Below are 144,179 nucleotides of genomic sequence, written 5' to 3'. Positions count from 1 at the left end.
CTGAGACTCTGACCTTTAGATTTTGTGACTTTTAGCATGCTTAAGTTCTTCTTTTTCCCTTACAAAACATTCATTTATTTTGGTTGCACAGAGCATGCTACAATTCTTGATATTATACCTTTTACTCTAGTGTTCTACACTTAATACTCCTTTGTATTTTTGTTCCAATAACAAAAATAATTTTGAACTCTGACACATAAGACTGCATGAGGGTTTAATGCCTAGCAAAAACAGTTAAGAATATTTAATTTGTGTCATAATGAGTATTGTGAGCTTGCTGAGCAGAGGTGATCTAGTCTGGAAGACCCCAATTTAAGGCTTATTTTGGCAGTGTTTTTTACTGAAAGGTACAATCTGATCTATGTACCCTATGAGTCCTTCTTTCCACCTACATTGGAAATCCCAAATGTGTCTTGCATGTTCTGGGTTTGGTTGTCTTTCTCTTAGATCTGTACCATACCTGGCTCCCCCACCCCCAAACATTTATAGAAGTTCTTAGCTATGTTACATCACATATTCTATAGACAAAACTTGACCAAAAAGCATTTTATTTTAATTATTCCCTGTTTGGAATCCCTCACTTGCTCTTAGATTTCTATTGTTTACAACCACTATTGGTTTCTTTATTTATATCCTCAGTCACAACAGAAGACAAAGAGAAAACATCTTGCTAAAATTTTCCATAGGATCTTTGTGGGGGAGGTATGGCATAGAAACTTACATGGCCAGTTAGGAGTTTTAAGTGGTTTGGAAAGCAGTGAATCAGCTTTAACATTTAGGGTTCTCTTGTACAATTCTTTACCACAGAACCATTCCTTAAAAGGGTGCCCCAAGGAAGGTTTCCTATTTTATAGACAGGGAAATTGACACAGAAATAGGTATCCCGGTTAAAATCATGGGTAACAGAAGCAAGAGCAGAAGAAAATTTATCTAGGTCTTTTGGTGTGTTGCCTGTCTGTCTTTGGGGAGACACAGGGCACATTCTAATCTGGGAAGACTTCACTTAACTGAGTTCCCAGAGCTGTTGGGCCAGTGCACTGAGTTGCAGAAGCACCTGAGGTCAAGACCCCACAAAGCCCAATTGCAGAGATGAACGGCAGTGTATCTGGGGGAGGCTGCAGAGCAGCAGGTGTGCAATAACTATCGGTCTCGGCAGCCACAGGGCCACGCAGATACAAGGAGTCGCCCAAATCTGAGCTTTGATTCAACAACATGCGTTAACCATGATGCCTTCGCTTTTCCTTCTGAGAAAAAGTGCCATCTCAGCAGCCACCTCTCACTTCACTGTGCACAGTACCGGGGTCCGCTGGCTCTGAGCCTCCACTCCGGAGGTTTGGGGGGAGCATACTGCGGTCGTGAAGTGATTCCAAGACCAGAACAGAGGGTCCCCTGTGTGGCTCTAGGTAGCACTGCCCGAGCGGGGCGGGGCGGGGCCGGGCCAACGGGGAAGGACACCCCGCCCCACCCCTGGCTGCAGGACCCCGGCGAGAATCCGCTCTGGCGCGGGTGGCGGGGGTGCGACCCGGGCCGTCCCAGGGAGGGGACGGTGCACTGCAGCCGCCGGGTCAGCCCCGAGGTGACGCGAGGGCCGGGAAGGGCTGGGCAGAGCGCGCCTCAGGTGCGGAGAGGCGGCCTCTAGCTCGGGCCAGACCTTGAGCAGCTCGTGACCGGTTTCGGCCAAAGATGGCCCAGTTCCCGGTTGCCCTTCCCCCTCGTCGCCTTTCCCGTCTCCTCCAGCTGCTCCCAGGGCTGCGGGCGGCACCAGGGCTCCAGGAGAGCATGCGGGAGCAGGGTGCCGGAGAGGACCGCCCACCCCACCGCAAGCGGGAGGCGCTCTTAGTTGAGAAAGAGGGTTCTGCCACTTTAAGGTGAGGAGTGGGCGTCGCCTCTGGCCGGGTGATGGGCTGGGAAGGGACCTGGCAGGCGGGTCCATGCCAAACAGGAGGCGGTGCACATAGGGCGGTCCCGTAGTAAAACGTTGGGGGCGGAGAGGGGTGGCGGCGGCAAAGCTGCTGGTGGGCGGGGCAGGAGCGGGGCCTCCACGGGAGGGCGGGAGGGGTGGAGGCGGCGAGGCGGCTGGTGGGCGGGGCCTCCGCGGGAGGGCGGGGGGAGGATTGAGCGGATGGTTGGTACCATCGCTCGCGCTCTGGGAGGGGCGCCGGGACATTCTCCGGAGGGGGTGGCCCTTCGCGGAGCGAGGCGGGGCGGCCCCTTACCCCGCTGGGCGGGATGTCGGGCCGGGGAGGGGCTGCTGCGCCCTTGTCCGAGGCGGGGCCGCCCGTCCCTTCGGCAGCGCAGCGCGGCTGGGGGAGGGCCGAGGGGAGGGAAGAGGTGGTCCTGGGCGGGGGAGCCGGAAAGGGGGAGGCGCCGGCGGACTATGGAGCCTACGTGTGCCCGCGGGAGGGGGAAGGTGCCGCAGCCGCCGGGGGGAGACGTCTGCGCCGCCGCGGCCCTGGCCCCCTGGGGCTGAGAGCCCCGCGCCCCGCCCGCCGCCGCCCGCGGCCCCCACCCGCCTCAGGGTGAGTGGCCCCGGGGAGGGAGGCGGGCTGCGGCCAGGGGGCCGGGCGGGTGCCCGCGGGGTGCGCCAGGCCGAGCTGGCCACGGGGCCGGGGAGGCCACGGGAGCGCTCCCCGGGCCGGGGACGTGGGGCGGAGCGCAGCCATGGCCAAGGCGGGGACCCGGGAGCGTGCTGCGCAGGAGAGTTCGCGGGCCGCGGCAGCGGGGCGGCGGGGGGGTGCCGAGGGGCGGACCGGCAGGTGAGGTCGCGGCGCCCCTGGCGCCTGCCATGGAGCGGCCGCCTTCCAAAGTTGACACGACTATTGAGATGTCACCGGTGAGTGTCGGTGGGACTGGCGAAATGGAGATGTCCCAAGGAAAGCACGGCAGGGCCGGCCATCCAGTCCCCAGGGGAGGGCCAAGGCCTGTGACAGTATAGCTGGGGGCCTTCTGAGGAGGCCACCGAGCCTCGAGGAGGAGGCCTGAACCTGCCCTCCTGGAGCCTGGGCTTGGGGAGCCGGGAAGGAACGGCTGTAAGGGGGCGAGCCCGAGGGGCAGCCCGGGGGCCAGGGAAGTTACCCAACCGGTGGCCGGGGGGACGGGGGACCAGGGGACCAGGGGACCAGAGCCTTAGGGAGAGTCTCCAAAGTTAGCCAGCAGCGACGCCAGTCACCTGTGTCAGGTGGACCCAGGTGCTTCCGTGGGAAAAGGAATGAGGGGCTCAGAAGCCACATTTTGGTCAGTGTTATGTGATGAAGCAGTTGTTAGTATTTGATTTATTGAGGAATTAAATGTTTGTTGTACCAGGAATTGAATGCAGACTCAACTACTGAGTCACATCCCCAGCCCTTTTTTATTTTTTATTTTAAGACACGGTCTCAATAAGTTGCTTAGGGCCTCAATAAGTTGCTGAGGCTGGCTTTGAACTTTAGATCCTCCTGCCTCAGCGTCCTGAGCTTCTGGGATTTACAGGCACCCACCACCATGCCGGGCTAAATGTTTGTTCTTGAGGCAGAGATTTGGGTTCTTGTGCACTGAGCACAAAGTGATGAATCAGAATTAGCAGACAGAAAGTATAAGTTGTAAAATAGTTGAAAGGTGGAAGGAGGGGACAAAAGAATGTTAGATAGTAAGACTTAGTGTGTTTAGAACCTGTGATTGTGGAGACGGTGCAACATGATTGTTTGATTCCCAGTGCCTGGGAAGTTTAGCAAGGAAGAAATATTTGTGTATATAAACGTAATGCTCCTAAGTAAAAATTTAAGACAGTCCTCTTTATTTACTGCTGAAAAAGACCCAGACTATTAGAGTGGTTAATAAAAGGAGCTGTTAGTTAACTGGTGGTTCCATTAATTATTTGATGATTGGGTAAGAAGAGAAAATCTAAAGTTTTAGAAAAGTTCAGAGAGTGGGGGGTGTATGTGACATTTGGTAGTTTTATGACCTAGAGATTTGGTATTGAACCATTAGCATGTTCTTTTGTAATAACTGTACTGAATTTAAGGTGATAATAGGATAGACAGACATGGAGGTCATTGGCTAAAAGATGAAATTACAGTTTTCATGTACTTCTCTTTTTATAAGGCAAGTAGTACATAACTGGCCCTTGTGCAAACCATTCTTAACTTGGATGTTTAGATGACTAACAGAAGCAAAAAGTACTTGTATACGTTGAAATTTATTGTATGAGATGTTTCCCCCTTAGCCTTCAGAAGTGTCTGCTTTTGTAAATCAAAAGAAAAATACTCTGGGTTTGTGGGAGAAAAAAAGATTTCACAAGCGTGTAATCAACTAAATATTTGATCCTGGTGACTTGGATCAGTGGTTAAAGCCTGAACATGGAATCCTTAGCTCTCCAATTGCCTTATGGTGACTTTTAACAAATCTCTTGTTATTCTCCCATCTATGAAGTGGTAATGCTACCTGCTCTAACCACACATAGCTGCATTTCAGCCTATCAAGTTAATGCTTATCTGCAAAGTACTTTGAACACCTCTGAGAATGAGGTTATGTAGTCTTAACTTTTTCTCACCTCTACAAAATTACCATCTCACTAGCATACTAAATTCAGCTGTTGTAATAACAATTATAGCAACAAGCTTATCAAGCTGTCTTGTTCTGTTTGAGTTTTGGTTTTATATTAATTTTGAAAGGTACTACCTCTGTCCATTTAGTGGCAAGATAGGAATACTGATGAAAATTGCAGAAATGTAAGCAAAGGTCACCCAGAGAGAATGGAAAGATAGATGCTGTGAGTTCTCACCTAGGCTTTGCTAACTCTGTGTACATGTAGCCTTGAATTTGTTTCTCTCCTTCCTGGCAGTTTAGTTTTCTCCATCTATGAAATAGTGTGGTGGGATGACTTAGCTTCTGTCGGCCTTGGGGAATATGATGGTTGAGTCTGTAGAAACTTTATTTGCTTTAGATTGGGGGTTCTTAACTGTTATATTCCATGTACCCCTTTAGCAATTTAACAAAGGACCCCTTCTGAAAATATTTTTTAAATGCACAAAATAAAATGCATATCAAAATGTTAATTGTGGTATAGTGATGTATGTTCTTTTTTATAACACACTGAATAATAAAATGTAGCCTCAGGTCTAATGATACTATAATTTTGAAGTAGCAATGACTGAACTAAGTTATGTTAGGGTATCTACAACAACTATAATGTTGACATGAAAATGTCTTGTGGTTATTTTGGTAGCATAGTCACAGGATTGCTAATACTTTTATGAATTATTATAACTATAACTACAGTTGAAGAAGTTTTTTCCCAAAGAGTCCATAGACACACCTCCTCCCTGAAGTCTCTCCACAGAAGCCTTGGGAGTCAGTGATTCCCAGGTTGGGGAATGCCTGCTGCAGACCAGTGGATTTTGTTTTTTTCCTAGACAAAGCAATTTGGGGAAGTTAAATTATCATTTCTTATGGAAACTTGCCTTTTAGGCTTTGTGATATCTTTCAGTATCTCTACCACTTGAAAAACAGGGACATATGAAATAAAAGTCCATTTTACAACCTATGGTGGCTATTCTTGACTGTGGAAAAAGTTAAAAACAATAATTCATATGAAATTTTTGTGTCTGGTGGATTTTGCTCTATAAGCTCTCAGTTACCTGTTAATCATAACTGTTGCTCAGTGGGCTAAATCTGGGCTGCAGGGTATGTATCTCCAACTTGTATTTTGAGTTCTAGTGGGTTTTGCTTTCCTTTCCCATTTTAGACCAGGGTGCTTTTTTTATTGCCTTTTCCAGATAGTGCTTTGACCACAGAAAATTGTGGAATGGGTGGTTTTCTTTGGAATCAGTATGAACTTGGGTATAAAGTTTAACTTTCATCTTGTCCTTGTAGGACTGAAGGTGGGACTAGCTAGTGTCCTTCCACTTTGATTTAAAAATTTCCTTCTGTTTGGGTTCAGAGATCATTCTCAGAAAGCTCTTGGGTCCTGATGTAGAAGAAGCGGTCAGATTGGACACCTTGAAAGGTAAAGAACTTGATAATAAGCCCATAACTTCTGAGATTCGGTCTGCATTTGGGGGGTTTTTGTTTTTGTATCCATAGGGTTGCTTCTAAGCTAAATTGTATTGGTTCATTATTCTAGCAGTTCCTAAGGTAAAAGTCATCAAATAAAAGCAAGTCAAAACTACAAGTGCAGTTACCTTATACTTTTCTGAGAGCAGGGACTGAGCGTAAGTCACTTCAGAAGACTGAGGAGTAAGACAGGTGATAGGGGGTGGAACAGGCATTTGCCCCATCACCTTTGGTTTCTAGAAATGCAAGGTGAAGTTGGCAGTGCTCAATCCCATTATGATGCATGAGTCAACCCGCTTTTATTGAGTTTCTCCTGGGTGTCAGGTGCTGAGGTGATGAAAGACATGGTCCTCAGGGAGTCCCCTGTCTATATATAACAGTGCCACAGTTTTATAGGTGTTATAGTAGTGTTAATACAATGCTATGTGGCCATAGAGGACATATGGGGGACAGTTGGCAATCTAGGAGAATTTCGCAGAGAAGGGAAATTTATTCTAAATACTTCTTTGGGTAGCCATTATTCTAAATGATTCAAATCAATAGTTGGAATTCACTTTTAAGTGCTTGAATGTTGTCGATTCTAGTTTAATATGAATTTTTCTTTCTTTGAAAGTTTGCTAGTTATTGAAGGTCAGTAGATACATTTTACCTCATAAGCACATTGATATTTTATGTGGACCAAGGTCTAGACATACCCTAGGTAGAGTTTACTTTCCTCCGCAGTCTTCCTGCTGGTCGGGAGAGATTGTTTTTTCCTATTGTGTACTGTTGCTGAGAAGAAGCCTTTTATTAGTTGGCATGCCACAAGTTAAGAATGAGCTCGGAATGGAATCCTGAGACCTTTTAGTTCCACATTCTAAGTTTGATTCTATGCCTTTTATGGAGTAGTGGTCATAGCATAGAAATGAAATTTGTTAAACATGACATAGTTCTAATAAACTTGGAATAGGAAAGTAGGAAAGCATCGTTGTCAGAGCTGAAATTGGAATTTTAGAGGTGATTCTGAGCTTGGTCAGATTTATTTGTGAATTTACCTAAAACTTTACACCAACCCTACAGAGTCTCCTTTTAAAAATTATTAATAATATGGCCGTAAATTATGAATAATCTGGAACTCTTCTTTCTTGCAGTTTCTGAACTATAAATTCTGGGCAAAGGCGGGGCTCAGTGTCATGACTCTAGTATATGAGGACTAATATTGAAAATAGTTCTCCTTGACCAGTATTTGTTCTGCTGGCTTAATCTTAAGCGTTTTGCACATAGTAGGGGTTGAATAAAAGGAGATCACATGGCCAGGTTGCTCAGCCCTAAGTTCCTTCCAAAGTCTATGAAAATACATTTTCTTGCTGGATGCTTGCCTTGTAGAGATACAGTTGAGAGGAGGGAGGAACCATGAATAGTCTTCACTTTGTCAGTTCAAAAGCGCGTCTGGAATTTTGTCTTTTCACCTTTTAGAGTCAGTGCTCAATTCTCTATACTCATAAGAAATGGGCAGAAGCAAAAGTACCCTGACCAAATGCCCAGAAACTTCAAAAGTAGAAAAATAAATTTTGATTTCACCCAGTATTTCTCTAGTGTCTGAAAGTAAAATATGCAGTTGGGAAGGAGGAAAAGCCACAGGGTCTTGAATTATCTACAGATTGTGTATCTACCCTTTAATAATTGGAAGTAGGTTCTGTTACATAGAGATGACAATTTTCTTGTCAATTAATATTTTAGAATAAGTGGGAAACCTGTTTTTCTCTTAAGGTAGTTAATCCCAAATTGATGTGGTTCATTTTTTAAAATTTATTTAGGAATTTTTTCCCACTATTTACTGTCTTCCAGGTGAGATCACCTTTAAGAAAGGGGTTCCCGGACTCCCCACCTCCAGGATGAGCAGTGCAGTGTCGTGACCGGGGGTTTCGGTGAGTACACTGGTGGAGAGAGCACTGGGGCACAGGCCTGGCTTTGAGAGGTGGTCTTGAGGAAGTTTGGGCTTTGCTTCACGGACCTTTTCCCCTCTGTATCACCCAACTCCCCTCTTCACCTCCTGTCCCTCAGTAAGCACCATCCTACTATTTACTTATTTGAGTTCAACTTTTTCCAGTTCTGTGTGTGAGGTCATGCAGTATTTGTCTTTCTGTGCTTGGCTTATTTCACTTAAAGTAATGTTCTCTGGTTTCATCTATGTTGTAGATGACAGGATTTCAATCTTTTTTTAAGGTCAAATAGTATTCCAGAGGGTGTGCATGAATGTAACGTACTTTCTTTAACTGTTCATCCGCTGACAGATACTTGAGTTGATTCCACATCGTGGCTATTGTAAATGCTATAGTGAGTGTGAGAATGCAGATATTTCTTCTCCATGTTGGTATCATTTTCTGGGTGGATGAAACCAGTATTTTCATGCCATTGTAGTAAGTTCTGGAAGTAGAGGGATGAACAGGTCGGTCTCCGTCCCCACCTTCAGGGAGCTTCTGGTGCTGTTAGAGATGAATGTCACACAGATGATCACATGATCAAACATGTGATCATAAACACGGAAAAACGCAGGGTGCTGTGAGAAGAATGTGATGCAGACTCCCGTGTAGATTCCTGGTTTTAAGGAACCTTCCTTCTCTGAAGAAGAAACAAGCTGGGACTTCATTCTTTAAACAAAAATGTGCAAACTTGACGTGGGGGTTAGCAGAGTGTCAAGTGTCAAGAGTGACTCCCAGATTTCTTACATGAGCAACTGAGTGGATAAAGGAGACATTTACTAAAGTGTGGGAAACTGAAGGAAAGTCGTTTGGGAGGAAGACTACACAGAGACAAGAACTCATGTTTGATCCTGTCAGGTTGGAACTGTCTGGGGAAGTGTGCAGTGTATGGGTGGGTGCAGTTGCAGCTGGAGGCTGAGCCATGGGGATCTGGGAGCTGACGGCATGGAGAGGACTTCAGGATGAGCACAGCCAGGGCCCACAGAGACTCCTGAGGAGCTTGGGGCTTTAGAGCCTGAGTGGAGAAGAGGCCTCAGGGAAGCAGGCATAGAATGACTGGAGCACTAGGAGAAAACGAGGGAAACCAAATGAGGTCATTTTCAAGAAGGAAGGGATCCCTGGCAGAATCTAGATGAGCTGGGCATCATGGTGCACGCCTGTAGTCCCATCACTCGGGAGGCTGAGGCAGGAGGATCACAAGTTCAAAGTCAGCCTCAGCAATTTAGTGAGGCCCCCTAAGCAACTCAAAATAAATATAAAAAGGGTTGGAGATTTGGCTCAGTGGTTTAGTGTCCCTAGGTTCAATTCCTGGCACCCTCTGCCATCCCACACAAAAAGATGAGAATTTTGCTCATTTGTTCTTACTGTCAGAAGGCCTAGAGCTTGGGGTGATAAGAGAATAAGGAACTATATGTAGAAGTACTTTGAAAATAAAAGTGTTTTATGGTCACAGCATTATTACTAGAAAGAGTCTGTGCTACCAGCTCATAAATTCATGGCAGATTAATAGAGATTTGATATTTGTAATATGTTTTGCATTGCTTTGGAAAGAGATTGCAACACAAATGCTGGGTGTTTCCAATCAGTGAGAAGCCAAGTAAGTCACAGAAGACCCAACCCTCTTAGTGTGTTGTGCTGAGTGTTATAGAAAAACCAAAGACCTTGAAACAGGGGGTTGTCTTCAGAGACACAGCGTTCACACAGGGGTAAAATACGCACATGGAGTGGTCAGTGTGTGACACAGATGGGAGGGAACAGGAGCTACGGGCCCTGTACAGGGGTAATGCTTTTCTTTCCTGAGGTAAAGGGTTTGGAATAGCCTTGTCTGTGCGGATGCATTTGCTGCTTCCTCCCTACCAGAGGTTGCTGATGTTTGTTGGGGAGTTACAGAATGCTTTATGATTCTCTGTCAGATTGGACAAACACAATCCATTTTATAGTTTAAACTGGAAAAGCAAAAAGGCTGAAATGTGATAGGGATGAAATATAACCTTAAATTAAAAACAAAATGTTTAGCCTAGCAACATTCCCTATGTTTTGTTATAGTTCTTTTTCCTGTCTTCTCTATTTAAAAAGTGTGTATATTCAGAACTTCCATGAATTCCTTCTGTGTCCCAGGTAAAGTGGTTGGAACTGTAAAAATTTCTAAATGACAAAATAGACACTTGGCATTGATCATACTGCCAAAACCTAGAAAATAACTGACCCTCCCAGTATTAGTCCAGTTTTCAACTCTGGAAACACATGTAAGCTGCAACACCTGAGCTGTTTGTGACACGTTTTGATTCTTCAGCTACTAATCCTGCACTTAATAACCTCCCCCTTCAGTCTTGTTTTCTGAAGTAAGACACCAGTAGCAGAAGGGGAGGGAGGGGAGGGACTGACTCAGGGTATACCTGGATTTTCCCTTAGCCAGTCTGGGCTTCCCTAAATAAAGGGCTTTCTCATTTATTCTCTAGCTAGGTTTGGGAATATTTACTTGACCTTTATGCTGCACATTAGCCTTGCAGATTGGCTGAAAAAATATATTAGACTTCAAAGATGTTCTTTTACCTTCAGAATTATGGATAATTCCCTTGCTTACCCATGCCTAAAGTCCCTGTCATTAAGCAATGAGAACACAAGACACATATTTGGCATAATTTAATAGAAAGATCATGGAAATCAGGAACAGAACTGATTGTATTTAGTATTGGCTCAATATTTGTTTTCAGAAGTACCTCCTTTCATGTCTCCTCGCCCTTGAGGCCCTAAGAAAATAAGCATAGATTCATTGGATTTGTGGTTTGAAATTGGGGTGGGTTTGTTACATTTTAGTGCCATTGTTTCGCCACCAGAGCTAAAATAGCAGAGAGTCAATGGATCTGCACTTCCCAGTGGTTTCAAAGCATTGTTTTAGAAGGAAAAAAAGAATAAAATGTTTTTGAGGATTTTGTATTCAGAAGTAGAGAAATGTGAAGGAAACTAAATGGCTAAAGATTAAACTTCATTTCTGCTCTGCTTACAGATGCCTAGTTCTTGCTGCTTGGGTGGGAGGTTGTGTGCTGGGATAAGGTCTTAGTCACTCTTCAGCTACTTCAGCACCAGAGCCTGTGGCCAGGATAGGAGTGTTGCCCTTTCTTTTAACTCTGCTGGAAGCTGAGGGATGATCTTGCTGGCTCTTTGTTGGCTGGTGCTTTCCTCTTGATCCTGTTGTGATGTGGTTTTATGTTTCCGTGTTATGTTATGTCTCACCATTTTGGGGTGTTCTTTTCTTGTAGAGTGCCCTGGAGATGCGAGATTTTCCTTTGGCAGCAGGAGGCACACACCCAGAGAATGCGGGAGCTGCAAGGAGAAAGGACCCACTTCCCCAGCAGAGAAAAACAAAGAGGAAAAAGGTGTACAAGTGGTCAGTGCTAAGGGACACGCCAAGCAAGCAGTGGGCCACTGCTGCTGCTCCCAGCAGCTGCTTCTGCGATACCCTGAGAGGAACTCGGTGAGCCCGTCCCTGTTTGTGACTGCAAGCTCAGGATTTCAATCAATGCATTCCAGTAACCCTAAAGTGAGGAACTCTCCATCAGGAAACACACAGAGGTGAGGACAAGGGCCACTCCCCACGGCCCCTTGGGGATTCCTGGTGCACCACAGACACTTACTGATGATACGGTGTGTTGGGTTAGAAACAGATGACACCCAAATGGGAAAGAAAGGGAAATGGAATAGTAAATAGGAACAGAAGAGTCACTGGGCTAATGAAAAAAGCTTATGTAGTTTCCCTGTAGTATTCTTTACTCATCGTTCTCGGACCTCTCCTCTTTACCACTGCACACCTTGCCAAAACTCGCATACAAAGACCAACAGGACAGTTGCTAAACTTGGCAAGGTGAGGGCCTGAGGTTGCCCCAGTCCCATGCCAGCTTTCCCTCTGCTACCCAGTTCTTGAGTTTCATTTTGAAAGGAGCCTTTCCTTCCCACACTGGGGCAGTGGTTGGTCTACCCTGTTTTGGTAAAATGCACTGTTGGGAGGGATTCGCGTCCTGGAGGATCTCCCTAAGCTTCCAGGCACCAGTGGGTTTCCCTCTTGCTCTCTGGGACTGTCCACATTTCCCAGCAGGGAAGCTGGCCTGTCCTCACAGCTGTCTGTCACCAGGCTGGGGGTGCATGTTTGTTGACTCTAAACTAGTCTCCGTGTGAGAGTCACTTCCCTATATACATAGAAACCTTTGTCCTTTATTGACAGAAGGCCTAGAGATGGGTCCCCATGTGACCAGGGTTCCTGAGACCTGGCAGTCCACTGTGTTCAGTCCTCCTCTGTGGATGGCTCTGAAATGGGAACGAGCAAGTGGCTGAGGTGCAACATGGGGTGGTTATTTAGTCCTTAGGGTTTCCTGGACCCACTGAAGAAATTGCTGCTCCTGTGCCTGGTGTCTTATTTCCTTTTGTTATTTGTTTCTTCTAGTAGCCCTAAGTCAAAGCAGGAGGTGATGGTCCGTCCCCCTACAGTGATGTCCCCATCTGGAAACCCCCAGCTGGATTCCAAATTCTCCAATCAGGGTAAACAGGGGGCCTCAGCCAGCCAATCCCAGCCATCCCCCTGTGACTCCAAGAGTGGGGGCCATACCCCTAAAGCACTCCCTGGCCCAGGTGGGAGCATGGGGCTGAAGAATGGGGCTGGAAATGGTGCCAAGGGCAAGGGGAAAAGGGAGCGAAGTGTTTCCCCCGACTCCTTTGATCAGAGAGATCCTGGGACTCCAAACGATGACTCTGACATGAAAGGTATGTCTGTAAGATCCCTGAGACTCAGAGGGAAGTCGGTATCCTGAGGGAAAGCCTCTGACATGGGCTGGAGGCCAGAAAGGCCAGCTCGGTCAAGTGGGGAGAACAGGAGTCAGATTCAGGAGTTCTCCCAGGGTGTAATGGAACTGTTCTTTCTCACTTTTCTACTCACTGGAGCCTAGTCTGGAACCACCTTGTTGAGTGCTGCCCGGGGGGTTGCACATAGTTTGACAGGGTACCTCACAGGGCTGGCCACATTTTTATGCATGTCTTTGGCCTCTGTGCTGATTCTCCTTCAGTTTCCAGTCAGTAGCTCCAGCCTCTCTGCAAGTGGCATCCCCTCCTGTTCTCCATCCGAGTAGTCTCCCTGGGCTTGGGTTTGTGCTCTCTGGTTGCCACTTGGCTAGGCTTGCAGACACAAGGGGAAGCCTTGGTGGCCCTGACAGTACTCTAGACTTGTCACAGCTGATTTCACTGTGGCAGGAATGAGGGACTACCAGATGTGGTAGAGATTTGGCAGGTACCAAAGTGGAGTCAGCCAGAAAGGGGTATGATATGTGATTTTAGGTTTTTTTCCTCCTAGTGTAAGAACAAAAATCTAACTGTAGGCCAGAATGTGAAGTTAGTTTTCAAGAACTGGAACCCATAAGAAAAATGGAAAACCTTGCCAGGTGCAGCAAAAGCTGGCCTCATGGTTATCCCAGCTATCCTGGAGCCTGAGGCAGGAGGATCATCAGTTCAAGGCCAGCCTGGGCCATTTAGTGATGTGTAATGGAACTTTTCCTTCTCACTTTTCTACTCACTGGAGCCTAGTCTGGAACCACCTTGTTGAGTGCTGCCCGGGGGGATGCACATAGTTTGACGGGATACCTCACAGGGCTGCCCACATTTTTATGCATGTCTTTGGCCTGGAGACTCAAAATGAAAAATAAAAGGCCTGGGGTTTTAGTTCAGGGTAGAGCGTTTGCCTAGCATTCAGAGGCCCTAGGTTCAAGTCCCAAAATTGTGAGAAAAAAAAAGAAAACCTGGGTGATTGTTCCCCCTTTCTTTCCTCCCTACCTCTATTCCTTTCTTTTCTTTTCGTTCCTTTCCTTCCTTCCTCAGGTGTTGGAAGGCCTCCTTAAGTTTTGGAGGCCTACTATGAGGGCCAGCACTATGCGGATGCTAGGGGTACCATGGTCAATAAGATAGACGGAGTAGCCGTCCTTAAGGATTTGAGTGTATCTAGAAGCTGATCGTTAAATAAACAATGAAATTTCATGAATGCTGAAGTAAAAGAAGTTAGGGGACTATGAGTTCCATTAGCTGGGGCATCTAGGCAAGTCCAAGAAGTTTGAAAACTGTTACCAGGAGGGAGGGACAGTTATACTGATATCTGAAGGATGTATTCTATTTACAGAAATGAGGAGGGAGGGTGCTTTGTAATGAGTCATATAGGGAGAAGAGTGTTTGAAATTTTATAAGCAGAAAGAAGGTTTCCTCTTAACAAGATAATTTCTTCTTGAAATTCTCAAGGTGGGTTTGTGTTGTGATGCTGTAAATGCTGGCAGAAAAAAAAAGAGTCTCAGTCTTTCCATGATAATGAGTCTTTTATTCTTTTAGAATGTAATTCTGCTGACCATATAAAGTCCCAGGATTCCCAGCACACACCACACTCCATGACCCCATCAACTGCCACAGTCCCCAGGTCTTCCACCCCTTCCCATGGCCAAGCTACTGCCCCAGAGCCCACACCTGCTCAGAAGACTCCAGCCAAAGTGGTGTATGTGTTTTCTACTGAGATGGCCAATAAGTAAGTAGATGGCACTGTCTTGCTGTTAAACGTCACTTATGTGTGTGGGGAGAGGGGACCTTAATTCTTATTCCCCTTCCCCTTGCAGATTGATTTTTTCCCTCTTGTATCATGTAAAGTTGACAGTACAAAAAGAGATAAAATAAAATGTAAATCCTTCCCCATCTTACTCCCCAGAGGCAACCACTGATAATACTTCCTTGACTTTTCTTTCAGAATTTTTTTGTGCTAATACAAATATACACATCTACCTTTTTTAAACATAGAAGAGTGATTGTATAATAAACACTTTTTCTACAATTTGCTTATTATTATTTTTAAATGCCCCAAGTAGTAAATATCTATAGTCAAATAATTAAAATTAAAAAAAAAACACTAAAAAGAAAAACCTCTGGAATTTAAACATAACTACCATGAACGTCTTGCTATATATGTTCTGAGTGAATGGCTGAATCGATTTTTATTCATTTATTCGTCAAAAATACCCTGTGTGCACTTTTTTTCTTTTCTTTTTCACTTAAGATAAAAAGTGAATCTTAACAAACTTAAACTTTCCCTATCCCTGGGTGTTTTTGAGATTTTAGTGTTCACACTTCTCAGTTTGGGATTTTGAACTAGGATCTTCTATAAAATACCTTAATAGTAGGTTCATTAAGAAGAAGAAAGTTTGGGGTTTTGTTTTTTGGTTTTTTTGGTGCCTCTTTTGGGGTACATTCATGGCTGTCTTTTAGTTTCAGGTGTTTGATGATAATAAAATGTTTCCCTTAGTTTCTTCTTCTGTTCTTAAATTTATTTTTTAGTCGTTGATTTACTTACTTACATATGGTGCTGAGACTTGAGCCCAGAGCCTCACACATGGCAGGCTGCGCTCCACCACTGAGCCTCCCCTGGCCCCTTGGTTTCTTCTTATCCAATATCTCTGGTGGTTCTTGGTGCTTCTCCTTCCACTCCCTTAGAGGTCCAGCGTGGGGTCCAGTTGGGGTCACAGTGAGAGAGACAGAGTCATGGCCTAGCATGTTTTCCATATTGTCTCTGCAGAGCTGCTGAAGCCGTGTTGAAGGGCCAGGTTGAGACCATCGTCTCTTTCCACATCCAGAACATCTCCAGCAGCAAGGCGGACAGAAGCACAGCCCTTCTGGTATGTGGTTGAGAAGTGGGTCCACAGTGACTGCCCAGGATCGGGTGGTGATTGACAAGGAGCTGTATTCTGGATATCTAGTGTGACCCTGGTATTGTGGGACCTTAGGCATGTCACACTGTGCCTTTCTATCAGATGCTGGTAAACTGATGACGAGTGAGGGGAAGAAGGTGCTAAACAAAAGAGGAGTTACACAGATATCTCAGGGTCACCATCTCTAGGAAAATCTAAATTCAATCTATATGTAGAGCAGATTTTTTAAAAAATAACATTCTTGAATTAGTTGAAGAAAAAATATGCAGTGCTTATTTTAATGCATATCGTTGATTAAATTGAACCAAACGACATTTCTGGTGTCTGGCACTGTCCAGGCATTGCACCAGATGCTGTGGGGAGTGCTAAGAAGCTCAAGATACAGTCCCTGTGTTCAGAGAGCATGAACTCTAATACTGGTATGAGTCTTAATCATGGGAAAGTTAAATGACAGTAAGCAAAGTTATAATTCCAGATAAAATCGGTGCCATCTTGTCTACTTTGTGTATCAAAGAAATCTCCATCTCTGTGGACATAGCAGAGCTTGAGCTTTCCTCAACTGAGGGATTTTATATTTCCCAGGTTATCTGCACTACTCAGATGGAGAGTGAATATCGTTATATTTAAAATGCCTGTTGTCTGGGGGACCACTGGGTACCTTGCAACCCAGTCGAGCTTTATTGACTTAATGGTAGTTCTTAATACAGTTGTCACCTCCACCTTCTCTGGTGCTAAAATGTAATCAGAATTGGAGTTAAGGAGGGAATTAGTAATGATCCATTGCTCCAAATCTGAAACGAAAGGGGTAGTGAGAAACAGTTTCCTTGACTGTAATTGCTTTATTAAAACTGACCCCACCTCTAACCTGGCCAACCAAACCAAACCTGAAACGGCACGACAAGGAAAATTCGGGTGACCTCCATGCTTCGGTTGAGGAGTTGCAAAAGTGGAATTGTGCAGAGTCAAACAGATTGAGCTGATTTTACCCATACAAATCTATCTACAGAAAAATGTGCATCAGTACTTCCAAATGAAACATTTGTGTATATATTTTTTTACAGAGTATAAATACTCAAAGATGTTTTTGCTTATATGAAATATAAATTCTTCATATACGTAGATACACATAATAATTCATGTGCAGATTTACCCAAAGGTAAACATTCCAGAGAGTAAGTGGGGAGGTAAGTTAAGAGCCTTGTGGGTTTAGGAATACAGAATGGATTAAATGAACAAGTAGGAACAAATGAACACCAGAAAGGGATTAGGAGGGTCACTGACGGCTGGTGAAAAATAACTGAGAAAGTTTGTAGACTAGGCCCTTCTTAACCCTCTGAAGTCTCAGCTGTGCTAAAGTTGAGACCTAGAACATGTACATCCTTCTTCCAGACAGTCGTAGTGTCTGTGTCACCAATTGTAGGTAAGGGAGCTTTTATCCAGGACTCAGTTTAGCAGTAGTACTTAATAAGTTAAAAAGGGCAGCCTGCTGTCCATTGGAAGGAACAGATCAAGGGACACCGCGAGCTAGATCACCTCAGACTTGTGTGCAAACGCTTCCTTCCTGCAGATTATCCTACTACAGTTAATGTACAAATTCTTATCAGATATGGAATCAGTGATCACAAACTAAAAACAGAAACCATAGATGTGAGGCCCCTGGAAACTCAAGGAGGGGAACACTTCAGTCATCACCCTACCGGAGGGGATGTGACATGGAGTGGCCTCCCGCTGTATCCAGCTGGCAGAGCACAGAGCTACAAGTGAAGCATCAGACCTTTTGATTGATGACGATAAGTCTGCATACCCTATTGTACTTCCAGGAAAAAGAAAAAGGTGTTAGGTGTAGCCTCCCACATACCAAGGAACTAATCTTTTACCTGAATCAAAAACACATAGTAGACATGTGATATCAAACCTGTTCCTCGAAATAGACACTCAGATGTATTCTCTTTGGCAGAGTGGCTCTCCCCTGGCATGCTTATACAGTTATTGGAACCCGATCTTCAAGAAGGGAAAGAGGATGCCATTGGACAGTAAGGTTTAAAAAAAAATCGAAACATCTCTATGTCCAAAGAAGGGTTGTACGTAAATAATTTCAGAATCAAGTGTCAGTATAGAGTTATGTCACTGGGACAAATCCTTTATAACATATCTTGCTCTTTTAATTGCCCCTCCGTTCAGTTTACCAATGATATAAACAATCTCATTTATCTTCAGAATACACAGATATCTGCCCTTCACAATGATCCGAAATCTCTCCCACAACAACCCCCAGATCCAGCCAACCAGGACCAGAATTCTTCCCAGAACACCAGGCTGCAGCCAACTCCACCCATTCCGGCACCAGCACCCAAGCCTGTGGCACCCCCACGTCCCCTGGACCACGACAGTCCTGGGGTGGAGAATAAACGGATTGCTCCTGTAGGCAGTCCTGCCAGCTCCACTCCGTTGCCTCCGGACGGCACCGGGCCAAACTCAACGCCCAACAATCGAGCAGTGACCCCTGTCTCCCAGGGGAGCAGTAGCTCTTCGGCAGATCCCAAAGCCCCTCCACCCCCATCAGTGTCCAGTGGCAAGCCCCCCACACTGGGAGAAAACCCTGACGGCCTGTCTCAGGAGCAGCTGGAGCACCGTGAGCGCTCCTTGCAGACCCTCAGAGACATCCAGCATATGCTCTTCCCTGATGAGAAAGAATTTTCAGGACAGAGTGGGGGGCCCCAGCAGAATCCTGGGGTATTAGATGGACCTCAGAAAAAAACAGAAGGGCCAATCCAGGCCATGATAGCTCAGTCCCAAAGCCTGGGTAAGTGTCCTGGGCCCCGGACAGATGTGGGAGCTCCCTTTGGCCCTCAAGGACATAGAGATGTGCCCTTTTCTCCAGATGAAATGGTTCCACCTTCTATGAACTCCCAGTCTGAGCCCATCGGACCTGACCACCTGGAGCACATGACCCTTGAGCAGATGGCGTGGCTGAAGCTGCAGCAGGAGTTCTACGAGGAGAATCGGAGGAAGCAGGAGCAAGTGGTGGTGCAGCAGTGCTCCCTGCAGGACGTGCTGGTCCACCTGCACGGGCCGAGGGCTGTGGGCCGAGGGCCGCCCCCTCCCTACCAGGTGACTCCTGGTGAAGGCTGGGCACCCGGGGCTGCAGAGACGTTCTCTGATGGAATCAGCATTTCACATTCTCTGCCCCCCAGGGCATGGCTCCCCATTCCAACATGCCAGGGAGCCAGATGCGCCTCCCGGGATTTGCAGGAATGATAAACTCTGAAATGGAAGGGCCAAATGTGCCCAACCCTGCGTCTAAACCAGGCCTCTCTGGAGTCAGTTGGCCAGACGATGTGCCAAAAATCCCAGATGGTCGAAACTTCCCTCCCGGCCAAGGTGTCTTCAGTGGTCCTGGCCAAGGGGAGCACTTCCCAAACCCCCAAGGATTGTCTGAAGAGATGTTTCAGCAGCAGCTGGCAGAGAAGCAGCTGGGTCTCCCCCCAGGGATGGGCATGGAAGGCATCAGGCCCAGCATGGAAGTGAACAGGGTGATCCCAAGCTCCCAGCGCCACATGGAGCCCGGGAACAATCCCATCTTCCCACGGATACCAGTCGAGGGCCCGCTGAGTCCTTCCAGGGGTGACTTTCCAAAAGGAATGCCTCCACAGATAGGCCCTGGTTGGGAACTTGAGTTTGGGATGGTTCCTGGTGGGATGAAGGGAGATGTGCATCTGAATGTCAGCATGGGGCCCAGCACTCAGATGATACCTCAGAAGATGAGAGAGGCTGGCGCAGGCCCTGAGGAGTAGATGAAGTCCCGCCCAGGCGGCTCAGACATGCTGCCTGCCCAGCAGAAGATGGTTCCCCTGCCATTTGGTGAGCACCCTCAGCAGGAGTATGGCATGGGCCCCAGGCCATTCCTTCCCATGTCTCAGGGTCCAGGCAGCGGCAGTGGCTTGCGGAATCTCAGAGAATCAATTGGGCCCAACCAAAGGACTCACAGCCAGCTCAGTCATATGCCACCACTACCTCTCAACCCCTCGAGTAACCCCACCAGCCTCAACCCAGCTCCCCCCGTCCAGCGTGGCCTGGGACGCAAGCCCCTGGATATATCTGTGGCAGCCAGCCAGGTGCATTCCCCAGGCATCAACCCTCTGAAGTCTCCCACGATGCACCTAGTCCAGTCCCCAATGCTGGGCTCACCCTCGGGGAACCTCAAGTTCCCCCAGACTCCGTCACAGCTGGAAGGCATGCTGGCAGGCCCAGCTGCTGCTGCTTCCATTAAGTGCCCCCCTGTTTTTGGGTCTGCTGCTGCTTCGCCTGTTCACCTCAAGTCTCCATCACTTCCTGCCCCATCACCTGGAAGGACCTCCTCTCCCAAACCTCCCCTTCAGAGTCCTGGGATTCCTCCAAACCATAAAGCTCCCTTCACCATGGCCTCCCCAGCCATGCTGGGAAGTGTAGAGTCAGGTCAGTATGTCAGCATCCTCACAGTCGCACTCATACCTGGAGATTGCCAGACCCTGATTTTGCTTAAGAAAATTGGTGTCTTTGAGTGTAACCAGAGGAAGTGGCCTTTGCCAAAACTCGTGGCAAGGTGCATCATTCTGAGTACTGCGTTAGGCGTTTGCACAAGTACCCAGCCCTACAAAGTGTCTGTGTGTGGTGGGTGCTGTGGAAGGAGGAAGGGAGTGGGACGCTGTGTGTCAGTTGTCACAGTGACTTACCTTAGCACAGTGAACAAGGCTGGTGAGATAGAACGTCCTAACAGTGGGGAAATGTGACTTCCTCAAATCCTGGGCCCACCCACTTCAAGGGGCTATGACTGAGTCTTGTCCCACACATAGAGGGAAGCTATTCTAAGACTTGTTTGGTTCTTGTAACTAGTTGCCCACAGAAAACTCCATTTTCTAAGATCAGCTGCAGTTTGTTCATATTTTCTTCTTGGGAGAGACCCTCACTGATGATAGTAGCTTTGTGGGTGGAACCAGAGCTCTGAGGTGTGTACTAGTTTTGGTACAGTCTCCACCTGAGAAAACTAGAACCAGAACAAGATGGGAGGCCTGTCCTGCCAAGCCAAGGGTCTTCCTCTGGGGTAAGCGGGTCATTAATACAGTGGAATAGCTAGCTGCTTCAGACCTTCTTAGGTCAAGCATCATGGCCATTGTTTTAGTTAGCTTTTTGCTGCTGTGACTAAAAGATCTGACCACAACAACTTTAGGAGGGAAAGTTTATTTGAGGGCTCATGGTTTCAGAGGTCTCTGTCCATAGAAGGCTGGCTCCATTCCTAGGGACTCAAGGTGAGGCAGAACATCATGGCAGAAGAGTGTGGCAGACAGTAGCAGAGAGAGAGAGAGAGAGAGACTGCCCACTCCAGATAAAAAATACATACCCCATAGCCACTTCCTCACGAACCACTTCCTCCAGCCACAGCCCACCGGCCTCCAGCTACTACTCAGTTGGTCCCAGCAGGGATTAATTCATTGATTACGTTAAGGCTGTGACCCAACTGTTTCTCCAAACCTCCTTGCATTGTCTTACATGTGAGCTTCTAACCCGTAGCAGTCATGGAAACGAAGAGTTTGTGTAGGGTGATATGGCTGGTCCTGGGGTTGGGCACTAGTCTGGCTTCATGGGGTTCTAATACCTGGATCAAGTTCTAAATTGTGACTGGAAGGGAAAGAGTTCTATTTATATTTCACATTCTTTTCAATGAAATGGTTGTTTGTAATCTCATTTTTCTAATGTATTCCTGCTGCGTTTTGTCTTCACATCTGCTGATCTGTCATCTCCATGTCACGCCACAGTTTCCTTCTGCACACACAGAGAACTTGACCAGAAGATTGATGACTCGTGGCCTTGGTCTAATAACACTGTCCTGCTCATCTGTCTCCTTCCTGGCCTTGCCAGTTCATTATCATAGGGCTCAGTAGCTCTCAGAACCAGTGGACTCCCTGCCCATCTTTGTTTTGTTTTGCTTTGTTCTCCTAGGTGGCCCTCCACCGCCTACAGCCAGCCAGCCAGCCTGCCTCTGTGAATATCCCTGGAAGTCTTCCCTCGAGCACACCTTACACTATGCCTCCAGAGCCAACCCTCTCCCAGAACCCTCTCTGGATTATGATGTCTTGAATGTCCAAGTTCGCAATGCCCAGTTCGACCCCATTGTACCATGATGCCATCAAGACTGGCCAGCTCTTATGATGACTCCCCTTCAGCCCGTTCTCCCAACCTGCCGTCAATGAACAACATGCCAGGTAAGAAGCCAAAAAGACGGGTGTGGAGCTGGTGCTGACCAGGGAGAGACTTCCTGAATTGTTTTCTTAGAGACAGGTGGACATTGAACAGTTAGCCATGTGCCATCAGAGTCAGTCTCAGTGGAGTGGAGGTGCCTGACTAGAGGAGGATGGCCTTCTTCATCAGCTCCTCTGAGGCTGAGAGAGGGCTTCCCTGCTCTGTGTACCTGGCGGGTTCTGGACTTTTTCCTTTGGGGTCATCCTGCAGTCATGCTGAGGTCATTTCTTTCTCACATGCTGATGGGAATGTTGTTAGCTCTCACGTGGTTTCCTGGAAACGCACCCTCGAGCCACCAGCCACCACAGGGTTCCAGAGAGTGGGAAGCCCCTGTTTCCTAGACGAGTCCTTTCTTAGAACTAGGGCCATAATAAAAGTCTTCCTTTCACTGTTTGCTCTGTCTGCCTTCATTCCTTCACCCACTCCCACCTCTGCCCCCACTAATCTCAGAAAACAGGCGTGATCTTCAGTGGTGAAGGTGATGGCAATCCCATTTAACCAGGTTAGGCTGCGCTGTGTGAGAGGGACAGACGCCATCCCTGCCGCCCTCAGTGACGGTCCAGAGGGAGGCCAGAAGTTTAGACATCCCAGACACTGGCAGACAGGACACTTCCCCTTTTCCATTAAACGTCATCACTGTCATTGCCTTGATGTGTCTTTTAACCTGGAGTTAAATGGTCTCTTGGGAAGGCAACATAAAATAATGCCAGGTGTCAGTTGGAAAAAAAGACTCGTTTGGGTTCTTTGTTATAATTCCTGACCATTGGACTTGTGGAATCAATAATCCTCCATCTCCACAAAGGGCCGTACTTCAGTCGTTCAGGCAGAATATTTTCTTCCTGTGTTAAATTGTCTCCAGTGAAGACCACAACACTGTTTGCTTATTAACATAGAATTTTTCCCTTGCTGTCTTCTGCACAGTCATGTCATATGCGTGGGTCAGACGCCCCCCAAATATGTTTCAGTCTTTGATGGCAGAGATTTTGTTTTCCCACCAGATAACTTTTTTGTTAATTTGATTTATTAGTTTTTCTGAGTTGCTTTTAATTGAGTTGATTCCTTTGATATCTTTATTTTTCTAGGAATGGGCATTAATACACAGAATCCTCGAATTTCAGGTCCAAACCCCGTGGTTCCGATGCCAACCCTCAGCCCAATGGGAATGACCCAGCCACTTTCTCACTCCAGTCAGATGCCCTCACCAAATGCTATGGGACCCAACATACCTCCTCATGGGGTCCCAATGGGGCCTGGCTTGATGTCACACAACCCTGTCATGGGGCATGGGTCCCAGGAGCCTCCGATGGTACCTCAAGGACGGATGGGTTTCCCCCAGGGCTTCCCTCCAGTGCAGTCTCCTCCGCAGCAAGTCCCATTCCCTCACAATGGCCCCAGTGGAGGATAAGGCAGTTTTCCAGGAGGGATGGGTTTCCCAGGAGATGGCCCCCTCGGCCGCCCCAGCAACCTGCCGCCAATTTCAGCAGATGCAGCACTCTGCAAACCTGGAGGCCCAGGGGGTCCCGACTCCTTCACTGTCCTGGGGAACAGCATGCCTTCAGTGTTTACAGACCCAGATCTGCAGGAGGTCATCCGTCCTGGAGCCACCGGGATTCCCGAGTTTGATCTGTCCCACATTATTCCATCTGAGAAACCTAGCCAGACTCTGAAATATTTCCCTCAAGGGGAAGTCCCAGGCCGTAAACAGCCCCAGGGTCCTGGACCTGGTTTTTCGCACATGCAGGGGATGATGGGTGATCAAGCCCCCAGAATGGGACTAGCATTACCTGGCATGGGAGGTCCAGGGCCAGTAGGAACTCCGGACATCCCTCTTGGTACGGCTCCATCCTTGCCAGGCCACAACCCAGTGAGACCACCAGCCTTTCTCCAGCAAGGCATGATGGGACCTCACCATCGGATGATGTCACCAGCACAATCTACATTTCCCGGCCAGCCCACCCTGATGAGCAATCCAGCTGCTGCCGTGGGCATGATTCCTGGCAAGGATCAGGGGCCTGCTGGGCTGTACACACACCCCAGGCCTGTGGGCTCCCCAGGAATGATGATGTCCATGCAGGGCATGATGGGACCCCAACAGAACATCATGATCCCCCCCCAGATGAGGCCCTGGGGCATGGCTGCTGACGTGGGCATGGGTGGATTCAGCCAAGGACCTGGCAACCCAGGAAACATGATGTTTTAAGCTGCTAAGATTGGATGTGCCGATGCTTGTCGAGATGGGTTCCAGGTCCTGAGCACTGCTCGGAGGGAGCGCCAGGAGTGCTTACTGTTGGTCATGCAATAGTGGGACAGAGACCTGAGGGCTGCTTTGGGGGAGGGGAACTCGAGAATGTATGGATCTGTCTGAAAACAAATTCTTCATTTAATCAACAGGTGTGTTTTTTTTAAGATTTATTTTTTAAAAATTATTTTTGTGGACTTGGGTATCCCATGATGGCACCTACTTTTGGGAATCTGTAGCCGTGCTTTGAGAATCGCCATCGGTCACATGTTGCACCATTCTCTGTATGTTTACGTCATTTGGACTGGCTTCTCCCAGGATTCTTCTATGGTTTTTTTTGGTTTTGTTTTTGTTTTTTAAATTTGGGCTTTATTTTTTTGTGTGTACTGTACTATATTGTAAAAGGGATTTTAGCAGAGACGTTAGTCTTTGGGGCAAGAGGAGAACAGGAATGCTGGGCTGTTTACTTTAGGTGGAGAATCCATCTTCAGACTTTGGACTATTTTCTCTCAACTCCAGTGTATAGAAAAACGAAACTACGACCTCAGAGCAGAGTATTAATGAAAAGCACAAAAAAGGAACTAAGTTCAGCGAGGGGTGGGGGGAGGGGGGAAATTTTTCTTTTTAACAATAATGAAGCTTAGGACATTTGTTTCAGTTGAGTGCTCACCAGCACTGTCTGTCTCTCTCAGTACACAAACCCACCATCAGGTCTTCTCTGTTTCCCCCACACTTCCCGTCTTAGCTAAGTGTGTTCTCCTCCCTCGGGCCCCCCTGGTGACCCTCGGCCCCCTCCTCTCCCCTCCCCTGTGGCAGCTGCAATACCTGGTGTTCTGCTGGGGACTGCTCCAGAGAAGCCCTGTTCCTGCCGAGTGTCCTCCTGGCCCTGCAGGGAAGCTCTGTCTTGGGAGGGCCCTTGGCCTTCTCCCTGGGCCTTTCCACCCCCAGCCCACTCCCCCTGCCCACCTCATTTTCTGTTCTCTTTTTATTAGGAATTCCCAAGTGAATTTTATTATTGTGGGAGTGGAACAGATGCTAAAAGCTATCAAGGATTTTGTTTTTGTTTTAGATTTTGTGGTTCGTTCCCCTTCCTCCCCTCCCATGCATAAAACGTTCTGTGTGACCTCCATTAAATTTGATACAAAACCACTCTCCAGAGCTGTGGTGTCAGAAAAATAAACTATATTGTTTCTTACAAAACGGAACTGCCTTTCTGCTCACTTGGGTCCTGTGTGTTTCATGTTGGTGTACTGGTTGCCACGTGCCCAGCAGCGGAGAATCCATGTGTTAGAGTTGGTCACTGGGGCGACAGGGGAAAGTCTCAAGAGTGCCTTCTCGGATGAAGCCTGTTCCTTGCTACGGAGGAGTCATTACTCAGGAAGTTCATCCTGTACTGTCTCAGCCCCAAAGTCCTGGTTATGAGCAGAAGAGCAACCCTAGAGTCCTTGCTGACCTTGACCTCTCAGGCGTTTGATCACCTATTTATTAGGAGTTTTTGGTGACAGTTTAATGGTATAAAATAATTAAGAAGGCAAAGATATGTTCAGCCATTTGAACAAGCTGAGAGGTGTCCCTGCCTCCTGCCAAGATAAAACGGTACTACACCTGCAGAGTTTGGTCTGTGAATGTTGCTCTTTCTGACAAGTGCATTTAAGAGCCATTTTCTCTCACCTTCAGCAGTTTTCTAGCCTGAGCAACACAAGAGCCCCAGACAGCAAACATGTGGAGGAAAGTGTCAGAGCGCCTACTCTCCCAGTCACCTCCATGTGTTGTCCTGCTGATTTTTGGGGGGCCCTATGAAGGAGGTGGTTATGATTTCTTCTGCACTTGAGAAAATTGAGCTTAGGAGTTTAAGAAACCCAACTCAATCAGATCTATTCTGTTGGTATTGGGTGGTGTGACTTTTTATGTTCTAGAGAAATTAGGATAGTAAGAGGTTTTCATTTTGCAAATTCAGCCATCTCGCTAGGTTTCTTGCTAGGTTTCTTTCTTAGAGGACAGGGTAACAGCCAAGCATGTGGAGCATGAGATGAGAGCCTTGAGGAAGGCTGGGGACTGGCATTTGTCCATGGGCTCGTTTCTTAGCTGCGCTCCTTGCACATAACCATGGAATAGTGTCACAGTCACTGGTGGTGTGTTGTCCCCTTGCTCCTGCCAGGCAGTGGGGAGCCAAGTCAGGAAAGGGTTGCAGAGCAGGTACCACCTTGGAGAGCAGGCAAGAGTTGGGCGGCCTCTGAGGAGGCAGTTACAGTTGGCTCAGGGAGTGCTGCCCCCTTCTGGAGAATTGCTGCAGTACAAATCAACTTTCCCATTTCCAACTAGTTGAGACTTTTAAACACGTCAAATCTTTCATTTATTTACTCTATCAACATATGCCAACATTTCATCATGATGTGTCTGATAAGCCAAGTTTATTTGGAGCTATTACAACTTTTTCTACTTATTATGAAATAAAATCAAATTTTGAGAGACTTCATGTGATTGCATAGGGAACTAATGATGCAAGATTTTTTTTTACAAAAAATCAATAAGTGATAAAAATTTCTCATCCATATACAATCCTGTAAAGGCTCGGCCAGTCTTCTCTTACCCGTTCTCCCTGAGTTTGGGATTGGATGGAGGAAATGCAGTCAGTCATGGCCTGCTGCTTCAATTCAGGGGTAAGGGGTGGGGCATGGGTCATGACATTATTTCTTAAGAGCATTTTTACTAACACAATCTGAAATAAAGTAATTCTGCAGTTGTAAATGAACACATACTGTAGTGATCTTATGAAGGATGTGGCATGAGAAAATAAAATTCATTCATTTTGTGGTGTTGGGGATCAAATCCAAGGCCCCACACTTGCTAGGCAAGCTCTCTGCTACATTCTCGACCCCCAATAAAATTTAAGTCACTCTTCAAAAAATTGATCCAACCTCTTTCCCAGTTTTCCTGCTCTCTCACAACTTCTCAATATTGTGATTGCTGTTCAGCTGCATCACTGGGGCTGTTAGACCCCAACTGGTTTAATGACCTGCTGTCACTGTTTGGAATTCTTAACTTCTTGATATTGTGCCGCACATTTCCATTTTTTGGTACTGGGATTGGAAGAGCACTCTATTACTGACCAACGGCTCCAGCCCTTTTATTTTGAGATGGGGTCTTGCTAAGTTGCTAAAGCTAGCCTCAAACTTGTGCTTCTCCTGCCTGAGTCTCCTAGGTAGCTGGGGTCACCGGTGGGCACCACGTGCCTGGCACTGCATTTATTCTTACTATCTGCTTAACCAGCAGCTGGGAGCACCCCAGCTAGACAGTCGTGTTCCAATTAAACTGTGTACCCCTCTGTCATTTCCTTTTCTTTCTCTGAGCACTTTCAAAGTCGTGAAAGGAGAAGGAAATAGTCTTTAATCCAAGGACACATGTATTCAACAAAACTGGTAGAGGAGCCACTGTATGTAAGAACTGGGCTAAGGCTGGGATGAAACAGTTGATGTTTGATCAACCACTAACAGACAGGTCCCCACTGGTGTGAAAGTGCTGACCCTGGTCCAGCAGGCCAACAGGCCATCTCCATAGAGCCTCAAGCCAAGGGGATGTTGTGTGACTCTTGAAGGAGGGAGTTTCCTGTTGGTGAAGGAAAGGGAAACAGCAGGGTGGTCTCTTTAAGAGGGCAGAGTACACCATGAGCCCAGAGGAAGGGGCGATCCTGAAACCCTGGAGCGGCCCACTTCAAGGTTCTGAGCAAGAAGGCTTAGGGTGTCACTTAGTGGTAGCGGTCGGGCTTAGCATGTGTGAGGCCCCGAGTTTGATCCCTGAACCACAAAATTTGTAAATCAGTTTTAAGCAATGGAATGAAGTGATCCGATTTTTTTTTTTTAGTTGTAGTTGGACACAGCACCTTTATTTTATTTATTTTTATGTGGTGCTGAGGATCAAACCCAGGGCCTTGCACATGCTAGGCAAGCGCTATACCATAGAGCTGCAGCCCCAGCTCAATCAGATTATTTTTCATAAAATTTACAAACTGGAATGTGTGGAAGACAGCTGGGGGCTGGGGGAGGGAACCACAGGAAGATCACTAGTAAAAACTTGCTTATTTTACAAAATCCTTAAACTCAAGACTCATCCCTTTTGCTTTAAAAAAAGAAAAAAGAAAAAAACATCAAATTGCATCACATTTCCCATACTGTTTAGACAATTTGAATCTTAATGCCACTTTCTGTTCTCTAGCTCAGATCTGTAATTTTTTTGGAAGTCACAAACTCTTACAATTAAGGAAAATCATATAATCTTAATTTGGCGGTTAAATTTTTAATAACACATGTAAAGCAAATAGTCTAAAAAGCACAAAAACCATTTAATGGCCAAACATTTCATGGAGGGAGTTAAATAATAATGTTTAAAGAAAAGTATATTATGAGGATTGTAATAAACTTTGTCTCCCCCTCCCTCTCTCCCTCCCTCTCTTGTTTAACCTGGCTTCTTATCTGGGTATGAATCTGTTTTCTGCCTGTAGGTGACCACACTCCAATGTCAGCTCCTGGCTCAGTGCTTAATTGCACTTGGCAACCAACCCTGCTAGAGGAGGAAGGGGAGTGGGCATGCGATCACACAAAGATGGCAAAGAGAACCTTCACGGGGGTTGTCTCACACATGCTTCCTCACACAAAGTTAAATGATGAATTCATTTATTTCACCAAATGCAAAAGAACTCGGGCTTCCATTGCAAAATACCCCACTCAGAGTCCAACCAATTTTGAGGGCCCTAGGATTCCAAAGAACTGGTTCAAGAAACCAGTCATAGGAAAGTCAGTCTTTGCTTGCAGCCACAGGTGGGAGGCAGCTGGGCTGGCTTACCTGTGTGTTCAGTGTGGTCCTGGGGGGTTGGACTCCTCATACCTTGCAAGAGGTGAAGTCCAAGAATTTAATTTTTTTTTTAACATGGGAAGCAGCCCCCAGCGCACAGCTGTGTGCAGGCTGCCATCTTCCTTTCTCCAGTGGCCAGAGCAGGGTAGAAGGCAGAATGGCTCACAAGTCCCAGTGGTGTCTGGCTCCAATTAATTCATGTTAAGGGTGAGTTTCAGTTTCAAGATTTTATGTATTTGTTTACTATAGAAAAGGTCTTTCTGTAAAATCTTCTGGGACCATGTGTCTACTTCTGATCTTCACCAAGCTTCCAGGGCTTTCATTTCCTCACTTCCCGTTTAGGGACTCCGCAGCCACCCTGTGAGGACCTCTCCTGAAGACTCTGCCTGTCCCCAGGAGTCCGTCTGTGACCTGAGAATGTGCTCCACCGGCTCTGATTTGGCTGCTCAGTTCTCAGTGTCAAGTGTGATCGGGGGCTGGGCCCGGCACCTTCTAGGACAGGGTCATCACCATTACATTCAGTCAAAATGTATTGGTTACAGGGGATGGAGGATTGCTGTGATTTATTTTGTTCTCCAAATTACAAAGTCTCCTAGTCTTTGAGCTATTAAAAAGTTTCATACACACACAGATTTATTTATACAAGTATATATGAACATTTAATTGAGTAAAATGTGAAAATAATTAAATGACAGTTTTGAAATGTCAACCCACTGCATGCAGTTACACTCCATGTTTGTATAAATATATCAAAATATACTCTACTGTCATGTAACACAAGAAATAGCAAATAAGATTTTTGTTTTTTAGAAAGTCAGTGCAGTCAGGGCCTCTGAGGCCACACGCTGGGCAAACCCTTGGAATGTCAGCCGCCCCGTCTTCCTCAGGACCCTCCTCTACTGCCCACTCCCACATTAAGCCACTAATTCTGAGGATAAGCCGAATGCTCTTATTCTAACAGAAAAAAGAGGCTTCTGACATTTGTAAGAGGGAAGCCTTTCCTTTTGGTGGCCAAGAAGCAGATCTTCTACCAACAGCATCCCCACTAGCAGGAAGAGAAAGAGCAAACACAGGCCTGTCCGTCAGAGGGCTGGTCCGAGTCCTGGCTCTGGCACGCACTAGCTCAGCTCAGGCAGGGCTGCCGACTCTCAGCCCCAGCTTCTCACCCACCTGACGGTGAGAAGATAACACTCATGTGTAAAGTGTAACATGATGAAGAAAGTGAGAAATACATTCTTCCATCAGCTTCCACACCTCCCATTAAATCTTTTGAACCTTGGAACACAAGGAAAAAGGGAATGCTGAGACACTCAGCATGTGGTGCTCTATATTCTTTGCAACACAGGGTGGAGGCACCGGGTCACCAGCCCGGATCAGAAGCGTAAGGACCTGGGAAGGCCGCAGAGCAGGGGCTCTGTCTCCCAGGCCACGGTGGTGCCAGCAGACAGTGTGAGCAGGCCTGAAGGGCCTCCTTCCCACACACTCGGAGGTCTGACCAAGCATGACTCTGGGCCAGCAGCTGCACAGGCCACTCACCTGTCTTCCCGCTGTAGGACGTACAAGGCCGTGTCCATGGCCCTCTGCTCAACCACCTGGGTGAATCTCTGCAGGGTGGGGCAGCTCGAGAGGCTGTGTACCTGGAAGACCACAGGCAGGACTTCAGATCACAGCTTCTGCCCCCAACCTGGCAGCTGCTCGGCTCCCACCCAGGCTGCAAGGACCTGTCTTCTGGGAAGGGGCTAAATAGCTGAAAACACCATGGCCCCAGGTCCTTCCAAAGCCATGCACTCCTGGTGGGTTGAAGAGCCAGAATCGAAAAGATTTCCTCCATTTCTGATGGCTCCCAACCACTCCACATTTTTTAAAAATTTTATTTAAGTTAAAAAAAGAATAAAACACCAAGGCAAGGGATTCACAAATTTCCACTTGACTTTCATTTTCCCTAAAATGCTTTCTGAAGATCTGCCATACAAATGCTCTACGTGATCTCTCGCCCATGACCTCAGACCACTGCACCTAAGCACAGGTGCGTTTGTGCCTCTGCGGCATGAGGTCATTTTCACAAGAGAAGGAAGGAGGCTCCTACGCTGCCACAGTGTTCAACTTCTGAATCTAGAGAGATATTTCCCATGTGTGATCTTCTTTATGTATTCATTACACAAAAGAGGTCCTATGGCTAGATTAGTTTGAGGAAAACAGACTTAAAGATTAACTGGAAAAAAAGATTAGCTGGAGGCCGGACCCCGGTGGTGCACTCCTATAATCCCAGCGGCTCAGGAGGCTGAGACAGGAGGATCGTGAGTTCAAAGCCAGCCTCAGCAATGGGAGGCACTAAGCAACTCAGTGAAACTGTGTTTCTAAATAAAATATAGAAAATAGGGCTGGGGATGTGGCTTAGTTCAATCCCCGGTAATCCCCCCACCCTGAAAAAACAAAAGATGAACCAGAGTTCTTGTGTGTGTGTGTGTGTGTGTGTGTGTGTGTGTGTGTGTTGCTAGGGACTGAACCCAGGACAGCAGGGCCTTGTGCATGAGAGGCAAGCACTCTACCAAAGGAGCTCTACCTCCAGCCCCAGAGTTCTTTACTATGGGTTTCTCAGATTTTTAATATGATGATATGCATATACTCTTTAAAAAATGTAGAATAAATAAGGACCCAAAAGTTTTAGATCCTAGCAGATACTGACTGAATGTAAAATTCACATGTAAAAATTGAGCACCCTGGGCTGGGGTTGTGGCTCAGCGTGTCTAGCATGCGCAGGGATGTGGGTTCAATCTTCAGCCCCACATAAAAATAATTAAATAAAATAAATGTGTTATTAAAAAAAATTGAGCACCCCTCCCTACCCACAATCCTCCCTAGTCATCACCCACTCGACCCCTACTCTATCAAACACACACACACACACACACACACACACCCCAGGTATTCTAAACAAATTTCAAGAAACTGATCTAAAGCTGGATATCTGTACTTCTGACTGATCTAGAGCTGGATGTCCGTACTCCTGACTGATCTAGGGCTGGACGTCCAAACTCCTAACTGATCTAGAGCTGGATGTCTGCACTCTTAACTGATCTAGAGTCGGATATCTGTACCCCTGAATAATCTAGAGCTGGATGTCTATATTCCTGACTTATCTAGAGCTGGATGTCTATACTCCTAACTGATCTAGGGTTGGATGCCCGTACTCCTGACTGATCTAGGGCTGGACATCCCGTCTGTACTCCTGACTGATCAAGAGCTAGATGTCCATACTCCTGACTGATCCAGGGTTGGATGTCTATATTCCTGGCTGATCTAGAGCTTGATGTCTATATTCCTGACTGATCTAGAGCTGGATGTCCATACTCCTGACTGATCTAGGGTTGGATGTCTATATTCCTGACTGATCTAGAGCAGGATGTCTGCACTCCTGGCTGATCTAGAGCTTGATGTCTATATTCCTGACTGATCAAGAGCTGGATGTCCATACTCCTGACTGATCTAGGGTTGGATGTCTACATTCCTGACTGATCTAGAGCAGGATGTCTGCACTCCTGGCTGATCTAGAGCTTGATGTCTATATTCCTGACTGATCTAGAGCTGGATGTCTGCACTCCTGGCTGACCTAGAGCTGGATGGCTGCACTCCTGGCTGATCCAGAGCAGGATGTCTGCACTCCTGGCTGATCTAGAGCAGGATGTCTGCACTCCTGGCTGCTCTAGAGCTGGATGTCTATATTCCAGACTGATCTAGAGCTGGATGTCTGCACTCCTATCTGGGTGAGGAGTCCATGACTCTTCCCGTCCCCTCCTCATTGCTCCCTCTCCCTCAGCCCCCACATCCACTCCACCCGTAAGCCTCACCACAGTGGCCTACACACCAGAGGGCCTCCACCCACTTCTCCCCACCTAGTTCCAAGTCAGGAGCCTGTTCATCCAAGTGCCTGCCCCATGGTCACCAAACCCCAAGGTTCAGGGAAAACTGTCATCCCACCTGTTAGCAGCCATATTGTCTAAGAGAATGAAGAAGTCCACTTCGATGCTACTGTTGAGGCCCATCCCTTCCTTCACCTCTTTCAAATCCTCTGAGATCTATGGCTGCGAAGTAGCAGTCTCCTTCCGGCCTCTGCCAAAGCAATTTTAAAAATATTTTTTTACATCATCTTTATGTTGTATAGCAATCAAGAGTTTACTAAATGTGTGTTGCTCAACCTTTTGAGATCTCCTTCAATCCTCACAAATAGCCAGTGGAGCTAGCTGCATTATTCCCATTTTATAGATGAGGAAATTAAGATTCCACGAGGTCAAGTGATTTATAAAAGTTAGCAAGGATCAGGAGAAAAATTAAGGTCAAACTTTCCAAGTCCTACTCTAGATTCCTATCGTGCCCACCACCATGCACAGCCCAGGTCTGTCTGGAGACGGCACTCTCTCTCTCTTCTATGAACACATCTCATATCACTTTGGTGCAGCTCAGAATGGCTGAGGACTAAAAGGGTCATCCGCCCAAACCAACGGACCTGCGTGGCAGCACACCAGCAGGGACAAGGAGGGCAGTCTGTCTTCTTGGGCCAGTACACCTGGATTCGCAGGCTGATGACCGGCTCACTCACTACCTTATCCACCCACTCCAGAGACCGAGTGTAAAGTCCGAATGGGGAAAAGGCCTGTTCACGACGTTACACCACCTCCAGACTCCCTGCACCTCCGCTGTGAGCCTGCGGCCACGAGTAAGAGCTCCTGCACTCCCTCGGCAGTGGCAGCATGAGGCAGCCACGAGGGTGGGTCTGGGCAAAGCCTCAGGGCAGGCAGGTCTGCCAGCCAAGGTGGGGAGGGGCACCCTCCACTAGGCAGTTACCTGATCCTCTGCCTCAGATTCTGGCAGCTTTGGTAGTTGGGGTACAACACTTCCGAGTCTGCCTCAGCAGTGTGGATGATGACAGGTCCTGGGAGGAATGGGGTGCACAGGCAGGAAGAGGCTTCACTGGGTTCTTCCCAAGCCCCACTTCCTCCTCCTCCTCTTTGTCCACCACAGAGATGGAGCACAAGGTCTCCTTAAGGAGAGCAAAGGCCCCAGCACACACCGGCCCTGCTGAGTGTTCCCACGGCCAAAGCATCGCACAAAGCAGGCAGCAGCCTTGTTCTGCCCAGCACATGCCCTCCTACGGGGCCATGAACAGACCAGAGGGGAATGGACCGCCCCCACCCTGTCCCACCTCAGGCATTCTGAGGAACACCCTTCAAGGTCTAGAGTTGAGTGAAGGTCTGAGTGAAGCATTCTCCTTGATTTTCTTATCCCACACTCCCCTGTCTCATCCCCAACACTCCTTGCCTTCAAGCCCTGCCAGCAACTAAGCATCCTAATGAAGAATGGGCTATCCCTAATTTGATCAGAACTAGGTTATTTTCTTCCCAAAGTTCAATCTCATAGGCTAATATGGCAACTTATCACATAACAATCTGAGAAAGGTGGCCACAAAGCCATAAATCTCCTCAGGCTGGAGTCCTGCACAAAATAAAAGCCAGCCTTCTAGAAGAATTGCTAGGAACCAAAGATCAGACCACAGTGTTCCTATACCTAGCTGCTGCTCAGAGATCACTAGCTCTTTTTCCCTCTGGCAACGCCTGGAGGTATCCTAACACCCTGCCAGAAGCAGCAGAGTCCTGTGGCGGCTCTTTTTTTCCCACAGCCCAGGCCCAAGGTCAAAAGGAACATCTCCCATCAGCAGCAATCTGGAATTCACTGCGGTCAGTCCACACGGCAAGTAGGTGAGCCCGAGTCCCAAGGAGCTCTTTATTCTCCGATTACCGATGACCGGAACCCCAGGTTTTTAAAAGCAGCCATGGTAGCTTTACTAGAACATGAGAATCCAAACACACTTCGTTGGTCGCCACAGAAGGAAACCCCACTGAAGGCCTGTAAGTTAGGTGTTGAGTCCGTAACTAACCCACAGGGCTGCCTTGGGAAGCCACTTTCTTTCTCTAGGGCTCATGTGCAATCCCAGGGGTGGAACCCTATCAGTGATCTCGGGAACCTCGCCCACCACTATGTCCAACAGTAACAGTGCTGATACCTGCAAGGTGGTGGTTCAAAGCAGAGTCTATCTGCATGTCCCATGCCCCCTCCTTTCCTATAGTCCCTTGACCTCTGAAGAATCATGGGCTTCTGCATGTACAAAAACTCAAAAAATGATCTACATGCACATATCCTTGGATAAGTAGTTGAACCTATAGGTGACAGCATGGTTTTCGATACCAGACTGTTTGAATTCCACCATTTACCATTTAGTGTGCCTGGGCAGGTTATTTAGCCCCTCTTAGTTCTCTTATTTGTAAAATGGAAAATGGTACCTTCCTCATAGGGTTATAAAAAGACTTAAACAATATATGCGAAGTCCTTAGAATACCGTTTGGTATATACCAAGTCTTTAGTGCTGGGATTTTAAAAACTGATAATAATCTAGTATAACACGAATGGCACTACAGAGTATTATACCATCTGGAGTCTGCTGCTGTATTGGCACCTTGGAACTACAGTTTTCAGTAAAAAGACACTCTAAATAGATACTCAAATATGAACTGAGCCAAGGACTGGCCAAATGGGGCCATCCAGCAGTCTCTAGCTTCCTCCCAGCCTGCGTCTCCACAGTTCTCATGGAGCCCCCTGGGGCTTCTCAAAGATTTCCTTCCTAAAGCAAAACCCAGTGTCGCACCACTTCCATTCATGGTGGCACCTTCTGAGGTTCTTTGGCTCATTCAACTCCCTTGATGCTGGGGAGAGCACAGAAGTAGCTCTAACAGGAGTCAAACTGAAGTCCCCATCTCTCTGAGTCCCATGCATACAACCTCTACCCAGGAAGCCACACAAGAGACATGTAAGGACCCACAGAATTCCCTGCTGGAACCCTGGGGCATCCCCAATTTGTGACCTGCCTGAAGAGAAGGGGTCACCTAAAGACATCTTTCCTCCTTTGTCACGCCTCTGGTGTTTCCAGGAAGAGGGAATTTGCCCTTCTGAAGCTGAGCAAGTGAGGACTTCAGATCAGGCCCTGTGGGTGATTCTTAAGCTCTGGGCTCTCCAGGAGGGAGGGAGAGCTGCTCTGTTTGCTTTCTGTTGGCTATACACGTCTGTGCTTAGCAGCCAACTGCAGCAAGAAACCGGCCGCAGCACCCAACCCAGCTAGGGATAAGGCAGGCTCCTCTGGCCTGAAGTTCCTATTCTGTTACACATTTTTAAAAGTTCGATGAATGTTTTGTTTCTATTTGAGATACTGCTAAAGAAGCTAAAGAAAAGAACAATAACCTTTGCCTTATGGCACCCTTTACTATTTTAATTCTGATGAGGTAATGATGCTCTGCAGACGCTCTGCAGACCAGGGATTCAAGTAAGTCTGAATCAATAACAAATGATAAAATGCAGCCACCTTTTCTGGGGGGTGGGGGTTCAGGGGTACTTGACTACTGAGCCACCACCCAGCCCTACTCTGTATTTCGTTTAGAGACAGGTCTCACTGGGTTGCTTAGGGCTTTGCTAAATTGCTGAGGCTGGCTTTGAACTTGTGATCCTCCTGCTTCAACCCCCCTCCCCCAGATACTGGGATTAAAGGACTGTGCCACCGTGCCCAGCCAAAAATGCAGCCTCCTTTGATGGCCAAGGACCCTAGATATATGGGATCCATGAGGGGAAAAAATGCAGTCCTTGGGAGTAAAAAGTTGGGGAATTTCTGACCGCAGACATACACAGGTTTATCGTCAAAACTCAACTAGGAAACGCAGCTAATGCTTGGGTCCTACTGTGAATCAGCACTCTTCTGCCCTCCTCTCCCTTAGCAGGTCACTACTGTCCCCGGGATGCAGCCAGCACGGCCCTTGGCAGCCTGTGCAGATGTCTGGGAGGAGAGGCCAGAGCAGGAGGCACACTGGAGACACTCCTGACAGGTCAGGCTGAAGCTGCAGCACACGGCAGGCAGCAAGGACCCTGAGGACAGGCACACCCGAGGCCACATGTGCAGAAGAGAGATGGGAAAACGGACACAGAGAGGGACTCTGGGAGGTCGCTCCTCAAGGGCCAGGGGCTGGCTTGTAGACCCCACAGACAGACCTTCTTTCTGACGTTGGAAAAGCCCAGCCAGCAAACATCGAGTGGACTCCAGATTCCGATGCATGTTGGTGGAGCGAACACTGGAAAAAACAGAAAGGCAGAGACGCGCGGGAAGGAAGGCTGAGTCATACACTGCACCACGAGCAGCTGCAGTCTCCAGACACCCAGGGCCCTGAGCTCAGGAAGACGCTTCGCTGCTGCTTGGTGGGATGGCTGCCCCCAGAGGACGCACAGGCCAATGAACGCGACCTCCAGTCACTACTGCTCTCAGGACCACTGTATCAGACAACTCTCCCCCAAACTTCTCTGGGAGAAGACAGGAGCCCCTGGGGTGTCTGACCCCTCACACTCAAGACCTCACTCAGTGCCACATCTCCTCTTTTAATGACTCACAAGACCTCCTGCGGGTGGAAAGTCAGCGAAAGGAAGGGGACGTCTTTGACATAGTTCTTCCTCAGCCTCTCCCCCAGGGCAAACATCTGCTGCATGCCCACCGTGGTCAGCTGCCCAGCCAGCATGCCCCCCTGAGGTGGGGAAGAAAGAGAATCAGACACCTGCCAGCTGATCTCACCCAGAGACCCACTGAAACTCTCAGTGGCCCAGAGCAGGACACATGCTCACCTTCAAGGTAGTCCTGCTGTACTGAGAGTCATAAGGAGAATGTGGTTTCGGGCCACCAGCTCGGTGACTGTGCGATCAAACTGAGTTTGGGGTGGGACCTCTAATAGCTGGAGATTCCACTCTACCTGTTGTGATCATAAAAAACAAGATATGTTTTTTTAAAAGTTTCTTGAAACTCACAGCGTTAACATCTGGTGGTCGCATGGAACATTAGGCAGAATCACTCGGACATTAGGCTACAGACCTTCCCGTGGGAGGAAAAGGGAGAAACGACCGATTTAGGATTCCAGGTGTTCTTGGCCCAGGTCCTATGAGTGCTGCACTAATACTGTCAGGAGCTACTCTGGCCCTGAGCCCAGGCTGAAGGGGAGAGATGGCCAGTGCTGGCAGCAGGTGCTTGGCATGCATGAGCATGGCCTTAGTGTCCATGCCTGGGAAATCTCCAGGGAACCTGGACCCCCACGTAGCACACCACACATGCTGTGTCCCTTGTTATCAGTTCCTGCTATCCAATTTCTGAAATAAACAGCTGCCAACAGGAAGCCTTGGCTGCTCCCCACCTCCCTTTATTCCCTGCAGTCTGCCACTTGCTCCCACTGTCCTGCAATGGCTCCCAGACATCCCAAGTGGCCACAATCCCCAGCTCCAGCTGTTGGTGACTCTCGCAGCCAGGAGTGCACCTCCACACAACCTCGCAACCTCAGCTGTCCTTTCCAGTGCAACCACACCCTCCCAGGCCCAGGACTCCAACTTGTGACTCCCTGCCACACACCATCCCTGCAGCCCTGCTGGCCAGAACAAAGTCACTCTGAATGCTCCTGCTGTGACCGCACATCAGAGTAGACCTTACTACCTCCTCCTTCCTTTTTCACAGTTGATCATCACTCCTTCTCCTCAGTTCTGAGCCTGGCTTGCATAGCATGGCCCAACCTCTTCTCAGCACCCCCTCAGGACTTCTCCCCTGCCCTACACACTACCTCTCCAGCCCCACAACTGTTTCTTTCAGCGCCATATTCATACCTCCTAGTTTTTCAATGTATGTTCCTAGAATTTTCTTTCCTGTCATCTGAGAAGACTCCTTCGTTCCGTAAGACTCAACAAGCCTGACCATGGCTCTGAACTTCTATAGCAATACTGGTGGCTCTCTCTGGAATCCTTTACATACTGTTCTAGGAGAGTTCCTTTACTGGTCTGTCCTGTTCAGTAGATTCAGCTTCCTGATAACAGAGACTCGGTCATTTATTGACCTTTGTATTCTGAAATCCTAAGAAGGGCGTAGCACACCATACATGCAATTAATAACTCTGACCATCTGTCAGATCCTGTGGAAGATATCAAGCTTGAGATAATTTGGCCCTGCCTTTCCCTGATTTTCAGATTAATAGAGGAAGCAAACTCTGAATCTAAATGACATAATAAAAGGGAATATGTGCTATAAGAAACCAGATGAAGTCCATTGTAGTTCAAGGTAAAACAGACATTCTCTTCTGCTTGAGGATTCAGGGAATATTTCACAGAACGGATCATATGTGAAATGAACAGAATTTAGACAAGCAACAACTGGGACTTGGGAGTAAGAAGCAGGTAAGAAGAAATGGTGGCATTCAGGATTCCAAAAACAGCTAGAAAATTGGAGCAAAGTAGAGATACTAAAGAATGTGTATACAAAGAAGTAGTCTAGTTTGTCTCAAACTGGGAATGGTTTTCAAGCCTTTTAATTAGCAAATGCCAAGAAAAGCTGAACATTCAATTTGTACATGTAAATGCAAAAACTGGAGTTTCTCCAGCTGCAGTAGGAATAAGAACCCAGAGCCCCAGGCAGCCAGCCCCTGGCCCACAGCTCCACAGTAGTTCAAAAGTCACAGGTATAATACTATTGGACTGGGAAGACCAATGCAGGAAAGCCAAGTTTATGATGTCTGCCATAGTCTACATGAGTACTGTTGGTCACCTCTTCACTGCTATGACCAAAAGGCCTAAAGAGAACAATCTAGAGAAGGAAAGGTCTATGTGGGACTCACAGGTGCAGAGGTTCAGTCCATGATCGGTTGGCTCCATTCCTCAGGCCAAGGTGAGGCAGACCAGGGTGGTGGAAGGGTGTGGTGGAGCAAAGCTGCTCAATGCTGGCAGCCAAGAAGCAGAGAAGACAAGGCACCAGAGACAGAATGCAAACCCCAAAGCATGCTGCTAGTGACCTACTGCCTCACCTGCCAGTCAGCACCCAGCACAGCAGTCCCCACCCCGAATCACCAATCCATGCAATGGACTGATCCACTGATCATGTCACCATGCTCATAATACAATCATTTTACCTCTGAATATTCCTGCCTTGTCTCACCCATGAGATTTCAGGAGATACCTCAGTCCAAACAATAAAAGATCCAAGATTTCACCTAAGGCAGCAAGAACAGAGGAGGTAAATGTGAGACATCTGAATTAGTAGGTAAAAGTTTTATTTTGTGGCTGGGTTGGCAGTAACTAAGGAAAAAGAAAGGAAAACTACTACTTTGATTTTGAGCCTGTGTACCTAATGTGGAAAGGGTAGAGGAGGTGCTTCCTGACTAACACTGAGACAGAAGAAAGCAGGGAAACTGCATTCACTTTTGGTCACTTAAAAGTTTGAGTGAAGTCCTCTGTGCTCCCAGTACTCTTGGCATAACCCCGTCATTGAAATGTTCTGTCTCTCTCCATCACTACACTGAAAACTGACATGAAATCACCCTTCTCCAGGTCAGAGACCTAAGTCCACAGGGCCATTCAGCTTCACTGAGAAGGCTCTCTGCTTAGCCGCCTTTCTGGTTCCCAAGAGACAAGTCCTGCAGTGCAGGTCACACCAAGTCTAGAGCCCACGTTTTCAGAGGATCAACATAGTTTCATATATGGTGTCCATCCCACATACACACTCTCATCCTCTTTCCTCTTCTTAACTTAATGATAAAGACTGACTTGATAAATCTCCTTATATTTATACCCCATTTCCAAAAAGAAACAGACGACAGCAATATCTAAAATCTGGTAAGACAACCAAGTCAAAGTAGGTAAGAGACAAAACCAAATAAGCATAGGGGCAAAAACAGATGTAGTAATAAGGTTACCAAAAATGCATCTATCAAAAATCCATACACCTATCATAGATGGACCACAAGTTTGGCACCAACTTTCTGGCTTTTATATAAAAGGAGAAATTTGATCAGCTAGACAAGTTTAAAGATAAAAGCAAGCAAACTGTTCAGGAGAAGTACACCATATCTAATGCTAACAGACAAATTCCTCCCAAGGGTCCTCATAAAGAAGAGAGAGTAATATAATGAACATCTTTTCAGTAGTCACAGCAATGAGTTCTGTGGGGTTGTTTCTCCCAATTCCCTCAACACAGAAAGAGAACATCTCACCAAAGCACATTTCAGTGAAGCCAATTCTATATTGGGAGGATATGCTAAATTCCAAGTAAGAGAAAAAATTTTGCAAACAAAAAACTTCCAGGTGTAGATTTTTAAATAAAACCATAATTTTAAACCTGGGTTATACACTGGCATCAGCAGGACATTTTCTAAAAAGTTACTGATGCCTGAGCCCTATTCGGAACCTCCCTGGGGGGCAGGCCCTTTACTTCTTAATGATGAAGAGTCCAGACATATCTAAAGTTTCACCAGAGAAGATCTTACAATGTCTGGGCACTTGGGCCAATTAAACCAGGATTCTGGGAGGAAGACCCAGGCATCAGTATTTTTAAAATATCCCCACTTGAGTTCAATATCCTACCAAGGTAAAGAACCATCACTATAGAAAGATGGATGTACTGGCCTGGCACATTCTTCAGGTGCTGCATCCTGAACGCCACCTTTCTCAGCCGAGCTCTGGCTAGGTATTAAGTAACAAGACATTATGCTTCCCAGCTAATCTATCTTGTCAAATAAAACCCAAAATACCTTAACAATGAAGCTAGGGGAGGGTGAACTGTCTTTAATGAAAACAGAAGAACCTGCCTGGTGGTCATCCTGCCACTGTCTGCAGGGGAACTAGGGAAACCTAAAATGAGAGTCAAATCTATTCTTTTGAAAGTATACTAGGATCTACTGTAATGATCAGGAAAACAGCTAATTATGTTCCATAATTTTATTTCCAAGGCACATACTTTTATCAAGATAGGCTAAACAAATAGTTATTTAAGCCCTAAAAAAACCACTCATATTTTAAACAAGACTACTTTCTAAGGATTTGTAAAATAACTGAAATGACCTGTCACATGTGTTTATCTATAAACCAATGAGAAATCAGTAAACATGTACCAAAAGAAATTTTAGTTTTTGAATGGCTGCTACATGGTCCCACCTGAATATAATTAATATCAGAACTAGGAAGATAGAAAATCCCAATCACCTGTCTATTAAATGGGGTATTGAAAAGAAAACCTGGGCAAGGCCTTCCACAAGCAAGTTAAAAAGGGCTGACGACATTCACTTGTGGACATTCACTGATGACATTCACTTGAAAGAGGGTGGTTTCCACCCCTGGCTTTTATGCACATATTTTATTCTAGATTACCAAACAGTTTTAAAGCATCTACCTACAGTCTGCAGGTATGATCTGGTAGGAGAGGTACTGTGTCTTCTCTTATTGCAAAACGAGCCCATGGACTATGATGTTCTGCATTTTGTAGTTAGAGATGATGGATGAAGCTGGTGTGCTAAGCAATAAGGACCCCCTCTTCCAGAAAGGCATAAGACACCCATCACACACCCACTGGCTCAGGAGAAATCTCTAAAAGAAACTACATCTTTTTACAGGGCTTCGGGGAATACATGCACTGTACATTCGAGGCCCAGGTCTAGACAGTCAAGCTTTATTCTTTGCTACCACTGATAACCTGTCTTTAACATGAAAAAAAAGTGTGTGTGTGCATTCCTATCAATTACTTCCCAGCCCTCTGTAACAAGAATAAATGGGGAAAAGTGGGGGTAGAGGTTGCCCAAGAGATGGGTCATGTGTTTACAAAATGATAAGGAAATGATAAGGCCTGCTTTGAAAACTGGGTTTTAGTGTATAGTGTGAAGAGTCCAACTCTCTCGGTTTTCTCTAGAAAGCAACTATGACCAGGAAGATGGACAACCTATTGATTTGTTCCAACTTCAACCTAAGCGTCACACACTAGGCATTCCACAATTACTTGTGGGACTTGGGGACCTGCGTACAGAGAGGCTAACCACAAAAAACATGGAATTATTTGTGCTCTAAGGCTATTTAGTCATCGTTAACCCTGCAGAGTTGAAAGCATCATACCCACAAACCGACCACAAGCCCTTCCACTAACTATAGGTCTAGAAGCCTGAAACGCAGACAGCCAGGATACAGCGACTGTCGCCACGTCTTCCTGAGACTTCTAACCGCCTCCAGCTAACCCTGAAGAGGGAGTCCTGGAACCTGTCCCAAGGCAGCCCGAGGTCCCCTTAGGCAGGTCCCTGACACAGCGCGACGGTCCCGACAGCACCAAGGCGGCCGTCCCCGGCTCGCGACACGCCACTTTTCGGCCCTGGCGCTCCGCTGACCACTGGCCAAAGGGCCCCCAGGCGAGTCCCGGGCTCCTCCAGAGGAGCAGCGGCGGCACAGCTGGGGGCGACCCTGGAGGTCTGGGACACTCACGGCCAGAAGGGCCCGTCGGGGAGCCGGGGAGCCGGGGAGCCGGGGAGCGGGGAGCCGGGGAGCGGGAAGCCGGGGAGCCGGGGAGCCGGGAAGCGGGAACCAGGGAGCGGGAAGCCGGGGAGCCGGGGGAGCCGGGGGAGCCGGGGGAGCGGGGGAGTCGGGGAAGCGGGGAGCCGGGGAGCGGGGAGCCGGGGAGAGGGGGAGCGGGGAGCTGGGGAGCCGGGGAGAGGGGGAGCGGGGAGCTGGGGAGCCGGGGAGAGGGGGAGAGGGAAGCCAGGGAGCCAGGGAGCCGGGGAAGCCGGGGAAGCCGGGGAAGCCAAGGAGCGGGGAGCCGGGGAGCAGGGAGCCGGGGAGCGGAAAGCCGGGGAGCCGGGGAGCGGCTCACCTGGTCTGCGCAGGGCAGCGGCCACAGCGGGCTCCGCGCGACATGCGGGAACACCACCTGCACCTGCTTCAGCTCCAGGTGGCCGCGCGCCTCCGGGCGCAGCTCGCCTGGGGCCGCCCGCCGCGCGCGCAGACAGCAGGCCAGCGCGGCCAGCGCGCCAGACGGGGCCCACAGCCGCGCGCTCAGGGCGCGAGCCGCCATGGGGCCGCCGCGAGCGCGCGGGGACCGCGGATGAACACTCCGGCCCACCCGACGGGCCACGCCTTGCCCTTGCCCTCGCCCTCGAGTCCTCAAGCCCGCTTTCCAGTCGGGTCCCTGCGCTCCTGAAGGAACAGGCCCCGGCACGAAAGGCGGACACCCCACAGATGGCCGGCTCCACTGGCCACAGCTCCCAGCCCTCCCCCGCCCGGAACCATCTCTGCCGGCCCCGCAGAGGAGCACGGGAAGTGGAGTCCCCAGGCCCGCTTGGCTGGCGCCCTCCGCCAGCGGGAACTACAACTCCCACAAGGCCGTGCACCGGGACTCCGCCAGGCGGGGCTGCGGGAACCCTCCTGGGCAGGCCTGGGCGCTGGGGCGGCGGGAACCCGCGTGGGCAGGCCTGGGCGCTGGGGCGGCGGGAATCCGCTTGGGCAGGCCTGGGCATGGGGGCAGGAACCCGGGAATCTGCCAGGAGGAGGCCAGCTCCAGGTAGAACTGAAGGACAGGGAGTGGGACTTTGAATCTGGCTTTGAACTTGGGAAACTTATTCCAAGTAAGTTGTGGGGGGCTGTTGCTGAGGCCGAGCCCAGGTCACCGGTGAGTGGCGACCCTTGCAGAGGTGGGCTCAGGGTTGTACTGCCCACGCTTACCATCCAGCCTTGGCTCACACACTTCTAGGGCATGAGTCCTCGCAATCTCACATGGGACATTGGTGCTCAGGGATGTATTTACTTACTGTTGGGTCATTGTCGGTGATTTGGGAACAAAGCACCAAGCAGCCTGCTGGCGGGAAAGAAACACCAATTGGGTGTGAATGCCTGTCAATCAGTGGGATCTCCTGGCTAAGGCCTGTCAATCAGCAGGATCCCCTGCGCAATCCTGGAGTTCAGCCAGCTCCGCCCCCCCAACTCCTGCGGGACAAGGGACTCTAAAACACCTTTTCTGTCCCAAGCCCTTCCCTTCCTGCTGTAAGCCCCCATAAAATTCCAGTCCTGTCGAGCCCCCACGCAGTCTCTCCTCAGACCCTCCTCCTGTCCACTCTGTTGGTCTGATCAAGTTCCACGGGAGAGTGACATCTCAATAAAGCCTTGTTCAGTGGCCTCTTAATCTGCCTCCTTTGGTCACCACTATTGCCTTACCTTACACTTACATCCAGAATATTTCCTGTGGGAAAATCCAGGCCTTGCCTGTGGGCAACCCAGACCTTGATCTGCCCTGACGCTGGCTTGTTGGTCTCTGTGAATACACAGGCAGCCCCACCTGAGTCTTGGGTTTTTGCCCAACACACAGCCAAGACCACACGTGTCTGGCTCAAGGAAAAAGCCCAAGTTGAGAGGAAAGGCGTTGTGAGGAGTTGGAATAGAAACCTTCCAAGCCAGTCTTTGATCATTCTGAATTCTGCCTTTGAGTCAAACTGGACTCAATGCAAAGACAACTTGCGCCTGGAGCTTGCCCCTGACCTGATGCCCCTGGAAGGCTCTGAGTAGTCTGGGGGCAGGGTGTCATCTTGTAACCCTGCACATCCTCATAGCTTTCCTGCTGCCCAACCCATGGGCTCACTTTTCTGAGTTGTGTGTTAAAAAAATTCTGTTTGCTACCAACTGAGTTGTGTTCCCACAAAAGTCCTATATTAAAACCCTAAACCCTAGGCTGGGGACATAGCTCGGTTGGTAGAGTGCTTGGCTCGCACGCACAAGGCCCTGGGTTCAATCCCCAGCACCACACACACGCACAAAGAGACATAGAAGGTCAGAAGGTTAGAACTGAATGTAAGAAATCATTTGAGAGACATTGCAGCTTTGCAGGTGAGCCGAAGGAGGGCACAGGGAGAGGGCAGCCTGGCAGGCCAATAAAGAATAAAAAGTCTTTAAAAAGAAAAGGAAAAACCCCCAAACCCCAGTGTGATTGTATTTGGAAATAAGCTTTTAGGAGGTGATTAAAGTTAAGTGAGCTACACAGGTGTTGGCTTTTCATCACCATGAGTTTGGCTTACAGTTTCAGTTTTCAGTCCAGGTGGAGTGACCTCGTTGCTCTGGGCCTGAGATGAGGTGTAGAGGAAGAGAAATACCAGGAGGAGGGGGCCAGGTACAGATGTACTCTTCAAGGTCACAGCCCAGGATCTGGGTCCCACCTGCCTACACTTTCCACCACCTCCCAAACTGCTCATCCACCAAGTGGATTAATCCAATGATGGGTTTAGAGCCCCATGATCCAATCATTTACCCAATGCCCCACCTCACTGATTTGGGGACCTAGCCTTCAACATGAACTTTTGGGGGACGTTCTAGATCTAAACCATATCAGTGCCCTAATAAGAAGAGAGAGAGAATTCTCCCTTCATGCCCATGTACCAAAGAAAGGGCATGTGTGCACCCAGGGAGAAGCCAAGCCAGGAAGTAGCTAATAGAAATGGTCTCTAGTAGCTAGTAGAAATGGTCTCAAATAGTTGATTATGTGAGCCGGAGCTCGTAATGAGGAGGAGAACCCTCACCAGAGAACCTTGACCATGCTGGAACCCTGATCTCAGATGCCAGCCTTTAGAGCTATGAGTAAATCCATTTGTTTTATGCCACTCAGGTTATGGTGTTTTTTTATGGCAGACTAAGACAATGACTTATTCTGATCTCAGTAAGGCATCCAGGAGATCAGACGGCACTGCTTTGACACTTGTGTAGTGAGATGTAACCTCAACAGTTCAGGCTTTTCTCAACAGCGGGCCAAGATGGTTCAACTTCAGTGCAGAACAGCCTGGTATTGGAGCACTTCCATTTCAGCACATGAGAACGCCTTGAAGGCAAGGTGTGTTGGCAGTATCTTCTGCAGTAATAGGCCAGGCACCTAACACACACCTTGCACTCTAGGCCAGAGTGAGAAAACAGGCCAAACGGGTCTGGGTCCAAAGGTTGGAAACTGGGCAAGTGGGAGACAGACAGGCTAAGGTCTCCAAAGCCGCCTGTTCTGCCCATTCTAAGGAATCGTTAAAAACTCCCGAGCAGACGGGGACCTGCTCATTAGGTCCTCCCTGGCCTCAGCCCACCTGCTCCCCACCTTGTGGCCATCCCACCAAGCATCTCCTGGGCCGAATCACACAGGCAGGAAGGAGAGAGAAGAGAGCAGGAGAAGAGAGGAAGCCTAAGACAATGACAGCAAGTCAGGACGCCCTCACCTCTTGGGACACCAGGACACCAGCTATGCCCTCCCTCCCTCCCAGGAGAAGCCTGTGTACCCCTTCTTAAATAGACCTGCTTTGTATGCTTGCCTCCGTCTGCTGCTCTAACTCCTACTCCAGCTCGAGGGAGAGCAGGACTGTCCGGAACCCGCAGGGACTTGGCGGCATTGTGGGCAGGTCTTCTCCTGCGGAAGCAGTGGCAGGGACCGTCCTGCAGAGCAGCAGGGGAGGGAGATGTGTGTAGGAGGCCAGAGCAGGAGGGGTTGGAAATGACAGATCCCATGTGGTGATCGAAAGTACCATTTTTTTTAAGAGAGAGAGAGAATTTTTAATATTTATTTTTTAGTTCTCGGCAGACACAACATCTTTGTCTCTATGTGGTGCTGAGGATGGAACCAGGCCACACGCATGCCAGGTGAGTGCGCTACCGCTTGAGCCACATCCCTAGCCCTGGAAAGTACCATTTGTCAGCCCTGAGCCAGCCCTGGGGAGTTCGTAAATACTGTGTGTGTGCATCCTGGATCCTGGTGTAGTAGTTGGTGAGCTGCCATTTAAAAGGAAGGAGAGAATCCTGAAATCACGGTCTGGGGACAGACGGAGGAGGGGAAAGAAACTGAGCAACTGTTATTCTGACCATGATTTTACCACCAGACAGGGATGGGTGGCTTGAGAAACAAGCCCTCCTTCCACCAAATTGTCTTCAGAGATCATATCATGCATTTAATATCACGCAAAACTCAGGTTTTTAAAAGTCGTCCCTTTGGTCACACAGGATGGTAGGGTGTATTTTGGCAGATCATAGGTTCAGAGTGTGACTCACTCTGTTCAGGATCCACCTCTGTGGCCGTCCTGAGGTGGACTCACCCTGGTCACATACTCAAGTTCAGGCCAGGAAAGTCATGGCCAGGTAGCTCTGTCTTCCTCCTCCCCTCTGTTCAGCAGGCTCACTGAACAGAGCGAACTCAACTGTTCGGGCCAGGCTCATGGGTCTGCAAAGGGTGGGGCCGAGAGGGAGGCTGGCAGTAGGGAGGCCACCCCACAGCAAGTCGGCCTGCTGACTAGGGCTGATGGGAGATGACAGGGTCACGTCTTCTGATGGGCCATTTTCCGTCTCCTCAGCCAGTGGAAAGTCCCACCTGCAGCCGCCCTGTAAGGGGAGGGGGAAGGGGAGCCTGCAATGAACACCCTCCACCCTCCCACCCCCGCATTTCCCTTTGTCTAATCCAGTGGATTCTATTATTCCCTCCCCAACCTCCCTTGTTTAGGATTAACATCCACAAATTAGAGGGAACATTTGGCCTTTGGTTTTTTGGGATTAGCTCATTTCCTTTAGCATGATATTCTCCAGTTCCATTCGTTTATGGGCAAGTGCCATAATGTCATTCTTCTTTATGGCACAGTAATATTCCATTGTGTATACATACGCCACATTTTCGTTATCTATTCATCCATTGAAGGGCACCTAGGTTGTTTCCATAGCTTGGCTATTTTGAGTTGAGCTGCTATAAACATTGATGCGGCTGTGCCACTGTAGTACGTTGCAAATCTCAATCACAAGATTAGATAAGAAACAAACATGTCGACTGGTCAGTTTCCAGTGAGGACCACAGTACCAGGCTCTTATTAAGTACTCCATAAATACTTGCCAAGTGGAATTACATCTCTTTTGCTTCCTATATAAATCTCTTTCTGAGGAATTTGGTTTACAGAAAAGTATTTACTTTATCATAAGCATTAAGAAGTACGAAGGTTAATTTTCCTTCATTTCTTACGGTTGTCAAGAGGCATGGAGTCTGATTTCAAGTTAACTAGAGCAAATATCTAGAACCTAGTGGTCATCCTAACGGTGATACCTCCGTGGTATCATTCTGAATTAGAAGGGAACTAGGCGGGTTAAGAGGCTGTTGCAACCTAGGAAACCTAGGGGTCGTTCATGACGTGGTTCGGGGGTCAAGGGTGACTTGAGTCTGACTTCTCAGGCGGTGCCATTCACCTGGAAAGGTTAGGCAGAAGTTAGAAGTTAATCTTGAATGAGATCCTTGTAGGCAGGTAAGTGACCTGTGACAGCTGGCCGTGGGGTGGAGTGCAGAGTAAGTTTGGGTGAGGAGCATGCATGTGGGACTCCTCTGCACATAGCTGATAACTGGAATAACAGAAGTGAAGTCTCAGAGCGAGGGAGAGATGGGAGGAGAAACAAGCAGGTCCTAGGGCGGGACTCCGGGAAACCACCATTTATGGTAAGGGCAGAGAAAGACGGAGGAAGAACAGGGTGATAGAAAGAAAGTCAAGACGTGGGCACGCAGGAGGCCAAAAGGAGAACGTCTTGCTTTTTTTATAGTATTTTTTAGTTGTAGTTGGACATATGCCTTTACTTTATTGTTGTGTGGTGCTGAGGATCGAACCTGGTGCCTGCACATGTAGGTGAGCGCCCTACACTGAGCCCCAGCCCCAGCCCAGAAGAAGGTTTTAAGAAATGGACAACGGCGTCAGTGACACTGAGGAATCAGGTAATACCAGGCCCAGGATCCACCGGGTTTAACATCAGAGGAATCACATACAAGTGAGAAGTCTATGGGAAGTCAGTGTAGACGTGTCCAGGAAGGAAGACTGAGAGGAGGTGCGTTAGGTGTAGTTGTTGGAGGCTCGTGGTTCACGAAACTAAGGGAGAACTATCTTTTGAAGATAAGAGAAAACTGTGTATGTGTTTAAATGTTGACAGCAGGCTGCAGACGGAGGTGGAAAGAGCAGGAGAGGTGAGAGGCCAAGTCAGAGGAGCAGCGCGTGGCTTCCCACGGAGAGAGGAGGGGACTTGAGTGGAGGTGCTGTAGTACAGGAAGCTGGGCCTTTGTTCTTAGATGGTCTCTTTCCTTTCTGTAAAATGAGAGAATGACTATTTGTGCAAAATGGGGTGGTGAGTGGTGAACTGGACAATTGGAGGAGAATCGAGGTTGAATTAACTGCAGTATGACCAGAGACTTGCCAGAGACCACAGAGAGCCCAGCAGAAGAGTGTTCTCCAGCATTTTGGTGACAACATCACCAGGGGGTATTTGTTGGAATACAGGAATGAGCGCCAGAATGTCTTACTAGATCTGAGGTGAGAGCCCAGGACCGGGCACTGACAGGTGTCAGTTAATTCAGACATAACACCTCTTCAGATGGCACTCTGAGGATGACTGATGGACAGTCAACTGGTCATCCCTCAGTATCTGCAGGGGATTGGCCCCAGGGTCCCGATGTCCCTGGCCTGGGGATGCCAGACTCCTGTACAACCAAGTCCTCGTATAAACGGCCTAGTCTTTGCATATGACCAACGTGCATCTTGCCATACACTTTAAAGCACCCCAGATCACGCATAAAACCTAACACAGTGTAAATAGTTGTTACACACCTTATTGTTTGGAGATCGATGACAAGAAAATAGTCTGAACTTGCTCTGTATAGATGCAGCTTTTGAAAACAAAGTCTCTCTGCACTGCGGTTGTGAGTGAATGTCCTTAGAGGTCCAAATGTTAAAGGTTTGGTCCCCAGAGTGGTGCTGTTGGGAATGTTAGAGCCTTTGAGAGGTGGAACCTTACAGGAGGTCCTAAAATCACTAGAGTCATGCCCTCATAGGGGATGAGCAGACTCCGGTATCTTCCCGGGCTCGGGAGGTGAGCGGTTTGCTCACAGTGCACTCCTGCCATGATGTCTGCCCTCACCAGAGGTCCAAAGTCACGGGCTAACTAATTTTGGACTGGAACTGAGAAACTAATGTGACTCCATTTTTGAGAAACCAGCCTGTACCTCAGAGCAAAGCCTGTTCAAGGAAGGGGGCATGACCCTTGCCCTAGGAAAAACCCACAGAGCACTCCTAGGCACATTCCCACCTGCTGAGTTGTTTGTCTGCAGCGCCAGGTGTCCCTGACTCAGTCAGGCTAGGTGAGGGCCCATAGCAACCCGCTAGCAACCACCAATCAGCATGAGACGGGAAAAATACCTGGGATGCCAGATGACCCCCCAGTAGTTTATGGTGGTTGATAACATGTTGAGAAACCATGTAGTTTAGCACATACACCCCTCATGCCTAAACCAATCAGTTAAAGGAATCCCTTTCTTGTACTAATCAATCATCCCCACCCAACTTTTTCCCACCAGTGAATGTGCTAATCAATGTTAAGAGTTGTTGTTTGACTTTCCCTCGGTGTGAAATGGTTTGCTGTGTGATGTTGTGACACATAGAGGATCCCCCCAAAACCTATAAAATCTCACTGAACAAAGGACCAGGACTCTCTCCCTGGGACCGCTGCATCAGAAACGGTTGTGAGTCCAGGCTTTAGAGCTTGCAATAAAGACTCTTGTGTGATTGCATCAGGTTCGGCTCCTGGAGTGGGGTCCCGCGAATCTGGCATTACAGAACCTCCAGAACCATCAGTCAAGATAAACCTTTTTTTTTTCTCTCTCTCTCTCTTTTCTTTTTCTTTTTTTGGTGCTGGGGACTGAACCCAGGGCCTTGTACATGCAAAGCAAGCACTCTACCAACTGAGCTACATTCTCTCTTTATAAGTTAATTAAGTTAATTGCCTCAGGTATGTTGTTATAATAACAGAAAGTTGACTAGTACAGTCCAGAACCCACCGGTATGGCATCTGGCGTGGGCCTTCTGGCTGCATCATAACATGGCAGGGAGCACCCCAAGTTCAATTTCCAGTACAAACAACAAAGGCAGCAGAGGGGTGTGCATGGTTGCTAAAATGCCTCTATGAACCCTGAGTTAGGTCCCTGAACACAGCAGGTTCCTTTCTGTGGCAATGACCTCTCCTTCATCATCCATCCATTTAACAAGGATTTAGGAGCCTCCTTAGATGTCTGGGGCACTGTCCAAGGTCCTGGGACACAGTGGTGAAGAGAAAAGGTGGAAAAAACTGCAGGAGGTCAATAACAACACAGGATATTGGGACACCTGAGCCCAGGTGTGGTGGGGTTCTGAGTGCCCGGGGAGAAGAAGCCTCCAATCCTCAGTTTGCCCTTGACTTGGTCTATAAAATGTGAAATGCATATACAGGCGGAGAGTTCCAGCCTGTGTAAATAGACTAAGACTTCCCAAAACCCCAGATGACTTAAAACCAGAAAGAAAAACAAAAAAGAAAAAAAAATCAAGGACCAAGAGAGAGAAGTGTCTTTAGATTGGGCGCCCGTGACTCCTCGCCACCTCATCTCTTGCTTTGAGGGTTTCTGGGGACTCCGATTGAGGTTCCTCTTGTACTTCCCCAAAGCGCCGATCTCTTACCTTCTGCTTTCGGATATTCACAGAGGTCCTGTCTTGAAGAAGCCGTGGTTTGGCTTGGCCACCTCCTCAAACCTATCATGCCTCTTCCTTCCTCTTCCAGCCCGAGTTCCTAGACTAAAGGATTTGGGCTGCCTCATTTGCCCAAACCAATCCCTGGTGATGTCTTCAAAGCCAAAGCCAAAGGATTCTTGAATATTTTCCTGCCAAGTCAAGTCTTCGTAACCTCCTTTCTGGATTTCAGTCTGTCAAAGGTCGAGTCCTCCTTGAAACACAACTGTGGGTTCTGCTACCCAAATGTTCCTTCTCCCTCTTTGTAATTTCAGCTGGCCCTCTCTGCTCATCCCGTGACCCCTGGATATTTGCAACTATTACCTTATCTTTTATCTTATCTTTTAATTTAAGTCTTCTCCTAGGCCTTTCCTCCTGACCCTGCAGGATGCACAGTTCCATGTGTAGATCAAAAAGTGCCTATAAACCAGGTTTGGTGGCACATGCCTCTCATCCCAGCGGCTCAGGAGGCTGAGGCAGGAGAATCGTGAGTTCAAAGCCAGCCTCAGCAAAAACGAGGTGCTAAACAACACTCAGTGAGACCCTGTCTCTAAATAAAATATGACATAGGGCTGGGGATGTGGCTCAGTAGTCGAGTGCCCCCAAGTTCAATCCCTGATACCTCCCAAAAAATAAATAAATAAAATAAAACCTCCCATAGATGAAATGCACTTGAGTGTTTTTGCAAAGCTGAGAACAGCCCAACCCAAGTTTGCATCAAAAAAAATAAAATAAAATAGGGTAAGAAAGAGTAAAGGAAGATTGGATTTTGTAGAGGGGAGTCAGGGGAGGGGTCGGGCGGTGGGGATGGGAAGGATGGTGGGATGAGACAGACATCATTACCCTACATACACATGATCACAGACTTGTAGAACTCTGCACCATGTACAGCCAGAGGAATGAGAAGTTATGCTCCATTTGTATACAATGTGTCAAAATGCATTCTACTGTCAAGTGTAACTACTTAGAACAAATAAAAAAAGATAGCCATCCTGTTGGGGAAAAAAAAAGCTTTCATTTTTAAATGTTCTGTGTGCATTAGCCTTGGTTTTTAAAATTAGGGAGAACACCCTCGGAGAGGCTCGACCTTTTATTTTTCCAAATCTCACCCATGCTCATCAGTGGTAGGATTCAGTTCTGCAGATGAAGCGCCCCAGTGACCCCAAGCTTGACCACACTTGCTCATAGCTAAAGAGCAACTGGGGTGAATTCACAGCATCACCTCCAATACTGTGTCACTCCTTGTCCCACTCTTCTTGTCTGAAAAAAGGAATTCGGCTTCCACCTTGTTCCCTCAACATAAACCATCCCCCTCTCTTGCTCATTAGGCAAGAACCCTAATGAGTCTATCCAGAGATGCTGGACTCGTCAGCGCAGATGCGAGTTCTGTACCGAGTCTGTCAATCCAGAAGAAAGGTAGGCTGTTTACAACTAGGTTCAGCGGAGAGAGAAAGTTGGGGGTCCTATAGAAAGAAGAAGCAGTGTTGTAAATATTATCAGGCTCACACACACACACACGGCCACATATGTGGCTCACATTGTGTAACACCCACTAGCCAAGTCCTGATAATAGCACTGTTGTTTTGTGAGCATGATTACAAAGATCTTTTCAGTTAAACCACTCTCGGGTTATTGAGTTCAGCTATCCCTTTGATAAGCAAAGATTCTCCCCTTATTTGCAAAGAGATCGAGGCCCCTGATTTCATTTCATTCCATCAGAAAAGAACAATGTTATCCATGTACGTTAAGGTACCATGCGTGAGTGCTTGGGGGGAGTTTGGCAAGGGGGTTATGGCCGCTGGCCTGATTCCAGCAGGGTCTACTCACATGCAGCCGGGAAAGGACATAACCAAGAACACAACCAGGTCAGCTTCCTTGCAAAGACCAAATATGTTGGCAGGTACAGTTAGTGCAGGAAGAGCACTCACCATCTGACTTGTCAATCACCTGCTATTTCCAGTTATTTCCTAATGCATAAAGAATTGAGAGTCAGGGGCTATAAATAAGTGAGTTAACTATAAATAAATGAGCTGGGCATGTCTTATGGTGTTGCTGAGGGAGAATAAGGAGAGCAGGCCCCACCAATGGTATAGCTATGCTGGTCATGAGGATGAAGGATTTCAGCAGCCTAAGAGTTGGGAGAGCCCTTCGAACATGTCACGAGAGAATAGATGTCTGCAGAGAAGGTTCCAGGAAGTTCCCAGAGGAGACAGGAGCTCAACTCAATACCAGCAGGGTTCTCGACATAAGTGACAGGAGAGAATTTCTGTGCAAGCCACACAAAGGCACAGAAAGGTTCATTTAGGAAGGTTGATGCACATGGAGGGGAGAATATGCACTGTCTCAAGAACGAGAGGCCCTGGTTTGGGCTGGGCACTCCATATTTATCAAAGGGCTCTATCAGGGCAGGACAGGAGGTGGGTTCAGGACGGAGCTGCACAATTTCATACCCATTTTCCCTGCATTTGCCTATTTACCTCCATTTACAAGGGCCCAGGCCCAGATTGACAGGCAGCTAAGTTTTCTTCATCTCAGTGGCTTTTGAGTGTTTCCTTGAGGATCCAGTGTTTCTCTTTATCCTACATCTCACATCCTTACTTGGAATTTTGGAGTCTTTGGCCTTGTAGATCTTTTTTCTTTAAAGAACTATTTCATGCACACGTTCCTGGGTTCAGTCCCAGAACTGTTCACAATTTCCAGGTAACTTGAATCTTTTCTCTAAAGAATCTTTACTCTTCCCTCCCCTGAAATCGCAGCCACAGATGCTTCTTTTTAAAAAGTCGCTGGGCAGTGCCTTGTGTTGATGTCAAGATGAGTTCCAGAAAGAGGGAGTTGCACAGCCTGTCCTGAGGGGCATTAGCCCTCGGGATTGACCATTTGGTTCCTGGACACTCTGCACACGTGGCCAACTTAGAGCATTTGGGAACCCCAACTTGGAGCATTTGGGGAACCCAGCTGTCTGGTTTCTGGGGACCTCGATCTCCTGTATTTTTGACATCTCAACTTTGCAGATGATCCAAAGGGTGGAAATTCTATTGTACTGTGGCCTGGGGGTGGATGTGGGGTGGGATGGCATCCAGGGGCCAGGAAGTCCCCAGGGTTGGACTAGTGAGTGCCAGCTCTGCTCCTGGCTGGTGCGGGACCTGGTGAAGCCACTTGTGACTGGACGCTGCAGCCCCTCTTGCCCTGCAAGTCCCTCTTGCTCACTTGGTTCTAGAGACGTTCAGTAGGCCCCAAGAGGGCTGAGTCATGGACAGAATTCAATGTGCTCATCCGGGATGCTGGGTTCAACCAGCTTTCCTTGGTGGAAGGGCGAAGCTGTGGTGGCTCTCAGGAGATCCTGGGTTCCCAGTGCAAGGCGTAAGGTGACCCCGAGGTGCCTGGGCTCTCCAGTGCAGCATGGGCCCCAGCTGGAGCCCCCCAAAAAGACAACAGGAGTGAGCAGAGGGTGGAGGTCACCACCCCCAAAAGGCACACAGTCCTGTTCACCTGGAGAAATGGCTCAGGTGAAGTGAAATCTGGAGAAGTGATGGCGACTGGAGCCTGGGGCCTTTACAAAGGGCTGGAGAGCCCCTGTATGAGTTACCCCCCAGGAAGGCTAGGCTTGGGGCCATTTCTTTCTCTGTAGGCAAAGGCCTTGCGGCAGCGAGGGCATCACACCTTCTGCAGGTCCTGAACCTGCAGCTCCCTTCCCTGTGGGATCATCTGATGTATCGCCTCTGCCAATCCCCAAAGGCAGCTGCAGGGGTGCGGTCATCAAACCAAAGTGACAGCAAGGGTGCAGGGGTTCCATCCAGGTTTCACCTTTTGCTTTGGAGGTGGCCAAGCAGGGTATCAGTCTATCTCTCACTTTGCAAAATAGAGATGGGGGGTGGATGTGTGTAAAGGGCTTGGCACGGAACCCACGTAGTAGATGCTCAATGCCCAGGCAGCATTCAAGCCTCAAGGCAAATCCTTGGAGCATGACCTAAATCGGAGTGTTGTCAGAATCCTCAACAAAAATGCACAGCGGACGGGAGGCGAGGATGGTCTTATCCTGCAGGGATCTGCATTCAAATGAACGTGGAGGAGAACTGGATAGGAACAGGTGGGTCAGAGGAGCCAGAAGAGGTCCAGGAACTTGGCCCTGCTGCTTGGCAGGACGGAGGCTGAGCAGATCAAGAGCTGGGAGGATCCCGAGTTCAGAGCCAGCCTCAGCAACTTAGTGAGGCCCCAAGCAACTCAGCAAGATCCCTGTATCTAAATAAAATATAATAAAGGGCTGGGGAGGGGGCTCCGTGGTTAAGCACCCCTGGGTTCCATCCTTAGTACCAAAAAATAAAAAATAAAAAAATCACAGGTAGCCCCCCACACACACTGTAGTGAACAAATGGTGGGGCTGCCATGTGGGGGTCTACCCAGCCTGGAAACCACAGGAGCCTGGGGAAAGGAAGTGGCCTCACCAGACCCAGCCCAGCCAACATCCCCCACTTGCAGAACCCAGAGTCCCCCGTGAGGCCATGAAATACATCTCCTCGGCTTTACTGTGCCTGGCACCCAGGTCCTGGAGCTGCCGTCCTCGACCCCCCGCCTGCTGATCTGCACCAGCCCTTGCCTCTGCAGTTGTCACACTGTGGTGCCAACAGGAGAGGGGAAGCCGAAGGGACCCAGGGCAGGAGGGCCCCTCTTGGCCTCCTCCTGGCCTTTCCCCCCAAATTCTACAAACTCAACATCTGCCATAAGACCTGGGGACATCTGAATCGACACAGTGACAAGACACTGCTGGAAAAGTGAAAGCAGGTGACCCCAGGACAACGTGAAAACGCCCCTGGGGCTGAGACGGTCTCACCTCGTCTTCATGAAAGGGGTGGCTGTCGGTGAAATGGGTGAGATGCTACCCATCCAAGAGGGACACCTGGGGGTGGGGTGCAGGGGGCAGGGACTCATAATGAGCTGAGATCTGCACTAGCCAGCCGTTGCCTAGGACCAGGACGTAATGGCAAGAGGGCCCTAAAGTGGCCAGTGAGGGACAAATTCAAAACCAGCTTAAAATGAACCCTCCGTCCGGATCCCCTTCGCCGCTCAGCAGATTCAAGGAGGGGTGATGCGGGGGCGGAGAAACAGGATTGGTGAGAGGGGGAAGGGACTCTGAGTCACAGCTGAGGACACAGGCCAAGAGGGGTTAGGTTGGACGGGCTGAGTCCCCACTCGGTGCTCTCTAATGATCTCCATGCCCTCGGATCAACATTCATCCTCAGAATCCTCCTGAACACTGTACCTAGGCAGCCTCTGAGTACTTGCTTCACCGTATTATCTTTGGTCCCTTCTAACTTGGGTGGGAGATCTGGACATGGTCAGAGCCCTGGCTAACACCTAGATGGCCCACGCTCTGGTCAACTGGGATGACAGCTTCACATCGCACCCCTTCCCAAATCCTAAGTGGATTCTTAGCCACCACCTTGCTCTTGGTCTCTAGCATGGTGCTTTGAAATTCCTTGGGCAGCATTCAAAATAAAATCTAAGAGGGCTGGGGAAGGAGCTCACATCTGTCTGTCTGTCTGCAACAGCCTACGTGGTGGTGTTAGGAAGGTGCTTAGAAATATCAACGGGGCCACCGAGCTTGGTGCCCGTGGGAAGTCGCAGAAAACACTTTAAAAATGGAAACCTTGTGAATTCGAGGAATAAAAATGAAGCCCCCACCCCAGGCATCTGACAAAATGAATCATCTTGTTCAAAAGCCTTGCTGAGGCGTGGTTCTTCTGTGTGTTTCTTTTTCAGGCCCCACAGTGAGTTTTTTATTTGGGGACACGAAGCAGGGTGGAGGGAAGTCCCTTTTGCACTGGGGTCAGCGTAGGTAGGTCAACCTGGGGGCACGGAGAGGGGGGTGCTGAGGCTCAGCAGAACCCTGCAGCAGGTGATGTGGTGTGTTCTCAGTTCCTCTTACCCCACTTTCAGTTCCCTCTCCTCTGGAAGGCTCCTGCTTGCTCTCCGAGCCCTCTAGTGATGTCAGGGCCACCACGTAAGGCCATGTGTGTTGCGCACTGCACAATTTTTATGGGATCCAGGCTCCTCTGACTCTAAACAGTGTTCCCCTTCCCTGGTCTTCCGTGGAAGTCTACCTGATAGGCCTCAGGTCTGACTCCCATTCTCAGGGTCTAATGGGTCACTGCCTCAAGGGCACTCTGTAGTGAAGTGAATGGAATACAGAGCAGATTTTGGGGGGGCAGGGTGGAGGGGTAACCAGGAATTGAACTCCGAGGTGCTTAACCACTGAGCCACATCCCCAGCCGCAACCCCCACCATTTTTTTTCTTAATTTGAGACAATGTCTCACTAAGTTGCTTAGGGCTGCTAAATTGCTGAAGCTGGCCTTGAACTTGTGATCCTCCTGCCTCAGCCTCTTGAACCAGAGGGATGACAGACATGTACCACCATCTGTAAAAATCTACATAGTATTTTTTTTTTTGCCATCCCCAAAAGAAATCTTAAATCCACTCTTCCAACAGCCATGCCACACCATGACCAGCCATGACCACGGAGTTAGCCACCAAGATCTCTTACATGGGTCTTTCACTTCCACAGCACCTGGCGCCTTGTAGGATATTGACACCCCACACCAGGGGTCTAAGAGATGGGGTGCTTGCACCAGCCTAGGGATGAGCCCCATTTCTTCCTGCCACTTGCAAGTGACCTAAATTTTCTTGCAAAACAGGTTGGTGCAGGGAATTAATTGAGATAATGCAAGAGAGTCATTTAGCACTGTGTCTGGCAAATAACCTCCCATACCTGTGGCCTGCTCTGGTCGCTGTATTTCACAAAACCCCAAGAGGCAGACAGGTTGGAGTTGCTTCCTGTTGTCCCGCAGAGAGACCAGTGTGTTCAAGGATACGTGTGTGCAGAGGTTGGGTGTTCAACCCCGGCATTCAGTGGGGCACTCCTGGGTTATTCCCACCCTCCCTGCTCCCGTAGACCCTCGACCAGGTTCATCACATAGATAGGTGGAGTCCACTCACTCCAGAACCCGGCTGTCCTGTGAGACATTACAGCTGCTTCTTAACTGGGAGGGCCTGGGAATGTGCACTTCATGCACAGCCACCATCTAATGTCTGTGACCTTTCAAAGACCCCACTAACAGAAAAGATGGTCATTTTTACTTGCCACAAAAACTAGCCAATTTGACCAGAGCAACACAGGTGCTCAAGAAATACCCAGAAATTCAGATCTTCTGTCCATGAGAGAGAAGGCTCAGGGAGGGATCTAGATTTTCTGAAGATCACTCAATTTCAGAGTCATTTTTGAAGAAAAAGAACTGCATTATAAATTCAGAATTAGGTATGGGAACATCACAGAGCTGGAGAACAGATGAGTGGTTGCTGGGAAAGGTGGAGGGAGACAGAGAGATTGGGTGCGGTTATAAAATTGGCAAGAGGAGCCTCTCCCAGGGGCATGCACCTTAATCACAGTGAGTCTGGAGGCTGAGGCAGGAGGATGGAAAGTTGGAGGCCAGCCTCAGCAACTTAATGATGCACTTAGCAACTTGGTGAAACTGTGCACCCAGATAAAATATAAAAAAGTGCTGGGAATGTGGCTCAGTGATTAAACACCCCTGAGTTTCATCCTCAGTACCAAAGAAAAATGGAGATGGGGGAACAGCATCAGGAATCCTAGAAATGCGCTGTCCTGTATCCTGACTAATGATACACTTTGGATCTCTGTAAAGATACATATTGACACTTGCAGTTCAACATGTGCTGAAATTGCATAGAACTGAACACATGAATGCATATAAAGCCAAGGGAATCTGAATAAGATAGGTGCAGTGTCATCCCTGATAATCTGACCATCATATGGTACTAAGTTTTTTTGCAGGACACTGTACTTGGGGTAAGGCAGTTGAGCTCTTTTTTCTTTGAGCAGCTTGTAGATGTACACTTAGCTGAAAAAGTTCAAGCCTTTGGAGAGAAGGAGGAACAGAGGCTTCCAAGCAAGACAACAGGTAGGACTCACGAGAAGGGCTTGCTCTGGGGACCGGGTGGACACCCAGGCTTGGCTGGCTTCCTGGAAAAGCCACCTCTGATGGAACTATCGGTGGAGTCATAGGAGATGTGACCCAGCAGAGACGCAAAACCGTTCCAAGACACCCCACCCCAAGTTCTCAGAGACTCACCCACAAAGATAGGTGGAGTCCACTCACTCCAGAGCCCGGCTGTCCTGCAGGCGGGACTCACGGCCGCCCTCACTTGAATGGAGTACTTGGAGAGATGGTCAATGACGGAGACAAATGCATTGGTTGTGATCCTTTCGATCTAAATGGGGGAAAAAAGTCTTGTAAGAATCTCAAAACCCATAAGGTATGTCGATGACCAGCTTGAGGGGTCCTGTAGAAATAAAGTGACCCAGTGTTCAGGAAGTCACTCAAAGACATCTGGCCATCCATGCTAAGTCCAGGAGCTCCCGTAGGGGCCCAATTGATGTTTCAGATGCAAAGACCAGAGGAGCCTCTACCAGTGTGAATAGGCTCCCTGGCCTTCTCCCTCTGCATCCTGAATCCTAAACAACGTCACAAGGGCTGCCCATTCTGGTGTCTGCAAACTCATCTGCCACCTGATTTTGAATGACCTACAAACTATGACCTGCTACGTTTTGGAGGTTTCTATGGAGAGGGGGTTTAGTACAGTGGATAGATCCCAGAGGTGATAGACAACCAAGCCATATCCCAGCATTTTTCAAAATTTTTAATGTTGAGACAGGGTCTTCCTAAGTTGCTTTAGGGTCTTGCTAATTTGCAGAGACTTGAACTTTCCATTCTCTAGCTTCGGGCTCACAAACCCCTGGGCTTACAGGTGTGCACCACCTCACTCAGCGGCTTAGGTATTTTTCAGTGGCTGGAAAATCTCCAAAGAAGAGTCTTGTTTCATGATACATGAAAACCACGTGAAATGGAAATTTTCGTGTCCACAGATAAAGCCGTATGGGAAGCAGTCTTACCCATTTGTTGACACTGTGGCCACTTTAATTCGGAGTAATTTTGATAGAAAAATGAATGGCCTGCAAAGCCTCTCACCATTTACCAAAAAAAGGCAGGACAGGCTCAGCAAAAGCGAGGTGCTAAGCAACTCAGTGAGACCCTGTCTCTAAATAAAATGCAAAATAGGACTGGGGAGGTGCCTCAGTGGTCGAGTGCGCCTCAGTTCAATCCATGGTACCCCACAAAAAATATATTGATGAAATCTCATTGCTCTGCATTTACTTTTTCTGTTATCAGTGAGACACGTGTTGGAAGCCTGCCACCCCTGTGTTTTGCTCTAGCTCGGTGACTGTGAGCAAGACTGTCTTTTTCCAGGTCTTGCCACTCCAAAAAGAATGGTAATTACCCAAGAGTTATTGTGAGGATAAGATAAAATTACAAAGCTTGACACGTAATCTATCCTCAAGAAATGTTGGCAGTTTAATGAGGTGGGAGGTTTTCATTTTTGTTTTATTATTTTTCTGAGATGGGATCAACTTACATTGCCTAGGCTGGCCTCGAAGTTGCGATCCTCCTGCCTCAGCCTCCCAAGTCGCCAGAATGACAGGCACATGCCATTGTACCCCGTATGTGTTTTTTAAAACTGCGGTAAGATACATTCAATATAAAATTGACCATCTGCTGCATTTTTAAGTGTACAGATCAGCGGTTTTAAATACAGTCCATCTTCCCATGCTTCTCATCTTGCAAAACTGGCCCTCTGGGCTGGGATGTAGCTCCGTGCACAAGCTCAGGTTGAATCATGAGCAATAGCTCTGGTTTGTTCTGAGAACTTGAGTGCTCAGGATGCTGAGGCCGGAGGATACCAAGTTCAAGACCAGCCTCAGCAACTTAGCAAGACCCTAAGCAACTTGGTGAGACTTTGCCTCTAAATAAAATATGAAAAAGGGCTGGGGATATGGCTCAGTGGTGAAGCACCCTGGGTTCAATCCCTAGTGCCCCCCCAAAAATAAAAATTAACAAGTAAATAAACCCAGGCTGAGTGACACCTTCCACTGTATGTACACACCACATCTTGGGTGTGTTGTCATCCATCGATGGCACCTGGGCTGCCTGTAGCTTTGGGCTGAGATGGGATCTAACACAGCCAAAACCATGGCTCTAGGTCTTGGAACACTGACGTTTCTGCTTTCAACCGAGCCATGACATTTTACATTTTCCCTACACCAGTACCCATGAGGTTTCATCTGACCCCGGGGATTATTTTCATCCATAAGAAGAACAAAAGGCTTGTAAGGTTTGGTTGATTTCCATAACATCTGGGTAGATGTATTTGACCTTGTTCACATCCAGCTATAACCAGAGCAGCCAATGGAGAAAAAAAAAATTGTTCAATGTTTATACAATGAATATTTGTCATGGACTTCTGGGACCCTCTGAGGAATTACCTGCAAATAATTCTTCTTTGTGTTGTGTATCTTCACTTCATAATCAAAGCAGTGCTGTGGAAAGGCGGAAATGGGTTTGTCCCATCGGATGGAGAGACCTGGATCTGGGCTGTGACATTGGTTGGCGGATTCTCTCGAGCTGGTTAGAGAAGGAGAGGTCAGTGACATGAGTTGGTGATCAGGGCCAATTGACTCCAATTCACCCACACCTTTCCAGGCATTCAAGATTTACCAGTAGATCTTTCTTTTTTTGTGGGGACTGAACTCAGGGGCACTCGACCACTGAGCCCTGAGCCACCTCCCCAGCCCTATTTTGTGTTTTATTTAGAGACAGGGTCTCACTGAGTTACTTAGCGCCTTGCTTTTGCTGAGGCTGGCTTTGAACTTGTGATCCTCCTGCCTCAGCCTCCCGAGCTGCTAGGATGACAGGCATGTACCACTGCACCCGGCTTTATCATTAGATCTGAATCAGCTCATCTCAAGCCACAGGAAGATTGTGACTTCCTTAGGACTCCTGCATTGTAGTGGTGTGAAAGAGACCCTTCTTGTAAACTGAAGAGTTTGCGACTGACAGAATTGCTTGGATGGCTGGATGCCTGTGATCCCAACAGCTTGGGAGGCTGAGGCAGGAGGATCACAAGTTCAAAGGTAGCTTCAGCAAAAGCGAGGCCCTAAGCAACTCAGCAAGAACCATCTCTAAATAAAATACAACAAAGGGCTGGGGATGAGACTCAGTGGTCAAGTGCACCTCAGTTCAGTCCCCAGTACCAAAAAAAAAAAAAAAAGAATTACATGGATGAATTCCCCCCACCAATGCCCTGGCTCAGGGCATGACTCCATTGTAAGGTCCCTGGAAATAAAGTACTTCCACATGCACGTCCTTGTCCTAGATTCTAGGACTGAGATCTCACAATGAACAGATCATAGAGACACACTCAGAATGGGATCTGATGGCTTCAAAGTCAGCCCTTCCCTAAAGCAGAACGTTCTCAACCAAGAAACTGCTTCATTCTTTTAGCAATCCCAGGACTTGGTCATAAAATAAATTCCTGCCGCCTGCACCAGCTCAGAACCATTTTCCCATTATCGTTTGCTTTTTAGGTCTCTGTCGGAATCTTTTATTGCCTATTTTCATAAAAGGGACGTTTGGGGGGTTGCACAAGAAATGTACCATTGAAGGGAATAGCAAAGGGTCCGATTCTGGGGCCGGATTTAGGCTCCCGTTTGATGGCAGGTGTCTCACAACCAAATCCTGCCCTGTGAATAACAAGTCTGTGTCTTTATGGAACATTTATGCCAGGTAGAGTTCCAAATGAAAGATATGGAAATGACAACCCCCACACAGTGTGGCCTGGGGAGAGGGAAGGAGGAAGAAGGTGACCCATTGATATCATTGATCCTTTCCCAACACATCCTTTCCTAGTGACAGGAGAGTCCCTGGGAAGGAACCATCCATCAAGCCTAAAAAATGACATTCTTTGGGAAGGAGCCAAAACATGAATCCTTCTCCCCCAAATAAATCCTTTCCCAGTGACACTATAGTAGAACGCCATCCCCAGACCTTCTCTTCTCACAATCTGTCTCCTGAATGCCCAAACTGATACGTTCTGTTACAGTCTCTCATGCTTAAGTCATCTCCCAGTGTCACCTACATACGCATGAATTCCTCCTATAATTGGGGGCCATTTTTCTACCCAGAAAGTGAGCAGTGTGGTGCACGCCTGTCATCCCAGCAGCTGGGGAGGGTGAGGCAGGAGGATCTCAAGTTCAAACCCAGCCTCAGCAACCTGGTGAGGTGGTCCTAAGCCACTTACCAAGACCCTGTCTCACAATAAAAAATAAAAAGGGCTGGGGAGGTGGCTCAGTGATTAAGCACCCCTGGGTTCAATTCCGGGTTCTAAAAAGAAAGACAATGATGGGTTGCTAATAGCTAAACTCTGGGCTCCCACTACTGCTGCTCAGTGGATAGATAGCTCAGGACTCCTCCTGTGCTCCTGTCCCCGCCTGCCCTTGGGCACCTACATGGAGGAGCCCGAGATGGTAGTGGGGGTTCTGGGGTCTGTCAAAGAGCAAGACACGCCCAGTTCCCTGGACTCCCAGCTCTGGGGTCCCTTCTCTTCAGCTGTGCCTGTCTCTTTCTTAAATAAAACTCATTTTCTAAGCTTGGGGGTGTTTCCTCTTTAACACCAGGAAAACTAGGGCCTGATCCTCATCTCCAACAGGGGTATTGACAGCATCTCCTGAGCAGTGTCTGGGAATGTGGTCAGACATCCTGCAACATCCAGGGCCAGTCCCCATAGCACAAAAGTCATGCAACCCAAATCTGCAGCAGTGTTCCCACTGAGCCACCTGCCACTGTCAGCAGCACAAACATAGTCCCACCCCTGCAGCGCTGAGACCCTGCCATGCAGTGATGTGGGCCACTCTGGGCAGAGTCTGTCTTACCGATGCCTTGCACCCCAAACAGCTGATCAAAGGGTCTGATGGCAGCTGTCCTGCTGGTGCTGTTAACGTGGACCGCCAGCCAGCCATGCCCCTTGCTGCTGATGGATGACCTTGGGACCCAGCAGGCGGTATTTCTGCTGGTCAGGTCTTTGCTGTATTCCTGATACTCCTCGGTCCAAGAGCCATACCTACAGTGGAACGCTCGTGAGTTTCCTAAAGGTCCAGAAAAGGCGACTCAATGTATCAGCTCCTAGGGCAGCACCTAGGAGGTATGGGGGTAAATGCAGTGACTTTGAGGTTATGATAATATTTGTGCTAGTGGTAAACTACATCACGGGATCACCCAGAACTGAGGCTGGTCACCCTGAAGCTAACCCAGTGGGCAATCTACCTACTCTCATAGCGTCCTTGAAATGCCCTTGGCGGCAGCAACATTTGGAGGCTTTCGCTTACAGCTAACAGGGAACAGCTCAGGGGGCTTCAGAGTCTCGCCCAACTTACCGCTAGAGTCAACAGAATTGAGCTGACTCCTGAGAGCAGAGTAGCCACCCAGGGCTCCAGCCAAGAATTCCAACACTGACCTGGATGCGGACTTCCAGCAGCTTGCAATAGACGCCCTCAGCGGGCGTCCGCTGGCGGCTGCGCGGCGCTCCCAGGGTCCTCCGCGGCTCACAGGAAAGGCGGCGCACGCACTGCGTGCGGGGCGGAGCCTCTCGCAGCCAGATGGAGGGTAGCGAGCCGGGTTTCCTCGTAGCCTTCCAGGCGAAGGGCAGACCCGAGGCGGTGAGGACGTGGGTGCAGGAGCTGGACTTACGGCAGTGCGGCCTGACAGGTAAGTGGGCTGCAGGAGAAGGGCCGCCCAGATGCGCCACGTCGTGCACACCAGCTTTCCGGGAGCCGGGGCTTCCCCTCCGCCGGTAGTGGGTGGGCGCTCATGCGGTGGGCGCAGCTCGTCACAGGGTACTTCCGGGTAGCCGGGCGGTGGGCGAGGAAACTTGCTCGGTGGGGCGCGAAGCCCGGGTCCAGGCAGTCCGGCTGTGCGGGTGGCGCTGCGGTTGGACTGGGAAGACGCACCGCCCCCTTGACTCTGGGAGCCTGCACGCGCCGCAGGTGGCTGGCCGACGGTTGGTCCTTCCCGCGGCGTTCGGGCCACGCGCTGCTCTGAGCGGTCAGTCGGGTCCTGTCCTGCCCTCGGGAAGCAGCCGCAGCGACCTTCGCCGGCCTCCCCTTCCCCGCTGTCAGTCGGTGGAGCGGTGGAGCGGGCGAGGGCAAGGCAGGACGGGCGCGGGGGGGGGGGGGGGGGGCGGGGGGGCGGGGCGCCCGAGGTTCCCGCCCGGAGTGCTGAGCTTGGCCCGCTCCTGCCTCTAGGACTCCGTGGCTCTCGGGAAACGAGGCGCAGTGCCGCTTCCCTCAGAGTGGAGGGCGGGTGGAGAGGGGCCTGTGGGCAGGCTGGTCTGCCGCAGTTATGGGGGGACGCGGAGGTGGGTGAGGAGGTGGGTGAGGAGGGCAGGCGGAGGCGGGGGTCGCAGGGAGCCTTGGGGGGAGTAGTCGGGCGTCCACCACCAGGCAGTGTGGGAAGACGGGGAACGGTAGCGCGGGGGGGGGGGGGGGGGGCGGGGCTCACAGGAAAGGCGGCGCACGCAAGGCGTGCGGGGCGGAGCCTCTCGCAGCCAGATGGAGGGTAGCGTGCCGGGTTTCCTCATAGCCTTCCAGGCGAAGGGCAGACCCGAGGCGGTGAGGACGTGGGTGCAGGAGCTGGACTTACGGCAGTGCGGCCTGACAGGTAAGTGGGCTGCAGGAGAAGGGCCGCCCAGATGCGCCACGTCGTGCACACCAGCTTTCCGGGAGCCGGGGCTTCCCCTCCGCCCGTAGTGGGTGGGCGCTCATGCTGTGGGCGCAGCTCGGAGCGGGGTACTTCCGGGTAGCTGGGCGGTGGGCGAGGAAACTTGCTCGGTGGGGCGCGAAGCCCGGGTCCAGGCGGTCCGGCTGTGCAGGTGGCGCTGCGGTTGGACTGGGAAGACGCACCGCCCCCTTGACTCTGGGAGCCTGCACGCGCCGCAGGTGGCTGGCCGACGGTTGGTCCTTCCCGCGGCGTTCGGGCCACGCGCAGCTCTGAGCGGTCAGTCGGGTCCTGTCCTGCCCTCGGGAAGCAGCCGCAGCGACCTTCGCCGGCCTCCCCTTCCCCGCTGTCAGTCGGTGGAGCGGTGGAGCGGGCGAGGGCAAGGCAGGACGGGCGCGGGGGGGGGGGGGGGGGGGGGGGGGCGGGGCGCCCGAGGTTCCCGCCCGGAGTGCTGAGCTTGGCCCGCTCCTGCCTCTAGGACTCCGTGGCTCTCGGGAAACGAGGCGCAGTGCCGCTTCCCTCAGAGTGGAGGGCGGGTGGAGAGGGGCCTGTGGGCAGGCTGGTCTGCCGCAGTGACGGGGGGACGCGGAGGTGGGTGAGGAGGTGGGTGAGGAGGGCGGGCGGAGGCGGGGGTCGCAGGGAGCCTTGGGGGGAGTAGTCGGGCGTCCACCACCAGGCGGTGTGGGAAGACGGGGAACGGTAGCGCGGGGGGGGGGGGGGCGGGTGGGCGACTGGCCCTCCTGTTCGTTAAAGTAGATGGATATGTAGGGAAACTGTGGGTGGGTCAAGATTCTTCTTTTCCTGATTCCAGCAGCAGTGTGTGTTCTTTGTGAAACATTTGGGGAAATAGCGTACGCTTTTCGTAGGTTCCTGGATTCCTGGTCCTGGAGGTAGATATCACCTGAATGAGCCAGTTCTGATAGTTATCTAGCAGTTGTACCAGGAAGCTACACCAGGGGCTGCTTTTCCAGCCCTTCCAACAGAAAATTTTATGGTGAGCTGATTCCCTATATTAAATCCTTTTCTTTCTGACTTCTTTTTGGATGATTTTTTTTCCTTTTGCAGTCATCTTCTAAGTATTAAATACTGTTATCTTTGTATAGTTTCATATCATTTTAATTAAACATGTTATTTTAAACTAATTATAGATTCACCTGCAGTTTAAAAAAAAAAGAGATCCCATGGAACCTTCCTCAGTTTCCCCAATGATAATATCTTGCAAAGCTTCTGTAGACTATCATAGCCCAGATATTGACTGGAGTTTTAGACAGAGGCCTGACTCTGGAGAGCCAACAGATCATTTAGAACAAGAGGAAGGTTCAAACTGCAAGGCATCCTGATCTCACAAGAGGAGAAGGTTAATCATGGCAGGGTCTTTTGGGCGGGGGTACCTGGACTGCCTCATGATAGTCACCTCCTCCTAATCACATCTGGTGAAGGGTCTATTTTCTAAAGGTGTGAGTGATTAGATTGGGTAATCCAGGATAACTCAGTATGGTCTCCCCATCTCCAGACCCTCAACCTTAGTCATGGCTGTGGACTCCTTTTTGCCAAGTAAGGTAACATACACTGATTCTGAGGTCTGTGCATGAACTCTTTGAGGGTCACTCTTTATCCACCACTTCAACCTTTTACTTTTTAAAATATATATCTTTATTTTTACTTATTATTTTATGAGGATCGAACCCAGGACCTCATATGTGTGACGCAAGTGCTCTTCCACTGAGCTACAACCCCATCCCATCAACCTTTTACTTTTGACTATTTTATAGATATAAATATATATAATGTAAATATTGATAGTCTCTTGCCATCCTTGTTCAGTTTTAAACACCCTTTATGTAGCAGCGTCTCCATTCTTAACCCTGCTTCTCTGTTGGTGCACAGTGTAGTCCTGTTTTCATTTTGTCCTTTAGCAGGGGCAGTCCACAGCCCAGTTGTACTAGGTTGTGGGGAGGCCAAAGAAGGTGCTGGAGACAGCATGGGAGACATGGTTTATCGGGGAAAGCTTCTTACAGATCAATGACGGCTCCAGGAAGAGTTCTGTGGCAACAGACTGAACAGATAGCACCTGTGTCCCTGAAGGTGCTTCTCCAAGCAGTACCTCTCTTGCTCCTGGTGTTTTGCCTGGTGGCTCTGGCCAAACAAGTGACATGTATCTTTTCCACAGAGCCCTCAGTTCTCTGCCCAGCCCCATTCAGGGAGGAGGCTTACATGTTAGACTGAGGAAGCAGTGACGTCAACTTTAGTTTGTGTGTATGACCAGCATACATGCAAGAAAGTAGCTTTTTACAGATAACACTAACTTGCCCTAGTGCCCAGTGTGCAGAGAGAAGCCAGTGTCCTCCAAGATGATATTTATCTGGACTTTCCAGCCTAGGCTTGATCTCATTGGTCCCTTAATTTTGCTAGGTTTTTATAAACAGAAAGGGAGCATTCAGGATCATGGTGTTTTACTGTCCCCCTTTTCTTTAAGGGACAATATAGCAGGAATGGCAGATTTAGATGAGTGCCATTAAGCAAGCATATGAACAGTCCATGTGTTGTTTGTCGCATCACTTCCAGGAATACTTATTTCCAGGAAAGGACAGTGGCTTGAGACTGGGTATTACAGAACAGATCCCAGGCTGAGTTTCTCATCGATCAAGAAGATTATATAACAGTGACAGGCTATTTCAGGGCTTTGAATGGTAACCCAAGTCTGCCCAAAAAGAAATTTGGAAATCCGCTAATGTTTGTATACATAGAATGTCCCAATAAAAGATATAGCCAATAAAGTTTGACATTAAGGGAATGTAAGCCATGTTCTTCATTCAAAGCCTTAGAGCTTAGCCCACATATGTGCTGAAATGTCTGCTCTCTGGTTTTGCTATATTTTTTATTTCTAGGAATTTATTTACGCCCTTATCAACTGGAGGGAGTCAACTGGCTAGCCCAGCGATTCCACTGTCAAAATGGCTGCATCCTGGGAGATGAGATGGGCCTTGGTAAGAATTGCCAGGTATGTTACTGTGGAAGAAGCACTGTTTACCTACACTGAAACACCTCCCCACAACTCATTTCCATCTTTTTTTTGGGGGGGGTACTCCAGATTGAACTCAGGTGTACTTAAAAACTTTACCATACATCCAGCCCTTTTTTGTATTTTATTTGAAGACAGTGTCTCACTTAGTTGCTTAGTGCCTCCCTAAATTGCTGAGGTTGGCTTTGAACTCATGATCCTCCTGCCTTAGCCTCCGGAGCCAATGAGATTATAGGCATGTGCCACCACACCTGGCTTAATACCATCTTTAAGTGCTGTTATATATGTGTGTGTGTGAGGGTGTATGTGTGTGTGTATGTATGTATATACTAGAATGTGAAATGCTTAACTTTTAAGAGATCACAACCTTGGGATTGATTTTTCTAGTTGTGGGGGTAGTTATTAATTATGTCATTACCTTTATATGAGCATTGACATGTGTCTGTGAGAAAAGTTACTTGAGTTACAAGTGCAGTTAATGGGCCCAGGTTTAGGGTTTTTCTCTGTGTAAAGCATGTATACTTGCCCAAGGACTAAATTGACTGTGCTCCTTAGTAACACTATATGAAGTTAACTGTATTGCTTCTAATATTACTCTCTCTTTCTCAGTGGGGGTGGGTTGGGGTCAGGCTGCTGCCCATTTTTCTACAGTGATAGAGAAATATGGAGGAAGTACGTTTTCCAAAATAAAACTTAGACTCTCTGACCTTAAAAGGGGAGAATCAGATGTGGCCCCCTCGGTCATTGATCTAGTGATCAATGGTGGAGTGTTGAAATTGATGCTTCTGCCAGGATAATAAGAAATACTGCCCTGGGTTGACACATGGCCTTGGATTAATGGAAAATTCAGTCATAACACCTCTTGGGTTAATCACTTACTTATCTGAAGGATATAAAAGATATCCGGGTACAATCGTGATATATGTCAGAGGCAGCTTGATCAGAAATCAGGAAGATAAAAATTTTTCAATCCCAGGAAAGTTTCACCAGTGGTCACTGGAGAGAATGAGCAAGGGTCTCATAATCCTTTTAGAAGTTCAACTGTCCCGTCCGACTCTAACCATATATACGTGTATATATATATATATAAACTTTAAGCTGGAGCAGCGGTGCACATAGGCTACTCTGATCATATGTTGAAGCGTCCTTTACTTAGGTAGATGTACCTCATCGATCTTGGCATTATTCAGAAACAATGCGACCACTTATATAAGGTCCCCTGAGATTCATCACTTCTCTCTCTTGGGCAAACAAATATGTTCCTGGTATATTCCTGTACGAGAACTATGAAACTAAAAATCAGTTTCCTGGAGGTATCCTCCCTATAATCTCCTTTGTCTCAGTCATTGAAATTGTCCTACTGACTTCACAGAGAGCCAGCAAATTCCACTTGTCCTTTGCCTTTCCACCTCTACTTTAAATTCTCTAAAAATGTACCAACTCCAAGTCTGTTTTGGTAAAAGTATGTTTAGAAATTTTGCATCTACATTATGAAGGATATTGTTTTGTGATATTCTTTTTTATACTAATTTTGTCTGGTTTTAGTATTTGGGTAAAGCTGGCCTCATAGAATATATTGAAAAGTGTTCCTCTTCAATTTTCAGCAAGAGCTTATGTAAAATTGTTCTCATTTCCATTTTAGATGTTTGATAAAATTCACTAGTGACTCTGAATTTATTTGGTAGACACTTCTGATTTGTGGTAGTAAAGACAAACTTTCTCTAAATTGCATCCCCAGGGAGCATTCAACAGAATGGTTTTAATCCAGTTAAGCCACTTATTAGAGGGATGCTCTGGGCACACTTTGGGCTGGGATAGTTAAATGAGAAAATCATTTCCTTTTTAATATTAATATGACTGTGTCAAAAAAAATGAACTGCCACTCTGTCATCACAGCATTCTAACCACAGCCATAAGCAGCAAGGTATGTTTTACATCATTGAAGTTACAGTGCACATCTAGCCCATATGATTTCTATTCATTAATGTAACATTGGCACTATAGTTTTGCATTTTATTATATTCAAAATCATTCAACTGGCTGCATAGTATGCCATCGAGAATTTATAATTTGCTTAACGTCCTATTGATGAGGAATCATGAATTCCCCCTTTTTTGGGTTACTTAAATTAATTTTGATGTGAACACTTTTGAGCCTATAGTTTTCTCAGGATTTTGAATTTGATCCTTAGGGCATATTTTTCCTCAGAAATAGCACAGTATTTGGGGATGCAAGCTCTTCATGTGTTTTTGTTTGTTGAGAGCAACTTTAGAGACATAAGTGTACTCAAACATGTCCCGAAGTATGCACATTTGGCTTTGCAAAGTTTCATTTCATACTCATACTTCTTGTGAGAATGAATTATTGTCTGTTTTGTGCATTTGAATGTGTGTTGTAGATATATGCATGTACATCTATGGCATATGGATCCCGCTATACAGTATGATTATAATGCACCCATTATGAAAGACCAAAGGTTGTATCTGTTTTGTTCACATATAACTTGAGCTTAGAACTTGAGCCAGTAGAAGGCACCCTCTAAATGATTATAGAAGGAGGGAGAAAGTTGGGGAGGAAGCAAAGCACTCTCATCAGAACAGCCGAGCCAAGGACCAAGGCCGTGATGTGCATGTACTCTTTGCTGTCAGATCTTAGCACTTCTGGCTTAATATTTTCAAAGTACTACTGCTGTTTTCCAACAGGTGTATTGGTTTCATTGATTTCTGTTCTTTCCTGACGTTTTTCCTTTTGGTTCAGTTACATAAATATTGAGCCTCATTGCTCGTTAACTCCTAAGGTAATTGAACACCATCAATTTCCTTAGCAAAGTCACTGAGCTTACCTGATGTCGTTCTAAGAACTTCTAAGAACGTACTAGTTTCCTAATATGAGGAAGATTGTACGGAATTTCTTTATAAAGCAAATCTTGTATAACAGTTAGTGTTCTCTGCCTATGGTTGTAGGAACTTTATGGTTGTGTCTCCTGGAAAGGTGATCAAAACTGCCTGCTTTGTTTCAGAGGATTGCTCTCCTCATTTACTTGATGGGAAGGTTAAATGATGAAGGACCATTTCTGATTCTCAGTCCTCTGTCTGTTTTGAACAACTGGAAAGAAGAAATGGAAAGGTACAGAGTAGATGTAGGTGAACTTGTATTGTTTATGTGAAGATATTTTTCTAGATGATGGATAAAAGATCATGAAGCAAAATCTTGTCATATTCAATGATTTTATTCCAGAAAGGTTGAACTGAAACAGTGTAGGCAAGACACAAGGTCTGATGGGGGAGGATCCAGTGGGTGTTACTGTTACCCTTCTACAATTTAGTTACCCTTCTACAATTTAAAGGCTAGTACTTATTCTCAGTAAATTTTGCTGATGTAAAGGAGAAACTGTCCTTCTCATAGTAACATAGGAAGTAACTAAAGTGAGAAACATTATTGCATTTTTAGTTAGCATGAGACCCTCTTAGACCTGATCCTTCTCCCTGCTTAACACAGACCTTACCCTGAGGTCTAACCATTATTCTAGGTACGGTTCTGTGACCAGCACCTAATGAATGGCGTCTGCACACTGCAGTCCGTCCATGACATGCACACACCATCTCATAGTTGTGGCATTTGGGTCATCTGCTTCTTTTCTTGGATTTAGATTTGCTCCAGGTCTTTCTTGTGTAACATATGCAGGGGACAAGTAGGAAAGAGCCCATCTTCAGCAAGACCTAAAACAGAAGTCACGTTTTCATGTGCTGCTGACCACCAGTGAGGTATTCATTCGTTTCTCCTAACCTGGGTTCTTAGAAGTTGTAGAACCCACTGAATTATATTGACTTTTTTTTGAGAGCACACATTTTTCTAGGAGGACATCCACCTTCATCACATTGTCAAAGAGGGACTGTGACCAAACGAAGTGCAGAATCACTGTGCTTCAAGGTAGCTAGACATATTTCCCTCTCTACTTGTGGATTAAGGGGAAAGCTTCCCAGAAAGTGGCACTTTAGCTGCCTCTTTGTTGATGAACAGGAGGAGGCAGGCAGCAGGGCAGAGGGTTTCATGTACAGAGGCATCATGTCTGATAACCGGGGGATAGGAATGCAGGATGCCTAGTTTCAGTCTTGTTTTAAATCCTTATCTGAGTAAGACTGGGCAACTGTAAGGCCTTCTACTTAACCATAACTTCTGTCTGTTTGTGTGATAGTGCTACTTAGAAATTGTGCTTAGTTTTTAACTTAGTAAACAAGTTAAAGGCTTAGATCCTCTGGTTTAAGAGAGTTAACAAGAAATAAGAAACTAGATTATTAATAATCAGAATTTATCAATACCAGTCTTTATTTTTTTAATTCTAACTTTTTTTTCTTTTGTTACCAAGGATTGAACCTAAGGGTACTTAACCACTGAACCAATCCTCACCCTTTTTTATTTTTGAAGACAGAGTCTCAGTAAGTTGCTGAGGCTGGCTTTGCGCCTGCCGCCTTCCTGCCTGAGTCTCCAGAAGCTGCTGGGATTCAGGTGTGGGCCACCATGCCCAGCAATACCAGTCTTTTTAATGTGTCTTCCTTAATTTTTCAGATTTGCTTGAAAGATGCACCGTTCCTAAAATCGTGAATATACTGTACCCTGTCAGAAACTGTGCTGAATTTGTGGAAGTCTTGTCTTGTCTTACACTTTTTGATACTTGGCCTCTTTCCTGATATGTCTGGTCTGTCGTCTTTGGGTCCTGTTGATGTATAGGCAGGCATGGTGGGAATTCTGTGATCTAACCTCTACTCATTAGCTATGTGTTATTGGGTTGGTTTCTTAATTTCCATCAACTTCAGTGTCCTCATCTGTAAACTGGGGGTAGTTACCTTTCTTACTTTGGATGACTATTGTGACAACTGATATTAAATCTACATGTTTGGTGTTTAGCAGATTACTAGAGATTTTTATTACTAGCAGATTTTTATTGTTGTTTTTCGGTTTTATTTTGGTACTGGGGATTGAACCCAGGAGTACTCTACCACTGAGCAACATCTCCAGTCCTTTTTATTTATTAATTTTTTTGAATTTTGAGACAGGGTCTTTCTAAGTTTCCAAGGAAGGCCTTGAATTTGTTATCCTCCCGCCTCAGCTCCCAGAGTCTCCAGGATCACAGGTGGGGCACTGCATCCAACCTGGACACTGAATTCTTTACACTGTAACTGCACAGACACCTGTGAGGACTGTTGCTTGAGATCTTACTGTAGTATAGGAGCCTTTTCCTGGCAATTACCAGGTAGCAGTCAGTGCTATAGAACTGACTATTTGGAAAAGAAGTTTGAAGTATACTTGTAATTTGTCCATTTAACTATGTCTTGGTACTGGGGATTGAACTCAGGGTCATTTACCACTGAGCTGCATGCCCAGCCCTTTTCATTGTTTATTTTGAGATAGTCTCACCAGGTCGTTGGGATGGGACTCAAATTTGCAATCCTCCAGCTTTCCAAGTAGTTGTCATTGTAGGTGTGCCCCATCGTGCCCTGTGTGCATCTTTCATACTCAGAAGGTTTTGTTCTCAAAGGGCCTTATCAATATTTTAAATACTTTTTCCTCATCCAGATTGTTGTAAATGAGTTTCTGTTTTACTCTTATTTTGAAGACTGGGCCCAAGATTTTATGATTCCATCCAGTATTTTGTTTTACTTAATTTACATTTAAATGAGCATATGATGTGTTCCCTCTTTTTCTTTCTTTTTACTTTATTATTTTTATGTCGTGTCACGTTATTTCATGTCATTTCATTTTATGGTTCTGGGCATTGAGCTGAGGGCCTCCCAACTGCTCTACCACTCAGTCCTTACCCCAGCTCTTTTTGTCTTCTTAATATCCAACTTGTCTTGTTTTGAAGTCTCTCCATGGAAAGGGAGTTACTGGTAATAACCAGGAAAGTAAATCATAGAGCTGCCCCATGGTCTGTACAGTAGAGGGATGAGGAGTACAAAGATATTCATGAAACACGGTACTATCTGGCTGGTCTCAGAAGGTAATAAGATTGGGACATAAATGTTCTTGGGTACTTTATGTAAATTGTCCCATTTTGGTTTCATGAAAATCCTAGTAGGCAGGGATTATTATTCGCATTTTACAAAAAAGGATATTAAGAGATTAAGAATCCAAGTAAGGCAGAGCAGACATTCAAACCCAGCACTTGGTGCTTTGGGCCTCTTTTTTTTATGTTTATTTTTTTTAGTTGTAGTTGGACACAATACCTTTATTTTATTTATTTAGTTTTATGTAGTGTTGAGGATCAAACCCAGGGCCTCGCACATGCTAGGCGAGTGCTCTACTGATGAGCCACAGCCCCAGTCCCTGGACCGTGTTTTTAAGAGAAGCTTCTCTAAGTATGTAGAAGCACTGAAATGTCACCTTATTCAGCAGAAACACATTTTTATATTTCAGTCTGGTCTGAATGCATTTCTGGGTGGATTTAAGAGCCCTAGTAATAAAGGGACATTTATAATATTGACTCATAGCAAGAATCCCAACAACATAGTTGTTTCTTTTAGTATGTTTGTTAATGTTATATTTCTCCATTGCTATATTTTACATTCTGAAAATAGGCAATGTGACAAAATCTGCACTCAAGAGGTTTATGAAGGCCATTTTTAAGTTGTATGTTATCACCATGAAATATTGAAATCTTTTGGACAACAGGCAGTAGGCTTGTGAAATCTTGGATCGAGATGATCAGGAGTTCCCTTGTTGGACTCTCCATTCTTGTGTTGGAATTCCCTCTACTTTCGTTTCTGGGAAACAGTCTTTAATTTCCTTTGATGAGTGATTCCATCCACTTTCACTCATTGAACCAAAATCCACTTCACTTAGTCTTTTGCGTTAAATAAGCATTTTTAGATGTTTGTGTATATACATATCTGTGTCTAGTCCTTCCAAAGGAATCAGACCTAGTCTGTTTTGAGTGGAACTATATTATGGACGCTCACCACCTATGTCATAACCACCGTCCAACCTCATGGGGACGCTGTCTCCTTATAATCCTAAATATATTCCCTGCTTATTCTGCCCAGTGCTCTCCTTGCACTTCCTGCCCTCTCTTTGGATCCCCAGTTCAGTCTTCTCCTACTCCACTCTCGTTAGCTGAGTGTCTGTCTCTGGCTCTCTTCCTCTCAATTTTCTCTGTAGCCTAAGGAGGAAGGCTTCCTTTGTTGTTGTTTTTCTGCAAATATTTATTGAATAGTTATTGATCCAGATGAGGCCATAGGGATAGAGAAGATTAAGACATTGACCTTGACTTTCAGGGGTGTGTAGTCTTGTAGCAGATGCAGACAAACAGAAACAAAGGCAAAGGGTGGCATGTACTCACCAGTAGGTAGAGTGCCAGTGTGCTTATTAACCTGCCCACCGCCTATACTGTAAGCCTCTGTGATCATATTTCCCACATTTAATTCCTTCCATCAAAAATTCCTCTTACACTGCTTGTGGGATACAAGAACTGTGCAAACTTATTTATTAAATGATTTAAATAAGAGGGAAAAATGAGAGATGCTTAAAAAAGAGTTGAGTAAAAGTGAGGAAGAAGATGATATTATTAACATCTAGTACTTACTGAGATTCACTGCTATAGTTTGGATCCTATATATCTCCCAAAGGCTCATATGTTAAAGTCTTGGTCCCCAGCATGAAACTGGTGAAAGTGTGTGGAACCTTTGAAAGGTGAGCCCTCATGGGATGTCTTCTGGTCATTCATTGAGGGTGTGTCCTTGGAATGGGTAGCAGGGATCCAGCCTCTTCCTCTTCTTTGCTCTCTATGTCCCAGCCTTGAGATAGCTGGCTTCCTCTGCCATGCCCTTCTGCCATGATGTGCTTAACAGCAAGGGGGCCAGCTGATGGTGGACTGACCCTCCAAATTTGTGAGCCAGAGTAAAACTTTTCTCTTTATAAACTCATTATCTCAGCTACTTGTCACAGTAGCAGAAAGCTGACCAACACATTCATTATGGGTTAATTATCTTTCTTTATATTAGTTTTTTTATTTATATATGACAGCAGAATGCATTGCAATTTATATAACATATATAGAGCATGTTTTTTTTCATATCTCTGGTTGTTTACACAGTATATTCACACCATTCATGTCTTCATATGTGTACTTTGGATAATAGTGTTCATCACATTCTATCATCATTTCTAACCCCATGCCCCCTCCCTTCCCCTCCCATCCCTCTGCCCTATCTAGAGTTCGTCTATTCCTCCAATGCTCTCCCTTCCTACCCCACTAAGAATCAGCCTCCTTATATCAAAGAAAACATTCAGCATTTGGATTTTTGGGATTGGCTAACTTCACTTAGCATTATTCTCCAGCTCCATCCATTTATCTGCAAATGCCATGATTTTATTCTCTTTTATTGCTGAGTAATATTTCATTGTGTATGTTTGCCATATTTTTTAATCCATTCATCTACTGAAGGACATCTAGTTTGGCTCCACAGTTTATTGTGAATTGTGCTGCTATAAACATTGATGTGGCTGTGTTCCTGTAGTATGCTGTTTTTAAGTCCTTTGAGTATAGACTGAGGTGTGGGATAGCTGGGTCGGATGGTAGTTCCATTCCCAGCTTTCCAAGGAATCTCCATACTGCTTTCCATATTGGCTACACCAATTGCAGTCCCACCAGCAGTGTACCTTTTCCCCCACATCCTCGCCAGCACTCATTGTTGTTTGTATCCATAATAGCTGCCATTCTGATTGGAGTGAGATGAAATCTTAGAGTACTTTTGGTTTTTATGTCTCTAATTGCTAGCGATGATGAACATTTTTTTCATATATTTGTTGACTGATTGTATATCATCTTCTGAGAAGTGTCTGTTCAGTTCCTTGGCCTATTTATTGATTGGGTTGGTTATCTATTTATTTATTTTAGTGTTTAGCTTTTTGAGTTCTTTATATACCCTAAGGATTAGTGCTCTGTCTAATATGTGAGGGGTAAAGATTTGCTCCCAAGATGTACACTCTCACAAATTGTTTCTTTTGCTGAGAAGAAACTTTTTAGTTTGAATCTGCCCCATTTATTGATTCTTGATTTTAATTCTGGCACCAAAGGAGTCTTATTAAGGAAGTTAGGGCCTACTTTTTCTTCTATTAGATCAGGGTCTCTGGTTTTATTCCCAGGTCCTTGATCCATTTTGACTCGAGTTTTGTGCACGGTGAGAGATAGGGGTTTATTTCATTTTGCACGTGGATTTTCAGTTTTACCAGCATCATTTGTTGAAGAGTTTATCTTTTCTCCAGTGTGTGTTTTTGGCACCTTTGTCTAATATCAGATAATTGCAATTTTGTGGCTTAGTCTCTGTGCCCTCTATTCTGGTCTACCAGTCTGTTTTGGTGCCAATACCATGTTGTTTTTGTTACTATTGCTCTGTAGTATAGTTTAAGGTCTGGTATAGTGATGCCCCCTGCTTCACTCTTCCTGCTAAGGATTGCTTTAGCTATTCTGGGTCTCTTATCTTAGCAGATGAATTTCATGATTGCTTTTTTGTTTCTATGAGGAATGCCATTGGGATTTTGATTGGAATTGCATTAAATCTGTATACTGATTTTGGTAGTATGGTCATTTTGATAAAATATTAATTCTGCCTATCCTAGAGTAAGGTAGATCTTTCCATCTTCTAAGGCTTTCTTTGATTTCTTTCTTTAGGGTTCTATAATTTTCTTTATACAGATCTTTTACCTCTTTCCTTAAGTGGATTCCCAAGTTTTTTTGTGTGTATTCTGGGGTTTTTGTTTTGTTTTGCTTTTGTTTTATTTTTGTTGTTCAGGTTTTGAGGTTATTGTGAATGAGATAGTTTTTCTCATTTCTTTCCAGAGGCTTTGTCACTGATATACAGAAATGCTTTTGACTTATGGGTGTTGATTTTGTATCCTGCTACATTCATTTATTTACTAGTTCTGGAAGTTTTTTGGTGGAACTTTTAGGGTCTTCTAGGTGTTGAATCGTATCATCATCAAATAATGCCAATTTGAGTTGTTCTCCTATATGTATCCCTTTTGTTTTTTTTTTCGTCTAATTGCTCTGGCCAGTGTTTCATGTACTGTGTTAAATAGAAGTGGTAAAAGGGGGCATCCCTGTCTTGTTCCAGCTTTTAGAGGGAATGCCTTCAATTTTTCTTCATTTAGAATGATGTTGGCCTGGGGCTTAGCGTAGAGAGCCTTTATGATTTTGAGATATGTTCCTGTTATCTTTAGTTTTTCTAGTGTTTTGAACATGAAGGAGTGCTGTATTTTGTCATATGCTTTTTCTGCACCTATTGAGATGATCATATGATTCTTATCTTTAAGTCTATTGATGTGATGACTTACATTTATTGATTTCTGTTATGTTGAACCAACCTTGCATCCCTGGGATGAATCCCACTTGATCATGGTGCACAATCTTTTTGATGTTTTTGTATTCCATTTGCCAGAATTTTATGAGAATTTTTGTATCTTGTTCATTAGAGATACTCGTCTGAAGTTTTCTTTTTTTGATATGTCTTTGCCTGGTTTTGGAATCAGGGTGATATTGGCCTCATAAAATGAGTTTGGAAGTGCTCCCTCTTTTTCTGTTTCCTGAAATAAATTAAGAGTATTGGTATTAGTTCTTCTTTAAAGGTCTTGTAGAACTTGGCTGTGTATCCATCCAGTCCTTGGCTTTTCTTGGTTGGTAGACTTCTGATAGTATCTTCTATTTCGTCATTTGAAATTTTTTTTTTTAAAGAGAGAGGGAGAGAATTTTAATATTTTTCAGTTCTCGGCAGACACAACATCTTTGTTTGTATATGGTGCTGAGGATCGAACCCGGGCCACATGCAAGCCAGGCGAGCGCGATACCACTTGAGCCACATCTCCAGCCCATCATCATTTGAAATTGATCTGTTTAAATTGTGTATTTCATCCTGACTCAATTTAGGCAAATCATATGACTCTAGAAATTTGTTGATGCCTTTGAGGTTTTCTATTTTATTGGAGTACAAGTTTTCAACATCATTTCTGATTATCTTCCTGTATGTCTGTAGTGTCTGTCGTGGTATTGGAAAGAAGGCTTCCTTTTTGTAGGCCAGCCTTTACACAGACGTTTGTTTTAATTTTTCAAGTATCATCCTTCCTTACCCACTTTTTTGTTTGACACACTTAGTTTTACAAGTGCAAAAATAATGCAGTAGGATTCCATAATGTTTACCAATAAAATTAAAAACTTAAAAGTCTTAAAACACCCACTTTATTATCTTTTGCATGATTTTCACATTTTTAAAAGGATATTCAATATTTATACCTTTTTCATTATTGTATTTTGCAGCTACTATTTATCATTTTATCACCTATTATTAGATAGTTTATTTTCATTTTTTGCTATTTTAAGTTAATGCATCTAGAATATCATCCAATCTTTTTCCATATTTTGGATATTTTAACAGCTTTCCACCAGTAGCATCTGTTAAAAATATGATTCTAGGACTGAAACTTCTTGAGAAATTGCTCTCATGACATATTATACTATAAACATGCTGTGGCAGCAGCCTCCAGTGACCTCCACGTTAACAAGTCCAGTGGCTACATCATCGTGGACATCTCCGTGATCCTGTTCACCACTCTCCCATTTTAAAGTCCTACTCCTTTAGCTGTGACTTCACTGTCTCTTGATTTTTCTTATGGGTTTGAATATCTGCTCTGCCCTTATGATCTTGACCTAGTTACCTAGCCTTTCAGAGTTTTAGTGTCCTTGTTGGCACAATTATGGTTACTTGTCTTATTCTTTGGATTAAATTGCACATAAAGCCACAAGTGCAATGACTGGTACATAGTACAATATGATAAATGTATCCTTTCATTTCTGTCTCTGGCTCCTTTCTGCATAGATCTTTCTCATCTGAGGGGAAAACAAAGCACATGGTAGTAACCTTTCAAGATAGGAAGGTCACGATGCCAGGTATGCTTCTAACAGAGTGGGCTGTTAGTCTTTCTAACACGTCATAATTGTATAGTAAGATGTGGTTGTGAAATATGTTTGAGCTACACGAAACTGAAAGTTTGTATTTTCTCTCATAGCTTCTCCTGGAGTTTTCTTGTTGTGGATGAAGCCCACATATTGAAAAGCCAAAGCTCTCTGCTGCATAAGACACTCTCAGAGGTAAACTCAAAGGATAGTCTTCGTTTTTACACACACCCCTTCCTTTTTTAATAGACTTTATTTTTTAGAGTAAGTTAGGTTTACAACAAAATTGAATAGAAGGTACAGAGAGTTCCCATATATCCCCTGCCCCTTTACAAGCCTAGCTTCCCCCATTCTCAGCCTCTCCCTGAAGAGAGATGTTAAAACTAATGAACCTACGTTGGCACCTCAGTGTCACCAGAGTCCGTAATGCTGGATTCACTCACTGTTGCGTGTCCTGTGAGTTGGAACAACAGGCGATGGCATGTTTCCACCCTATAGTATCATGCAGAGCGGGTTTCCTTGCTCAGAAATCCTATACCCATCTGTCCACCATTCCTTCTCCCCTCTAACTCCCCTTTAAAACTACTTAGACTAGTCTATACAGAGCCAACTAAATGGAAACATTATGATTATTATTATTTGTTCTAATTTGTAATATTTGACAGCAGAATGCATTACAATTCACATTACCCATATAGAGCACAATTGTTCCTATCTCTGGTTGTACACAAAGTAGAGTCACACCATTCGTGTCATCATACGAGTACTTCGGATAATGATGTCCATCTCATAAATTAAAACTTTTGTAGTCAGACTTCTGCAGAGCTAAATAAACCTGTTTTGGAGGGCAATGACAAAAGTAGTATTTAATATGGCTAATTACTATTCCTTTCTCTTGTTATCAAATGAGTCAGACCCTACCCCAATAAAATGCATTTTATTTTTGGAGATGTTTCAACTCTCTTTTGAGTGCTTTTAATTTTTCTCTCTTTTTTTTTTTTTACAAATAAAGATCTTATACTCCTGTCTGCAGTTGCAGATGCATTGGATATACCTTACGCCTCCCCCAATTTACCTATTTAGAAACTTACCGTTCACATGGAGTCATGAAGAGACCAATTTCTTACAGCATATTGCCTTCAGTCTCTCATCTGTTGTATTTTTAGTATTATACACTTGATTGCATTCCCTTCTCTTGATCTCTTGTATCATTTGGCAAAGTAGATGAGAAAGATCATTGTGGCCTGGAGCTGCCCTTGTTTCTGAGAAGCCAATGAAATGTGAAGTACCTTCTCCTTGTTGACCTGAAAGTTTGCTCATTCATGAGACCACACTTGTTAATTTCTGAGATAATCAAAATTTGGTCCTCATCCTATAATAAATCACTTAAATTTAGAGGAAAATCTTAGACATGGATTATGTATTTAATATTTATTGGCCTAAAAGTTGCAGTGTTTAGAGTTTTTACTGAAGATATAATCATTTTTATTAGTTTCAAATATTGTTATCCCCTGCCTGGTAGGGCATCCTCTATCTCTGCTGTCCTCTTTGCCTTCTTTTTAGGGACCCTTGATTATGAGTCCTTCCCAAGAGTTGGTACTCTATATTTAAAATAATACACATGCATAGGATGTGACTTTTCCACATTACTTAATTCTGCTGGTGTAAGTTCTTGTTAATGTCAGCTCAGAGGTTGACCTTGCTTGGCCTGATATCTGTTGTCGCTGTTTTTCTTCCTTCATTAGTCTCTTCTCCTCCGTGTTCTTATCTGTTTCTCAGTGTTTTTCCTTTTTCTTTTGGAAATGCTGGGGATTGACCCAGGGCTTCATGCATGCTAGGCAAACGTTCTGCTGGTGACCCACATTCCCAGCCCTGTTTCTCAGAAATTTACAGAATCCCTTTTTATATTGGACTGTCCATGGCTTACTATCCAGAAACATCTAGAAATTTTGATATCTTGACTCAGATATATTGCAAAGTTTATGAACAGACATTGTGTCAGTGTAAATCTTGCTGCTTGCTTGTAGCCTTGAGGCCTGATACTATAAATAACTCTGGCTTCCCTAACTCTTTGAATGAATGTGTTTACCGAGATACTCCTGTTAATTCCCCCATGTAGGTCATAACATTTTTGACTCCTCAGATAGATTGCATTTAGTAACCCTAGTGAATACTCATGTAATACAACGCGATGTCACTTACATGCTGTACTTGTTTTAAGGAGTCTTTGCCAAGTACCATTATGAGCTGTTTAAAAGTTTAACAGAACTTTAATCAAGTGAACATTAGAACTTTTTTTTAAGGGAGGAGGGGCATTAGGAACATAGATTTTGAAGGACATCTTCCATAATATTCTGACTGCTGCCTGTATCTTGAGAATCGCTTTTATACACACCTAAGCCTATTTCTTGATTCCTTATCTAGAGTGAGAGCCTTAGAATTTCCTTTGTGGATCTTCTTGATCTCTGGCATCTTCCTTTCCCTCAGTTTCCTAAAGAGTGAGTTTGTTTCTTAGATAAATATTTATTAGACTTTTTGGATGTGCCAGGCTCTGCAGGTGGTATTAAGCAAATAATTACAAAATGCCTTGAATAGGTGAGACTGAAGGGCCTACTGCATTAGAAAGAGCTTGGGCTCTCTTGCTGTGGGCTACCTATTGGGTTTTCTACTCAAGAACTTTGCCCTGACTCAGGGCACACAATTAGGATTGGGCTCTCTGCTTTCCAGGTGTGGAGCCAGAGCCTTTTGAAGTTGGAGACCACCTGATTGAGGCTAGGAGGGAAATTTCACCTGCTGGATAAGCTGCTGGCATTCCTGCATTCCAGGTTGGAATAGGTTGACATGTACTGCTCTAGGGAGTGACTGGTTCAAACCTGAATAATGAGGAACTTACTGATTCTTGAGACTGATTCAAGTTCCCTTTTTTTTAGAAGCCTGGAATTCAAGGCCTACTTTCTCTGCAACTGTACACCCACCCCCCATTCCATCTCATCCAACCCTACTCCTCCACCTTTATCCTTTCTTTCCTGAATTCCTACAGCATTTAGGATCCCAGTCCAGGACTTGGCAAGCCCTGCCTTACTCTGCTACCTTGTTGATCAGTGTGTGTTCACCTCATCGGTCCAACTATGTTGGTTGCATCCACAAGGACGAGTCAACATTGAGCATTTCTTTTTTGAAGAATAAGATAGTTTTAATGTGTCTTTCCATAGAATGTCGATTATATAGAAAAACAGAGCAGAGAAATCTGGCAGAAAACATCTCAATTAAATGAAAAAAAGTTAACATAATCAGGCTGTCTAGAGATATAGCTGTGTGGTGGAACAGACACACTAAGGAGGCCCTGGTTCCATCTAAAAGTAAGACAGCAAGGTGACTCACACCTGTAGTCCCAGTTGACTCTGAAGGATGAGGCAAAATGATCACCAAGTGTGAGGCCAGCCTCAGCAATTTAGCCAGTCCCTGTCTCAAAATAATAATAAGTAGGTTTAGACATAGCTCAGTGGTAGAGAGCACTCCTGGAGCATTTCTATTAAAATTGCCTGCTGCTTCCTTGAGTTGAACTGACACATAATAAAGGTTGAGTAAACATTGGGTCTTGTTAATCTTTGGGATTTGATTTAAACTCAAGGCGTAGTTGGGGAATACTCTTTCCCAGAAATGCAAGTTGGGTATCAGAAGATGACATTTGGTTAGTGTTAGACAGCCTGGTATCCAGCATGTACATCTTCATCACCACAGGAAAGGGGGAGTCTAGGAAAAGACCAGAGACTCAAGAATTTCAGAATTGTGCCTTTAGGATGAATGCCCCAGGTGTGGCCTGAACTAATCTAAAATTTCAGATTTTTCAAAATTGCCCAGTCTTTTGCAAATTAAATAATTGCATGTCTTGGGGCTGGCATTGTGGCTCAGTGGTCGAATGCTTGCCTAGCTAGCACATGCGAGGCCCTGGGTCCAATCCTCAGCACCACACAAAAATAAATAAATAGCTCAGTGACTAAGCACTCGCCTCACGGTGAGGCAGAAGATTAGATCTTCAGCACCACATACAAGAATATAAATAAATAAAACAAAGTTATTGTGTCCATCTACAACTAAAGAAATTGAAAAAATAAAATAAAGGTATTGTGTTCAACTATGACTAACACGTAAATATAAAAAATTGTTAAAAATTATAATTACACGTCTTACTGTATTTTATGGCCTTTGACGTATCTACCATAAGTGTGTGTGTTAGAGATGGAGAAGAATCTATAGATACCTTTCGTCCAAGTTTTTAATGACCTCGAAAGGTCATGCCCAATGTCATATAGGTAATAAGTGGCAGAGAGAGATAAGAATTGAGGTACTCACCTTCAAACTCAGTGCTTTTCCCAACAATTTGGGGCTAGAGTCTGGCCAATGTTCTCCCCAACTCTTGGTCTTACTCTCCTGGCAGCCTTAAGGTAAGTTTAGTTTCTTAAAAAGAATGTTGTTTTAACAGCATTGTCCTTATTTGTTCAGGCAAATTTAAAACAATGTCTGATAAGAAGGGCAGTCACCTTGACTTTGTTCCTTTTACATTATTTTGAATTTTCCTTTCCTTTCTTCACTCTCTATATGTAAGTTTCTTGTGTACCATGGGGGATTGCTTCTCTAACATGCTTCTCGACTTTTCTAGATGGTAATGACTTGTACCACCAAGTGGGAATAGCAGTAGATAGCCTTCCGTAGCTCTTCAGGATCTTGGGGAACGGGTGCACACATATTTGAACTTTGCCTTTACTCTTCACATGTGTATTTATTTTTCTATTGAAATGAAACTTCTGTTTTCATTGAGTGAAGTGTAATATTCCAGAAAGAGGCTCCTTGGTTACGCCAGGGCTTCCACACTCCCTGGTGAATTGACAGGTGACCTGGGACTGCTCTGAGGGATGCCGCTACATGTGGAGGCACTTTGTTTTCTTGTATAAAGTATTCAGAGTTTCTGAGAAAGTTACAGGACATTGATATTTTTACTTTAGCATTTCCCTTATGTGTAAAGTTGTCCTCTTTGGTAGATTTTGCCTGAGGGTCACTTCCCCTAAACACTACTAGAGTTGGCAGTTTCTCCTTTTCTTCTTCTTGCCAGGGGCCATCGCATCTTACTCTTCTCTCAGATGACCCAGATGTTGGATATTCTCCAGGACTATATGGACTACAAAGGTGACTCCCCTTGGCCACTACATCATCTGAGAATCATAAGGGGTGTGGGAAGGTTACCGAGGAAAAGGTTAAAGACAAGAAGGTGAAAAGGCTGAGGAGAGTGGACAGTGGTGTGTGAAGCAAGGATCGACAGCAGGGTAGAGACGCATGGGCAGAAGTAACACCCACATTCTCACCAGGTGATACAGGTGATGGGTATGGAGCAGACGTGAAAATGTTGAGTGGCTTCAAAAATGTGTGAGTCGAGTTTCAGTGACAAACACTTGCAGCGTCTCTCGACAGTTCAGCAGTTATGTACTTATTCAGGATTAGTAAGAAAATGAAGATTGATAGTATGGAGATCCCACAAATCAAGCAGGGGGAGGGTAAGAGCAATTATTTCTGTGACAGTAGGGAATGTAGGCAGTTACTTGAGAACTCTGCTTAATATATAATAAAATTGATGTGGGATAATGGGACAAAGCTTGAACAGAGGTTGATTTTTGAGCCTGTGGGAGATTATCAGCCTCAGAAATAACTGTTTTAAAGTTTAGTTGAGAGTGGTCTCTCAGATCTACTTGATGCCCCCCAAGTACTGCAGTAACTGGACACTTCAGCTACTGGCACATTGAGGAATCTCGAGTGCCAAAACATGACTTGAGATTGCAATTTCCCTTCCTGACCTGATGCGTGGTGACAAGTGGAGAGCCCTAGAGCTTCACTGAAAAGCAGGAGCTGGGTCATCAGGCAGGCTCCCAAGTGCTTGTCTTACTGCTTGCCTAAGTCAGGATTGTGTCTCAGCAGGCACCAACTGCCAGCATGTGGATATTTAGGGTGGCCTGGGAAGAGTCAAAACCAAATATTAACTCTGCAAATGCCAAAGACTTTGGCTGCCTGTGTTTTTAAAACCCAGGCTAGTGTGTTATGGTGATTTTTTTTTTGTGAAGTGATGAATTGTTTCCCTAAATTTAGATCTTTCAGACTGGGGTTGTGGCTCAGTGGTAGAGCCCTTACCTGGCATGTGAGAGGCACTGGTTTGAATCCTCAGTACCACATAAAATAAGAAACAAGATCAAGTTATCAAACAGTTGAGATCTTTCCCTTGGGCTTTATTGAAAGTAGGGCAGGCTTGGGTTGGAAAGGACAAATAGGCATTGGCTTAGGAATGACTCAATTATTTTATTTCCTAAGAGTCCTTGCAAAGAGTAAGGACCTGTGTGTGGTTGTTGTCTTCTCTGTGTAAAGGCTACAGCTATGAGCATGTGGACGGTTCTGTGAGAAGCGAAGAGAGACATCTGGCCATCAAGAACTTTGGACAGCAGCCCATCTTTATTTTTCTCCTGAGCACCAGGGCAGGTAAGCCCAGGGGTGTTGAGGAAGCAGACAGGCATCCCACCACTGGTACGTTTTCCCCTCATTCTCTGAAAGGTGAGGTTCTTACCAAGGAGTATTGAAAAGGAGAGAATCGAGGCACTTACGTGGCCTAGTACTGGACTTCTCGTGTGGAGCTCTTTTCTGTTCAACCTGTAAAGCTGTCATCGTGAGAAGTGAGGCTGAAACCTGGGCCTGTTGGAAAGTAATTCTAATCCACTTAGACCACTGACCGGGAATGTCCTGTTTTGTTTTGTTTTTAATTTTAGGGAAAGTTTTATTCACATTCATTTATTCTCCTTCCCAACCATGAATTTGGAAAATAAGATAATCTCTTTTCTAGTTTCCCTTCCTCCAGGAGTACCTCTGGAAGAGTGTTATAAAGTTTAATAAAGATTTGTTGTTTAAAATGTGACTAGAGTGAAACTGACAGCTATTTATGATTATTATGGTATTGTCCATATGACTTAATCATAAATAAATGACACTTGTGGTGTTTTGCCAGTTGCTTTCATATAGTATTAAATAATTTGAAATTAGTTTGGGGAATTGGAATTTTTCTTACATTCTGAATCAAAAAGCCCTAAATTAATTTTGAATTCATAATCTAAGTTCATGATCTTATTTTTTTGATGGTAATCCTGATGGAATAGATATAGGAACACAAACAGGAATGGTGTCCTTGATGAAAGAGAGATTAATGTCCTTATGGAACAAAAGGTCACCCTTATGTAGAAAGCACTTAGTAAGTGCTTTGTACTATATGGGTCTATAAAAGAAGTGTTAGATATGATCCTTGAGTATCAGGAGATCATTTCTCCAGTGTGTGTCTTACCTCTCTCTTAAAGCCACTAATAAGATACAATCAGATTCCTTTGGTCCAGTCTCTTCCCAGGTCATATACCACACCCTGTCATTCAGTCCCGTTGTCTCATGATTAGTCTTAGGGGAAGCTCAAAGGATCTGGTCAAAGGCATGGTCAGTGTTGGGAGAGGAATTCCATTTATGCGTTTAAGATTTCATTTTTCATATTTAGAAAGCAAATGTTGGAAACATCTAAAATTAGTTAATCTCCTTGGAGGCCTTAGAGTAGATTATCTAGGAGCTGAAGCCATCCTGGACATTAGCCTTTTCCACACACTGACTGTCATACGTGCCGTCATGTTGTAGCTATAGATGTGCCGCATTTTCATTCAGTGTTTCCTTCCAGCTTTCCACGAGGTTGTTACCACATATTGCCGGCAGATGCCAGCGATAGCTTAGGAATATGTCCCAAACAACTAAATGCAGCTTAAAATATCATCTTTGGTGAACAAGGGCTGCACTAGCCACTATTAACTCAAGAGAAAGATAATTCTTATGGAACACAAATAGATTTTCGAATGAGATGACTGCCTCGATAGTTAGCATACAGTGGATAAAAAGGTTCTGGAGCCTGGCACAGTAGTGCATGCCTATAGTCCCAGCTACTCAGGAGGCTGAGGCAGGAGGATGGCTTGAGCCCAGGAATTCAAGGCTGGCCTGGGCAACACTGTGAGACCCTGTCTGTGTCCCAGGAGTAATGACCTCAGATTCTGGAATACGGGATGGAATCCTGACTGTTTCATCTTCTAGTGGTGCAACTTCAAATAAATCCCTGAATCTAGCTGTTTCCATTTCAGCATCTGCAAAATGAGAATAGTGCTAGCAAGGGCACAGGGTTGTTGTGAGGGTTAAAAGAGTCAACACATGTAAAGTGCTGTGAGCAGTGCTTGGCAGTAGTAAAGTAGAAGTGTACCTCTTATTATTGGGTATAACTTAGCCTGTCTCCGTATTCAATCATTAGTATTTCTTTATTCCAACTTTGATTTTATAGGAAGACTTCAATGAGAATGTTCCTGCCTGGCTTGTCTTACATCCAGACGGGAGTTAGTAGTCCTTGTGGAAAGGAACCCTTCATTCAGTTCTTGGAACAAGCCCTTTTAGGCTTGTTTTAGCAATGAGCTCCAATGACCCTAGCTGGAGTGTGTTCTGTACAGTTTCCACATTAATCAAAGAGAAGCCTTTGGTTTGCTTCTTAAAATTCCTGAACCCAAAGTGCTCTTTTGGCCTTTTCCTGCACCATTGGAGAAAGACCAGAGAGTTGTTGCATTGAGTGTTCTTGTCTTGAACTGATTTTACGACATCTTCTTTGATCAGTGTGGAAACCAGTACAGGAAGACACTATCAGGTTTTCTCCAGTCAGAGTCAGGTATCATCTGCTCTTCTCATAGCTAGCTTCAGGTCCTCCTACCTTGTTGAAGCTGCAAGTGTGGTCATGTGCATTTCGTACTGCCCACTGCAGACCTCTCATTTGGGCACTGTTTTAGTCAGCTTTTTCACCTCTGTGACCAGAACCAACTGTGGAGGAGGAAAGTTTATTGGAGGGCTCATGGTTTCAGAGGTCTTAGTCCATAGAAGGCCGACTCCATTCCTTGGAGCTCCAGGGGAGGCAGCATCATGGCAGGAGAGTGTGACTGAGGGCAGCAGCTCACATCGTGATCAGAAAGCAGAGAGAGAGACTCTACTGTCCAGATACAAAATATATACCCCTTAGCCATGTGCCTGGTGAACCCCTTCCTCCAGCCACACCCACCTGCCCCAGTTACCACTCAGTTAATCCCATTAGGCATTCATTCACTGATTAGGTTAAAGCAATTTTCCAGTCATTTCTCCTCCAAACCTTCTTGCATTGTCTCACATGTGAGCTTTTGGAGGACACCACATCTAAACCATAACAGATGATACCTTTATTTCATTTATTTTTATGTGGTGATGAGGAAGGAACCCAGTGCCTCACGTGTTCTATCACTTGTGTTCTGTCACTGAGCTATAACTGCAGCCCCCAGACCTCTTATTTTTGGAGCTGTTTTCTGAAAGAACTTGTGTCCTTATTCACAGACTGAAGCAAAATCCAATCAAGGTTTTCAAACAAATATTAAATGGCTTCACGCAATTAACTTAAGCATTCTTTTCTTTTGCTTACCTCTCTTTCTGTTATAGTTGATAATTAAATTTTCCCAGTTCACACAATGAAAGGTGAGGTAGCACTTTGACCACTGTAGGGTGGTCAAAACCTGAATTTGGGGGCAGAAATGTCAGTTTGAAGGATGAAGCCAGTCAGTTGGACTGATTTCAGATTTTCAGGATGACCCAGTCCTCCCTTGTGTGTTTCTAGTTCCTTATTTGTGTGTTGCTGATCATGCTCCTTTTTTGTATGGTTTTTAGGTGGAGTTGGCATGAACTTAACAGTAGCAGATACTGTTATTTTTTTTGACAGTGATATTAATCCTCAAAATGACTTGCAGGCAGCTGCCAGAGCTCACTGAATTGGCCAGAACAAGTGAGTGAGTTAGACATTGGCACCTTTCTGCTCTGTTGGCTTGCAGCTGTGCATTGGGGAGAAAGGTGGACAGGGTAGTCCTGACAACAGTGCCACATTGGAGTTGAGAGACCACTGGGTTTGAACCCCATTATGCTGCTGGCTTGTAGAGTCATGTTGGGGGATCAGTGGTCACATGATCAGTTCAGACTCACTTTGTTGCACAGTTAAATTCCAAAATGATTAGAAAAAACTTAGAATTTATTTAGTTCATGTTTCTCATGATAGATCCTAATTCAGTTTAAAAATGAAGTTAAAGCCAGTGGGTGCACATGCCTGTAATCATTATCAGCATGGGAGACTCAAGCTGGAAGATCAAGTTTAAAGCCAACCTTGCAACTTACCTAAACCCTGTCTCAAAACTTTTTTTTAAGGCTAGGATATAACTTCATGGTAAAGCTCCCCTGGGTTGGGTTCCCAGTACCACAAAGAGGAAACAAAGTTGTGTTCAGCTACCCTTTGACTTGAGGTAACATGCCTGCCAGGGGTTATCCTGGCTACAGATGTAGGCCCAATAGTGGTCACTTCATCTTCCTTCCTCTTACTCTTTTGGGGAAAAGTTCAGAAAGAAGTTGAGGCCAGATTTCTCTAACAAATGCTCAGGTCCCAATGATCAGTGTCCTTTTCATTGTTCCCTGAGTGTGGCATTTGGTTCTGCTTCCTTTTAGGTGTATCTTCCTGGCATGCTTTTTTCCCCAGCTTTGCAGACTCATAACACTGCTCTCATTTGACTCCCGTACAGGGCTGTGGAAGTGATCCGGCTGATTGGCCGAGACACCGTGGAAGAAATAGTTTATAGGAAAGCAGCCTCCAAACTGCAGCTCACCAACACGAACATAGAAAGAGGCCATTTTACTCTGGGAGCCCAGAAACCTTTGGCTGATACTGACCTCCAGGTAAAATGTGTTCTTTTTAGAGTTTCATGATTTATAACCAGCACTCTCTGTGGATGAGAATGCAAATAAAAAGGACGAGCATTAACCACTCATTGTTGCAAATTACACATTTTTTCATTGGCCTAATTCTCACCTTCTTAGTACCTAACTACATGCAAGGTGCCATACTAGCTAAAACTGAGGGTGGCATTTAAAGGCAGAGAAAATAGAATAAAGAGAATGAGCTTTGAACCATCTAACTTGGATTGAAATTCACATCTTATCCCTTATTGGATATATGACTTTGAGCATGAAACTGAACATCATGGCTTAATCTTTTCATGGCTTCTAAAGATGAGTGTGCCACGAGTTACCTCAGAGAGAATTTGTTTTAAGTTCTTTTTTCTTCTTCCTTTTTTTAAAATCCGTGATGATTAGTTCCATACCTCCTCCTTAATCCCAGACCCTTTGAGTAGTGACTTACAGTACTCATTCCATACTCAGAGATGAGTGAACAAGATTAGGAATTCAAAATTATGCCATAGGACATAGGGGTGAAAGCACTAGAGTTAATTTGCTTGAAGATGGAAAAATTAGATGGGAGTCAAATGCTGGCTTAGAATATTCTAGAGAGCTCTCTTTTGGTAGGAGGCCTTTGAGATAAAATTGAACCTATATTATAATATACCCCAGGTCCTTTTGAGGGATTAGATGCAGAGAGATCAACCCCTAGTATCTAGCATGATTCAGGCATGAAGAGAGTAATAAATGTCTGACAAAAGGTAGTAGCTGTGGGAAGGTCTGCTGTAGGAAACTGCAGAGAAATGACAGGAGTTGGCTCTTGTTTTGAGGCAGGCAGTGAGAGAGAGCAAATTCAAAGATGGCTTTAAGCCTTTAAGCCTGAAAGATGAGAGTAGAAAGTAGGAAGATAGGGATAGAAATTAGAAAGATGAAAATAATGTAGGCTTTAGTCAACAGAGTTTGCATTAAAAATCAATATAAATTATTGTTAGAGGGAGACTCAGAAGAGGAAGGAATTAGAAAAGTTTGCAAGAAAAACCAGGCCTTAAAAGGATCAGCTTATCAAACAAAAAATTCAAGAGGTATGTGAAAGGGGAAAAATTACACAGTATCACAAGCAGAATTATCAAATTCACAACTAGCCCATGCATGAGTTAAAAATGTCAATTTTCTCACATATGTATCTTTACACATCAGCATTGGAGACAGGGATGGTGCTGTTTTTGTTAGGGAGTCATTGACCTGCAGGAAAGGGTCACAGATTTGGGGGTACTAGAACCTGAAAGAAGAACCCTAGGTTTTGTTTGTTTGCTTGATTTTTGTTTATCTTAGAGAGTAACTGTGGAGTCTTTGGCCTTTTCTGTTTTGAGTCTTCTGCATGCTCATCTGTCATGGTGGCCGGGCAGGCTGTGCATTTTATTTTCACACTATTGAAGAGGCAATTTCAAATGGAAGGTGAAGGCTTGAGAGAGAGGTACGTGTACACTGTAGGTGTCTAAATACACTTCTTCACAGGACCTTGGGGGAGGAGCTCATCATGGGCTGTTGTGAAGGCACAGGCATCAGGAGTTAGAGGAGATGAATTCTCAGATGCTCGACGCTTCCCCAGTGGAGGGAGCTCCAGGCATTCAATCAGGGGTTTCCCTGTGACATTGGCTGCTAGCACATCATTGTGAAATGCACAGGCACAAACTTTGCCATGGGACCAGATCCTTGGGCCAGTACAAACTATTGGCTGTGGGAGAGGACCTTGGTGGGACTGCCCAGGCCATGGCAAGAAATCACATTCTGGTTCTGTCTTGATTCTTTCCTCGCCACCAGACTGTGAGTTATTTATGGTTGCCAAGAACAAGGGTGATAACTCACTGCCTTGTCTCAAAATACAGCAGGACATTTTTTAAGTTATTAAAAGAATCTAATAGTAAAAGACGTGGTTCTGGTTTGACAGATCTAAGCAGTATAGAGCAGTGAAGGCCTGAAAAAGGAAAGCAGGTTCCTTGTCTTACCAGGAGAACACAGCAGAAACAGAGAGCAGATAAAGATGCGGTGAGCACTTATTGAATGCTTACTGTGTGCTAAGCATGTGTGACGCACACTTTTTCCAGTTGTTTCAGAAGAAGAATAACAAAAAAATGAGATAGACGTCTTTATCTCCATCTTAAGAAATTTTCCAAACATCAGGTTCATGACTCTAATCCGAGCACTCTTTAACTTCCAACTACATGCTCTTAGTTGCTGTAATAAAGTGGTTTTCATTTAAAAAATGGGTAGTTCCTTAAAGACACTTTGTGAGTGAGCAGTAGCGAGGGAAGCCAGGAGACTTAGTCCAAGGAGTGGAAGGGGGAAGGGTCCCAGTATGGACTGAGCCTCATCATAAATACTTGGCTTTCTTCTGTTTTGGGTACTAAATGCCAAAGCCATTTGGCTTGGTTATAAATATAGGTACACCAAGGTTAAATATAAATATATCAGGTGTGGTTTTGCTTAGTTTTTGTCATAGTTTTCATCTCAGGTATTTTCAAGCTGAAGTTTCCAAATTACAGAATAGGCAATCTAGAGATAACTAACCAAATCTAAAAGGGCAGAATGAAAATGAAGTCCCATGATGTGGATCCCAATTGGTTCAGAATTCCTAAGAGAGAGTACTTAGGGAGGTGGAGAGTTGCAGGTAGCAAGTGAAGCCAGGTAACATATCTAAGAGTCTGGTTCCTGCAGCCGTAGGAAGTAGGCTGAGTCTGTCCCCTAGGGGGAGCAAGAGGGCAGGATGGGGAGTGCCCCAGGACTGTCCAGGGAGATTGAAATTGAGAAAGGCTTGGGGTCTGGTGATCAGGATGGTCATGGTTTTGCCAAAGTGGGTACCGTAAAGCACTGTAGTAGCAAAGTGGCTTGGCAAGGACAGGTGGCAGCTCATGGTGAGATGAGGTGTTCAGTGGCACCTTCTCTTTAGGGTTAGTTTGGCAGTGGGAGAGGTAAGAAGGTAGCCAGCAGGGTCTCTGACTTCTCTCGACTACTGGAAGTGCCTGTAGAAAATGCTGGTGAGAGTGCTAGAGAAGATGCTGGGGATCATCTTATCTGCCCCGACTCCTCAAAAAAATTGGAGGCCAAAAAGTTTTTTTGGTATCGTAAATAATTGTCAAAGTCAACATCTCTGATCATCATTCATCACCTCTCTGCTTATTCCTCATCCAACTCCAGAACAGCCTGGCAGGTGTCATTTGTGATGGAAGAGAAGAAAGTCCGTCAGGGGGTCATTTAGACACTTAGCGAGTCACACATCCTCACCTGTGTTATGAGAACTAACTGGATCTCTCGTTTTCTTCATTCAAGTTGAGTGAAATACTGAAATTCGGCTTGGATAAACTGCTCTCTTCTGAGGGGAGCACCCTGGAGGAGGTAGACCTGGAGTCCATCCTGGGAGAGACAGAAAATGGCCAGTGGGCCTCTGGTGCCCTGCCTGCAGCTGGAGGAGGGATCAGAGAGCAGGAGGAAGGAAGTGAGTTGGGCTTAGGTGAGCCAATGACTCCGTCACCTCAAGCTAGGGTGTGAGTGAGATGCGTCCCCATGGGAAGTCCTGTGTCCTGCCCCGGGGACCTCTCTTCCTACCCAGCCCTGTAGTCATCTGTGACATTCTTAAGGCTTCCTGGTCCAAGAACTGCCAGAGTAATCGTTGTTCCCTTGAAGCTGGACTTTGAATCCAAGGAATGATATTAATGTTTATGGTCCTGTCAGTCTCAAGGATTAAACTTGAACCTTTTCTCCCTTGACGCAGACATCTTCTTTGGAGTTTATTTGGTGAAACCTGCTATCTTTATGATGGTGCTTTGCACAGTGATTCCTTTTCTCAATAGTAGAATGTTTTTTAAATTGCAACTAATATTTATGGACATTTATTGTGTTCATCAACAGTACTTACTATGTCATGTGCTTTAGGTCTTTTAAGACCCATGAGGTGGGGGCTGGGGTCATGGCTCAGCGGTAGAGCACTCACCTCGCATGTGCAAGGGCCTGGGTTCGATCCTCAGCACCACATAAAAACAGAAGTAAAATAAAGGCATTGTGTCCAACTTCAACTAAAAAAATAAATATTAAAAAAAAAGACCCATGAGGTGTAGGAGATCATTTTGTCTTCCTTTTTCTTTTTTCCCGAATTTTTTTTTAAGTTGTAGATAGATAGCATGCCCTTATTTTATTTTTTTAATGTGGTGGTTAAGGATCGAGCCCAGTGCCTCACACATGCTGAGCAAGCACTCTGCCACTGAACTACAGCCTTAGCCCCAATATTTATCTTTTTGTCCATTTTCTGTTCTGAAATATTTGAATTTCAGACTTGAAAGGGGTTTTGTTTTGTTTTTTCTTTTTCTCATGATCATTTTTAAAATGTCTGTTCTCCTGTATCAGCAACAGGGAGTCAATATGGGATGGTGTGAGAGGGTTTTTACTGATCTTTTTTAAAATTTTTTTATTCATATATGACAGCAGAATGCATTATAATTCTTATTATACATATAGAGCACAAATTTTCATATCTCTGATTGTATACACAGTATATTCACACCCAGTTCGTGTATTCATACCTGTAATTTGGATAATAATTATCACATTCCACCATCATTAATAATCTCATGCCTCCTCCCTTCCCCTCCAACCCCTCTGCCCTATCTAGAGCTTGTTGTTACTCCCATCTCCCACTCTCTATCCCACTATGAATCAGCCTCCTTATATCAAAGAAAATATTCGGCATTTGGTTTTGGGGGATTGGCTAACTTAGCATTATCTTTTCTAACTCCATTCATTTACCTGAAAATGCCATGATTTTATTTTCTTTTATTGCTGAGTAATATTCCATTATGTGTGTGTGTGTGTGTATACATACACACACACACGCACACATACACCACAGTTTTTAATCCATTCATCTATTGAAGGGCATCTAAGTTGGTTCCACAGTTTAGCTATTGTGAATTGTGCTGCTATAAATATTGATGCAGCTGTGTCCTGTAGTATGCTGTTTTTAAGTCCTTTGGGTATAGATGGAGGAGAGGGACAGCTGGGTCAGATGGTGGTTCCATTCCCAATTTTCCAAGTAATCTCCATACTGCTTTCAATATTGGCTGCACCAATTTGCAGTCCTATCAGACTGCAACACTTAGAGTGGTTTTGATTTGCATCTCTCTAATTGCTAGTAATGATGAACATTTTTTCATGTATTTGTTGACTGATTGTATATTATCTTCTGAGAAGTGTCTGTTCAGGTCCTTGGCCCATTTATTGATTGGGTTATTTGTTTTTTTGGTGTTTAGCTTTTGAGGTTCTTTATATACCCTAGAGATTAGTGCTCTATCTGATGTGTGAGGGGTAAAGATTTGCTCCCAAGATGTAGGCTCTCTATTCACCTCACAGATTTGTTTCTTTTGCTGAGAAGAAACTTTTTAGTTTGAGTTCATCCCATTTATTGATTCTTGATTTTAATTCTGGCACCAAAAGAGTCTTATTAAGGAAGTTGGAGGCTAAGCCCACATGATGGAGATTAGGGTCTACTTTTTCTTCTATTAAACGCAGAGTCTCTGGTTTTATTCCTAGGTCCTTGATCCATTTTGAGTTGAGTTTTGTGCATGGTGAGAGATAGGGGTTTAATTTCATTTTGTTGCATATGGATTTCCAGTTCTCCCAGCACCATTTGTTGAAGATGCTATCTTTTCTCTAGTGCATGTTTTTGGTACCTTTTTCTAATATAAGATAATTGTAGTTTTGTGGGTTAGTCTCTGTGTCCTCTGTTCTGTACCATTGGTCTACCAGTCTGTTTTGGTGCCAATACCATGCTGTTTTTGTTACTATTGCTCTGTAGTATAGTTTAAGGTCTTCTATAGTGATGCCACCTGCTTCACTCTTCCTGCTAAGGATTGCTTTAGCTATTCTGGGTCTCTTATTTTTCCAGATGAATTTTGTGATTGTTTTTTTCTATTTCTATGAGGAATATCATTGGGATTTTGGTTGGAATTGTATTAAATCTGTATAGCGCTTTTGGAAGTATGGTCATTTTGATAATATTAATTCTGCCTATCCAAGAGCAAGGTAGATCTTTCTATCTTCTAAGGTCTTTTTTGATTTCTTTCTTTAGGGTTCTGTAATTTTCATTATATAGATTTTTCACCCTTACTGACCTTCTTAATTCAAGAGTTCCTTCTAGCCTGGCACAGTGGTGCACACCTGTAATCCCGGTGACTCCAGAAGCTGAGGATCATGAGTTCAAATCCAGCCTCAGCAAAAGTGAGGCACTCAGTGGGAACCTGTCTCTATTAAATACAAAATAGGGCTGGGGTGTGGCTCCGTGGCTCATGCCCCTGAGTTCAATCCCCAGTACCTCCCTCCCCACCCCACCCCACCCCGCCCAAGAAAAAGAGTTCTTTCTCCCATCAATACAGAGAAGCACAATGGCTTCAGTAGGGTGCTTCCTTTACTGGTAGGGAAGGGGCTGGGCGAGGCTTTTGGTTTTGTCCTTCTGAATTTTCTCCCATTGCTTCTCTCTTTCTCCCTGCCATAGACTGTCGAAGGCTGTCTGCATTACCTCTTTATCACCCGAGAGCAGAGCGCCCCCAGATGTCTGACTGCATCTCCTTCCAGCCCTTCCTTTGAATTCCTAAGCAGCCACTGCTCTGAACTACCAATCTCAGATGTCCTCATTGCTCTCCCTTCCTGGGGTGACCTCATTCTGGAGGATGAACTTTATCTGTCTGGCACTGCTAGAGCTCCACTGTCCTGCTCCTGTGCAGATTCCGTCTGCCTCCCCAGACCAGTGAGGGCTTCAGAGCTCAGCTGGTTTGGGATGTTCATTCTCTGTTTACCTTCAAGTGGAAGTTTATAGTAGTTCCCGACTCCTAATTTTTTGGTAGGCTTAGATTAGGGGAGGTTTGATTATTCTTGTTGACTGGTGTGGTTTTTATGGAATATATGGAGAATTAAAAATCTAGGCAACTGGCATTATTTTACAGAACATAGTTCTTGGACTTTTCTTGTGTTTTATCTTAAAAATTTGTTATGATAGTATCACATTTATATTCTTCAAGAACTCTTTCTTGTTCTCAGCTTGTTGTTTTAGTCGTATCCTATTCCCATTTCAAGGATATAATATCCTCCCCGAGGACATTTATTGTAGCTTTTTAAAATATATCTCAGGGAGGATATTTATTATATCTTTTCAAAAAGTGTTACCCTGCCCACTGTATTATCTCTAAAAGCTAAATAAAAGCTCCATTTGCTTTTCCTTCTTCCTCTTCTTTTTAAAAATTTTGTTTTGGAGTCTCTTGTTCTTGTTAGCAGTTTACCTGAAACATCTGGTGTCCTGTCTGATCAGGGTGCTGGTGAAATGCCCCAAAGCTGACAGGCAGCTCTGTTGTGAACAGGTGGGTGGCCTTTGGGCCTCATGCCAACAGCACTGGTTAGCAAGCCAGCTTTTGCACTGGGGGAGCTTTTCAGACAGCCAGATTTGAAGATTTCACTGGACAACTCATCATATCCTAAGACGAGTCCTATACCATTACAGTGAAATTGTTGGTTTAAATTGGAAAGACAGGGAGCTGAGGGCTCCTGGTGCTCCTGGTGTTTAGTGTGCGGATCCTCTCTGTTCCTCCATACTGTGGTGCCTGTGCTTGTGCGTCTGAGTTTTTGGAGGACTGAAAGGGTTCCTGCAGTCAGCCCCAGCTAGATACCAGTGTTTTGGTTCCACAGCTCTTCTGAATCTGTTGTTCTCTTCTTATCCACTTTTTATCTTCCAAAGAATTCATGCACTGTTTCATCTACCATTGCCTCATATCTTTTTAGAAATCTGTGTATTGTCCTTTAGCTGTTTCAGGTGAGAGAAAAAATAGATATGTGTGTGGTCATATTTTTAAGTTGTATTTGATTACCTTAGTACCAAGTTTCCACCCTTTTCTATACTCATCTAGATTGACTTTATTTACTAGAACAAAATAAAATTACAGTGTTTTCAGAAAGATAATTATATATCTCAGTCTACCTACAAAAAATTACATTTTTGCAGACAGTTTAACTGTTGGATTCTCTAGTTGGATTAAAATTTGGAATGTTGTCTTCGATGACTGTCTTGATTCTCTTTGTGGTAGATGGTTCCTCTGGCAGGACCCACATGAGGGTCTAGACCTGTGGGCTCCAGCTGCCTCTTCAAAACAGAGTGAAGACATAAAGCATGGTTAAAAATAACAAAGGAATATGAAAGAGGAGTAGTTAGAGGAGCCCATTCACAATTAAGTATAAAGTAAGGTAGCTTTATCTTTAATGCCAAGTTTTTTAAAAAGCACAGTTATATGGTAAGCTGAGAATTTCATGCAGTATGATACTACATAATGTTGATCATAATTGAAACTTCTCAGCCCTTTATGTTTTTTCTACTTGTTGATAGAGTGCCTCTTTGAGAGCCCCTTGCTGATTTAATTAGCAAATGCCAATTAGAATTATGGCTGGTTAGATTTGGGTACAAGCGTGAAGCAGTTGATCTCTTGAGAATGAAAATGTTTTGCTTTCATACTCTCTGGGGAAAACATACTTGTAGCTGATTTCATAATGCTGTGAAAATACATTACTTGGTAACATGTGCTATTACATACATTTTACTTTTGACTTATTATTCTACCTGTCTGTGTTTACTAGTCTTGCCTGGTTATCACTTGATTCATGATCTTGGCAGACCACCTAGCCTCATTGGGCCTTAGTGTCTTCATCTGTAAAATGGTGCTATTAATGTCTGCTTTACTCTTTTACACAGCTGCAAAAATCAAATGTGATACTAGATGTGAAATTGCTCTGATAGCATAAAGTGCTACTTAAGAATATTCTATTGGCTGGGGGTGCCGCTCAGTGTCAGAGCTCTTGCCTAGCATTTGTGAGTCCCTGGGTTTGATCCCCAGCACTGCAAAAATTAAAGAAAGAAAAAAGATTATACTACTGTTCTTATTGTTTTTGCCATGATTATTTGCAAGCTTTTTTCTACTTTTCCATACACACTAATCTACTGAAAAGAACATATTGATCTTAGAATTAGAAAAACCTGCCATGTTCATTTTGTAGCAGAAAGAGTTGGAACCATTTAATCCCTGTGTGAGTCTCAGTTTCCCCTTTCATAAGTGGGGTTAGCTATAACATGATTGATGTAAAAACATGAAGATGCTTTGTGAGATCTGTAAAGAATATTATAAATCCAAGGGATTATTTTTTGTGATTTTTTTTTCATTTTTTCATAGAATTGCCACTTGTTCCTTTTAATATTATAGAAAAAGGGAAAAAAGAGTATTAAAAGTGTGTTTGGGATTAAAAAGTAGAGATTTTATTAGCGGTTCTTAAAAGTCAGTGAGATTTACACTGGGAATAGTTGTGGAATGAATGAGTGATTTGAGACTCAGCAGGGTAGAGGGATCCAGCAGAGATTCCCATATCATCTTGGATAGACCCGAAAGGGTTTTAAGCCAATGCTCTGTCCTTTGAAAAGAGAACATGTGTAGAACCCAAACTTATCAGTGTAGTGCAACAGGAAATGGAATGCCTTCATCACAAGCTGGTCTTTGCCCTTCAGAGTAAGGGCTATTCTCTTATTCACCTAGTTATTGCTTTGAATAGCATTAACCTGTCTTTCAATGTCTTAACATTTCTCACTTTGTGTTTTATGTTGTTAGAAAGCCATATGTACTTATTCAAAGGTAAAGATTATTCTAAAGAGGCCAGTAAGGAAGACAGAAAATCATTTGAACAACTGGTGAATCTTCAGAAAACCCTTTTGGAGAAAACAAGTCAAGAAGGCCGGTTACTCCGAAATAAAGGCATTGTAAGAGCTGTTAATTTTTGTGAAATCATAATTCCAAAAAATTATATCTTAGGATGATTTGTTAAGAAATAAGTGTCTGTTAAAATATAGCAAATTAACTGAACCCTACATAAAAATATAGTATAAAAACATTAACAAGCTGAGTATATTATACCATTTAATACAGGTAAAAGTAGGCCTGTCCCTCTTCTAGCCACCCTAAAGGGATCACCATGTTACATCAAAATACCATATCCTGCTGTTGATAATCATGACCCTGTTTCATTAAGAGATGATGGCAATCATAACCGATACATGTAATGTTCACAGTATTTTGTGCTTAAAATGTATTTTCTAAATGTTAGCTATCATTAAGATAATCATGCTAAAATACTGTATTAAAAGGAATTGTACATTTGTAGAAAGATTCGTGTTAAAATTATTTAAACTTTAAATGCCATCCTACGGTGTATGCTTTCAATCAAAGAAAAAAGTAAGCACCTTATTACTAATGAGATGAATCAAAATGACTAGCAGCCATGCTAGTGCTTTGCGCGCCGTGCCAGTGCAATGCAAAATATGAATGTTAAATTGTATTACCTGGCGGCCAGTGCCCACCACACAGGGATGCTGTGCTCTGTGAGATCCCACGCGAGTCACCTCTGTAGAGTGTGCTTCAGGGTGAAGGAGACGTGAGAGGATAGGACGTCTCTGACCTTCTGGGCTGTGGTCCTGTCTTTCCCACAGGTTCTTATCCCAGGCCTAGTGGAGGGGTCCACCAAAAGGAAGCAGATTCTGAGCCCAGAAGAACTGGAGGAAAGACAGAAAAGAAGACAAGAAGCAGCAGCCAAGAGAAAGGGATAATAGAGGAAAAGAAGAGGGCAAAGGAAGAGGCTGAACATAAGAAAAAGTATGTCCATAAAGTACTGTGGTTTCCAGTTACGTAGGTCTCGTCTCCTCTGCTGGATTGTGGAGAAGGGAAGGATATTCATATGGGAAATTTAATATTTTTTTAAGAGAGAGAGAGAATTTTTAAATATTTATTTTTTAGTTTTTGGTGGATACAACATCTTTATTTTTATGTGGTGCTGAGGATCGAGCCCAGTGCCTTGTGCATGCCAGGCAAGCGCGCTACTGCTTGAGCCATATCCCCAAGCCCTTAATATATTTTTGATGGAAAAAAGTATGTCTGTGTTACTAACCAAGCTGAGGATCACAGTTGGCAAAGGATTCCACAATTGAACATCACTTAAAAATTCAAAAAAGTATCAACCTGGTAGTTCTTGTTGGTAACAGAATACTTTTTTTTTTTTGGATTAGGGATTGAACCTGGGACACTCTACCACGATCTACTTCCCCAGTTCTTTTTATTTTTCATTTTGAGCCAGCTCTCACTGAGTTATCCAGCTGACCTCTAACTTGTGATCCTCTTGCCTCAGCTTCCGGAGTAGCTAGGATCGCAGGTGTGCACCACCACGCCTGACTCCACAGAACACTTTTTCAAAGATTCAGCTTTAACGTTGAGTCCACTTTAGTGAGAAGTCTTGAGTACCTAAAGCAGAGAAACAAGAAATTCTAAAAATTTTATTATAGTTGACAAGGAATTGTTTATTTGAACAGTCCCTTTTAGTCATGTACTTAAAAACAGGGACATTTGGTGGCTGCTCAGTATTGAAGTGTAATAAAGAGACAGTTGGGCTGATCACTAAAACTTGTTTATTCACAGTTGAGCAGAAAACTTCAGTCGGTGAGTTTGTGATTGCATCTCACTTGGCAGTTACTATTTGGAATAGCAGTGCAGAATGTGCTCAAAGGAGAGGTCACTTTTCTCTTCTCTCTGGCCTATTGAAGGGTGGCTTGGTGGAAGTCCAACAACTACCAGTCCTTCTGCCTGCCCTCTGAGGAGAGTGAGCCTGAAGACCTGGAGGATGAGGAAGACAGGGGTGCTGCCAAGCTAGGCTGCGAAGACCCAGACCCAGCCTCCATCAAGTACGTCATCGGTGACATCACACACCCTCAGGCCCAGGCTGAGGACGCCTTCATTGTGCATTGTGTAGGTACGAGAAGTGGTGTGGGACAGGGAGGGTGCCTCATCTTCATGGTGCCAAGAAAGGGAGAGGATGAGGCACAGTCATGGCTTAAGGGCTGGTCCCAGTGCACTGTCATGTGGCCAGAAATGCATGGCTTATAGAATCAGCTCTTCGGTTTACCTGGTTAAGTTACCCACTCTCCCTGAGTGTCAGCCTCCTAATCTATGTTAATGGGACAATATCTGTCTCATCCTCTGCACAAATTTTTTAAGAGGGTGAAATAAGGCTGCATTTTAGAAGAAAACTGTATTCTCTGAGAAACTCCCTGTGTGTTCCCCTGACAACCTTTGCATGTTCTGTATCCTCTGCCAGGAACCCTACTTTCCCAAATAATTCCATCAAGCATTGTTCAAATGTCTGCTTGTAAAACAGTCTGTATGTTGCCTCTGTTACCCTGTCCTATTTCTACACTACTTAACCTTTATTCCCTCCTGGTGTATTAACGTGTGTCTTTGACCGTCTCGTTGCATTAGAATATAAGCTTAATGGAAGAGGACTGTGTGTGTGCATGTGTGCTCACTGTATCACCCCATACCTAGAATGTCGTCTGACGTGTGGTACAGGTACATGAGTAGTTGTGGTGTGAATGAGTATAAATATCAGGTGCCACCCAGCTCCATTAGTGTGAGCTTGAATGAGTCATTCAACATTTTCTCTTCCTTGCTTGTAAAACGGGAGTTGTATGCTGTGGTATTAACAGTGCTTGTCACTGCCGTGTTCCATCCACTCTCCACTCTCCAGAGTTATAGACCCACCAGAGATTTCTGCTTCTTCTTAACACTCATTTTTGAGCTGCCTTTCTGTTATGATGACCAGGTGTATCTTTCAGAAAACCTGAACATATTTGGGAATCCAACTATGATTCTCTTAGGAGATCAGATATATCGTTCCTTCCCTTTGAAAAAATCATTCTTCTACAAGCCTATCTTGTGTGATTTTGTTTTTCTAAATTGTGGGCTTGACTTTGCCTCTTACAGATGAAAATTTTCTTTCTTCCGCCAGATGACTCTGGCCGCTGGGGCAGAGGTGGCTTAGTCACGGCTCTGGAAGCACGATCAGCTGAGCCAAGAAAAAAATATGAGCTGGCAGGAAAAATGAAAGGTAAGAAACAGAACAATGGAATAAGACAGGAAAAGACACTCAGGATGGTATTGGTGTTAGCTAGCCCTCAAGAAGACTTAGGAGAGCCAATTGGGATCGGAATTCTGTCATCTCTCTGCCTGTTTTCTCATCTGTAAGGTACATACTTTGTCACTCCTACCCTGTGGGACTACAGTGAAGATAATGTAGGTATTTTGAAAAATGTCAATTGCTGCATCTTCAAGTATTAGAATAAAGATTGTTTCATCTAACTCATGTCATCTTCATAAGGGAATATCCCATAAAAATGTCAGAGAGCTATAGGAGAGAAATGCAACACACTATTAAAACTGGTGGGTGGTGGGTCAGGTTTGTGCTAGGTGGATTATGAGGTCAGCAGAGCCTGGGTACAACACTCCTTGGAGACAGAAATAAGGCTGTTTGGGACTAGGAGAACTTAGAAGACTAAGAAGTATTGTCCTTTGTCACACAGAAGGGAAAAAGCCACCACCTTTACGTGGCAAGGTTGCCACATGTCAGCAAGAGTAAGATGATCACTGAGGTCATTTTCTGCGGTTGAGCAGTCTCGGGACCTTGTCCAACAAAGAAGGGCCCTCCAGATATCTTAGAGACTGGTTTTCCTAATTCTTTTGCCCAGTTCTCTAAAGTAAAGAGAAAAATAAGGATGTAAAACACATTGCTGAAAGAAGGGTTTGGTGTGTGTTGAAACAGCCAACCCAGATCTAGATCTTGACTTGGCAGGATTCAAAACAAAAGCAGAAATGTGCAGAGAACCCAGGAGCAGTCAGAGCCAGAGGTGCTGACTGAGGTCCCTGTTGGAAATCGTGTTGGAGAAATGAGAGGGCAGAGAACAGTATGTGGAAAACTTTTGGAGCGAAGAGGAGACAGTAAGAATTTTCAGAAAAATAAGAGAACCTTGAGAATGTAGTATTTTGAAGTAAAGGTTTTGCTTATTTAAATTGAAGTATTTCAGATTTTTTAAAAAACTGGATATTTTGTATACCTTAATGAGATACCTTAGGAATGGGATCAGGTCTAAACACAAAATTCACTTATATTTCACATAAAACTAATGGGCATAGCCTGAAGGTAGTTTCATACATTATTTTTTAGTGCACTGTGCATCACATGAGGTCTAATGTGGAATTTTCCACTTGTGGCATCATAACACTGTTAAAAATTTGGGATTTGGGAGGATTTGGGATTTCTGGATTAGGGATGCTGCTCAACCTTTGTAAGGGAAGAGAGAATATTAAGAAGGCAAAGTGGTTTACAGTGTCAGACTCTGAATTAGTATACAGGGTAAAAATGGGAGTTCATAACTTACTTTAATCTAATGTGTGAAGTATGATATGTCAAGAGATTTGTAATGTTTTGAACAACCAATTAAAAAAAAAAGAATTGGGAAAAGGCCACTGGATTCAACCCATGATCAGTCACATGACCTTGGAGCACTTTGAGGAATGTGAGGACTGTCACCTGGTTGTATAGATTTAAGGTAAAAGTGGTCAGTAAGAAAATGGAGTTGGAAGGTGTACACTCTTTTCTGAAGAAGGATTTATATTTTTTAATCTTTTTTTGTAGTTGTAGATGGACAGAATGCCTTTACTTTATTTTTTTATTTTTATGTGGTGCTGAAGATTGAACCCAGTGCCTCATGCATGCTAGGCAAGCTCTACCACTGAGCTATAGCTCCAGCCCCATGAAGAAGGATTTAAATAGCCTAGATCAGAGTAGGTGGAACTGGAACAAGGCTTCCTGGAATGGTAAGAGTTATCTGGAGTCTGGGAAGATGGGTTGAATTTGAATAGGTAGATAGAATGGCAAGAGATGCCTAACAGTTTCACATTCTTTTTGGTATCCCTATAGTATTTACTGTTCCCAAATCATTGCACAGTCCCCACGCATGGGCCAGGCATAGGCCAAGGAACAGCAGAGTTCACTTGTAAAGGGAAGGTTGGCCACATCATTGAAGACCATACATGGCTTGTCTAGGGGATACGTTCTAAGTAGGACAACATCCAGTGGATCACGGCTAGACATACAGGAAGCCTGATCAGAAGAATGGCATAGCAGGGCTGGGGCTGGGGCTCAGTGGTGGAGCACTTGTCTAGCATATGTGAGGCACTGGGTTCGATTCTCAGCACTGCATATAAATAAATAAAGGTCCATTGTCACCTAGAAAAAAAAAATTAAAAAGAAAATGATGTAGCAGAGCCAATATTTTAGAATTAAAAGATTTGGGTGTGCAAGATATCTACCTTTTTAGTTTAAAAAAATAGTTTAAACTGGGTTATGTAGAGCCCAGAATTAAAGGAGCACATCTGCCTAGAATGTCAGTTTGATTTGATTTGTATGGGGTAGGAAAACATGCAAATAGGTAGCCGTAGTAGAATGCAGAATTTGAATGATGTGAGACAAACACTAAGACTTCCAAAGGCATTTCAGGCTCATAGAAGTCCTCCCCACCTTCCTACCCAGGGATGCCTCTAGCACTTGCTTTCCCTCTCCGTTGCCTGTAGGGCACTTGGCTGGTGACGTTTGGGGAATACTGAGTTAGCAGAACATGAAATATTCAGGAGGGAAGCAGATGAGAACCTGGCTAAGGTGGTGACCGAGGTCAGGAGAACAGGGGAGTGAGAAAAGGCTACGAATGACTGGCAGAGGTAAGGTCCTAGACCTAACTGGATTTGGAAGAGCAGGCACAGTAGGGTTCGGAGTAATTCTCCTTCAGTGGTCCATGTGAGACTGAGTGTTCTTTCTCTTGTTCTTTTTTCTTTTTTTAATCTCAAACTTGAGTTTGGGAGGTGTCCTTTTATTCCCTATTGATGATAAAGAGTCAAGAAACACAGGGCAAGATCTGGTAAGTTTAAAAACAAAAACACATCTTTTAATCAGAACTAACATTTGGCTCCCAATAATTTCTCTTAAAGCCTTTCCTGCCCCTGCTGGCCAAGATCTCTAGTATGCGAGTGGTTTGCTACGGCTGCCATAACAGTGCCTCAGATTGGCACTCAGCTTAACCCTAGATACGTATGTTTTCAGAGCTCTGGGTGCCACCAGTCCAGGATTAGAGTGTCGGTAGGTGGGTTTCTCCTGAGGCTTCTCTCCTTGACTTGCAGATGACCACCTTCTCACTGTGTTCTTCAGAGGACACAAGCCAGTTTCGATTAGGGCCCACCATAATAACCTCATTTTAACTTAATAATCTCCATTCTTTCTTTTTATTTTACGTGACAGAATGTATTTTGACATGTCATACATACATGGAGTGTAACTGCCCATACTTTTTTTTTTAGAGGGAGAGAGAGAGAGAGAGAGAGAGAGAGAGAGAGAGAGAGAGAGAGAGAGAATTTTAATGTTTATTTTTTAGTTTTTCGGCAGACACAACATCTTTGTTTGTATGTGGTGCTGAGGATCGAACCTGGGCCACACGCATGCCAGGTGAGCACGCTACGGCTTGAGCCACATCCCCAGCCCTGTAACTGCCCATTCTTGTGGTTGTTCATGGTGTGGAGTTGGTTATGTGTTCATGTATGAACATAGGAAAGTTATCTGCAATTCATTCTACTGTCAGTATAAATCTTTTTAAGGCTTTTGTCCATGTGTAGTTACATTCTGGGGTACTGGGAGTACCCTAAATTCAAAACATGGATTTGGGGGAGCAGGGTCCATCCCATAAGAAGCAGGTTGGCCCCCACACCACTTCACCATCCCCCAGCCTTCTGAGTATCACAGCCCCTAAGCGCTGTCCCCTGCTTCCTTATCATCCCCTGGCCTAGACTCCAGGCCCCTTCGTGTGTAGGGACTTTTTTATCCTTAGTATCCCACATAGTATCGGCTCCTAGGAAATGCTCAGTAAACATTTACTGAAGAGTAAGAAAATATGTCTCAAAACTCTGGGGGTTTCATCATTTATTACATGAAAGTTTCTGTAAAAGATTGTGTTTGCTGGCCAGCCACAGGCAGAGGAAAGGAACCAGTACAACACTTCTCTGCTTACATCAGAATCCTCCTTTTGCACCTTAAGTATCTCTTGCTTGCTTGTCTGTCATTTGGAATACCTGTAGTGAATTTATTTACCACACCGATAGTTTTCTCCAAGACCTGAGTCCACATCCAAATTTTTTTTTTTTTTAAGAGAGAGAATTTTTTTAATATTTATTTTTTTAGTTTTCGGCGGACACAACATCTTTGTTTTTATGTGGTGCTGAGGATCGAACCTGGGCTGCACGCATGCCAGGCGAGCGCGCTACCGCTTGAGCCACATCCCCAGCCCCTCCACATCCAAATTTTGAACCAAAACTTACACTTAAGAAATTTAGAAACCAGGCTGAAAGAGGTTCATTCTCTTCATATTGGTGGTGTGTGTGACTAGCAACAAAGTGGTTTCCGGTTTATTGGTTCATTCAGGAATTTCTAAAATAAGAACAAAAGGCAGAGGGTGTACAACATAATGTCCATGCATGAGAATTTCAGAATATAGTTACTCAGGAAACTGTTCACGGTGTGGAACGTTGTGTCTCACATTGGCTCCAGAAGCTCCCTGAACTCTCCAGCTTCCCCCATTAGTTGGAGGTGGGGGATCTTTGGCATCTGTTTTCATAGAGATTGTCTAGACAGAAATGGTTCTCAGGACAAGCAGGCAGCCTAACTCTAGTGTCAGAGGACTGGATCGTGAGAACCTCTAAAATCCTATCTACTCCTAAGAGTAATTTTTCTTTACCTATGAGAACATTTAGAAAGTACAAGTTTTAGATTCCAGTTTTTAACATATCATGAAAAGAGGAAGAAATTCTCGTTACCACAAATACAAGTTATGATGAGTACATAATCACACATTGCTGTGCAAGCAGAGCATACAAAAGAGATGGAGCCACCCAGTGCAGTGACACACACCTGTAATCCCAGCAGCTCAGGAGGCTGAGGCAGGAGGATCACAAGTTCAAAGCTAACCTCGGCAATTTAGTAAGGCCCTAAGCAACTTAACAAGACCCTGTCTCAAAATGAAAAATAAAGACTGGAGATGTGGCTTAGTGGTTAAGCACCCCTGGGTTCAATCTCTGTAACCAAAAAAGGGGCCGGGGGGATGGAGCCAAAGCCTAAGTGGTCCATAAAAGGCTATGGCAGGTCACTGAGTTGACAGTGGAACTGTCTCATGTCATCCATCTAATGGTTGTTCTTTCTAGTTAGCCTTGGTAGTGGCTCAGCACCATGATTGCTCTGATGTCCTGTCTGGCATTAAGATGGCAGCCCTAGAAGAGGGCCTCAAGAAGATATTTTTAGCAGCAAAGAAAAAAAAAGTAAGCTCTTCCATCTGAGATCAGGAGAGGACCTTCTTCTTCCAGACATGTGGTGTCGTTTTGAGGGGGAGATGAGGAATGTCCAGACCACACTCGGTTTGCATGGCAAAGGTAGAGCACAGAGTGCTGACCACTTCATCTTGTCTGTGTGTGACCCGTTTCCTTTTCAGGTTGGTTTTATATTTGTTATCTCGTTTTTATCATGATTTTACAGTGGGGAAGCAGAAGATTAGAGATGAAGAAATTTGGTCATACGCAATTGGGAAAAGCCGTTTATTATACTTCCCCTTAGAGAGTCACAGTATGCCATGACTCTCTGCCAAAGAAATTTAATTTTGTTTCTAAACCTAGTGTGTCTTGGTGTTTGTTGAATTTCATGGATTATTGGGGAATCTTTGATTTCACCATTAATCATATTCTACTTCCATTGTGCCTGCTTATTTTCAAGAGCCTGTGGATCTTTATGTTTAGCAGAACAACTTAATTTTTCCCTATTATAATCCCCTCATCAGCATATTTTTCACAATGTATTTGTGTATTTTGTGTGGACAGTCATTTTCTTCTCTGTTTATCGTATACCCATCAACCCATTTTTGATGAGTGAAGACATCATGATCTTTTTTTGCAAATGCCAGTGGAATATTATGCATCCATAAAATAGATGAAAAAATGATATGAGCTCCAGTATGGATGAACTTTGAAAGAATGCTAAGTAAAAGACAGTCAAAAAACTCACATATTGCATAATTCAATTTATAGAAAATGCTCATAATAGACAAATCTAGAAATGGTTGTCAGAAAGGAGGAAGGAGAGAGTGAGGAGGGAATTTATTATTCTTATAGAGAATCTTCTTTTGCGGTAGTGAAATGTTTTGGACTCAGATAAAGGTGTTTGCACAATATATAAATATACTAAGTGCCACTGAATTGTATCCTTCAAAATGGTTAAAATGACAAAATTTTATTTTCTACATATTTGATTAGTTTTAAGAACATGCATGATCTCTGGATCTTCTTTCTGAAATTGAAGCAACCCAGTTGTAGGGGGAGTGTGAGAAATTTTGCATAAGCATCAGCCAGGATATGGGCAGTTAAAATAGAAAAAAAAACAGGAAAATTAGAAGTTAAAAGTACTAGTGCTTTTAGTATCCTTGCAGTTAACTGTTTAAAATATATTATTCTTTTTAAATGAAAGCCAAATTTTTAAATTTAACCCTTTATTTTTAAAACCATCTAAAGCAGATCAGATTTTAGCAAAATATTTCTATCCATCTATCTAAATCTATTTATCAAACATGAATTATGTATGTGGTCACCCCTCTATCAGTGCATATCTACCTAGAAAATTTTCTGTAATTTTCTAATATAAATAATAGTAATTTATGGATGGCAGAATTCTGGTGATAAAAATAAGTCTTCCTTTTAATTTTTGCATTGTTTGAATTCCTTGTAATGAACATGTATCATTTTTATAAACACCTTTGTGTGATTTTTTTAACCAAGTAGTCTAATAAGCAATACTAATACTAATACTAATACTAATAATAAAGTGGCACAGAGGGGTAAATATGCTGAGATGTAATGACAATTAGTTCTGGGGGAAATATAGTTTTTTTGTTTTGTTTTGTTTTAATTTTCTTGGGTTACTTTTTCAATTCCCAAGGTAATATTTTAAAAATGCTTAAAACTTAGAGAAATATTCAGAAGCTTGGGCAATGTCACAAAACTGTTCAGAGTGGAACTAGCCGGGGCTGGAATTCAGATTTGCTTGATATCAAAGTGCAATTCTCAGACTTGACTTAATCTTGCCATAAGTAGTATGGCTTTGTTTTTCAAAAATTCAATCTCAATGTAATTTCCCCCTGGATTCTAACTATTGACTGAGCCCTACATCTGTAGTTCAAAATGCCAAGCCTGCAGAGGAGGGTATTGTCTGTGCTTTCAGTTCCAGGAAATTATCCACCTACCATCAAAATGCCCAGGGTCGGAGCATCTGCTGCATACAGAGCACAAACAGGATGCATTGCTCAGCAACACAGAGTCCAGATTCCTCGTGAATTAAGATGCCCAGAAGCCCACTGCAGAGGGAGCTCTGTGATGTTCGATTACCCATTTACTCACTGCTTATTGAGTTCCTGGGAACTATAAATGTGGATCCCTGATTGTTAGTAATGTTCTCCTTAAGACATTTTTTTTTCCAAGCAGAAACCAACTCAGGCGAAAAGAGAAATTTTATTACTCCTGTAATCCCAGCAATTTGGGAGGCTGAGGAAGAAAGATCGGAAGTTCTAGATCAGCCTCAGCCATCTACTGAGATCCTGTCTCAAAATAAAAATAAAAAGGGTTGGAGATGTAGCTCATTGGTAAAGCACCTCTGGGTTCAATCCCCAGGTCTACAAAACAAAAAGAAAAACCTAGTTGGTTTTTTAGGATTGAAAGACTGAGCTATATCTGAAACTCAGACACAAAATGACACCAGGGATGGGACTTAGAAATTCAAAACAAATGGTCTAAAGTCACATGGTTCAAATTTAAACCTTTCCTCTGACATTAGCCCTCTGGCCTTAGATAATTTGCTTAACCACTCCATCTGCTTTTCTGTAAAGGAGACATAACAGTAGTCTCCTCACTGGTAATTCTGAGTGTTAAGCAGGTTACATATGTAAAAAGGGCTTATCAGAGTGACTGATAGCTCTTTGAATTCTTCTTATTATAATATACCACTGAATACTTGATTTCTTAATTTCCTAGCCTACCTGCTCAGTCCTATAGATTTTGTATGTTCCAGTTCAGCTTCAGTAGGCATAGTAATTTGACAACCTCTTCGTTTCAAATCTAAATTTCTAGAAAATATATTGGTTGACTCATTGGACTAGGAGTTTTTTCCTTGTGCAATAAATAGAAGCCAGTAAGTACAGACTAGTTGTAAATAATCATGGCTGTTGGGAATCCAGTGTTACCACCTGCATGAAAGAAAGGGGAACTGAGCCAGGGGGTAGACACTACATGGACCAATGGAGAAGTGGATAGTACATGGAGGAAATCTCTACATGTGCTGCTTTTTTGCTGGCGTTCAGAAGGAAAAGTGGGAAAGAATTCTTTGCTTTAACTTGGATGTGCAAAAACTATTTCTGTGAATCCCTATCTTTCTTTTTCAAATCTTCCAATCAACCAACCAATCTTTCTGTCAACCAGCCAACTGTGCTCTTGGATTTAACATTTTGTGATAGAGACTTTGAAAGCTACCATGAAGATAATGAAGGAAATAATATACTTGGTCTTTTTTCTTTCTTTTTTCATTGCCTATTCATTATCATGGATGGAGAGGTATGAGCCTTCACTCTTCCCACAGTGAATTCTTTTTAACAAAATCTGGCACTCTGGAATCAGTAATAGATTTTTCTACATGTTATTGTTAGAAATCTTTTCTTCATAATAGATTCAACTTTACAAAACACCAAGCTACAGTTGAGTAAGATGCCCTACACTGTCTAATTAAGTTGTGAATCTCTAAGATACTTGGATAATTATATTCAAGTCTGGACTTTTGAAACCTACCTACCTTGGAGGTTTCAACCTCCATTAATAATTGACTGGATTCATTTGTTTGCAAGATAACAGAGAACCCAGCTCAGACTAACTACAACAATAAGAGGAGCTCATCAGTTTATTTAACCAAGAAGTTCCATGACAGGTTAAGACTTCAGGCATAGATTGATCTAGTGGTTTACCCATGTCACTAGGGTGCTTTTTGCTTTTCTCCATCTTATCTTCCATTTAAAGGTTGGAATTCTTCATGACTTAAAAAGGCTGGAGATTGGAGAATGTATTCTTTTGTATTCTTTTGGCAGCTTCCACAGAAAAGATAAGATACATTTTTCCCCAGAATTCCTCCAAAAGGCCATTCACACTGGCTGGGAGAAGGATGTATTGACTTAAACCAGTCAAGGCTTATGTCAATAAGTGTTGATTAATAATCCTTGATAATAATCCTACCCTTGGATTCTTGGGAGAGTTCAATTCCAGCCAGACCTTTTGACTTAGAAATTTGGGTTCCTGTTAAAAAGGAACAAGGTTGAGAACTTATTCAGAGGAGGCAGCCAATAACTATTCTCTCAAAAATGTTTATAATTTAAGATATACTCCTTTTTATGTTATTTCTTAAATTTCAATGCAGTATATATTTTTTACCAGTTTTTGGTGAGTGTACCTTGAGTTAGAGGAAAAATCATCCTCCCACTTATTACAGGCTGGCTTAGAAATAAGAAGATGAGCTCTGACTCTTTCTATTGAAGTCATTCTTCAGAAAAAATAAGATTAATTTTGACGTGTGGAAGAAGTGCCTTTATGGTTAATAAAATACTATAGAGACCTATTTTCATAGTTTGAAAGGAGTCATGCTGAGATATCTTTATTAGAGACTTAAAATAGTTCCAGTCTCACTACCAAGCCCTGTTCCCATCATCCAGATACTAATTATTTAGGCATTGGTAAGTGTCAGTCTCATCTACTTGTCTCTCAATAGCTAAATTTATGGCAGTGCTTGAATCACTTGATATACTATATAGGAGGGATGTTTCCAAGAAGAAATATAGATCAGGCAAAGAATGGGATAGGGGACAAATCAATTTGGATAAAATATGGAGCCTATTTAAACAATGTGCTTTGTGGACTTCCTTGGTTCCCTTTGGACAAATAAAGCAAATTTGAACATCTGGAAGACTGAGGTTGACTGTCAGAGGAAAACACTGATATGTCAAGATAATTGTTCCCTTTATGTTACTTCTCCCCTAGTGACCTCAGTGCGTACCAGGATCTGATGCGTTAGCCTATTTATCTAGTAGCTTTTTAGATCTTCCATGTCAAATGTGTTTTTTTTTGTTTGTTTGTTTTTTTTTCTGGCAGGGTACCAGGGATTGGTCTCAGGGGCATTCAACCACAGAGCCATATCCCAAACCCTTTTTTGTATTTTATTTAGAGACAGGGTCTCACTGAGTTGCTTACCACCACACTTATGCTGTGATTGGCTTTTAACTTGATTTTCCTTTGCCTCAGCCTCCTGAGCCACTGGGATTACCAGTGTGTGCCACTGCGCCAGGCCCCAGTGTTCAGTGTTTGACTTAAGTCCAGGGAAAGTCTAGTATCAGTCCCGCTGAGCTTGAATATTGATATCAGTTTAAAAAAACTATTGATTGTTATTAATTTAGTAAACTAATGAGGTTAATACCATCACCTGGTTCCAAGTATCCCCCTATAGCTTCATTTCCTTTTTCTCATATGAAAGCCCCCCAAAAATATTTAAAATAAAAACAGGCCAATAATTAAAACAAGTCACTCTTTAAATTGTGTGAACTTTAAGCATTTTGCTACCATGGCACTCCTTGCCTGCAGTTCCTAAAATTCTTCAATTTCTTATTAATTCAGAATATGTAGAGTTTGTTGAAATCTCCTGTTTTTTTTTTCTTTTCTACATTTTCTGTTTTTTTTTCATGTATTTTTTAATTAAATGTACCAGTATAATAAAGAAAAGAAAGGATTTTAAAGAATTGCATTTCAATTTGTAAAAAGGCACAACCTTAAACTCTCTCATCCTACTTTATATTAAATCTTATTTTGAAAGTATTTTAAGATCCTACAGGTAGAATGCAGACTGCACACCCAGGAAGGTGAAGGTTGCCTTGTTACGAATGCTCAGGGGAAGGTTTTTTACTCCCTATCTTTGCCCAGAGCTCTTTTCATTTGCTTTCTGTCAATACTCTAGATTTATTTCTCCTTGCTTCTTGCACAGAGAGTCTCAACTTTGTGTGGGGATGACCAATGAGCACCCTCTGCACCCCTACAGCTCAGGAGCGCACTCTGAACAGCTGTGTGCCCAAGTTCAAGGTCTCTTGTCTCAGAAGAATGTTTCCCAGGAACTTTGCTTCTCTGTTCTTGGCCTCTGGGGAATCCTTCTTTCCCTCCCAGTCCAGTGAAGCACTTAAATAGACAATTTTATGTTTCTAATCCAGCTTTTTTTTTTACTTGTTTTGTTCAGCAGTTTTCTTTATCTAGTGTCTGCCCTGCTACAGGAAAGCCCTGAATTGCTTTCTAAAATGGTCTTTTCAAAGATTTGTTAACAAATAATCTGACTCTTGGATTCAGTAAGGTTATATATCCAACAATAGTTTCTAAATCTGTCTTAAGTCTTTTTATTATAACAACAACAACAACAACAAAAAAGCAAGAGCTTGGGGATGTGGCTCAGTGGTAGAGATCTTGCTTGGCATGTGTGAGGCCCAGGATTTGATACTCAGCACTGGGGAAAACAAACAAACAAACAAACAACAACAACAAAAATCCTACCCCAGGTAACCCTCATAATCACCCAAAAGCAACTTCATTGAAGTTAGTTCTAGTTCAATAATTCATTCTTCAATTTAAAGAAGTAACCAGAGTTGGGGCTTTATAGTCGCATGGACCAGAGGATTCTCCAGGGCCCCTTGACCCTCTTCCTCCTCCCACTGGAGTGAAAGTTGAGAGTGTGAGTGGACCACTCTTTTCAAAATGAGGAGGTCTCCTTTCAGATGAAGGGTGACCTATTGGTGATGGCCCATTTGGAGAAGGCTTTCTGCCCATTGCTGAGTTGGAAACATCCAGTGCATCATAGGGATCTTTTCCTACAAGTTCAAATCTCAGCTCCTTCTCAGTTAATTTTTGTCTGTTGCGTGCATTTTGTTTCCTGAAATAGCTGAGGTTTCTTTCAGCAATCCGAGCTGCCAACTCACTAGCATGTGCTTCTTTCTCAGAGGAAATAATCTTCCCCAGACAGGAATGAATGGTATTCTGCAATTGTTCTTCAAGATATTGGGCTCTCTTTCTGTAGGTCTCCAGCTCTTTTATTGTATGGCTCATCTTTTCTTCAACTTTGGAAATTTTCTCCACTTGCTCCACACGGTAGTTTTCCTCCACTCTTAATTTCCTGTGCAGTTTCATCGTATTTTCTTGATAGCGTTCCATCATGACTTTCAAGTTCTTCTGTAGGGTCTCATTGTCACTTTGCAGCTGTGCATTTTCTGACTGCAAGGATGCCTGTTCAGTCTGCAGACTTTTAAGGTGTTCTGTAAGGTCTTCCGTGGTTTTCTCCACTTCAGATGAGAAAGTACATTTTTGATTTCTTCCTCCTTCCAAGATTTCTAAGGAGGCCTTTAGCTTATCACCATAAACCAGGTTCCTCAAAGCTCCTTTGGACTCATCCTCCAAGTGAGCACCAATTTCGGGTTCACTCGTCTTTCCCAGTTCCAGGTGACCACCATCCCTTTGGGCTCCCAGGCTTGGAGAAGATCTATCCTTCGTCTTCAGCAAGCATTCACTCAGAGACTCCATGTGATTTTCGGTGTCCCTTAGAACTTGTTCTCCAGCTACTTTAGAGTCCTCTAATATGATTTTTGCTTTATATTGGACACCTCCTTGTTCCCTCTGTGCTTCAGCTTCTCCTTGTATTGTTGGTCTCTGCGTTTGCGGAAGTAGGGATCCTTCATTCAAAACCTCTTTGATTGCCAGCTTCAGTTCTTCCTCATTCACTTGAAAGAGTCTCCAGTTTGTTTTGGCTTCAGCTATTTGTGATCTGAGGGATTCAGATTCACCTTGGAGGGACTGTATCCCTCTTGATAGATGCGCCATCGTTTCATCCTGTTGACCATGTTTAGCCTTCTGTGCTTTGAGCTCTTCTTCTAGAAAGAGCATTTCAACGCCATGGCTGGATTCGGACCTATGCAGCTTTTCGTAGGTTGCCTCCAGCTGTTGTGCTTCCCTTGAACCCTTCTCAAACCTGCAATCCTTTAAAGATGAGTCTAAGCCTTTATGTTCTTTTTCAACAAGGCTCACTTTATCAAGAAGTCCACATTTTGCCTCAATAAGTCCAGCAAGATTTAGAGCCAGCCTTTTTTCTCTTCCCACGTAAAGCCTGCTACTAACCGACTGAAAAGCTCTCCAGAAAAGTGAGAGAACAGCAAAAAATCCAAGAGCTGTACACATCATCAACTCCCAAGGAAATCCAGAAGGAAGGTGGCCTGGCTTCATGTCTTCGGACAATGCTGCCACAACCCTGGGTGCTTCTTCCAGAACCACCCACTAGTATGGCTGAGAGGCAGCCCTTGGCTCCTCCATCACGCCAAGACAGCTTTGGCTCTTGCCACCACAACCACAGCCTGCCCAGGCAGGCCAACACAGGCTGTGGACACTCAGGTGTTTGGTCAGGAACTCCAACCTGCACCAGGCAACGGAGCAGACCACTGTGAGCCCCTTCAGGGGCTGAGCGTATGGTGGGTGGTGTGCGTATGGCGGTGGGAGCCATGATCAGGGGCTCCCAGGAGCCTTGTTGTCTCAACTGCCCATCAGGGGAGTCTTGTCCCCTTCCCTACCCAGTGCATCCTCAAGTGCCACGTGTTTAGGTCCCTCCCACTCCAGCCAGAGAGAATTCCTCTCCATGCCACCCACCCCTTGATTTGGTTTAGGCCAGGCCAAGGCGGGGTTAGTAGGAAGATTCCATCCAGTCATAATAACATTCAGTGTGATGTCACTCAAATTCTAAAGCTGACTAAACCGTTCAAACAGCTTTTATGGCCTATATTGGTCTTTGTGTCCCTTGCCTTTTGTTTGAGTGACTCAGTCCTTTTTCTGCCCTTGTGCTCTCCCTATTTCCTACCTTCCTTGCTTCCTTCCCCCCTTCCTGGTTTTTCTCCTTTTCTTCTTCCTTCTTTTGTACCTCCATCCATCCCTCCAACTTTGCCTTCCTCCCTTCCAACTTTCTCTCTCCCTTCCCTCCCTTTTCTTTTCTTGCAAGTGTTTGGGGTGAAAGTCCATGGCAGGCCAGCCCCAAGCTAGGCAAGGTCACTGCCACTGAGCTACAACATCCCCAGACCTGCTGCCACTTCCTATGCAAGTAATTTGAATTCTCTCTAAAGAGAAACTCTCACATTAGTCTACTTTCAACGTAATTTCAGAAGAGTTGCTAACATGGGCATCAATCAGTGATGACAAGTCATTTTTGAAAAGCACGGCACAGCTAATGTTCCTCAAAAGAAGGAGTTGAAACTTTAGTTGGTTTTCAGGTCAGCATTTCTAGACTAGTACAAACCCTCCTAATCCTGATCTCTTCTTAGTCCTATGATTTCTTTAAGTGTCCCCTTTGCTCCTGTTCATGGAGTCATGTGTACAGAAATTATGCCTGGTTCTATTGAACTCTACTTAATTCTTTCTCACCTCTGTGCTCCTTTTGCCAAGTCACTCCTCAACACTTACTGTAACCCTTTAAATTTTTTGTCCATTTTCATTTAAAAAACTCTTTCAAAAAGTGAACCATTTCTCATGCAGATACAGTCTTCTTGATCTGCTATTAATCCCCCACTACTGACATTGTAAGTTATAGAAATGTACACTTCCAGACCGTTTTCAGATTTTTGATTTCTGTATATCTATCTGTCTGTCTATTTACAAACATAACATGGTATTCTGAAAGTATCGTTCTGCTTTTGGAGCTCTACATTGTGTTTTTCAGAAGCAGGCCTATTACACAGAGATGAATCCATGTTACCTAGATTGAGGTCAAACCGGAATGTGCACTCTGATTCCCATGATATTGTTCTACCTACTAATGGACAGTTCAGTTATATCCAGACCTCACCACCTCCCCCATTAAGTAAAACCCTTGTGAAGAGACATGTAGATGCCTTTATGAACATATTGATAATTTTTCATGGCAGTGTTTTCCAAAAACCAGTTAGTAAAATCAATTTATTCCTTTGCAGCCTGAAATTACCTTCATTCCAGTTTACTGGTATAAGAACCGCAGTATATCAGCAACAATTCTCCAATAGTAGTTCAGGCAGAAGTCATTCTAGATAACAATCAGTGCCGGATCGTCCATGTGTTTTACACAGCCCATGACAGGGGACATCCGTCCACTCGTTTAGAACAACTGATGTTCTATGCTGGCAATTTAGGTTTATTGAAAGGAGTGATTAGAAAACAGGTGAGACAGACTGATTAGATTCAGTATGTATGTTGGCTTTGTTTGTCGAGGCCTGAATTTTTCACATTTCAATTAATTGTAGGTTAAGTATCAGGCAGATTCTTCACTGGGCTTCAAATGTGATAAAGTTGCTTCTTATTTTTAAGAAGGCCGTTGCAATCCTGCATTTATTTTACACCTCAGTGCTTGTTTCACACACAAGCACACACACCCACACACCACACACATCAACAAACACACAAACACATAATTAGAGCACATTTAACACTCAAATAAAGCTTTACCTACTAACTCATAACTAGGGTATTTTTTTTAATAAGTATTGTGTCTTGGTCTCTACTGGGGAAACATTGTTCAATGTGAGTTCTCTGGTTTGTTGTAGGGCAGTGAATGTTCACTTGTTGGCAATGATATAGAAATGGGGAGTAAGGGTTTAAAAGTTTTTACAGTAGGTAGGCAGAGTCAGAGTATGGACTCTAAGAATAAGAAATTGGGGAATTTCCTCTTTGTTTCTTCATTTCAATCTCCTAATAATTCATGTATATTTTCCAAAAGTCTCCCAGAAAACAAGGACTAGGTCAATCCACATATCAGTAAACCATAGCAGAATGCGATTCTGAATTTCATACAAACAGTCATAAAATCAAAAAGACAGGTGCTGGGGTTTTGGCTCAGCACTAGAGTGCTGGCTTCACACTTTCAAAGGTCCTGAGTTGGATCCCCAACACCATATGTGAAAGGAATGAATGAACCAATGCATGAGTGTATGATGAATGAATTAAAGGTATAAGGAGGAGGAGAAATAGAAGAAGATGATGAGTAATTTGACAGAAGGGAAAAAGGGGAGGAGAGTGAGTTTAAAGTGTGGTTTCCAATTCCCAAGCGTTAAATTACAGCAGATGGGATAGAGAGAGAAGATGGGAGGGCAGGAGAGGGGGGATAGTAGAGGCTAGAAAAGGTAGCAGAATACAACAGTTACTAATATGGCATTTTGTAAAAATGTGGATGTGTCAACAATGTGATTGTGCAATCTGTATATGGGGTGAAAATGGGAGTTCATAACTCACTTGAATCTAATGTAGGAAATATGGTATCTCAAGAGCTATGTAATGTTTTAAGCAACCAATATAAACAAGAGGTCTTCATTTTTCTTTGTAGTTGAGATCTCCTGTTTCCCTGACATGTTTAGTTGTGTTCTCTCCTTTAGTCCTCCCATGCTCTAGTTATTCTGATATGGAAAAACTGGCTGAAATGCCCAACCAGTCTGTAAATCAGTGACAATTCTTCATTAAGCCTAAAGTCACTTTACATTTGCTACAGTCATACTAAATGCACTTCTTTTTTGGGAGTTTAAAAGATATTTCCATCAGCTAGATTACAAGTACCTAGAACTCCCATTCTTGTTTATGTAAGAGTGGCTTCATCAGATTAAATGCTGTTCTCTGGAATAAAATAAAATAGGAATAATTTACTCAGAAGATTCCTACGTAAACCATCTTTATTTACAAAATACTATCTTAAGAATTATTGTTTCATTGAGCTTCAATTGGAGCCAAAGTATAGTCAATTACTGAAGTAAAAGCAGTTACTTAAAAACTAAAAATGAGAGATAAGTCAAATTACATTTGAAGAGAGAGCAACAGCATGAGGTTTCTTGTTTGGTTCTGGATGTTGAGTAACAGGCTCATTTGCAGGTGGAAGGAACCCTTCAGGGAACTCACTTGTACTTTCAGAATGGGGGTGTAGAGGGCTGAATTCCAGCTGTTGGGGAAGATTGTGAGGAAAACCCCCTCCCTGCATAGACACATCACATTGGAAATGGAGTGGGTGGCGGGTCAGGTGGAAAATAATCTCCAGGTTCCCAGACAAGTTTCCTGGGAGAGGTGGAGGAAAAAAAAAAGGTCCTCTTCTCAGGAACTGACTCCTTGGGTCAACTGGAAACAAGGCACCTCTGACTGGAGGGAAAGGTGCCAACACAGAGCCAGAGCCAGTTGCTTGGTTTTCAGCATGGAGAGGTGAATCAGGCACATCAGAGTCCAAAGGAGGCATATTAGGAATTCTGTGTTCTGCTGGTCCCGATGCTCTACCACAATTTGAGTAAAACCTATCTTGCCTTTGTAGAGGAAGACGTGCATCAGAAGAATATGGTTGGCCTGGCGGAGGGATCATCAGCCTGCTGGCCTGTTCCCCTGGAGGAGAGAGGGGCCCAGTCTGAGAAGGTGCTCTCTGAAAATCGGTGAACTTATGACAGCTGGATTCTCTTCCTTTACTGCTAGTCGCATGGTGCAGAGGATTCCCCAGGGCCCCTTGACCCTCTTCCTCCTCCCACTGGAGTGAAAGTTGAGAGTGTGAGTGGACCACTCTTTTCAAAATGAGGAGGTCTCCTTTCAGATGAAGGGTGACCTATTGGTGAGGGCCCATTTGGAGAAGGCTTTCTGCCCATTGCTGAGTTGGAAACATCCAGTGCATCATAGGGATCTTTTCCTACAAGTTCAAATCTCAGCTCCTTCTCAGTTAATTTCTGTCTGTTGCGTGCATTTTGTTTCCTGAAATAGCTGAGGTTTCTTTCAGCAATCCGAGCTGCCAACTCACTGGCATGTGCTTCTTTCTCAGAGGAAATAATCTTCCCCAGACAGGAATGAATGGTACTCTGCAATTGTTCTTCAAGATATTGGGCTCTCTTTCTGTAGGTCTCCAGCTCTTTTATTGTATGGCTCATCTTTTCTTCGACTTTGGAAAGTTTCTCCTCTTGCTCCACACGGTAGTTTTCCTCCACTCTTAATTTCCTGTGCAGTTTCATCGTATTTTCTTGATAGCGTTCCATCATGACTTTCAAGTTCTTCTGTAGGGTCTCATTCTCACTTTGCAGCTGTGCATTTTCTGACTGCAAGGATGCCTGTTCAGTCTGCAGACTTTTAAGGTGTTCTGTAAGGTCTTCCGTGGTTTTCTCCACTTCAGATGAGAAAGTACATTTTTGATTTCTTCCTCCTTCCAGGATTTCTAAGGAGGCCTTTAGCTTATCACCATAAACCAGGTTCCTCAAAGCTCCTTTGGACTCATCCTCCAAGTGAGCACCAATTTCGGGTTTACTCGTCTTTCCCAGTTCCAGGTGACCACCATCACTTTGGGCTCCCAGGCTTGGAGAAGATCTATCCTTCGTCTTCAGCAAGCATTCACTCAGAGACTCCATGTGATTTTCAGTGTCCCTTAGAACTTGTTCTCCAGCTACTTTAGAGTCCTCTAATATGATTTTTGCTTTATATTGGACACCTCCTTGTTCCCTCTGTGCTTCAGCTTCTCCTTGTATTGTTGGTCTCTGCGTTTGCGGAAGTAGGGATCCTTCATTCAAAACCTCTTTGATTGCCAGCTTCAGTTCTTCCTCATTCACTTGAAAGAGTCTCCAGTTTGTTTTGGCTTCAGCTATTTGTGATCTGAGGGATTCAGTTTCACCTTGGAGGGACTGTATCCCTCTTGATTGATGCGCCATCGTTTCATCCTGTTGACCATGTTTATCCTTCTGTGCTTTGAGCTCTTCTTCTAGAAAGAGCATTTCAACGCCATGGCTGGATTCGGACCTATGCAGCTTTTCGTAGGTTGCCTCCAGCTGTTGTGCTTCCCTTGAACCCTTCTCAAACCTGCAATCCTTTAAAGATGAGTCTAAGCCTTTATGTTCTTTTTCAACAAGGCTCACTTTATCAAGAAGTCCACATTTTGCCTCAATAAGTCCAGCAAGATTTAGAGCCAGCCTTTTTTCTCTTCCCACGTAAAGCCTGCTACTAACCGACTGAAAAGCTCTCCAGAAAAGTGAGAGAACAGCAAAAAATCCAAGAGCTGTACACATCATCAACTCCCAAGGAAAGCCAGAAGGAAGGTGGCCAGGCTTCATGTCTTCGGACAATGCTGCCACAACCCTGGGTGCTTCTTCCAGAACCACCCACTAGTATGGCTGAGAGGCAGCCCTTGGCTCCTCCATCACGCCAAGACAGCTTTGGCTCTTGCCACCACAACCACAGCCTGCCCAGGCAGGCCAACACAGGCTGTGGACACTCAGGTGTTTGGTCAGGAACTCCAACCTGCACCAGGCAACGGAGCAGACCACTGTGAGCCCCTTCAGGGGCTGAGCGTATGGTGGGTGGTGTGCGTATGGCGGTGGGAGCCATGATCAGGGGCTCCCAGGAGCCTTGTTGTCTCAACTGCCCATCAGGGGAGTCTTCTCGCCTTCCCTACCCAGTGCATCCTCAAGTGCCACATGTTTAGGTCCCTCCCACTCCAGCCAGAGAGAATTCCTCTCCATGCCACCCACCCCTTGATTTGGTTTAGGCCAGGCCAAGGCGGGGTTAGTAGGAAGATTCCATCCAGTCATAATAACATTCAGTGTGATGTCACTCAAATTCTAAAGCTGACTAAACCGTTCAAACAGCTTTTATGGCCTATATTGGTCTTTGTGTCCCTTGCCTTTTGTTTGAGTGACTCAGTCCTTTTTCTGCCCTTGTGCTCTCCCTATTTCCTACCTTCCTTGCTTCCTTCCCCCCTTCCTGGTTTTTCTCCTTTTCTTCTTCCTTCTTTTGTACCTCCATCCATCCCTCCAACTTTGCCTTCCTCCCTTCCAACTTTCTCTCTCCCTTCCCTCCCTTTTCTTTTCTTGCAAGTGTTTGGGGTGAAAGTCCATGGCAGGCCAGCCCCAAGCTAGGCAAGGTCACTGCCACTGAGCTACAACATCCCCAGACCTGCTGCCACTTCCTATGCAAGTAATTTGAATTCTCTCTAAAGAGAAACTCTCACATTAGTCTACTTTCAACGTAATTTCAGAAGAGTTGCTAACATGGGCATCAATCAGTGATGACAAGTCATTTTTGAAAAGCACGGCACAGCTAATGTTCCTCAAAAGAAGGAGTTGAAACTTTAGTTGGTTTTCAGGTCAGCATTTCTAGACTAGTACAAACCCTCCTAATCCTGATCTCTTCTTAGTCCTATGATTTCTTTAAGTGTCCCCTTTGCTCCTGTTCATGGAGTCATGTGTACAGAAATTATGCCTGGTTCTATTGAACTCTACTTAATTCTTTCTCACCTCTGTGCTCCTTTTGCCAAGTCACTCCTCAACACTTACTGTAACCCTTTAAATTTTTTGTCCATTTTCATTTAAAAAACTCTTTCAAAAAGTGAACCATTTCTCATGCAGATACAGTCTTCTTGATCTGCTATTAATCCCCCACTACTGACATTGTAAGTTATAGAAATGTACACTTCCAGACCGTTTTCAGATTTTTGATTTCTGTATATCTATCTGTCTGTCTATTTACAAACATAACATGGTATTCTGAAAGTATCGTTCTGCTTTTGGAGCTCTACATTGTGTTTTTCAGAAGCAGGCCTATTACACAGAGATGAATCCATGTTACCTAGATTGAGGTCAAACCGGAATGTGCACTCTGATTCCCATGATATTGTTCTACCTACTAATGGACAGTTCAGTTATATCCAGACCTCACCACCTCCCCCATTAAGTAAAACCCTTGTGAAGAGACATGTAGATGCCTTTATGAACATATTGATAATTTTTCATGGCAGTGTTTTCCAAAAACCAGTTAGTAAAATCAATTTATTCCTTTGCAGCCTGAAATTACCTTCATTCCAGTTTACTGGTATAAGAACCGCAGTATATCAGCAACAATTCTCCAATAGTAGTTCAGGCAGAAGTCATTCTAGATAACAATCAGTGCCGGATCGTCCATGTGTTTTACACAGCCCATGACAGGGGACATCCGTCCACTCGTTTAGAACAACTGATGTTCTATGCTGGCAATTTAGGTTTATTGAAAGGAGTGATTAGAAAACAGGTGAGACAGACTGATTAGATTCAGTATGTATGTTGGCTTTGTTTGTCGAGGCCTGAATTTTTCACATTTCAATTAATTGTAGGTTAAGTATCAGGCAGATTCTTCACTGGGCTTCAAATGTGATAAAGTTGCTTCTTATTTTTAAGAAGGCCGTTGCAATCCTGCATTTATTTTACACCTCAGTGCTTGTTTCACACACAAGCACACACACCCACACACCACACACATCAACAAACACACAAACACATAATTAGAGCACATTTAACACTCAAATAAAGCTTTACCTACTAACTCATAACTAGGGTATTTTTTTTAATAAGTATTGTGTCTTGGTCTCTACTGGGGAAACATTGTTCAATGTGAGTTCTCTGGTTTGTTGTAGGGCAGTGAATGTTCACTTGTTGGCAATGATATAGAAATGGGGAGTAAGGGTTTAAAAGTTTTTACAGTAGGTAGGCAGAGTCAGAGTATGGACTCTAAGAATAAGAAATTGGGGAATTTCCTCTTTGTTTCTTCATTTCAATCTCCTAATAATTCATGTATATTTTCCAAAAGTCTCCCAGAAAACAAGGACTAGGTCAATCCACATATCAGTAAACCATAGCAGAATGCGATTCTGAATTTCATACAAACAGTCATAAAATCAAAAAGACAGGTGCTGGGGTTTTGGCTCAGCACTAGAGTGCTGGCTTCACACTTTCAAAGGTCCTGAGTTGGATCCCCAACACCATATGTGAAAGGAATGAATGAACCAATGCATGAGTGTATGATGAATGAATTAAAGGTATAAGGAGGAGGAGAAATAGAAGAAGATGATGAGTAATTTGACAGAAGGGAAAAAGGGGAGGAGAGTGAGTTTAAAGTGTGGTTTCCAATTCCCAAGCGTTAAATTACAGCAGATGGGATAGAGAGAGAAGATGGGAGGGCAGGAGAGGGGGGATAGTAGAGGCTAGAAAAGGTAGCAGAATACAACAGTTACTAATATGGCATTTTGTAAAAATGTGGATGTGTCAACAATGTGATTGTGCAATCTGTATATGGGGTGAAAATGGGAGTTCATAACTCACTTGAATCTAATGTAGGAAATATGGTATCTCAAGAGCTATGTAAGGTTTTAAGCAACCAATATAAACAAGAGGTCTTCATTTTTCTTTGTAGTTGAGATCTCCTGTTTCCCTGACATGTTTAGTTGTGTTCTCTCCTTTAGTCCTCCCATGCTCTAGTTATTCTGATATGGAAAAACTGGCTGAAATGCCCAACCAGTCTGTAAATCAGTGACAATTCTTCATTAAGCCTAAAGTCACTTTACATTTGCTACAGTCATACTAAATGCACTTCTTTTTTGGGAGTTTAAAAGATATTTCCATCAGCTAGATTACAAGTACCTAGAACTCCCATTCTTGTTTATGTAAGAGTGGCATCATCAGATTAAATGCTGTTCTCTGGAATAAAATAAAATAGGAATAATTTACTCAGAAGATTCCTACGTAAACCATCTTTATTTACAAAATACTATCTTAAGAATTATTGTTTCATTGAGCTTCAATTGGAGCCAAAGTATAGTCAATTACTGAAGTAAAAGCAGTTACTTAAAAACTAAAAATGAGAGATAAGTCAAATTACATTTGAAGAGAGAGCAACAGCATGAGGTTTCTTGTTTGGTTCTGGATGTTGTGTAACAGGCTCATTTGCAGGTGGAAGGAACCCTTCAGGGAACTCACTTGTACTTTCAGAATGGAGGTGTAGAGGGCTGAATTCCAGCTGTTGGGGGAAGATTGTGAGGAAAACCCCCTCCCTGCATAGACACATCACATTGGAAATGGAGTGGGTGGCGGGTCAGGTGGAAAATAATCTCCAGGTTCCCAGACAAGTTTCCTGGGAGAGGTGGAGGAAAAAAAAAGGTCCTCTTCTCAGGAACTGACTCCTTGGGTCAACTGGAAACAAGGCACCTCTGACTGGAGGGAAAGGTGCCAACACAGAGCCAGAGCCAGTTGCTTGGTTTTCAGCATGGAGAGGTGAATCAGGCACATCAGAGTCCAAAGGAGGCATATTAGGAATTCTGTGTTCTGCTGGTCCCGATGCTCTACCACAATTTGAGTAAAACCTATCTTGCCTTTGTAGAGGAAGACGTGCATCAGAAGAATATGGTTGGCCTGGCGGAGGGATCATCAGCCTGCTGGCCTGTTCCCCTGGAGGAGAGAGGGGCCCAGTCTGAGAAGGTGCTCTCTGAAAATCGGTGAACTTATGACAGCTGGATTCTCTTCCTTTACTGCTAGTCGCATGGTCCAGAGGATTCTCCAGGGCCCCTTGACCCTCTTCCTCCTCCCACTGGAGTGAAAGTTGAGAGTGTGAGTGGACCACTCTTTTCAAAATGAGGAGGTCTCCTTTCAGATGAAGGGTGACCTATTGGTGAGGGCCCATTTGGAGAAGGCTTTCTGCCCATTGCTGAGTTGGAAACATCCAGTGCATCATAGGGATCTTTTCCTACAAGTTCAAATCTCAGCTCCTTCTCAGTTAATTTCTGTCGGTTGCGTGCATTTTGTTTCCCTAAATAGCTGAGGTTTCTTTCAGCAATCCGAGCTGCCAACTCACTGGCATGTGCTTCTTTCTCAGAGGAAGTAATCTTCCCCAGACAGGAATGAATGGTACTCTGCAATTGTTCTTCAAGATATTGGGCTCTCTTTCTGTAGGTCTCCAGCTCTTTTATTGTATGGCTCATCCTTTCTTCGGCTTTGGAAAGTTTCTCCTCTTGCTCCACACGGTAGTTTTCCTCCACTCTTAATTTCCTGTGCAGTTTCATCGTATTTTCTTGATAGCGTTCCATCATGACTTTCAAGTTCTTCTGTAGGGTCTCATTCTCACTTTGCAGCTGTGCATTTTCTGACTGCAAGGATGCCTGTTCAGTCTGCAGACTTTTAAGGTGTTCTGTAAGGTCTTCCGTGGTTTTCTCCACTTCAGATGAGAAAGTACATTTTTGATTTCTTCCTCCTTCCAAGATTTCTAAGGAGGCCTTTAGCTTATCACCATAAACCAGGTTCCTCAAAGCTCCTTTGGACTCATCCTCCAAGTGAGCACCAATTTCGGGTTCACTCGTCTTTCCCAGTTCCAGGTGACCACCATCCCTTTGGGCTCCCAGGCTTGGAGAAGATCTATCCTTCGTCTTCAGCAAGCATTCACTCAGAGACTCCATGTGATTTTCGGTGTCCCTTAGAACTTGTTCTCCAGCTACTTTAGAGTCCTCTAATATGATTTTTGCTTTATATTGGACACCTCCTTGTTCCCTCTGTGCTTCAGCTTCTCCTTGTATTGTTGGTCTCTGCGTTTGGGGAAGTAGGGATCCTTCATTCAAAACCTCTTTGATTGCCAGCTTCAGTTCTTCCTCATTCACTTGAAAGAGTCTCCAGTTTGTTTTGGCTTCAGCTATTTGTGATCTGAGGGATTCAGATTCACCTTGGAGGGACTGTATCCCTCTTGATAGATGCGCCATCGTTTCATCCTGTTGACCATGTTTAGCCTTCTGTGCTTTGAGCTCTTCTTCTAGAAAGAGCATTTCAACGCCATGGCTGGATTCGGACCTATGCAGCTTTTCGTAGGTTGCCTCCAGCTGTTGTGCTTCCCTTGAACCCTTCTCAAACCTGCAATCCTTTAAAGATGAGTCTAAGCCTTTATGTTCTTTTTCAACAAGGCTCACTTTATCAAGAAGTCCACATTTTGCCTCAATAAGTCCAGCAAGATTTAGAGCCAGCCTTTTTTCTCTTCCCACGTAAAGCCTGCTACTAACCGACTGAAAAGCTCTCCAGAAAAGTGAGAGAACAGCAAAAAATCCAAGAGCTGTACACATCATCAACTCCCAAGGAAAGCCAGAAGGAAGGTGGCCTGGCTTCATGTCTTCGGACAATGCTGCCACAACCCTGGGTGCTTCTTCCAGAACCACCCACTAGTATGGCTGAGAGGCAGCCCTTGGCTCCTCCATCACGCCAAGACAGCTTTGGCTCTTGCCACCACAACCACAGCCTGCCCAGGCAGGCCAACACAGGCTGTGGACACTCAGGTGTTTGGTCAGGAACTCCAACCTGCACCAGGCAACGGAGCAGACCACTGTGAGCCCCTTCAGGGGCTGAGCGTATGGTGGGTGGTGTGCGTATGGCGGTTGTAGCCATGATCAGGGGCTCCCAGGAGCCTTGTTGTCTCAACTGCCCATCAGGGGAGTCTTGTCCCCTTCCCTACCCAGTGCATCCTCAAGTGCCACATGTTTAGGTCCCTCCCACTCCAGCCAGAGAGAATTCCTCTCCATGCCACCCACCCCTTGATTTGGTTTAGGCCAGGCCAAGGCGGGGTTAGTAGGAAGATTCCATCCAGTCATAATAACATTCAGTGTGATGTCACTCAAATTCTAAAGCTGACTAAACCGTTCAAACAGCTTTTATGGCCTATATTGGTCTTTGTGTCCCTTGCCTTTTGTTTGAGTGACTCAGTCCTTTTTCTGCCCTTGTGCTCTCCCTATTTCCTACCTTCCTTGCTTCCTTCCCCCCTTCCTGGTTTTTCTCCTTTTCTTCTTCCTCCTTTTGTACCTCCATCCATCCCTCCAACTTTGCCTTCCTCCCTTCCAACTTTCTCTCTCCCTTCCCTCCATTTTCTTTTCTTGCAAGTGTTTGGGGTGAAAGTCCATGGCAGGCCAGCCCCAAGCTAGGCAAGGTCACTGCCACTGAGCTACAACATCCCCAGACCTGCTGCCACTTCCTATGCAAGTAATTTGAATTCTCTCTAAAGAGAAACTCTCACATTAGTCTACTTTCAACGTAATTTCAGAAGAGTTGCTAACATGGGCATCAATCAGTTATGACAAGTCATTTTTGAAAAGCACGGCACAGCTAATGTTCCTCAAAAGAAGGAGTTGAAACTTTAGTTGGTTTTCAGGTCAGCATTTCTAGACTAGTACAAACCCTCCTAATCCTGATCTCTCCTTAGTCCTATGATTTCTTTAAGTGTCCCCTTTGCTCCTGTTCATGGAGTCATGTGTACAGAAATTATACCTGGTTCTATTGAACTCTACTTAATTCTTTCTCACCTCTGTGCTCCTTTTGCCAAGTCACTCCTCAACACTTCCTGTAACCCTTTAAATTTTTTGTCCATTTTCATTTAAAAAACTCTTTCAAAAATTGAACCATTTCTCATGCAGATACAGTCTTCTTGATCTGCTATTAATCCCCCACTACTGACATTGTAAGTTATAGAAATGTACACTTCCAGACCGTTTTCAGATTTTTGATTTCTGTATATCTATCTGTCTGTCTATTTACAAACATAACATGGTATTCTGAAAGTATCGTTCTGCTTTTGGAGCTCTACATTGTGTTTTTCAGAAGCAGGCCTATTACACAGAGATGAATCCATGTTACCTAGATTGAGGTCAAACCGGAATGTGCACTCTGATTCCCATGATATTGTTCTACCTACTAATGGACAGTTCAGTTATATCCAGACCTCACCACCTCCCCCATTAAGTAAAACCCTTGTGAAGAGACATGTAGATGCCTTTATGAACATATTGATAATTTTTCATGGCAGTGTTTTCCAAAAACCAGTTAGTAAAATCAATTTATTCCTTTGCAGCCTGAAATTACCTTCATTCCAGTTTACTGGTATAAGAACCGCAGTATATCAGCAACAATTCTCCAATTGTAGTTCAGGCAGAAGTCATTCTAGATAACAATCAGTGCCGGATCGTCCATGTGTTTTACACAGCCCATGACAGGGGACATCCGTCCACTCGTTTAGAACAACTGATGTTCTATGCTGGCAATTTAGGTTTATTGAAAGGAGTGATTAGAAAACAGGTGAGACAGACTGATTAGATTCAGTATGTATGTTGGCTTTGTTTGTCGAGGCCTGAATTTTTCACATTTCAATTAATTGTAGGTTAAGTATCAGGCAGATTCTTCACTGGGCTTCAAATGTGATAAAGTTGCTCCTTATTTTTAAGAAGGCCGTTGCAATCCTGCATTTATTTTACACCTCAGTGCTTGTTTCACACACAAGCACACACACCCACACACCACACACATCAACAAACACACAAACACATAATTAGAGCACATTTAACACTCAAATAAAGCTTTACCTACTAACTCATAACTAGGGTATTTTTTTTAATAAGTATTGTGTCTTGGTCTCTACTGGGGAAACATTGTTCAATATGAGTTCTCTGGTTTGTTGTAGGGCAGTGAATGTTCACTTGTTGGCAATGATATAGAAATGGGGAGTAAGGGTTTAAAAGTTTTTACAGTAGGTAGGCAGAGTCAGAGTATGGACTCTAAGAATAAGAAATTGGGGAATTTCCTCTTTGTTTCTTCATTTCAATCTCCTAATAATTCATGTATATTTTCCAAAAGTCTCCCAGAAAACAAGGACTAGGTCAATCCACATATCAGTAAACCATAGCAGAATGCGATTCTGAATTTCATACAAACAGTCATAAAATCAAAAAGACAGGTGCTGGGGTTTTGGCTCAGCACTAGAGTGCTGGCTTCACACTTTCAAAGGTCCTGAGTTGGATCCCCAACACCATATGTGAAAGGAATGAATGAACCAATGCATGAGTGTATGATGAATGAATTAAAGGTATAAGGAGGAGGAGAAATAGAAGAAGATGATGAGTAATTTGACAGAAGGGAAAAAGGGGAGGAGAGTGAGTTTAAAGTGTGGTTTCCCATTCCCAAGCGTTAAATTACAGCAGATGGGATAGAGAGAGAAGATGGGAGGGCAGGAGAGGGGGGATAGTAGAGGCTAGAAAAGGTAGCAGAATACAACAGTTACTAATATGGCATTTTGTAAAAATGTGGATGTGTCAACAATGTGATTGTGCAATCTGTATATGGGGTGAAAATGGGAGTTCATAACTCACTTGAATCTAATGTAGGAAATATGGTATCTCAAGAGCTATGTAATGTTTTAAGCAACCAATATAAACAAGAGGTCTTCATTTTTCTTTGTAGTTGAGATCTCCTGTTTCCCTGACATGTTTAGTTGTGTTCTCTCCTTTAGTCCTCCCATGCTCTAGTTATTCTGATATGGAAAAACTGGCTGAAATGCCCAACCAGTCTGTAAATCAGTGACAATTCTTCATTAAGCCTAAAGTCACTTTACATTTGCTACAGTCATACTAAATGCACTTCTTTTTTGGGAGTTTAAAAGATATTTCCATCAGCTAGATTACAAGTACCTAGAACTCCCATTCTTGTTTATGTAAGAGTGGCTTCATCAGATTAAATGCTGTTCTCTGGAATAAAATAAAATAGGAATAATTTACTCAGAAGATTCCTACGTAAACCATCTTTATTTACAAAATACTATCTTAAGAATTATTGTTTCATTGAGCTTCAATTGGAGCCAAAGTATAGTCAATTACTGAAGTAAAAGCAGTTACTTAAAAACTAAAAATGAGAGATAAGTCAAATTACATTTGAAGAGAGAGCAACAGCATGAGGTTTCTTGTTTGGTTCTGGATGTTGAGTAACAGGCTCATTTGCAGGTGGAAGGAACCCTTCAGGGAACTCACTTGTACTTTCAGAATGGAGGTGTAGAGGGCTGAATTCCAGCTGTTGGGGGAAGATTGTGAGGAAAACCCCCTCCCTGCACAGACACATCACATTGGAAATGGAGTGGGTGGCGGGTCAGGTGGAAAATAATCTCCAGGTTCCCAGACAAGTTTCCTGGGAGAGGTGGAGGAAAAAAAAAGGTCCTCTTCTCAGGAACTGACTCCTTGGGTCAACTGGAAACAAGGCACCTCTGACTGGAGGGAAAGGTGCCAACACAGAGCCAGAGCCAGTTGCTTGGTTTTCAGCATGGAGAGGTGAATCAGGCACATCAGAGTCCAAAGGAGGCATATTAGGAATTCTGTGTTCTGCTGGTCCCGATGCTCTACCACAATTTGAGTAAAACCTATCTTGCCTTTGTAGAGGAAGACGTGCATCAGAAGAATATGGTTGGCCTGGCGGAGGGATCATCAGCCTGCTGGCCTGTTCCCCTGGAGGAGAGAGGGGCCCAGTCTGAGAAGGTGCTCTCTGAAAATCGGTGAACTTATGACAGCTGGATTCTCTTCCTTTACTGCTAGTCGCATGGTCCAGAGGATTCTCCAGGGCCCCTTGACCCTCTTCCTCCTCCCACTGGAGTGAAAGTTGAGAGTGTGAGTGGACCACTCTTTTCAAAATGAGGAGGTCTCCTTTCAGATGAAGGGTGACCTATTGGTGAGGGCCCATTTGGAGAAGGCTTTCTGCCCATTGCTGAGTTGGAAACATCCAGTGCATCATAGGGATCTTTTCCTACAAGTTCAAATCTCAGCTCCTTCTCAGTTAATTTCTGTCTGTTGCGTGCATTTTGTTTCCTGAAATAGCTGAGATTTCTTTCAGCAATCCGAGCTGCCAACTCACTGGCATGTGCTTCTTTCTCAGAGGAAGTAATCTTCCCCAGACAGGAATGAATGGTACTCTGCAATTGTTCTTCAAGATATTGGGCTCTCTTTCTGTAGGTCTCCAGCTCTTTTATTGTATGGCTCATCCTTTCTTCGGCTTTGGAAAGTTTCTCCTCTTGCTCCACACGGTAGTTTTCCTCCACTCTTAATTTCCTGTGCAGTTTCATCGTATTTTCTTGATAGCGTTCCATCATGACTTTCAAGTTCTTCTGTAGGGTCTCATTCTCACTTTGCAGCTGTGCATTTTCTGACTGCAAGGATGCCTGTTCAGTCTGCAGACTTTTAAGGTGTTCTGTAAGGTCTTCCGTGGTTTTCTCCACTTCAGATGAGAAAGTACATTTTTGATTTCTTCCTCCTTCCAAGATTTCTAAGGAGGCCTTTAGCTTATCACCATAAACCAGGTTCCTCAAAGCTCCTTTGGACTCATCCTCCAAGTGAGCACCAATTTCGGGTTCACTCGTCTTTCCCAGTTCCAGGTGACCACCATCCCTTTGGGCTCCCAGGCTTGGAGAAGATCTATCCTTCGTCTTCAGCAAGCATTCACTCAGAGACTCCATGTGATTTTCGGTGTCCCTTAGAACTTGTTCTCCAGCTACTTTAGAGTCCTCTAATATGATTTTTGCTTTATATTGGACACCTCCTTGTTCCCTCTGTGCTTCAGCTTCTCCTTGTATTGTTGGTCTCTGCGTTTGCGGAAGTAGGGATCCTTCATTCAAAACCTCTTTGATTGCCAGCTTCAGTTCTTCCTCATTCACTTGAAAGAGTCTCCAGTTTGTTTTGGCTTCAGCTATTTGTGATCTGAGGGATTCAGATTCACCTTGGAGGGACTGTATCCCTCTTGATAGATGCGCCATCGTTTCATCCTGTTGACCATGTTTAGCCTTCTGTGCTTTGAGCTCTTCTTCTAGAAAGAGCATTTCAACGCCATGGCTGGATTCGGACCTATGCAGCTTTTCGTAGGTTGCCTCCAGCTGTTGTGCTTCCCTTGAACCCTTCTCAAACCTGCAATCCTTTAAAGATGAGTCTAAGCCTTTATGTTCTTTTTCAACAAGGCTCACTTTATCAAGAAGTCCACATTTTGCCTCAATAAGTCCAGCAAGATTTAGAGCCAGCCTTTTTTCTCTTCCCACGTAAAGCCTGCTACTAACCGACTGAAAAGCTCTCCAGAAAAGTGAGAGAACAGCAAAAAATCCAAGAGCTGTACACATCATCAACTCCCAAGGAAAGCCAGAAGGAAGGTGGCCTGGCTTCATGTCTTCGGACAATGCTGCCACAACCCTGGGTGCTTCTTCCAGAACCACCCACTAGTATGGCTGAGAGGCAGCCCTTGGCTCCTCCATCACGCCAAGACAGCTTTGGCTCTTGCCACCACAACCACAGCCTGCCCAGGCAGGCCAACACAGGCTGTGGACACTCAGGTGTTTGGTCAGGAACTCCAACCTGCACCAGGCAACGGAGCAGACCACTGTGAGCCCCTTCAGGGGCTGAGCGTATGGTGGGTGGTGTGCGTATGGCGGTGGGAGCCATGATCAGGGGCTCCCAGGAGCCTTGTTGTCTCAACTGCCCATCAGGGGAGTCTTGTCCCCTTCCCTACCCAGTGCATCCTCAAGTGCCACATGTTTAGGTCCCTCCCACTCCAGCCAGAGAGAATTCCTCTCCATGCCACCCACCCCTTGATTTGGTTTAGGCCAGGCCAAGGCGGGGTTAGTAGGAAGATTCCATCCAGTCATAATAACATTCAGTGTGATGTCACTCAAATTCTAAAGCTGACTAAACCGTTCAAACAGCTTTTATGGCCTATATTGGTCTTTGTGTCCCTTGCCTTTTGTTTGAGTGACTCAGTCCTTTTTCTGCCCTTGTGCTCTCCCTATTTCCTACCTTCCTTGCTTCCTTCCCCCCTTCCTGGTTTTTCTCCTTTTCTTCTTCCTCCTTTTGTACCTCCATCCATCCCTCCAACTTTGCCTTCCTCCCTTCCAACTTTCTCTCTCCCTTCCCTCCATTTTCTTTTCTTGCAAGTGTTTGGGGTGAAAGTCCATGGCAGGCCAGCCCCAAGCTAGGCAAGGTCACTGCCACTGAGCTACAACATCCCCAGACCTGCTGCCACTTCCTATGCAAGTAATTTGAATTCTCTCTAAAGAGAAACTCTCACATTAGTCTACTTTCAACGTAATTTCAGAAGAGTTGCTAACATGGGCATCAATCAGTTATGACAAGTCATTTTTGAAAAGCACGGCACAGCTAATGTTCCTCAAAAGAAGGAGTTGAAACTTTAGTTGGTTTTCAGGTCAGCATTTCTAGACAATCCTGATCTCTCCTTAGTCCTATGATTTCTTTAAGTGTCCCCTTTGCTCCTGTTCATGGAGTCATGTGTACAGAAATTATACCTGGTTCTATTGAACTCTACTTAATTCTTTCTCACCTCTGTGCTCCTTTTGCCAAGTCACTCCTCAACACTTCCTGTAACCCTTTAAATTTTTTGTCCATTTTCATTTAAAAAACTCTTTCAAAAATTGAACCATTTCTCATGCAGATACAGTCTTCTTGATCTGCTATTAATCCCCCACTACTGACATTGTAAGTTATAGAAATGTACACTTCCAGACCGTTTTCAGATTTTTGATTTCTGTATATCTATCTGTCTGTCTATTTACAAACATAACATGGTATTCTGAAAGTATCGTTCTGCTTTTGGAGCTCTACATTGTGTTTTTCAGAAGCAGGCCTATTACACAGAGATGAATCCATGTTACCTAGATTGAGGTCAAACCGGAATGTGCACTCTGATTCCCATGATATTGTTCTACCTACTAATGGACAGTTCAGTTATATCCAGACCTCACCACCTCCCCCATTAAGTAAAACCCTTGTGAAGAGACATGTAGATGCCTTTATGAACATATTGATAATTTTTCATGGCAGTGTTTTCCAAAAACCAGTTAGTAAAATCAATTTATTCCTTTGCAGCCTGAAATTACCTTCATTCCAGTTTACTGGTATAAGAACCGCAGTATATCAGCAACAATTCTCCAATTGTAGTTCAGGCAGAAGTCATTCTAGATAACAATCAGTGCCGGATCGTCCATGTGTTTTACACAGCCCATGACAGGGGACATCCGTCCACTCGTTTAGAACAACTTATGTTCTATGCTGGCAATTTAGGTTTATTGAAAGGAGTGATTAGAAAACAGGTGAGACAGACTGATTAGATTCAGTATGTATGTTGGCTTTGTTTGTCGAGGCCTGAATTTTTCACATTTCAATTAATTGTAGGTTAAGTATCAGGCAGATTCTTCACTGGGCTTCAAATGTGATAAAGTTGCTCCTTATTTTTAAGAAGGCCGTTGCAATCCTGCATTTATTTTACACCTCAGTGCTTGTTTCACACACAAGCACACACACCCACACACCACACACATCAACAAACACACAAACACATAATTAGAGCACATTTAACACTCAAATAAAGCTTTACCTACTAACTCATAACTAGGGTATTTTTTTTAATAAGTATTGTGTCTTGGTCTCTACTGGGGAAACATTGTTCAATGTGAGTTCTCTGGTTTGTTGTAGGGCAGTGAATGTTCACTTGTTGGCAATGATATAGAAATGGGGAGTAAGGGTTTAAAAGTTTTTACAGTAGGTAGGCAGAGTCAGAGTATGGACTCTAAGAATAAGAAATTGGGGAATTTCCTCTTTGTTTCTTCATTTCAATCTCCTAATAATTCATGTATATTTTCCAAAAGTCTCCCAGAAAACAAGGACTAGGTCAATCCACATATCAGTAAACCATAGCAGAATGCGATTCTGAATTTCATACAAACAGTCATAAAATCAAAAAGACAGGTGCTGGGGTTTTGGCTCAGCACTAGAGTGCTGGCTTCACACTTTCAAAGGTCCTGAGTTGGATCCCCAACACCATATGTGAAAGGAATGAATGAACCAATGCATGAGTGTATGATGAATGAATTAAAGGTATAAGGAGGAGGAGAAATAGAAGAAGATGATGAGTAATTTGACAGAAGGGAAAAAGGGGAGGAGAGTGAGTTTAAAGTGTGGTTTCCAATTCCCAAGCGTTAAATTACAGCAGATGGGATAGAGAGAGAAGATGGGAGGGCAGGAGAGGGGGGATAGTAGAGGCTAGAAAAGGTAGCAGAATACAACAGTTACTAATATGGCATTTTGTAAAAATGTGGATGTGTCAACAATGTGATTGTGCAATCTGTATATGGGGTGAAAATGGGAGTTCATAACTCACTTGAATCTAATGTAGGAAATATGGTATCTCAAGAGCTATGTAATGTTTTAAGCAACCAATATAAACAAGAGGTCTTCATTTTTCTTTGTAGTTGAGATCTCCTGTTTCCCTGACATGTTTAGTTGTGTTCTCTCCTTTAGTCCTCCCATGCTCTAGTTATTCTGATATGGAAAAACTGGCTGAAATGCCCAACCAGTCTGTAAATCAGTGACAATTCTTCATTAAGCCTAAAGTCACTTTACATTTGCTACAGTCATACTAAATGCACTTCTTTTTTGGGAGTTTAAAAGATATTTCCATCAGCTAGATTACAAGTACCTAGAACTCCCATTCTTGTTTATGTAAGAGTGGCTTCATCAGATTAAATGCTGTTCTCTGGAATAAAATAAAATAGGAATAATTTACTCAGAAGATTCCTACGTAAACCATCTTTATTTACAAAATACTATCTTAAGAATTATTGTTTCATTGAGCTTCAATTGGAGCCAAAGTATAGTCAATTACTGAAGTAAAAGCAGTTACTTAAAAACTAAAAATGAGAGATAAGTCAAATTACATTTGAAGAGAGAGCAACAGCATGAGGTTTCTTGTTTGGTTCTGGATGTTGAGTAACAGGCTCATTTGCAGGTGGAAGGAACCCTTCAGGGAACTCACTTGTACTTTCAGAATGGAGGTGTAGAGGGCTGAATTCCAGCTGTTGGGGGAAGATTGTGAGGAAAACCCCCTCCCTGCATAGACACATCACATTGGAAATGGAGTGGGTGGCGGGTCAGGTGGAAAATAATCTCCAGGTTCCCAGACAAGTTTCCTGGGAGAGGTGGAGGAAAAAAAAAGGTCCTCTTCTCAGGAACTGACTCCTTGGGTCAACTGGAAACAAGGCACCTCTGACTGGAGGGAAAGGTGCCAACACAGAGCCAGAGCCAGTTGCTTGGTTTTCAGCATGGAGAGGTGAATCAGGCACATCAGAGTCCAAAGGAGGCATATTAGGAATTCTGTGTTCTGCTGGTCCCGATGCTCTACCACAATTTGAGTAAAACCTATCTTGCCTTTGTAGAGGAAGACGTGCATCAGAAGAATATGGTTGGCCTGGCGGAGGGATCATCAGCCTGCTGGCCTGTTCCCCTGGAGGAGAGAGGGGCCCAGTCTGAGAAGGTGCTCTCTGAAAATCGGTGAACTTATGACAGCTGGATTCTCTTCCTTTACTGCTAGTCGCATGGTCCAGAGGATTCTCCAGGGCCCCTTGACCCTCTTCCTCCTCCCACTGGAGTGAAAGTTGAGAGTGTGAGTGGACCACTCTTTTCAAAATGAGGAGGTCTCCTTTCAGATGAAGGGTGACCTATTGGTGAGGGCCCATTTGGAGAAGGCTTTCTGCCCATTGCTGAGTTGGAAACATCCAGTGCATCATAGGGATCTTTTCCTACAAGTTCAAATCTCAGCTCCTTCTCAGTTAATTTCTGTGTGTTGCGTGCATTTTGTTTCCTGAAATAGCTGAGATTTCTTTCAGCAATCCGAGCTGCCAACTCACTGGCATGTGCTTCTTTCTCAGAGGAAGTAATCTTCCCCAGACAGGAATGAATGGTACTCTGCAATTGTTCTTCAAGATATTGGGCTCTCTTTCTGTAGGTCTCCAGCTCTTTTATTGTATGGCTCATCCTTTCTTCGGCTTTGGAAAGTTTCTCCTCTTGCTCCACACGGTAGTTTTCCTCCACTCTTAATTTCCTGTGCAGTTTCATCGTATTTTCTTGATAGCGTTCCATCATGACTTTCAAGTCTTCTGTAGGGTCTCATTCTCACTTTGCAGCTGTGCATTTTCTGACTGCAAGGATGCCTGTTCAGTCTGCAGACTCTTAAGGTGTTCTGTAAGGTCTTCCGTGGTTTTCTCCACTTCAGATGAGAAAGTACATTTTTGATTTCTTCCTCCTTCCAAGATTTCTAAGGAGGACTTTAGCTTATCACCATAAACCAGGTTCCTCAAAGCTCCTTTGGACTCATCCTCCAAGTGAGCACAAATTTCGGGTTCACTCGTCTTTCCCAGTTCCAGGTGACCACCATCCCTTTGGGCTCCCAGGCTTGGAGAAGATCTATCCTTCGTCTTCAGCAAGCATTCACTCAGAGACTCCATGTGATTTTCGGTGTCCCTTAGAACTTGTTCTCCAGCTACTTTAGAGTCCTCTAATATGATTTTTGCTTTATATTGGACACCTCCTTGTTCCCTCTGTGCTTCAGCTTCTCCTTGTATTGTTGGTCTCTGCGTTTGCGGAAGTAGGGATCCTTCATTCAAAACCTCTTTGATTGCCAGCTTCAGTTCTTCCTCATTCACTTGAAAGAGTCTCCAGTTTGTTTTGGCTTCAGCTATTTGTGATCTGAGGGATTCAGATTCACCTTGGAGGGACTGTATCCCTCTTGATAGATGCGCCATCGTTTCATCCTGTTGACCATGTTTAGCCTTCTGTGCTTTGAGCTCTTCTTCTAGAAAGAGCATTTCAACGCCATGGCTGGATTCGGACCTATGCAGCTTTTCGTAGGTTGCCTCCAGCTGTTGTGCTTCCCTTGAACCCTTCTCAAACCTGCAATCCTTTAAAGATGAGTCTAAGCCTTTATGTTCTTTTTCAACAAGGCTCACTTTATCAAGAAGTCCACATTTTGCCTCAATAAGTCCAGCAAGATTTAGAGCCAGCCTTTTTTCTCTTCCCACGTAAAGCCTGCTACTAACCGACTGAAAAGCTCTCCAGAAAAGTGAGAGAACAGCAAAAAATCCAAGAGCTGTACACATCATCAACTCCCAAGGAAAGCCAGAAGGAAGGTGGCCTGGCTTCATGTCTTCGGACAATGCTGCCACAACCCTGGGTGCTTCTTCCAGAACCACCCACTAGTATGGCTGAGAGGCAGCCCTTGGCTCCTCCATCACGCCAAGACAGCTTTGGCTCTTGCCACCACAACCACAGCCTGCCCAGGCAGGCCAACACAGGCTGTGGACACTCAGGTGTTTGGTCAGGAACTCCAACCTGCACCAGGCAACGGAGCAGACCACTGTGAGCCCCTTCAGGGGCTGAGCGTATGGTGGGTGGTGTGCGTATGGCGGTGGGAGCCATGATCAGGGGCTCCCAGGAGCCTTGTTGTCTCAACTGCCCATCAGGGGAGTCTTGTCCCCTTCCCTACCCAGTGCATCCTCAAGTGCCACATGTTTAGGTCCCTCCCACTCCAGCCAGAGAGAATTCCTCTCCATGCCACCCACCCCTTGATTTGGTTTAGGCCAGGCCAAGGCGGGGTTAGTAGGAAGATTCCATCCAGTCATAATAACATTCAGTGTGATGTCACTCAAATTCTAAAGCTGACTAAACCGTTCAAACAGCTTTTATGGCCTATATTGGTCTTTGTGTCCCTTGCCTTTTGTTTGAGTGACTCAGTCTTTTTTTCTGCCCTTGTGCTCTCCCTATTTCCTACCTTCCTTGCTTCCTTCCCCCCTTCCTGGTTTTTCTCCTTTTCTTCTTCCTCCTTTTGTACCTCCATCCATCCCTCCAACTTTGCCTTCCTCCCTTCCAACTTTCTCTCTCCCTTCCCTCCATTTTCTTTTCTTGCAAGTGTTTGGGGTGACAGTCCATGGCAGGCCAGCCCCAAGCTAGGCAAGGTCACTGCCACTGAGCTACAACATCCCCAGACCTGCTGCCACTTCCTATGCAAGTAATTTGAATTCTCTCTAAAGAGAAACTCTCACATTAGTCTACTTTCAACGTAATTTCAGAAGAGTTGCTAACATGGGCATCAATCAGTTATGACAAGTCATTTTTGAAAAGCACGGCACAGCTAATGTTCCTCAAAAGAAGGAGTTGAAACTTTAGTTGGTTTTCAGGTCAGCATTTCTAGACAATCCTGATCTCTCCTTAGTCCTATGATTTCTTTAAGTGTCCCCTTTGCTCCTGTTCATGGAGTCATGTGTACAGAAATTATACCTGGTTCTATTGAACTCTACTTAATTCTTTCTCACCTCTGTGCTCCTTTTGCCAAGTCACTCCTCAACACTTCCTGTAACCCTTTAAATTTTTTGTCCATTTTCATTTAAAAAACTCTTTCAAAAATTGAACCATTTCTCATGCAGATACAGTCTTCTTGATCTGCTATTAATCCCCCACTACTGACATTGTAAGTTATAGAAATGTACACTTCCAGACCGTTTTCAGATTTTTGATTTCTGTATATCTATCTGTCTGTCTATTTACAAACATAACATGGTATTCTGAAAGTATCGTTCTGCTTTTGGAGCTCTACATTGTGTTTTTCAGAAGCAGGCCTATTACACAGAGATGAATCCATGTTACCTAGATTGAGGTCAAACCGGAATGTGCAC

The 144,179-nt window shown here is 44.7% G+C and overlaps 3 pseudogenes; 2 read left to right on the top strand and 1 right to left on the bottom strand.

Moving 5' to 3' along the window:
- Window positions 1–11,511: 11,511 nt before the first annotated feature.
- Window positions 11,512–24,185, top strand: LOC143641281 (B-cell CLL/lymphoma 9 protein-like; annotated as a pseudogene).
- A 6,419-nt stretch (window positions 24,186–30,604) lies between these two features.
- On the bottom strand, window positions 30,605–44,004 carry LOC143641282 (lysophosphatidic acid phosphatase type 6-like; annotated as a pseudogene).
- Window positions 44,005–66,048: 22,044 nt separating this feature from the next.
- LOC143389312 (chromodomain-helicase-DNA-binding protein 1-like) lies at window positions 66,049–111,263 on the top strand (annotated as a pseudogene).
- Window positions 111,264–144,179: the final 32,916 nt, after the last annotated feature.

Source organism: Callospermophilus lateralis, unplaced genomic scaffold (assembly GCF_048772815.1).
Source record: "Callospermophilus lateralis isolate mCalLat2 unplaced genomic scaffold, mCalLat2.hap1 Scaffold_94, whole genome shotgun sequence".
NCBI lineage: Eukaryota > Metazoa > Chordata > Mammalia > Rodentia > Sciuridae > Callospermophilus > Callospermophilus lateralis.
The sequence above is the reverse complement of the archived record's forward strand: the minus strand, read 5'-3'. Positions and strand labels throughout refer to the sequence as shown.